At 41.4% G+C, this 138539-nt stretch overlaps 4 protein-coding genes across 4 annotated transcripts; 3 read left to right on the top strand and 1 right to left on the bottom strand.

Moving 5' to 3' along the window:
* The first annotated feature begins 39234 nt into the window (after positions 1-39234).
* Positions 39235-58438, top strand: col1a1a (collagen, type I, alpha 1a). The gene is made up of 49 exons (XM_029509567.1): positions 39235-39480; positions 41541-41732; positions 41894-41916; positions 42216-42251; positions 43468-43560; positions 44799-44867; positions 44961-45005; positions 46057-46110; positions 46203-46256; positions 46357-46410; positions 46508-46561; positions 46666-46719; positions 47160-47204; positions 47316-47369; positions 47457-47501; positions 47897-47950; positions 48344-48442; positions 48535-48579; positions 48779-48877; positions 49250-49303; positions 49393-49500; positions 50250-50303; positions 50427-50525; positions 50609-50662; positions 50750-50848; positions 50984-51037; positions 51142-51195; positions 51382-51489; positions 51588-51632; positions 52012-52110; positions 52206-52313; positions 52517-52678; positions 52808-52861; positions 52968-53075; positions 53195-53248; positions 53377-53430; positions 53504-53665; positions 53883-53990; positions 54298-54405; positions 54528-54581; positions 54926-55033; positions 55190-55243; positions 55345-55452; positions 55550-55603; positions 55737-55844; positions 55985-56264; positions 56444-56634; positions 56899-57141; positions 57397-58438. The coding sequence occupies exons 1-49, from the start codon at positions 39399-39401 to the stop codon at positions 57541-57543; spliced, it is 4344 nt and encodes a 1447-aa protein (XP_029365427.1). The 5' UTR covers positions 39235-39398; the 3' UTR covers positions 57544-58438.
* Positions 58439-62094: 3656 nt separating this feature from the next.
* On the top strand, positions 62095-68914 carry LOC115047266 (immunoglobulin lambda-1 light chain-like). The gene is made up of 7 exons (XM_029508074.1): positions 62095-62175; positions 62418-62718; positions 66606-66664; positions 67598-67948; positions 68051-68068; positions 68153-68259; positions 68694-68914. Exons 1-7 carry the CDS (start codon positions 62133-62135, stop codon positions 68718-68720), a joined length of 906 nt encoding a protein of 301 aa, XP_029363934.1. The 5' UTR covers positions 62095-62132; the 3' UTR covers positions 68721-68914.
* A 10324-nt stretch (positions 68915-79238) lies between these two features.
* Positions 79239-82483, top strand: pex12 (peroxisomal biogenesis factor 12). Its single transcript, XM_029509060.1, has 4 exons — positions 79239-79420; positions 80215-80341; positions 80996-81531; positions 81645-82483. Exons 2-4 carry the CDS (start codon positions 80219-80221, stop codon positions 82045-82047), a joined length of 1062 nt encoding a protein of 353 aa, XP_029364920.1. The 5' UTR covers positions 79239-79420; positions 80215-80218; the 3' UTR covers positions 82048-82483.
* A 199-nt stretch (positions 82484-82682) lies between these two features.
* hdac5 (histone deacetylase 5) lies at positions 82683-114958 on the bottom strand. Its single transcript, XM_029507642.1, has 28 exons — positions 114949-114958; positions 105038-105198; positions 104768-104912; positions 104583-104688; positions 104142-104275; positions 102441-102572; positions 102157-102270; positions 102020-102066; positions 101232-101330; positions 100621-100732; positions 100365-100472; positions 100059-100252; positions 99862-99980; positions 99573-99768; positions 95048-95159; positions 94431-94564; positions 93773-93893; positions 93511-93560; positions 93320-93427; positions 93148-93203; positions 92950-93037; positions 91741-91860; positions 90577-90674; positions 90180-90298; positions 89920-90053; positions 89273-89354; positions 88970-89150; positions 82683-88048 (listed from the first exon to the last, which is right to left on the bottom strand). The coding sequence occupies exons 1-28, from the start codon at positions 114956-114958 to the stop codon at positions 88009-88011; spliced, it is 3120 nt and encodes a 1039-aa protein (XP_029363502.1). The 3' UTR covers positions 82683-88008.
* Between the last annotated feature and the right edge of the window lie 23581 nt (positions 114959-138539).

Genomic DNA, 138539 nt, shown 5'->3' with positions numbered 1-138539 from the left:
ACTGATTATGTTCTGGGTCAGTGTATCATGTAATAACATGCACCACCAACCTTTCACCAAGTCTCGTCCTGTTCAAGGTCTCTTGAAAAAAAAAAAAAAAAAAAAAATCTGCAGATTATTCTTCCTCTGTACTAAAAATCATCAGATGGGTGGCTGGGGGGAATTAAATAGACCCCTGCTCAGTTAATCAGGATTTGAATTTATCAAAAAGGTCACAAATCGAACGTTAAATTTTTTAAAAAGAGGTTTTATTTTTTTCTTTAACATGGACGTCTTAGCAAATGTTTCAAGTGTGTGCCAGGGACTGTTTTTAGCTGCGGACTGATACACATTTGACCAATGGTTCAAAAACATTTGTAGACAAGGACTCATCTTCATGGACATCATTCATTTTTCATGGCAGAATAGCACAACCAATAATTGTTGCGTCTAGCTTATGTCATAATAAGACCAAAAGCTGTGGTTAATCAAACGTTTGGTTTATTGCTTTAAATCTTTATGTGTTGAGAAACATCATCAGGTTTGCAGTTTTGGATTAACACACAATTTCTTATTGAATGCTTCCAAGTGCAGGGGGCAGCATGGCAAAATGGCGGTTCATGCTGTTGTCCCATAACAAGAAGGTCATGGGTTCGATTCCCTGAGTGTGAGTGAGAGTTGGTCTCTGTCTGTCTCTGTGTGTTGGCCCTGTGAGGGACTGGTGACCTGTCCAGGGTGACCCCGTCCTCGCCCAGAGTGAGCTGGGATTGGCTCCAGCATCCACCAAGACCTGAAAACGGATAAACAGTAGAGGATGAATGAATGAATTCCAGGAGCAGGGCAGTTGAAATAAGCTACCCTGTGTTTATTGTAATGAAAATGGAGGGAAAATGTCACCCAGTGTAATGGTGTAGTTTGCCTTAGTTAATAGTTTTTGGAGATGATCTTTGAAGCGCTCAGACTCAGAAGAATGGCCTACATCAAGCTCTGGTAGTGCCTGATTATTGTTTTTGTAAAACCTAATTTGATATAATTTATTGAAAATATGGAATTTCTTAATAAAAGCCAGAAAGCTTCAGTTGACCTGTTGGCCACTGATTCAGATGCTGATGAAAATAGCTGATGATGATGTCCATGATGGGAAATCCTGTTTTTAAAAGTATTTTATTGGTTTGGGTTCCATAGTTTAGATTTTATATAACTTCAATTTTCTCCTTTTTGGAGAAAACTTTATTTTCTTCTTCAACTTTAACTTTAATCTTTGTTATCTACGTGTAGTCAACAGATTCATAATGTTTGACTGTCATAGGACCACATAGTCATACAACATGGAAAAGAAGAGAATAGTCACAGAGTGTGATCTCGTTTACAGTCCATCTGTATGTTTTTGTGTGTTCTTAGCTTGAACTGTATGACACAAGCCATATTGGAGTGTTTTGTTCTGCTTTGATTTGCCTCCCGTGTGGAAACAGGACACCTCCTTTCTTTCATTTAACCCGACCCTTCATTTGAAAGGACACGCCTCACCCACTCTGCAACATTACCCTCAGCGGCCCCTCCCTCTCTCTCCCTCCCTCTCTCCCCTGACTCCCCAAATCTGCAGTGTTTTCTCACACGTAGTCATTACTGGTGCTATTCAGGTAATCTAGTGTGTTGTCTCTCCAAGCTCCTACACCAGTAAACTCAGTCCATCGGTGACACCAGTACTGAGACCTGTAGACCAACAACTTAGAGATGCTCATCGGGCCCCAGGCTCTGAGTGTGTGAATGGGAGTTCTGGTTGTGGGGGTGCAGTTTCCCTCAGTGACCACCAGGAGCCACCAGAACGGTTGTTCCTGTGAAAACCGCACACAACCCCGATGAAGAGGAGTCTGCGTTTGGCCCAGCTATTTGAAAAGTGGAACGAGCTAAGCTAACGATTTTACATTTTGCAAGATAAGCCACAGCAGCATGGCAAATATAGGTTGCTACCTCACTCCCAAAGTAAAGTCAGTGTTTTATCAGTGGTCAGTGCATCTGAGAAGGTGTGAATGTCAGCTTATGTGTGTGCGTGTGTATGTTTGCATTGGAGATTCCCTCTGCTATGCTTTCAGCTCAAAAATATGGTCCATGACGTCGCCATCAGCAGAAATTCTGTGGCTCCTCACGCATGGCCCGTCTGTGGATGGCAGCGGCCTCAGGTTTTCAACATATAAAATAGTTGCTCAAAACAGCAATGCTGGTAAATCACTTTGTAGTTATGCATCATTAGAGGTGCTGCCTTCTGGAGGGTTAGCAGTATTTTGAGAGGTAACAACACAGTGTCCAGTCATTTGCTTCACTATTTACTGAACCATGATCTGTAGATACCATTCCTTCATTCATCTTCTACCACTAATCATCCAGGTCGCAGGGGGTGCAGGGCGGTGTACACTCTGGACAGGTCACCAGTCCATCGCAGGGCCAACACACAGAGACAGACAGAGACCAACAACCACTCACACTCAGGTAACAGAAACCGCAACCTTCTTGTTGTGGGGCAACAGCACGAACCGCCGTGCTGCCCCTGTGGATACCAAACTCCCAATAATCAGCCAAAATGTCATATGTGATGTTGATGTCAAACAACACTGGAGCTACTTTGCTGTTGAGTAATTTTTTTGTTTTCTGTTTTCAACATGTCTTTAATATATCAACATGGTAAAGACTGAAAGATAAACCCTTCACACACGCTTTTATCAAAACTAACCTCAACATCCAGCTCCTTATATGGCATACTCATATAAAAATATAGCAATATAAGTTCATTGAAAAAAAAATTACATTTAAAAGAACACTGACCAAAAACAGCTGACAATAAACTTATGGAAAAGTTAGTTGCATCTGAAGTTCAGTAATGCCACAACATTGGACTTAATTTTCAGAGTGAAAGGAGGCTACGTTACTGTTTCAGTGTACTCAGTAATGAATAATCCATTGGCTGTGTGTGTCTGTCTGAGTGTGTCGAGAGGGTGTGCGTCTTGGGTCTTCAGTTCTCTGTAGATCTCATCAGCCAACTCAGATTCCAACAACTCCAAAGTCTCAGCACCAGAGCAGCCAATAGCTTGCGACCTACCCATGACCCAATCAACACCAGTCGTTTTGGGGTTGCCCAGCCCACTTTCCTCAGCTCCTCCCACCAGCGGCTGCAGGGCCTCAGCTGTCATCTGGTGAAGCGCTGGTGCTTCTTCTCCCAGGAATTTCTCTCCAAATGAAGGAAAAATGATCTAAACTGTTCTTACATCAGTATTTTGTCAAAACACATTTAATGCTTCTGCTGCAGGAGAGCAGACTGTCCACCAGAGAGGAAGAACAGTGAGGTGGTGCACAATAAATCTTTAATAACTTTGATGACGCTAAACCAGAAACACAAACTAAGAAGTTGTTGCTAGAGTTGTATAAAAAGTATCTGAAAATTAAGGTATCATGCATTACTTTAATTTTACTACACAGTTAACAAATTAATACCTTCTGTATGTGCAGTTTGACCATCATGCTAGCTTAGCATTATCTACAGGGACTTCACACAGTTCTCCAGGAGTCCAAAAAATTCAGGTGATTGTTGAATGTAGTCAAGCCAATGACTGGTCAAACCAGCCTGAACACAACACTGATAAACAACAAACTGCCCCCTGCAACAAGAAAACTTGGATCCGTCAGGGATGTAACGAGACCAGATCATTGCTCAACTCTCCATCTAACTCCCCCATGCACCGTTTTTTCTTTCTTAAATATAGAAGGCTGTAGTCTGTCTGGTAGGTTGTCACCACACCTAGCATCACAAACGTGCCAATCACTGACGATCATCATGACGACGAGGTTCGTAGGACCGGCCTTTAGAATCAGAGCATCACTGTCGCCGAGGCAAACGTTTGAATTGTCGTTCCCTTTGAACCGGTAGTTGTTGCCAACCAGACTCAGGGACAGCAGCTGCCTGCCTGCAGAAAGACAAATGACATAGACTAATCTTTCAGTCTCTCTGTGGCTCAGAGGGGAAATCATCATCAATATAAAGGGAGAGCATATCTACTCTGCTTCCTCCTGGCTGGAGGAGTAGAGCCTTTTTAGGTTCGGACAAAAGAGTGCAGCCGCTGCACAGGCTGTGGGTCCAGACAAAGGAAAAGCAGCATCAGCTGGACAACAGGCCAGCTTTATTAAAAGTCCTAATATTTTTTTCAGCAACACGCTGCAATAGCTCGGGCTAAATGGCACATTATCGGCTCTTCATAACGTGTGCCTGTTTGGTTATGTTGATCATGTGATGTAACAAAGGGTTTAATGACTTCTTTGAGATATGATGAACCTTCCAACTCCAGTTGACCAACAAATAAGCCTCATTAGAAAGTTAGCTCAGGGTTCTAGCTTCCCGGGCCTCCTCGGTTCCCTCCAGGTTCTCCAGCCCCCCCCCCCAGTCCCAAGACTGTTCAGTGCATGAGTGTGAGTCTTTTGTCTATTTGTCGATGACATGTCCAGGATGAGCCCCACCCTCAGCCAGTGCCAGCTGGGATTGGCTCCAGTGCCACATGGACCTGGTGGATAATTGACACATAATGGGTGGACTGATGGATTGACACAACCCTCTGATGCGATGAAGCTGAAAAACAAACATGGACGCTTCGTGTGGAGACAGTCTGTATGAGGAGGCCCCTCACCTCCACAGCTCTCCTTTAAAAGCACGCAGTGACAAACAGATATTGTTATTCTTCTTGCATTGATATCAACACTTTGATTTGAGTATTTTGCACAAGCATGTTGTGTATCCTCGAGTCAGAACAACTGAGGCCTCATACAGTAGTCTTAGTGTCTCCATCTCTAATGAATGTAGGACACAGGTTGGCTTTTGAACCTCTCTGGTAAAATAAAACAAGGCAAAACGGAGGCAGCTATAAAATACATGTTCTAAACTAAAACCCCAGAAAAGCCATTTAAAAAGGCACCATAAAACTTCAAAAACGTACAGGTCCAATCTAAGCAGTCCCTCCTCTTCATCCCCACGTGCAGATACAGCCTGCACGATGTGGCTAAGTGCTAACAGAAAACATCAGTGGATTAGTGGGGTGGGGGGCTGTGGGGCATGGAGGGGTGTTAATAGGCTTCTAGAACAGCTAATATGGAAAGAGGGACTGTTTAAAAGTTGCTGAGAGGGAGAGAAAGGGGGACATGAAAAGAGAAGAAGAAAGGAGAGGAAGAGGTGACCTGTGGCCCCCCGATGTCCTACTGGAAACTGCCAGAGGGGGGCCATTTTAAAACCACTTCATAAACACATTTAGGAGGTTGTGGTGTCAGCGTGGTGTAGCTGCTGATGTTCAGCTTCATGTTTATGTGACCACGTGTCCAGGTAAGTTCAAAGATGGCTACCCTCCTGATGGTGATGACTTTTGGCATCAGGGCAGGTAAAACTGCAGGGACTTTTTTATACTGTGTCTTATGTATTTTCTTTTGCTTTACTTTCAGTTCATATTCAGATAGAATATGAAAACCTGTTGGCAAACAGTTCTGTGACTCTCTGTCTTCTACATGTTACGCGCTCTCCAGCTAGCGTACGGAGGAATATCTGCACTTTCCTTCAGTATTTAACAACATATGATTTTCTGAAGACAAATGTTATACTTTTGACTTTACTTCTCCTGTATAAGGACTTGCTACTATGTAGCAGCTTTTAGCCTTGCATTTTGAAAAAATGTCTGTCATTTGTTGTGCTGCAATGAGAATGAAAGGAAGGGAAAATAATTAAAGCTATAGCCATTACACAGTTTATTTCATAATGGCTCTTTCAAAATCTTTCAAATTCTAGTGAATATCCAAAGGTACTTTACTGACATGGAGACTGTGTTGCCAAAACATCAAAATACTAAATCTCTTTTTCTTTCACTGACTTTGCACCAACACAGAGAAAAGCAACGATACCAGGTTCTGGTTTCTAAGGAAGCAGTAAACACACCAGGTATCCCAATATGCTTTGCTCTTCCACCTTGATCTTCTGTTGTGTAAAAACCTGCTGCCGTCAGCAACGCCACACACACGGCAGTAAAATCAGCTCCAAAAGATTTTAATGGATGTGTAGTTCTAATGTGAATGGCAGCAGCTTTAATATAGATATAGATTTGCTGTAGAGCCAGTCTGAAAGTAAGAGAAGGACAACACATCTATATCTGATAGATGTGAAGTAACTCCACTGCAGATCTGTAGCCATCTGAGTTTTGTTAATGTGCACACTGCATAGTATCGTCAAAGTAATTGTTTTATAAATGGTTCTTTGAGAAAATGGCAGATCAGTTGCTCCAGCGATCATTGTAGAAATTTTGAATTGAATGTGTAAGTGCAAAAAAAAAAAAAAAAAAAAGTTAGTAGCCACACTTTTTCTTTTTTCCATGTAAAACACTGATTATGGAAGACTTTTATAATTCTCCACTGTCAGACTTAACTGAAGCTACTAAAAGTCTGTGGATATGATGTCATATAATGTACGACTGGCCTCTTACCCACAGGCTAAAGAAATATACAAAAAAGAAACGTACAAAACGCAGCCAGGAATGAAGAGAACACAACCAACAGCTGTTATGAGTCCAGTTACAGTGTTTTAGTGGATTTTTCCTTTAATAGAGGAGCACCAATGGTAGTTATGTTAACCATGCCGCGGTGAATATTATCTGAAACACACATGCTGTTTCTTCTCTCCTCACTGTGTCTGTAAATGAAAAGGTCGGAAGCTTTTAAAGGCCCCATCACACCTGCTGCAAAGCACAAAGTATGTTAAGAGCAGAGTGGAAGCGTACTGGAGGGGACAGAAGCAAAGTGCTGATGGACACTTTCAGTCTTTTTATTTCACGTTGGAGGATTGACAGGGCAGCCACGTCACATATGAGTCCAGGAGAAATTCACAGCTTCTGCAGCCTTGAAACAAGGACAGATAGAAGGAAAGAAGGAGGGGAGGAAGGAAGGAGCGTGGAAGGAGGGCAGATCAGTGGTCATTTAATGTTGTAATCTACACACACACACACACACATACACAACAGTTCATATACTCTCGGCCTAAGAACCATTAGTTCCCACACACACACAAAGCGAGTCTCTAATTTAATGTGTATTTATAGCGGTCTGAGTGGCCTGGACGCCACGGTGGATGGAGGAAAACGGAGAGGCATGATTACACACTACTATTCCCAGCCCTCCCCCTCCCTTCCTGTGACTGGCACACCAGGTCCTTACTGCCAGTGCTTTTACTCTGAAAGGTGCAGTTTGACTCCCATTTCTGTATGAAACTGCACAGCAGGCAGATGAGTAATATTAGGCTGAGTTGTAATTGTAATATTTGATGTAAGTCTCTGGCACTGGGTAGTGGTCATGCTTTAAGCAGAAACATCTACAGAGGAAATCATGGTCATCATTATTTGTTGATGTATTTTTCACCCCATTTTGATGTCTCTGTTGCTGTTGTTTTGTTTTGTATATGTGTGCTGTACATGCTGGGACAGCACTGTTAGGACGTTGTGTATTTATTAAAGCTTTACTCCTTTAATACAGAAAATTAATCACAAACTATATAAATAAATAAACCATCTACATCCGACTGTAAAGAAGTAATAACCAACATATCCCGTGGTTGCACTGTGACAGATGAAGTGTGTAATGACCGTCTGGGATTCAGTGTTTTCAGCTCATCATCTTTTTGGTTCGGTCTTCTGAACAGAGGAAGCTGAGCAGGAAAGTCTCAGCCGTGATTGAGAGCATTGCATGAACTGTGATATTCGCGTCACATGCATAAGACAGCAAATCCTTTAGGTCTGTTTGTGCTCAGGCGCTGCAAACACAAATACCTTCTGCTTCAATGTGGCAACATTTAAGGAGGATCAAGCTAATTAGGGCAAAGACACCTCTCCTATACTGTTCTATGGAGGAGACTCTGAGGCCGACTGAGCACGCAGATGACGATCCCATCTGAAAGAAAGGATTCTGGCCACTGTGACCAGAATCAGAGTCCACAGCAGAAAGTGGCTTGATGGAAGGAGTTTGATAAATTCTAAATTACGTGAATGACAAATGAAGCATCACATTCTAGTTGAGGATGAGTTCAGGCGGAGGGGAGTTGGGGGGTTTACTGGGAAGTTAAAGGTGGATCAAGCAGCATTAGAGGATTACAGACGTGCTTATTCATTTAAGTGCAATTTTCAGCTCCAGACAAAGAGTCCGACCAAAGATACAAGAAGGAGAAGGAGACCAGAAAGCTCTTCAGATGGTATATGTGTGTGTGTTATACACTTTAACACCTGTCATTTTCTAAAGCCAAGAGGGGAGGAGGGGGAAGGTGTGGTTTCCATTGGTGGAGGAGAAAACCTGCAAAAAATTCACAGTAATGACGAATTCTTTCCACGTGTTCAAACCGTCACACAAGATGACAGCTGGACACGTACACACACACACACACACACACACACACACACGTATGTGTGCGCGAATAGACACTGACAATAAAGGTGAATGAAGGCCCTGGATTCCTGAATTATGTCATCCCTTTCCTTCTTGCTATGTGTTTGTATTATAGAGTTCAATCTAGACCTGCTCTATATGTAAAGTGCATTTGTTATGATTTGACACTATATAAATAAATCTGATTTGATTGGATTTGATGTGTGATTTTCTATGGCTGTTTGGATATATTTACATTTGAAACCACCATTTTGAGGACTTTTACATTTAAAAAAGCAATGGCAAGTAGAGCTGGGGGCGGGGGGAGTGGCTTAATAAAGGATTAATGCTTTAAGTCAATGAGTGGCCTCTACAAAGACAGACAAAGAATGATTTTCTGAAAAAGAAAAGACCGATTTCACTTTTAAAAGACCATAAGATCGACTTCTTTTTGTTTTTTCTCCTCCTGGCCCTGGTGTCTGCAGGTTGTTCATCATTTCATTCAATAAAAATTTACTGAACAGAAGATGGAGAGGAGGGAGGGCAGGCCTGTTAGTCAGTGGGATGTTTATTTGTACAATTGGATTAATAAATGTGGATTTAAAAAAGACCATTCTTAGCAGCTAATCTGACATCAACCTCTTGGTTTTGTATAGCCAGTCAATCAGATGGTGCAGTCTTTTACCTTTTGAAGTCAGATATGACCAAAACTCTGACTACACAATGGTTGTGTTATTCTAATCATCTTTACTGTCTGATATCGATGTACATCCACCCACACTGACACAGAAATTGGAGGGACCTGATGGGAAAATTGCAGCAGGTTTTTTAATCAGGAGACCCGCTAATACACACACACACACACACACATGTATTTCTCCCAACGTAAACGAAAAGAATGTAGGAGGGGTTGATCTGTGTGTGTGTGTGTGTGTGTGTGCGTGTGTGTGTGTGCATGCGTACTCTTCAGGAAGCAGTCAGTAAATGAGGAGAAAAAATTTTGAAGAAAAGGTAGTTTTGTTAATGTACTGTGGCCTCATAATGATATTGTAACTAAAACAAGCATGAACACACATCTGCAGTTGTGTTCATAATGTAGTACACACGTGCACAATGTGACACCTCTCTGAAGGTGTCTCCCCTGACTTGGATCATGCAAACGCCTTCACCACCTTTAAATCTCTTCTTAAACCTCATCTCTTTGCCGTAGCCTCAGAAACGGTCTTTTGTGGGTTACTTCATCCCCAACTGTTGTTTGTTTTTTTTTATTTTACTTCGGCTGTCAGCTCTTTGTGCATAACATTGACACATGAAATGTTTTTAATGTTTTTATTTAATTGTTCATTTGTCATTTTATCCTTGTTCTTTTGACCTTTTCTTTTCTCCGGTTTTGCTTGAAGCACTTATTAAGTTTTCTTCTGCTCTTTACATGAAGTTATTATGATTTATTTACCTACCAGTTTAATGACAATGAACTCGACCTTTAAACTCAAAAGTTACCACCATGTAATGGTTCACTATTTCACTCAGTTCATTGAGAAACTCAGAGTACGCACTTTGCTCAGCTACCGAAAATACAACCCCACCACTGACGGTTCAGACTCAGCTTCAGGTGTGTCACGCTGCAGCAGAGGCTCGTGTCACCGTGCTGTTAGCCTGGAGCAGAGAGAAGGAGAGGCTGCAGAGGTCTTTTTAGTTTAGCTCTATGGCACAACTGAAAGTGACATCACATGAGAATAATCCCAGATGTCATCCTTTGGGGCCATGAAAGAATCCTTTGGCAGAATAGGGTGATCGTGGCAGTAAGACAGTGTAGGGAGGACTAAGTTAAACTAAAGCAGTGAGTGTGGTTGTGGTAATGAAGAAAGATGTCATCCAGTGGACCACTGTGGGTCTTTGGGTAGTGTTTCTTGGAGATGACTAGTGGAGCTCGATGGCGCACGTGAGTAAGATCAGGCTTGGATTATCCAATAAATGTACTAATATAAGACTGCGGAGTGTCTCCTCAGAGTGAGGAGAGGACAGTGGGCGCTCACTTGAGCTCGAACCTGTTTCTGAAATTACCATGGCTGCTGCCTTCTCTCTCCCTGTGCATACGTGTGGTTTCCTGAAGTCCAGCCCGAAAAGGAGCAGAAAAAAAAAAAAAACCTCACCGCAAAACGCCCAGCTTTTCTGTGCTGAAGTTATTATTGTCCTCCATTGCCCTCAGTTCGTTTTTCTCTCTTTTCTTTTCTCGTCTGCTGAAGCTGTCCTTTAATTGGAAATAGCCTAACAACACATGATCACAGAGCATGACTGTTTGACAATATGTGTATGTGTGTGTTTGTGTTTGGGTTGAACTTGTGAACTCGTTACATCCAAATTCCCTGTAACATGCAGAAAGATATCCTCAACCTTCTTCATTTTTAGTAATAAAATAATTCACACTCTAAGTCCTCATGTTCGCACATGCACAAACACCAACACACACACACACACACACTCACTCTCCACTTCCAGTAGGTGAACCTTTAATCATAAGAAAATAACAGGGGTGTCAGGGTGATCATAAAACCCCACATATTTCTCCCTTCTGCCTCCATAATGTCACATATTACAGACCAAATGGCATCATGGGAAACACCTGCTTCAGAGGACACAGGTGGTTCGATGACAGAGAGAGAGCGAGGGAGAGAGACAAAGAGAGGGAGTTATGTAGATGGACGGGGGTGAGGGGAGAGGGATGTGTTTAGGGGATGTGGAGAAAGGTGTAATTTAAAGTGTTTTAACAGGACAGGTGAGGCCCATTTCAGGAATGTGTTGAAAAGTGTGTAATTATTTTATTTGTTCGAGGAAAACAGTTTTCAGGAGATTGCTCTGATGGTCAGCTGAGCTGTCAGAGGTTTTAGCTTTGGAAGGCTGGACGCTGGTTTGTCTCCTTCTCACTCCACAATATGTAGCTTTCAAAAACAATATTAGAATTGAATCTAGTGAATCTAGTGGACCCGATCGATCACAGGGTCTTGTTGTCATTTAGTGGCTTTAGTGGCTATTTGATCAGAGAGGCAAATCACAATGCTGGAACAGAAAAAAAGTAGAGTAAAGTAGAGAAACTGGACAAAATAACATCTGAGTCTTTTCTCATCTGACTTTCCTGGATTAAGATTTAGTTAGTTTGTGAAACTGGACAACATGGCGGAGTAGTTGTTCGCGTTGTCGCCCCCACAATGAGAAGGTTGTGGGTTCTGTTCCCGGTCCGTTCTGTGTGGAGTTTCTCCCCATGCCTGTCTGGGTTTCCTCCAAAGACATCATGTTACTGGTGACTCTAAATTGTCTGTAGGTCTGAGTGTGAGTGGTTGTTGGTCTCTGTCTGTCTCTGTGTGTTGGCCCTGTGATGGACAGCTGACCTGTACAGGGTTGTCCCGTCCTCACCCAGAGTGAGCTGGGATTGGCTCCAGCAACCCCCCTGACCTGGAAACAGAAAAGCTGCAGTAGATGAATGAATAAATGAATTTTTCTTTTTCTTTTTTTTTTTTTTTAATGAAAAAGAACTTTGAGGAATCTGAGGAAAAATATTTTTCACCTCAAAAGATGAATTGCTGGACATGATGTTTCCACATTAATATTGAACCTTTAATGACGTCCAGACCAGTTAGAAATCAAACTTCTGTGTGAGACACATTGGGACAGTATTGTATGATTCCAGAATTGAAGACAAAGTAACCAAAGGAAAAAAGAAGGTAGGAAGAAGAAATATGTGAAGTCATGTGAGTGAGACAATGTGGAGTGGGGGGGACATGGCACAAACTTAATAAGCCAACTGAAGTAAGAGGAGACAAAAGGGAAAAAGAAAGCCGTGTCATGAAGTAAGAAAAACAGAGAAAAAAGAAAAGTCAGATGAGAGAGTCAACACATTACATGCATAAAATTGTGAAGTCATGACTTAATAACTTCATGCTCATGAAAACCAGCAAGAATCTGTTCTGTGGACATCATCTGTGTGAGCAAAAGAAAAGGCGTCTTCAGAATGTCTTTCCTTCCACCTCTGACAATGGAATAAATACACCACAGCTGATTCTAAAAAGTCTCTGAATCCAGCTGGGAGGAAGGTTCAGAGTCAAATACACTAACACACACACACACACACACACACACACACACACACACACACACACACACACACACACACACACGTGGTGGACTGTAACTCATGTTAGGGAGTGGTGAGAGTGTGAGAGAAACCAGAGAGGAGAGGAGTCGTGTGGGGAGAAGTTAACTCTTCATATCCCATCCACACTGACCACATACAGTCAAATTACAGGGCTGCTGATAAAAATAGAGCGTTTTTGTGTATTTGTGTGTGTTTGTGTGTATGTGTGTGTGTGTGTGTGTGTGTGTGTGTGTGTGAGAGGTGCATCTTGAGACCAGTCAGTTTTCACTCATTGGTGAGTCTAGCTTTGGTAGAAAAGGTCAAAGGAAAAGCATTTTGGTCCAGCTTTTATCCATGAAGCTTTCTGAGGCTACAGTTGTTCCCATCCATCTATGCCCTGTGCAGCTGCCATGGTTACAGGGATCTTTCATGTTTTACCTGAAGATCCAACATGTTTACAGAAAACTAATAACTCACACACAACATCCATATTTTTGCATCAGTACAGCAGACTGACTTTTCAGCCTGAAATAAATAAAAATCAAAGATCAGAGATTTAAGAATCAGTGACTTTTGCAGCTGGTGCTCCTGCCAGAAACATAATAACAAGATATCAGGTCGGATTATTAGCTTCTAAAGAGACCTGGCCAACAGTGAATCATGGAAATTTAGGGCACACCTAATGCTCCATTAATATAGACCATCATGCATTGCACTTTACAGCAATGCAGTGGGATTTGTTCTTGGACATAGACGTCCCTGGATAGTGAGTGATTTTACTAGAAAGGCCACCAAATATCATTTTCTTGATAGATGCTGGTTGGTGAATACTAACTGTTCATTTATTTGTCTGTATTTCAAATAATCATTCATTCAGCCTACATAAAAAAAATGCAATATATGCAATATCTTAATATTTGTAATTAATAATTTTATTGCCAACGTAGACAAAATACATATTGCTACAAATGTTACATTTCCACCTTCCTTTGCAGCCACATATGAAATCTATTTTAAAATGTTTTCCCCCTCTTTTTCTTGTTTCGGGCGTTTTGCACCTGATGGTTTCATGTTTACAGCGAAAGAAAAGGGGGAAAAGTAAGTGATGACAGGAGGGAAGAAAACTGGATGGGAAAATGAGAGATTTTAGAGTGAAATACAACAGAGGAGCAAAAGACAAGGAAACTAAGAAATGAAAGTGGAGAGAGAAAATGGGAAGACTGATACCAGACAAAAGAGGAGACAAAATGTGATAAAAAGAAGGAAGGAAGGACGTGTGGCGTGTGGATAGAGGGGAGGAGAAGTTGAAGGAGAGGGAGGAGTCTTGAAAAACATCAAGTGAGGCTTTGGATCCGAATGAAGTGGGACGTTTCAGGAGGAGAGAGAAGGGGTGGGTGAAATATAGAGGACAGCTCAGAGAGGTAGAAAAATAGAGGGGGGAGAGAGCCAGGGGAGGAACTGCAGATAAATCAGCGAAAAACTAAACGCACTTATTTTCTCCAGCTATCTGTACATATATATTAAAAGCCAGAAAAACAATGGAGATGCAAAAAGTATTTATATTCAGTTTGAGCTGAAATTATCTTTGAGAAAAAGTTTTAGCTGCTGGGCTGAAATGCATTGATCTTCTCAACATCTGTCTGAGATGTAATAACTGGGAGACTTAGTTGAGACATCTGGACCAAGAGAGCACGGATAACCTTTTTTCTAATTATTGATTGTGGGACAAACTGGTCCACACTGTGCACACTAATTTTTTCTTCCGTGGTTAAGTCACACACATAGACTCTGCAGGCAGTGGTCAAAGCCTCTGTAGAACATTGACCTCAATGGAAAAGAATGCAAACCCTCTCTCTCCCCCAGTCTCTCCCTCTCGTTCTCTCCATCTCCTTCCCCTTATGTGTCAGAAACGCACATATTGGTTAGATTAAACTGCCACGGGGAGAGGGAGAGAGAGAGAGAGAGAGAAAGAGGGAGAGTCTGGGTCAAATGTGGGAAAAGGGAATTTTCTTTTTCGCTCCTGTTACTTTCCTTTTTCTCCCTCATTTCAGCTGCATTATCAAAACACTTGCTATCTTTACAGCACTTTCGTGAAAGCTGAGTTTTCATGCAGCACCATAAATACGATTGTACGGGCTGTGTTTGAGGAATGTCTTAGCTAGTAAATAACCAGTGTGTGGGTCTCTGTTGTATTTCACTTAGACTTATCTGCCTTCACTCACCATGACTGAGTCACATTTTCCGCTCAAGAAATAACAGTTTTTAAATGTAAAACATCAGTGCTGATAGTCCCGTCTCAGTGATAGATAAAAGCTACTCCATTTCAGACACGTTCACACTTTTTTCTTCTTTTTAAAAATATGCCTCGGACATGGGGTATTTTACATTTTCAGTAATTTCTCAAGCTGCAGTTTCACAAGCTGCCGAAGCCAAAAGTTTAGTCGATAGTGTCTGCTCTCCTTCTCTGCTTGAGCACATTAACTTATCTTAGGAAACGAACAAAGGAAATGGGAAACGATAAAATGTCACTGTTGACCAAGCACAGCTGAGACATTTTGAAGGAAGAGATGTTTGTTTTTCTTCTGTTTTGTTTTTTTCTTTGGCAGACTGGCCCTGTGGGACCACACCAGTGTGTAACTTTTACCTCTTCTTTATTGCATATCAATGTGTCTGATACATCAGGGGCTTTTGTTAGTTTTGCACGACCACCATGAATGTTGAAGACATGAAGAGGTAGAAGACTGTGAGCATTTCATAGATAGTACACCTAGCCACAGTAACTGCACAGCTACAGGGAATCAGCAGTTTATTAGGTAAACAATGTTTAACAGTAATTATTCCTCCTTCATGACAGTTCAGTGTGTATGAAAATTGTTGCACATCAGCATGCCTCACTGAGCAGTAACCTGACTCCAACCACTCAGTGGCAGGGGTTTGACCAAATAAGGATTTCCCGGCCTCAGTGATTGCACCAAGATAATTGCAAAACTCTGTGATCATGTGAAGCTGTCCGTCGGTGCCATGACCATGATCTAAGTTGCTCAGCACTTTTGTGTGCTTCGGTTGTTTTGAAGTGCGTTATCAATAAAGTTTGATTGAAATGGATGGTCAGACTTTGTGTGGATGAGAACAACAGCACTCAGCAACTGTGCATCCATCAGACTTTGCAGGTGTGTAGCCGAGAACCACTAAAGTTGGGCAGAGTCGGACAGATGAGAAGTGAGTATTCACCTGATAATACAGTAATAATCAATGTGCTCATTGGTCAGACTGTCAACATGTTAGTGGGCGTCAAGGCTGCTGTGATCCACAAGACGGTCTCTCAAACACACACTAACTACACAATTGCAGGAAAACATTTTTTTTGTTCTTCTCCTTTTTTAGTGATTTAGTTAGTTCAATTTAGTTATTTTGTGTTTTATTTATTAGATTCTTCCCTCCAGAGTTCTTTGTGTCATTTATATATAACAAAAAAAAATGTTTTTGGTAAGAATTGTCAACGGCCCCAGATTAAATAAAGAAGTGAAGCTGCCTCCTCCTACTCTGTCTCCCCTTCTTTGTCTCTGGTTGTTCCTCAGCCAGCCACAGGGTTTGTCTTCAGGTTTTGCAACGTCACCCTGCCACGTCGAGGATCCACAGTCTCCAGCCTCACTCTGTCTCTCTCTCCCTTTCACACACACACATGCACAAAAAGAAAGAATAGAGGTCAGGAAAGGTAATGACACACATGATGAGATGAGGAGCACTTCCAAGTGAAGCAATGAGCAAAGAAGAAATAAAAAAAAAAAAAGAAGTGCAAGTCTGTGACTGGGACTTTTGGGCAAAGAGGCTATTATCATATACATTAGAGCAAACTTCAAGAGAGGGAGATCACTAACTGAGAGGAATGAGAGCATGTGAAGCAGGCAGAAATCGGCAGAAAGGGAAAAGAAAAAAGAACTGGAAAGACACAGAGAGACAGGGGAGTTTCTTTTGAAAGCTGCAGGCAGGACGGCCAGGAAAGATTAATCTCCTCGCATTAACTTTGGAAACCAGGCTGGAGATGAAAATACATCTGTTTCAGCTGCTCTGACTCCAGGAGCACTAAGTCCAGACCTGCACAATTTACCTGCAGTGGTTTAAATTGGTTCAACAAGTATGCAGATTTGTGTTCATTACAAAGAGAAGATTAATCACAAACCTTTTGAAAAATTCTCAGATACATAGATTTTTTTTCTGCCAGTGCCAGGTCGCAGAGAAGCTGACAGGGGGTGAGGTGCCGGGGATGATATACACAAACAACCATTCACATTCATATTCACACCTATGGGCAACTCAGTCTCACCTGCTGTTCGAGACTTTGGGCTATGAAGAACCTGGAGTGAATCCAAACTCCAAGGGCCCCCAGGGTTTGAATCTAGAATCTGCTTTCTGCAAGGCGACAATGCTAACTGCTGTTTCATTCACTGTGCCACCCTCCCCGCTTTACACACATAAAATGAGAATGTACTGTATGCTTGTACATTTTTAGCTCCAACACTGTCATCAGGAGGAATTACTGCAGCTCACAATCTTAATGTCAATGGCAGATTTGACATTTTGAATCATAAGAATCATCATAAACACTTACTGGGTTAAATTGTTTAACAGGCTGTTTCCTTTATTCAAACAGTATTTTAAAAAAAGCTATGTTTACTCTCACACACTTTTTGGACCTTAAAAGGAGTTCAGAAAAATATTAGTTAATCCTGTACGCAAGCTTTATAGACCATACTTTCAAGATCCCTTTTCCAGCTTATTGAGCTATGTTGGGATTCTAGTCAGGTATGAAACCCATAAAAGTTGTGTATGGTTTAGTGCACTCCCGGAGGACTACACACGAATAATAAAAAGTCAATTCGGGCTGCCAAAAGAACAACAGGCATAGCTGTTTGAACTTGTTAGCATGTTTAATGCAACACCAATACCGTCTAGAACAACAAGTGTTTTGTGATCTCATCAACAGGATAACATCCTTTCCCACCTGGAATTTGTCAGCCTATAACTACATCTCCTGACACCTGATTTTACTGTTCTGTCCAAAACACTGAATGGCTTGTAAAGTTTTATGAAATGTATATTTGAATTAGTATGAATTTGTTGGACATCAGTTCTCTTTAATTACAATATTTCCAACAAATCTGACATTTTAATCATAATCTGCAGCTAACCTGAATGCCATTTCAGCTCAAAGAATGGGGTGAAGATGAGCTATGATGATGCCCAGTGATGCTGCTGACACGGCTGTCAAATTTCAGTGCTGATCAACGCTCCTTGTGAACCAGGAGCTCATCATTTACAGATTTTTTTGCTGATTGTTTGGAAAAACAAACAAACATTGTTGTGGTAAATGCTTTTTTTTGTTTGTTTGTTTTGTACTTGCTGCCAAAAGTTCAAACAGCCAAAATGTCCCATGACTCCCAGGAATTTGCTTCACATATGTAACTTTCAAGAACTTCATACAGCCCCTGAAAGCATCAGTTCACCAGAGCTTCTCCATCTTTGTATCTTTCTACCTGAAGAGAGAGTACTTGTGGGTAATGTAGTTCTCACACACTGAAGCCACAATGCAGTGACGATGTTGCAGCTTATGGCAGTTGATGGTAGGATAAATACCTTGACTTTTTTCTTTACTGTGTGTTTTCTCATGCTGCTGGGGTCACTGACCTTTTAACCAATGGGGCGCAGACCTTAGCAGTGATGGAGAAAACACATGTAAGGGCAACAGGAGGAAACATTTACTTCAGCAGCCTAGAAGAACAAAGAGCCAGCACACATTCGGCCTCGAACCAATTCAGTACGGATTATTGATAATAAACCGTCATCGGCTCTTGTGGATTGGGAAGTAAAAGGAACTGACCTGACGCCATGTGAGCCATTTTATGCAGCACAGCCCCTCCCACCTGGAGCTTCAAAGGTGATAAAATGAACGCATAACAATTAATAGAGGCATCCTGAGCCTGGAGCTGGGGCAGCTGGCAAAGCTTTTACCATGCCAGTTAGACAGAGTAACTTTTCCACCCCCACCACCCGCGCTTACCGCTCCTGACCTCTGACCTCGACCAAGGGACGAACAGTGATGTCTCTCAGGGTGACCTCTGCTCTCATTTGGAAGTTTGTAGACATATACACTCCTTCATTCATGCTTTTAAGTTTCCCATGATGCCTTTCTCATCCCATGGAGCAGAGCAGAGGTGGATTTACACTTTGTCCATCTCCCGGGCTGCAACCATGAAAACGCAACACTGAGTGTTTCCAGATGTGCCACAAAATTAAAAAAACAAAACAAAGCAAAGGCTCTTGTGTTGCTTTGTACTGGATAGAAGAGGTTTGTTAATAAAGCTTAGAGCACACTCGGGGAGAGAGGAGGAAGAGTTTACTTTGCGTTCATGTAGCGTAGGCAGCAACAGCGTTCCTTAGTTTATCCAACTCACTGATTCAGGTGCAGTGAACACAGATTTCAGATCACTGGCAGTTTGACTCTTATCTCCTCTCCACTGATTGATGGATGCATTTACGTGTGTCTCTGTGTGCAATTGAGTCTTATCTCCTAACCGCTGTTTGTGTTTGTACAGGTACAGGATTGTAGTCGTGTGACCACATAGGTGGTGCAGATAAGTGCAGCTCTGCACAGCGTGTTGTGTCTCTTCCTCTTCCTGGGCTGTGGGCTTGGCGAGCAGCCAGGGAAAAACCATTAGCTGACAGAGCTGTGGGGCGCTAGAGAGATGGAGCTGTGCAGTCCAGCCTGAGATCATGGACAAGTTATTTGATCTCGCCCACCCCTAACCCACTTCCATTCCCCTTTTTTGTATTTAAATCACACGCTAAAACACAACCCGAATCAGAATGGACCTTATGGTTTGGTCACTGAGTGTGTCCTGTTTGTGCAGCCACAACCTTTAAAACCTAACTGAAATAATCATGGGGCAGCACAGTGGTTAGCACTGTAGCCCCACAATAAGAAGGTCGTGGGTTCGGTTCCCGGCCTGGGGATTTTCTGTGTGGAGTTTGCACGATGTGCCTGTGTAGGTTTCCTCCCACCGTCTACAGACATGCATGTTTAATTGGTGACTCAAAATTGTCTGTGTGTCTGAGTGTGAGTGGTTGTTGGTCTCTGTCTGTCTCTGTGTGATGGACTGGTGATCTGTCAAGGGTGACCCCGCCCCTCACCCAATGTGAAATTGGGTGAGGGCTGGATATGGATAAATGGTTGAAGATGAATGAATGATGAAATAATCATCCAATAAAGTAGTCCCAAATGTAAGTGGAGCAATTTTGGTAAGTTCAACGGTGGCCCTGAGAAGGCGTTGCAACTTGCAACTAACCCTAACATATAACAACCAAATACACAAACGCTCTCCAAAACTCGTGAAATAGGTGCACGTCCAATGGTTAATACTAATTTATTATCATACATACATAATACTTTTTTGTTGTGTGTTGTACTGATGAAAACGCTAACACTGATTTTTTTTGTGTTTTTCCCAGTGTGCAGAGTGTTTAGCTGTAAGGTCACCATAAATCTCAATGGGAAAATGGGTACATGATGATGATGACAATTTAGAACTAGAAATAACATGGATGTGTTACTAAGGGAAAATGCAAAGTCAACCAAAAGAAGGGAAGGGATGGGATAAAAATCAACAAGAGAAGGGATAGAGCGAATGTTGTTGCTGTCAGATATTTGTCAGATTGTTGTTCTGACATCTTCACATGGAACAATCACTCACCCTCCTGTTTCATCATGTGCCGAGCTGGTTCTGATCTTAGGCCAGGTCAGCCAGCTTGCTCAATTAAACCCAAACATTGCCTCTAGTCAGCACATGCTGGATTGCCTTTTAAAATGCATGCAAAGGGTGCTTAAACACAACATGTGGTGTAGACGCGTAGAAACAAACACACACACACACACACAAATATACAGGTGTGACTGGAGGCTGTGGATTTACTACACAGGAAATGGAGGACAGCAGGACGTTATGACATATCATTAACGCACACAGACAAACAGACACATATTTGAACACAGGTAGGTTAAAGGTTTCCACACAAACTGCTACCTTACTCTGTTGTGGCATGATCCCTCATGTCCACTGAGGAAAGCCAGAAATATCACAGAGAAGTATGAGGAACACAAATCAACGGTGCATCATGCAAAATCAGGCCAATTAATGCCACTGAAAGGGCTACTGCAGTGGTCGAGCAGAGGTTATTGTGGCATCTGTGTGGTGTCAGAGCAAACGGGGACAAAATTGGACAGTTTTTCCGGTGCTTGATTTGGTACAGGTCAGGTTCAATCCAACTGTTATTTTTGCCTCTTAATCCCCACTTGAGCTGGGCATGTTAAACGGCCGCAGACGAGACGGTCACATGGACATTCAGAGTGTCTTTTCATAGATGCCTCATTGTCTGAAGTGTCGATGAAAATCATTGTTTTTATTGATCTGCTTGCATTTGTTGGTAAAACACCTTTATAACCCAAAGAAAAAATGGATGGTTTTGTTCACTGAGCTATAATACACACTTTGCCGTAACGTTACAACCAACTAACAGATAAACTCACACCCATCTGTATCAGGACAAAACAGAAGATAAATGGTTCCATTTCTAAGTTTTTCCTACTGCTGGAGGCACAGGGTGAGCATTAACAGCTGTTTACTTAGCAGTCTTAGTAAGAGGTTATAACCGGCCTAATGAGTGGTACCACTTCCTCTGGGAATCCTGGTAGCTAGAGTCACTCAGTTGCTAAAGCAAGGAGACAGTCCAACAGCAGAGGCTAGCTGCTTAGCATGCTAACTGCGATAGGAAATAAGACATGATCAAATCAGAAGCAAAACAAGGTTATCTGCACTGAAATCATCTCTTGTTCGTGAGTAAATCAACAGCATCACAATGTTTCTTCGACATGGATCAGCAAATAGCTGGTAATGTCAGCAATGGTCAAAAACATACAAATAGCATTCAACAATTGAGGTCCAACAATTTTATGTTTCCTGTACAAATGGCTTTCACTTGTGTAAGTGTGAATACAGACATTTTTGTGAAGTAAAGAGATACAGATAGTAGATTTACATTACGTCCCTGCTAGGACACAACTTACACACGCCATGAATTAACTTTCACACTGCTCTGAGGGTTTGCACAGCTGTGTACTGTAGCATGGGCTCGTCACGGCCGACCCAGCAGCAACTCAGCGAGGTTACACCAGTTAAAGTCATTTTCTTTCAGTGCAGACGTCGGCAGGGCCGAGCTGCTTCTTAAGCGTTTAGACAACCGAGAGCCCGGGAGCAGACGCTCACCATCTCATGGCTCAACCTCCTGTTTGGATGAGGAGGCACTGATTGCATGCTTGCATTTCATACCAGCTAACACCACCATTTCATTACCAGCATAAGTCTCTGCCTAGTTGTGTGTCTGGGTCTGCTCTGTGTACATAGGCGTGTGTGTATATCTGGACCTCCAATGTGTATGTTGCCAGGTCTGTTTACGTACTTGAGCTTCAGTCATATTTGAACTGTTTGGGTTTGTATTCATCTGAAGTAAAAATTGAAAGAAATGTCCCTAAAATTAAAACGCCACTCAGATCACGACCCCCCTTCTTTAAGACAAAGAAGTGGAATAAAATAGAATAGAATATCCTGAGTCAAACTTTTCCTGTTGATCATTTCTCTCTCTGCTGTCTGGCAGCAGCACAGTGCTCATAGTTTCCATCCTTGGCCAGTCTGCTCTGTGTGTGTGTGTGTTGGGGGATGGGGTGGGGGGCATGTTGGGAAACAGAAGTAAGTGCGACAGAGAGACATAAAGTGTGTTAAACATTCCTCTCTCTCTCTCTCTCTCTCTCTCTCTCTCTCTCTCTCTCTCTCTCTCTGGCTGCACTGAGTCACTCCTCCGTCTGCTTTTCCATTCGTTCACTCTCAGCTGGCCTCCTCCTCTCCTCTTTTTAATCCAATCCATCCTTTATTCAGGACTTTCCTTCTTCACCCCACTCTGCCTTTCCCTCTCTGTCTTGCTTTAATATTTGAGCCCCCCTGCTCTGTAACTTTCTTTCAACAAAAGCAAGGTTACCTTTGTTTTTGCCGTCAGGCCCACAATGGCGTTCTTCACTGTAAAGTTAACACACCCTGCAATTGTGACAATATTCTAAACATTTATTGCAAACATTTATTGTGATTGGCTCCTGATGAGTGATGTCACTCTCATGTTCATGGTGCCTTGTGAACAGAGGGTCTCCCTCTGCTGATGTAGAAAAAAATGCCTGTGAAAAAAACGTTGTCCCATCAGTCTGTCTGTCTGTCTGCGGTTTGCTCTTTGAGTCCTGAACATCAACTGCTCCACACCAGTTCAGCTGCTGGTCGCAGCACAGACACAAAGAGCTCCACGCTCCAAGGGGTGAGTTTTCAATTGCGATCGACAGCCACCACTTAAGACTTTACGACCTTGGGATGACCTATAATTGCCCAAACAGAACAAAATCCTTGCCTAAATTTTGAAAGTTCCACAAACTGAAACTGAGCTCATAAAGTAAAACTACACTGTAATATTTAGATAATTTGAGGTATCAAAGTTAGTTTCTTTATACACAAGGCCAGACATTTGCATTCCTGCAAAAGCTTCATGCACATTCGATGGGACAGCTTTGCCATAATGTCTGAATTATAGCTTCAGGCAGAGAAAAATGGAGGTAAGAGAAGTCTCAGCGGTGTTATCTTTAATCTGCTTTAAAATGTAATTGGTTCAGTATCTTACTGCAATTAAGCATGTCAACATTGGAGGAGCCCTTTTCCACTGTCAGGAGTTGACTCTGCCCTCACGTAGCTGCTGGAAGCCATGTTTGTTGAAGTAATAGTAGCAAGCAAGATGGAGGCCGGGGCCTGTGGCTGTTCTCCTGTACAAAGAGCAAAGAGAAAAGAGTCTTTTCCCCAGAATGTTGAAAACAGTAAATGCTGCTGACCGTTTACGCGCCAACATCCAGAATTGGTGTAAAGGGATGAAAACTAACTGGTTTGCTTTGTTGTTGTATTGCTGATCTGGGGACAATGAATCCTGCAGTCCGCTCTCATTTTACTCGGCAAGGAGCGGCTTTTGTAGCCATTTCTATCGTCAGTGAAAGGAGGGAGTCATCTTTTTAGATCTAACTGTGTCTGGGATTAGTCGGCTGAGTCCAGGTGAACTGTGATCACCAAGACCTCATCCAGAGGTATAAATGTGGCCTAGACTGGCTGAGTGATTCCTCAGTGAGTCCCAGTCCATCTCTGGTGCTCACCACCTAACCTCCTGAGCCAAGACCGGACACAAGGCTGATTTTATAGGTGGCATTTTAATGTTGCTAAAACAGATGGGCATTCTCTCTGAGGGGGGAAATGCATCAGTTTGTTTTGCATGCACACTGATATGGACAGCAGCAGAATTTCACTCGCGCTCTCAATGTTAATGACTCTGATTCCACAACAGGACAGACATTTAAAGACATTTAAACTCAGTCACACACAGCTGAGGTGAACTCTGCACGTGGTTGGTGCTCGCTCGTAGCTCCAGCTAACGTCTGCAGGGTGATTTGGCTGTTTGAGGTAAAAAAAAAATTATCAATCCAGACACACAGAAATGTGTCCATCGTCTTAAGGAGCATTTTAATTTCATACACAGTCTTATGATGCCTTGTCGTTTCATGCTTCCACTGTCAGTGTCTCAGTGGTTTCATGTGGTTTAACAGAGGAGCATGTACACACACATACAGCCACGCACACACACAGACACATATATATTTAGATGCCAGACGCACTCCTCAAGCCTGTCTGGGTTTACCTTGGCAAAAACATCAAAAAGAGCCGACGTGAATGTGTGTGTTTGTGCGCATGACACCAACACACAGAGACAGTCAGTGCCTTGCTCAGAGGCACATGTGCCTTCTACAAAAGTTGCTGAAACATTGTTATATCTTTTTGATACTGCACATAACAAAGGAGCAGCAGGAGTGAAATCACTCTGAGTTCAGTTTGACCTCACTGACAGAGAGGGAAAGAGAGAGAGAGAGAGAGGGAGAGTGACATAAACAAAGAGTTATAGAGCAGGGGGAGGGAAAGAGTGTGAGTCATACATGTGGACGTGGCTTCTCTGCTCTCTTTCTCGCTCACTCCTCTTTACTCATGAGCACTGCGTCTCATTCTCCGCTCATCTCTTCTGTTGCTTCCAAAACCAGAGCGAGGCCTTCAATTATCTGAGAGAGAGAGAAAGAGAGAGAGAGGAGGCCTCCACAGTAAGAAGATCTTGATCTCCTCTCTCTCTCTCTCTCTCTCACCCTCTCGCTCTCTATCTCTCTCAACCCAGGAAATTCCTGAATTCCTTTATAATGTTCGTTAAGATTAAACTGATTCCAACTTTGTTTCTCGGTTGTAATTCCAAAAAGTGGTTTTAATAACAGGTGGCAGTAGAATGTAGTCAGTCTGCCCCGCAGACTCACATGCAAACATACACATATGCACACTGAATTAACTTCATACATATTTTAGGGCAATTTAAAGTCTTTTTATAGTGTGTTTGATGTCAGGCACTCATCTGTCTCTCAGGGCAGAAAGGCCTCCTTCATTTGCAGCTCCAGCCTGTTCATTCTCTCTTTAAACCACGTATATGATGAACCTATTGAGCCATTTGTCATAATGTTGGCCATTATTTCTGCAGACTTGACAGTCAAGAGAGTGAACGACTTTCTTTTGGTGTCAATATTGTGGAAATAATTTGTGTCTTTGGGCACAATTGAATAGGAGTTAGTTATCACTTTCAACAATTTGCCCCGGTAGAAGTGATTTCTGAAAGAAATGTGTAATAATTTGGTAGTAGGTTCAAATAAAGGCAATTCTAAAATGTGACTGACACAGCCCATTGTCATGGATACCAGGCATATCCATGACAGTTTCTGCTGCAACGTTTCTTCTGTTGAGTTATTGCTAATATTGGCTATTTTGCACAAACTTAACTGCTCAATGTTTGCTCACCTTTTTCTCTAACGAACTGTAAACGATTAAGGAAAATGTATGTTTTGCAGTTTTAATCGTTTCCTTGTGTTTTCCTTTGTGTGCTGATTTTGCTGGACCACCTGCGTACCAACCCTCTGTGCCTCCCTGCCATCGTGTCATAAATATATCTTTAATATGGTACGCCAAGTGTACAGCAGTCAGTTAGCTTCGCTTAGCTCAACAAACTCATTTTATGTGTTTGTAACTAATGCTATAAATTGAATAGATTTTTATGTTTTGTGTTTTGTGTGTGTGTGTGTGTGTGTGTGTGTGAGTGAGTGAGTGCACTGTAGGAGCTGGATTTGTGCAGGGAGCCCATTAACTGCTGGTCAGTTCCTGTGGAACTGAAGACGCCATCACACATCCAGGTGAAACATATATTTATTAGGTGCAAACCTCCCATTCTTACAAAACACACACTTGCAGTAAATGATTATTAGTGGGACCCCCCCGATACACGTATATACATACACATACAGCTTACATACGCACAAAGCAACAAGCACACGCTGCATAAAAACCCTCAACTACTCTCCTCTCCCTTCTTTTCCAATAGTGTAAACTTCAAACAAGCAGTGGCTTCCGTTCATAAAGGGCCCATTACACACAAACACCTACAGTAACACACACACACACACACACAGAGGTTTAACTATTGCTGAGGCTCTCAAAGGCAGTAATGAGAAAGCAGCAGGTAAGCTAACCTCTCTCTGTCGCACGCACGCACACGCACACACAAAAACACGGCCTGTCTTGCTGTGTGTGATGACAGACAGCTGTGTGTTCGGGTTTTACAACCAGGGAGGAAGTGCAAAGTCGACGGCAGAGCAACATCAAAGCAGCAGTACAGTTAAATACAGTTTAATTCAATACACTCCTGTTCAGCTTCCAACAAGTATTGGCATGGAGAATCAACATATTCTATGTTGTGTAAATTCACAATTTAGGTTCTCAGTTTAAAATTGAGTACATTTTTGAATGAGCCGCTCCAGTTAGAATGACTTCCATTTAAATTGTCTGAGGTAGACATGATTGATAAGGAGTGACAGAAACAAGAAACGAATGAATCACGTGACGTGAATGACATGTGACAAACACATAAGACCTGTATGGCGCAAACAATGGGACTGTTGGGACATTCAAACCGCTAATATGAACCTCTGAAGGCCATCAGCATTGCAGGGTTCAACCTCTCAAGAGCATGAATATCCAAAAAGTGTCACCTCAACCTCAATGTGAATATTCTGACATAATCATGGGAATGTGAATTTAAATGAACAATCGCATGGCAATTTGTTTAATAGTTACTGAGATAGTCCAGACCAGCTAACTTACCTTACAACAAGACTGTTAGCATGTCTTAACACTGGCACACACTGTGCACACAAATAAAAAAAAAAGCTAGTAAAAGTTTGTATGACAAAAATATGCCTGACAGAAAAGGCTTTTTGTCAAATCAAACAATGTAAGGCTTCATATTTCCTCTGTTGAAGAGTGACAATCTTTTTAATGACATCATATTAACAATTTGTTAAAGACGTAGTTAGCTGTAATAATTATCTACACATCACTTACAGAGCCGGTATAGACTTCTGCACGCACACATGCTGGTGTGTTTGGAGTGAAAACTGTCTTGCTGGCATTCACTGGGTGTATCATCCCGGCCCCAGACTGACTGAAGCTGCCAGATCAAGGCAGTGTCGGTGTGCGTCCTCATGCACACAAAAACCTGATCCTAATGAGGCCAAATGTGAATTCTGGGGTCCTGGTTAAGGTGAGCGTTTCCACAACGAATGCAAGTCGGTGCAATGTCTAAAAAGGACAAGTGCAAACGAACAGTGTGTATGTGTGTGTGAGTGGTGACAGTAAAGGCAGCTCCACCCTGTAGCCTCTCTGCTGACTGACCACATAAGTCAGCAAGACGGACAGACAGAAAGGTTCAATCAGACACAGTCAGAAACTAGTCTGATAATCAGTCAGCCAGTCAGATAGACAGTCAGTCACAGCAGTATGGGCTGTAATGACAGCTTCTATTTCAGTCTGTTTGGACAACACACTCATTCTGAGCCAAGGACACACCCGTCCTTTGGTTCCTCTGCCTTGTTTCCAGTCGTTTTCTTTTCCCTTGTAAATCTCCATCTTCTTCTCTTCCTCTCTGCGTCTACTATTTTTCCTTCTCACCTTATTCCTCCTATTACTTCCTCCACCACTTCCCCTCCTTCTTCTTCGCTCCTCCCCATTCCTGTCTGCTTGTACATGTTCTTTATTTTCCCTTTTCTTTCTCTTATTTTTCTGCTTATTCACATTCAGCTGGTCTGACTAAGTGGTTGATTTCATCCCAAAAATCCAGACCTCTAGACTTTAGTGCTCTTTGTGGGAGATATTTAGTCCACCAAGCAAATTATCAGTGTGGCATATCTGCACCTTCATTCTGAGCAGGCAACTGAATATTTTGAGAAGGGAAAAGTCAAGTTCTAGTTCTAGTTAACTTCAAGTTATCTCTCAATAATGAAATATTTGAACATCTGATATAAAATAAAACAGCTTAGTACATAAATGTATGTATGCTGATATCAATCACAGTATAGTCAAAAAGTCTGAGACCACTGTCCTTTAATCAAAAGACGGGCATGACATTTCTGAAAAATATATAAGAAAAGCATGTAGACATATATAATGTTATATGTATGCTGTTTCAAGACTGTAAAGACTATACTTTTTGACATACATGGTCATATCACTGGCATGAAAATTTTTATAAATGATTAATATCTACACATATTAATATCTCAACAATTATGTTGTTTCATACGATTCATTTCTTATGCAATCTTTTGTTTACATATATAAATTCATACCATTTTAATATGTTCTGAAATTATATCTTCATTTATCCTCAATACATATGAAATAATAAGTCTTGATATACGGGCATGTCATGAACTTCTGCATGGGTCCTTTCAAACTTAAGACACTATTGTATTATAACTTTGTTTACCTTTTTTTTCTTCATATCATTGCCTCAATTTGTGCGATGAAAAAATATTCATTCAATAAAGGCTTAAACAAAATTGAAAAAGAAATTTCCATTATTGTTGGGAATTAGTCTCAGAGTGAGTGATCAGGGCATGAGTTCAGGTAAACCTTCCATAACTCACTACGTATCGTAACACTGTCAGTCTTCATTTTCTAACTATTGAATCCAGGCTGGAGAGGGACAAATATATTTTGAGGAATTTTAAATGTTCTGCAGGAGGAGCCAATGAGAAGTCCTGAGCCAAGAAGGAACTCATTTCAGAGCATTTATTGTGTAGTTTTGTGAATACTAGTTTTTCAGTCATGCTGAGTGTGTAGTCCATTTTAGGAAAATGCTGTGTTGTAGTTCTACCTCTCATGTCGGCTCTGTGTGGATGGTGAGGAGAAAGAGCAGATATGCTTGATTACACAACAGGTAATCTCATCCAACCAATCAGATTGGAGCAGGAAGGTGTTGGATGCTTTGGTATAATACCTTTAACGCGAAGTCGAGTGTCTCCTGTTCAAACAACTCCATCTGTAACTGTGATTTATGTAGAAAATTGAATCTCTTTTCATCTCCCCCTCTTCTTCTCTTCATCTTCACTGCATCCTGTTTTCACTCCATCCCTCCCCTCCACATTCCTCCGCCCGCCTCCTTGTCTCTACACGATCTGGTTTTTAACGACACAGTCGAGGGTTAAAGCGAGGAGGAGCCTTGCTTCCAGGGGGGAAAACAGCTGGGAGGAACACTAGATGAAGGTTTAGGACTCCCTCTGACACCCGCCCTGTCCTCAACCCCCCCTCTACACCTGCCTCTGCTGAAAGATGAGCGACAGAGACCAAACGGTGCTGACACCTGGGCTGGTGGCAGCTCGCTTGCCTGTGAGTTTATGCGTTAGGTATCAGATATGGGTTGATAATGGTGATTAGCTACATCACCATACAATCAGGCAAAGATGAAAATCATACATCTACTATTCCAATAATAAACAAAGGTTTTCTCATTAAGATGAATGTGTTCGAAGAGCCATTTGTGAGAAATGATGAGGTTTTGTGATGGCTGTGTTTCATTGGAAAAACTTCTAAACTTCTAATCTTCTGAAACATGGAGTGATCTCTGAGGAAATACAATTACATCAGCACTATCCACACTACGATGTGAAGGAAGGCCAGAGGAGGTGAATCGTCTCTTTTTCTACTCTTTATTTTAAGTGGATAAAAAACAAAACAGCGCATCAAAATGTGTCATATGAAGTGGGCCAGACAAAACCTCATGAATACAGATTATTGAAAAAATGAAAGAGTTGATGAAAACAAAAATGACAGACTCTGGTCTGTTCAGTTTCTGTGTCAGTGTCCTGCTCATGCTGTGATACAAAACATCAACAGGATTCCTGATTTTGTTAGTTTCATTCCTTTTTCTCATGTCAGAAAGCTAAGCTTTGTATTGGCTCCATTAACTCCCCCACCCTCACCCCTAAGGAAGTATTTCAAGATATGTACAGCATGGTAAATCTCTGTTTTTAGCGAAGAGCGTAAAATCACATTGTAAGGCTGTTTTTAAGCGTCTGATGGCTTTAAAGTTGTACAGTGCTGTGGTGACCACACTGACTGTTGAACGTCTCAAGCATTCGGCCTTGGTCTGAATGTTGATTTTAGCCTTTTCCATCACTGACAAGCTGGTGATGTTATTGGGTTGTGCTTGAGACCGTCATTGATTTATAATCTCCTGAAACTGTTTGTGCGCTGTGTTCAGGTTCTGGGCGAAAAAAACGGCATATCACAGAGACACACAATGTGTTGGGATCCAGGGCTTGCTTTTAAATCCAGAATCTCTGCCTTCTAACGTTTATCCTATACGCTATCTCTGTAGCATACAATGTTAACATGGTTATAAACCAAAGATATCTACCTCATAGTGGCACTGGGAGAAAAATCTGAAGGTCATCAACACAAAAGGGTTTAAACTCTCAAAAGCATTAATATCGATAAGGTGTCAGAACATTGCCACACACCGTGCACACAACATTAAAGACAAAAAAAGGCATAGTAAATTGTTTTATGACAGCATTTTGGCTGTTTGGCAACATTTGGCAAACATTACTCAAATGTTTTATTCAATGTTATAAAGGAATTTTACTCAAGCAGCTTTAATATAAAATTTGAAGTTAAGAAATAATGAAACTTTTCTTGACATGTGGACAAATCACATGATCAACTATCAGCTCAGAGAAGAATCAAGCAGAGGCTTCTCCTTTGCCTTCAGCTGGACATGTGCCACTGCTGCTGGAGGGACTGAGCTTTTGGCAGGTGATGTTACTCCAGCAGGATCAATAACAGGACGTGGTTCTTCTGAAGCCTGCAGAAAGGTCTCAGATGGTTCTGTGACTTCACTAACGTGGTTCAGAGCATTCTTATTAAAATTAGTTGCACCACTGCTGTTATTAGTCCGCACTCGCCAGCAAAAACCCTTCATATCGCACAACGCTCAGCATCTCTGGAATTCTGAAGTTCCGCCTCCTTTTTTTGGTGGTTGAGCGCGTTATATAATAACCTTTGGATGCGAATCGTGGAAAAGTGAGCTGCGAAAATAAGATTAGATTAATATATTTTAACAGATTTCAGCTCTGCATGTGGATATCAGACTTTGCTTTGAACTTTAAAAAATGTCAATCTACTCAATCAATTTTGAAGTTTCCATATTTTGGAATGGAAATGGAAAATGTCTGTTTTTCTCATTTCAAAGAATTCCAGCTCAGCATCCCGTGGATGGGTCCGCCCACCTGGAGCCTGGTTCAGTTCTCCTTTTCTACCTGTTGAAGGTCTTTTTTTCAACACTGTAACCAGAGCTCTTTGGGGAAAATGGAGTTTCAGTAAGGAATATAACAAAGATGCTCCAGACATGCTGCCTGAAAAGGGAACTTCTGTAGATATTATGCTATGTAGAAAAAGTTGAGTTGAACTGAATTCAGTTGCATTGCCTTGATGTTTAATCTTGAGAAAACCCTCCAACCTTGAAAAAATATTTTAAAGTGGTTTCAATTAAATGCAATTGATTGATAGATTGATTTCTAATATATTTTCTTCTGTCAGCATGCTCCAAATGGTCTGAAATGTAAACTTGAATGCATCTATGTCTATCAATAAGACTGCATGACAACAGGACAAGGACTGATTCACTCATCGAAGGAGTTTGATTTGGACAAACTGGATAACACATGAAGAGGCATCAGGGAGGCTGTTGATTGGTCTCAGATTCACAGAAATACAGTATCTTCAGGGACACGAGGAACAAGGAGATCAGACCTCCATGAATTCAACGTCATGGCGTCAGTCTGAGATCGTGTGAAGACCCTCAAGAAACTCAACAAGCCTCAAACCGCTTAGCTTGAAAGACTATGGACAAATACAGAGAAGTAAACCATCATTTTCATGGTGAGCAACAGGTGAAACTGAGGAACATGAACCCAACTCAGCAGCACTGTCCTGTACTTTGACATTCAGCCACTTATCTGTCTGTCACCAGTCATGGTAATATGACCAGCAGAAACAGAAGTATCACTAATGACAGCAATGACTGTTTGACTAATATGAGGCCTCGGGGAAAAACACCTTGACTTACAGAAAGCATGTCATTTGAGTGTTTGTCAGGACCCGAGGAGATGCTGTGTTCCACAGCAAAATATTCCACGCATCTCCAGACCCAGCAACTGTGATCTGCATGCACATATAACCTACCAGGTTGGGAAAGATTTAGGCTACTAAGTGAGTAAAAAAGAAAACATTCGTTTTAACAGCTTTGAATTCAGATGAGATTCTGAATCACTTCTGCTAGCTTTGTCACTTTTTCGGTGGTAGCACATGTTGGTCTGTGGCTCTGATGCCACCGTGGCGATGATGTGGGGAAGACGCCATCACAGTATTCCCAAAGCTCATAGAGCGGATAAGTATAGTTCATCTCATCTCACAGGAGCAGCGTGGGAATCCTGAGGTTCAAGGGCTCTCTGCACATCTCATCACACCAAACCAAAGAGTGAGCCAGTGTATATGTCAGCGTGTGTGCGTTTGTTGATGTCTACCTGTCAAGTGTATTAACAGATGAGGGTGAAACAAACTTTACAGCTTGTTCACAGTTGTCTCTCTGCTTTTCTCAGCTGTTTGCCAATGTGAGTGTGTTGGTCAAGTTCAGTGGTGTTGACACACACTCCTCGGGTCGAGCACAGTTCAGTGGTGTGAGCAGGCGGATGTTTCAGAGTCATTTTTCTTGAATTCAGATTTTTAATGAAAGAACTAATGTTTGGTCTGACACATACATCTTTTAAGAACAAGAATGATAAAAGATAAAGGTTTGTATTCATGAAAAAATATTGTATGCTGCCATTCTCATTTGTGTGATGGAACAAATTGTGTAATATCTACAGTGTGTCTCTGTGTTTGGGCAGGGAATAAAATTATTTTAAAATGTGCTGTGACTTCAGGGACAAAATAAAAAAAAAAGAAAAGCTACTGCCTGCTCAGGTTCCTACTAAAGGTTTTTCCACGAAAAAGAATTTGATTCTGCTTTTCAGAGAAATTCAGCCAACGTTTCCTTTCTCCACTTTACTTTGTGTCTGTGTGAAACCTGTAGACACATTTTTATTTATTTTATTTATTTAACACATTACTTACAATTTTCTGACGTGCAAATTATCATTACTATCATTCTTAATGGTGCTAAAAAACCTTTTGGGAAAAATAAAAACATAAAATGAATAATTTAGTATAAATCTATGAGCAGGAGTTTGAAATCATCAGTCATTCCAATGGCACTAGTGTTGTAAATTTCCTGCACAAATATAGTCATAAATAGATAAAAAAACAAAGGATTCAAAAGGAAAAACAGTCGCTCTTAGGCTTTTCATTTTCAAACAAGATTTATTTTTGTCATAGTTAAGCCAGTTAAATCTTTTCAAGTCTTTGGAAATACTCTGATGACGCACAGCAAAAGCACATGATTTCTACTACAGCATTATCTTCCATCATGTCAGTCACCTGATTCAGAAGTGTATGCCTTGGATGACATGAGATGAAAACTGTGTCCTGGACCACGTCCTTCCCAGTTTCTGAATAAATAACCTTGAAGGCTGAAAGGTCAGATTGAGCCCTTTTTGTTTTCTTAACAAATCCAGCCACTGAATGAAATGAAAGTGAATGTCTTGAAGATATCCCCAGTTTCACTGTGCACATTCATATAAAAGAATTAACCAAGTATTAAAATACATTACTTGCAAGATGTGCAAGCGAATGTATCTTTCATGTTTGTCCCTGAATAATATATTTCCAGTTCATGACTTAATTTATAAAAAAAATATAAAGCTGTAAACAGCAATTTCTCGGGCAGCATGGTCACATAGTGGTTAGAATTGTGGCCCCACAATAAGAAGGTTGTGGGTTCGGTTCCCAGCCTGGAGCCTTTCTGCGTGGAGTTTGCATGTTCTCTCTGTGCCTGTGTGGGTTTCCTTCGGGTACTCCAGTTTCCTCCCATCGTCCAAAGACATGCATGTCTAGTTGAACTGGTGACTCAAATTGTGTGCAGGTCTGAGTGTGAGTGTGAGTGGTTGTTGGTCTCTGTCTGTCTCTGTGTGTTCCCCCTGTGATGGACTGGTGACCTGTCCAGGGTGACCCCGCCCTCACCCAGAGTGAGCTGGGATTGGCTCCAGCACCCCACGACCCAGAAATGGATAGGTGGTAGAAGATGAATGAATGAATGAATAAACAATGTTGAGCTTCTTAGGCAATTTACCAATCCAACAATATGCTGTTTTCATTGGCCCTGACTTTGGCCATGCTGAATCTCATTGTCCAGAAATTCAGCCTCAGTCTAACAGTATCACTAACAAGATATTATTTTTTTTTTCTATTTTTTTATTCGTTTTAGGTTGTCATCATGTCTTATCTCTGGTAATCAAAATAATCTCTTCTTCTCGTCCTCCTGTGCAGAATTCTAAAACTATCTTGTTTTTTTCTCCAGGTCTGCTCTGGCAAGGAAACACTGGAAATTACAGAGTTGGATATTTTGCTTCACTGATAATTCAGACATTATTACCATACAGCATTGCGATATGCTTTAATTAGGTCAAACTGTTATATATGGACGGTGTCTGTGGTGATGTGTGCATGTGGGTTTCATCTCTCACATTAAACCCTGTGAAATGATGTACATTTATAGAGCTAAAGAGAAACTTGGCATGAATCTCTCCTCTTTAATTTTGGTCATTTTACTTTAGGATTAAAATGACTCAATCAGCAGCTCCTTGAAGACAACATATGCAGTCCAGACTACAAAAATGAAAAAGAAAAAAAAAAAAAACAACAACTCAGCTTTCACTAGTTTACTGTTCTTTATTGACCAATATAATCTTGCCACTGTGAAAATTAACCATCACAAACTTTTTGACCTCTCAGCTCTAATTGTGTTAATCTGCAGTATTTCAGGCTCTTAAAATCAGTTTCACTTGCATTGCAATGCCCGTTTACTTACAAAGAGTACAGGAAGTGGAGATGCCAAATTTGTTTACAAGGAGTAGGCAATCACAACAAGTAAGTCACTCATGGAAGGTGGCTTGACAGCTTAGGACTAGGTGTTTAGCATGCAAGAAGAAAAGATGTGTATACGAGAGTCACCATTGGTGTTGATTTTGCACTAATAAGGCTTATATTAATTATGTAGCAATAGCAAGACTGAGATATAACAATCACATAAGAATATAATATAAAATACAAAATTTTACTTGATTCTTCATTTATTTCAGTAAAATTATATTAAGATACATTGTTTAGGAAAGGAATGCCATAGAAGGTATTTTGGCAACTCACTTCTTCAATTCCTGAATTCTTGTCTTTAATGTTTTTACTCGTGAGATGTAATAAGTTGAGTTGGGCAATAATTTCTATTCTGAACCATGAAAATGCATAATCATAATAAGTTCAGTTAATGGTCAAGCTGCATGCAAGATTAAGAATGTTCGGAAATGCACAAACGCACACAAATTTCTGTCTAGTTGATTGATTCAAGTAAATTCACTCTTTTTTGATCTCCACCAATTCCTACATGAAATTACTGCTAAATTATATCCTAACTTTGTGTTGTTTTGAGTCGGGTATCAGGCAGAGAGATAACCTGCCAAAAAACTGACCTAAAAGAGGCTACAGACAGTAAATCTAAACTACAGGTTGATGTCTGATTCATTGTTATATAAAAATATAAAGGGCCATTTTAAAAACTATAGGCTAACAAGCAGTACAAAAATATACAATATGCAATATGTGTCTTTTAGTCTAGCCTGAAACTTCACTGCCGGCGTAAAATTACCTAAACTCATTTCTTTTACATGTCTGAGCTTGACTTATTTTGACTGAAATCATAAGGACGCATGAAGTGATACTGATTTCAGTTACACACAGCTGAGGAATGACTGAGAGTTAAATGTAAAAATAATAGTGAGAATGCTGTTGAGCGGTTTTCAGTCATTAAAGTAAGACTGGAACAAAAGCTATGTGTGTGCATGTATGCGTGTGTGTGTGTGTGTCTGTATGTTTATACGTGTGTATAAATTTGTGATGCTCTGAGGATCTGATCAGAGCTGGAGGTCGAACCGGGAAATGGTGAGGTGGCGCTTTCCTCTACTTCTTCTTCTTCTCTGCCTCCCATTCTTCCTAAAAGACAGATTGCATTCCATCCTCTTCCCTGTTAAAAAAAAAAAGAGGCAGGCAGACACATGGATAATATGAAGGTATCTGCTGTGTGTGTGTGAGAGAGAGAGAGGGAGGCAGCGACAGAGAGAGAGACCGAGAGAGGAGGAGTGGATTAGAGGCTTGCTTGGCCAGCTTCAGACTGTGCAACGTGTCTGCTGCTGGTGGATCAGATGGCAGAAAGCTGCTGTTCTGCGTCTCCCTGCAGCTCATCTGCTCCATAATGTCTGCTTTCCGCTTAATTACAGCTCACCTGCAGCCCGGCCGGCGCTGCACCCAGCCTTCTGCAGGGGGGGAAACCAGAGAAACACTCATATAAACCTTTATTTGGACTGGGGGGGGGGTGGGTGCAGCCGCTAAAAAAGGGCTTTTATTATTTAGAGCCAATAACAATCATAATGTCTGCAAACCCCACAATTGTGTAGGTATTTCAAAACAGAGGCAGTTGTAGACGGCTGCAGCCGTGCACTCAATAAATGCAAACATCTGTTTCACTCATGAGAGATTGCAAAGCTTTGCTACAATCACTCAGCTATATATCTATCTGGCTATCTAGCTATCCATCAATCTGTGACTCTTTTGATTCTGAAGATTTCACTCATCATTGTATCAATGATCTTTACAGATAATCTGAAGTTTTGAGCATTCTTGCTAACCAAGCGCCAAAAAACACACTTCATATCTCTCAGCTTCTGTACCTACTGAAATATTTCCAACATAAGCTGAAGGCCCAATTCAGGGCCAAATGATTAACTTCTGGGAATCAGGGCAGCTAACGCATTCACTCAACTCATGTGACGAAAACTATAGAATTGAGAAATCATAATGGTTAACCTGTAGCTGCAGCTGCTCTCAATTTTCATCTCATGGTTTGGTTGTTTAGTGTGACTTATACATCATTTTCAGCATAAATGTCCTAAAAGCCCCCTGCACACCATCAAACCTGACAGACACAATTTCTTTGGCAGAAAGAGGTTTGAGTGAATGCTGCAGTGGTTTGCATGAGTATTATGAAATGAGGCCTCCAGTTCACAGATAACTATTAGTTAGAAAGATGCTTAGAAATCTGTAGAGAAAGAAAGAAATAAAACATTTAGATATACATATACATCTATCTATATGTATATGAATATTCTCAATGAGATGCTTCTGTTGTCACCTCTGGACACAAAATATTTCTCATATCTTGTGAGCATGTTAATTCTGGAATAAACACCTCTTACAGCTCCATCAAAGGAAAATCACAACTGGCGAAGTCTGAGGACGATAAAACCAACTGTAGGTTCATTGATATAATGTTTTCATATTATGGGATTAAGGAGCATTTTCATCATGTCATGTCATGTCGGAGTGTGTGTTTGAAAGCAAAATTTGCCCGTTTTATACATTAAAGCCTTGCAAACGGCATTAGCAAGCCACTGCTGGGCCTCAGACAGAAATGTCGGTGATGAAGCTGTTCTGTCCCTTTGGCATCTTCTTTATAAATATAATGTGTCTGGTTCTGCTGAAAAATCAGATCTTGCGCTGACAATGTTGCAAAAGTGTGATGCTGAATTCATTAATGTTCCTCATATGTCGCAGCATCTCTGCCTTGGTAGCCTAACCAGCAGACAGCTAAGTACTAACATCATCATAGAGGTGGCTACATTATGAGATCTCCTGTGACACATACCGGGTCTGGTCTGTACGAGGCATCTCAGATCTGAGACCTGAAAGAACAGACCTCGACAGCACAATTAAACATAAGAGTGCCAGACACAGTGTTGGTGACTCACTGATAAAGATCTGAGTTGTGTCTAAATCAGTCCTACGACGAAAGCAATCCCATCACACAGCAAGTTCTAGGAGCCATTAGGGAAAGCACTTTGGGAACCATGGACTGTGAGGTGTGAATAAAAGGGACATTCCGTCACTGACTGATTAATCATTGTACTTTCATAAAGGTTGAGCATGCGCAGGAATGGTCAAATGCTCCTACACTTCCCACAATGCAACATCTCCTTACATTCCCATTTTCTAATATCATTCACCAAGCTAACTAGCTGATGTTAAATTAATATTATGACCAATTGAGTTTGTGTGTTAATCTTGTGTTTTCAAACACTAAATTGTGAATTGTTTCATTAATGAGCTGTCTATATTGGCGATTGTAATACGATAAACAATAATTTAGAAAGGCAAACTATAGACAACTGTACATGAACAAAACCTGAGATGGGCCCTCCATCTTGATCCGGACTGGATTAGCAATACAAAAACAAAGACCAGGCAGGCTAAAGGACAAACTAAGCCAAACAGCTGTAAGCCTGTAGTGATGTTCAAATGAAAGACATATTAACACTGACAGCTGAAACCATAGAAACACACTAGATAAACAAAACTTCTGTGAGACATCTGCACCCCCACCCCAAAAAAAAAAACAAAAACATTTAAACCCAAACTTTACTTTAAGCAAAGCCGCCACAACCTCCAGAGGCAATAAGGTGTGAACAAGACCTGAACAAGAAGTAGAACTGCTCAGAAAATCCAAGAAATCAAAGCGAACCAGGAAGTAGACCAGGACTAGAAATAAAATCTGGATCAAGCTCCTGTACTGCTGGAGAAGGAGATCCTCCTCCGACCCTCTGATGCTCTTCAGGATCAGGTTTCCTCCTGCTCAGCCCCCCCTTGTCTCTCTCAGATCCAAACTGAAACTCTTGGAATTATGGAAGGAGGGACCTGCTTTTTTTCCTTCCTTCCTCCTTCTTCTTCTTTTTCTCTCTTCTGAACTTTTTTTTTTTCTCTTTGAAGGAGGGGTCCATTCTTGTCTTCCCTAAACGTGAGCAACAGCAGCGGGATAATGAGGGTGCGTCCCCAGTCGGTCCAGTCCCCAGCACCTCCCAGTTCTTCAGGCTCCCATATAAAAACCCTGGTGGAAAGTGAGTGTAGGCAGTAGGGAGTTTTCTGCTGGGGTCAGGAGGACTGTGAACAGACAAGCGGACCCTGCCCCAAACACCCGTGTATGAGTGGAGTGTAGCAGAAAGAGAAAACACCCCCAACTTTTTTCCTCTCTTGCCTCAAAGAGTCTACATGTCTAGTGGCATCTAGACATGTTCAGCTTTGTGGATTTGCGGCTGGCGCTGCTGCTCAGCGCAGCAGTGCTCCTGGTCAGAGCGCAGGGCGAGGACGACCGTAAGTTTCATCACTTTACTGGAGCTTCTCAACCCTTTTTTTTTTCTTCTTTTTTTTTATGGTTTTTGAAAGTGGATTTTCTCTTCGTGGGTGGACAGCTGCTGAGATCTAGACAGAGGCGAGAACAAAGAAAAAACTAGAAATAGGAACTTTGATGTGTGCTGCCCTATTGTCTCCTGATAGACAGATATATAGACAGACAGACAGATAATGCAGTTGTGCCGTAGTTGAGACAGTGCAGTGTGTGCGTAATGCGATGGGCATCTCAGGAAGGCCTCTCTCTCCCCCTCTCCTTGTGTTTGTCTATGTCTCTCTAACCCCCACCTCCCCCTTATGCATGCAGAGCGAGTTGCTGCAAGTTTTTAAGGCTCTCCCCCAGGCAAGATTTTCTAATGGACACACACACAAAAAAAAGAAATTTTATCAGATTTGAACCTCAAAAGAGATGAAAAAAAAAAAAATTAAGCAAAACTGTTTATTTTCCATCCTTGGTTGTTAATCAGTCAGGCACCCTGTACCCCACCCCTCCCAGAAGTTTATCTCAACCTCAAACAATAGTGAACAAAGTATTTTTAGACCTAAGGCTGCAAAATTTGGCTTTTGTGCATCATCCGCAGCCGGAGAGGATCAGGCTGCTTCCAGATTGGGGAGAAGCTTCCCACAGGTCTGATTGATGTGGCAGAGTAATTCACTGCCCGAGGCCAAGTGGTGAGTTGGCCAGGTGAGCGAGGGAGAGTCACATAGGGAGGAAACAGAGAAACTGGGAGAGAGCCATAGTCTTGTCTGTTGGAAACATCCAGCCTGAAGTTTCCACTTAATGCCGGAGTTTAAAGGTGCTATAAGTCTGATCTGTGTAAAAATACATGACAGAGGGTAGAAAGGACGAGAGGAACAAAGGCCCCTGCTGGGCCTTAGACACAAACATTTTCCTCCTGGTAGAGGACAAAGGCAATCAGTCTCACAGGCTCAGTTCTGGAAACAAGAACCAAGGAGCAGAGATCCTATTTTTCCAGATGTTCCTCTCCTCTGGAAAGGGCCCAGCTGTCTGCCGTCTTGCCTGTCTATTTGAAGCAGATGTGCTTTGACCCTCTGCACTGTGTCGCAGCGCCACCTGGAGGCTCCTCTCACCACTTGCAGACACATCTGGCCGCCACGTCCCCCCCCCCCATCCCCCTCCTCTTTTCCCTCCTCCTTCTCTTTATTCTTTCCACTCTTTTTTTGTTCCTTTTAATTGCAAACACATGTGGACTGTTTCCACTGGCTGCTGCCAAACCGACCGTCTGCTGCTGTTGCTGCTGCTGCCACTGCCCGTTCTCCCTGAGCTCAGCACCTTGGCATGCTGGGACACTGATCAGCCCAAGTAGGAGGCCCAGCTTGGCCTGACTAGCAGCAGCAGCACCAGCAGCAGCACTGATGGAGGTCAGCTTGGAAAATGTGACTTGCTTGTTTGAAGCAGAGGGAACACGACTTGTTACTGCTGTTGAAGGGAAATGTCACGGCGACTGACCGTGTGTGATGACGCATTGACCTGCATCCAGACACTTCTGGTGACCTCAGCATGGCCTCCTTCTCAGTTCCTGTCTAACTTGTCCAACAGCCACTTTTCAAACCTGTCGTTTTTATCTTTCATACCGTTTATTTGAACATGTCACTTCTCTTCCTGTGTGGAAATTTTCTATTATCCTTTTAAATCATAAGTGCTATAAGAATGAAAATATAGGCTTGCAAGTATAACATAAGGTAATCAGTGGGCCACGTTACTAATATATAGACAGCAGAATACACAAAGTTTATTTTCTTGATTTGTAGCTTTGAACATTTTAGTAAATAATCAAATGAATGAATTGACGTTTACGTTAGTATTTCAGTATTTCCTTTTTATGTTTGTAATTATTTCACGTTTGAATTAGTATTTTCAATAATTTCTTCTTTGCTGATCTACCTTCATCTAGACCCGTAGACTGTTATTGATGTGCACCTACAGTCTGCGGTGCGCAAGTGTGTGTGTGTGTGTGTGTGTGTGTGCTCAGGTGTCTCATCTGCCCCCCCTACCCCCACAGGCACGGGCGGGAGCTGCACCCTGGACGGCCAGGTGTTTGCGGACCGGGATGTGTGGAAACCAGAGCCATGCCAGATCTGTGTGTGTGACAGCGGCACGGTGATGTGCGATGAGGTCATCTGCGAGGACACAACAGACTGCCCCAACCCCGTCATCCCTCACGACGAGTGCTGCCCCATCTGCCCCGACGATGGTATTGCACCTGCCCTTCATGACCTCCTTACCCTCCCCCCGTATTAAATCAATTCTCACATTGATTCAGTCATCGATCAGGATGTATTTTGAGCATATAAAGACTGTATTTGACATGTAAAAGATTTTCCTAAAAGGCTTTTGTTGTGTTTTACTCCGCAGGCTTCCAGGAGTCTCAAGTTGAGGTAAATATTGATTACTTTATTGACCAATCACTAAAATGGTGTAATCAAATCACAAAATGTGCTTCACTGATTTGATATAAATGTGGATTGCAATGTCATTGATGACTGTTTGATGCATGATTGTAGCATATGACTATAGCTATGTCCGTAAGTGATGTTTAATACATCCGTTATTGGGGAATGGACCGTGATCGACAGAGAATCACTTTACTGATCAGATCAGATGCATCATATTCTGAGGATCTGTGTTTATCAAACCTGGTCACACTTTGACATACCTTTTTATTTTTTTTATCCAGGGACCCAAGGGAGAGCGCGGACCCAAGGGAGATAGAGTAAGTTCAGACGCTCTTTCTGCCATGATTCAGCTCTGGGTCTTTGGTTTTTGGCTAGTTGGTTCATTTGAGGTCCACTACTGATGATTCATGTTGGAGCGGCAGCAGCTGAAGTGACAAAACCTACTAGAAAGACAGGACAAGGGTCCTTTAGCCCAGTCCAGAATTTAAAAAACCTCACTGAGATATAAGAAATCAAAGAATTAAGTATGGCCAGCTATTGGCCATTGGTCCAGATGGCATCAGGTCTAACTACTTACTTCGCCATCATATTTAGTGATAGTTTCTTCTTTGAAACAATTCTCTTGTGATAAACAGCACCCATGTATTTGTTTAAAGCAGCACTGAAGTTCTGTGTTACTTCCACTTTAAGTCTTTTGCTTAAAGGCATCACCTTAGATCAGTGACATGAGTGAAAGCAGCTTTGAAGGGGTTTGTTGATAGCTGAGAGCAGTGAAATTACAAGTGGGTGAAAACATGTCAGGGCTTCAAGTTGAAACCTGCAGACTTATGGAGAAGTTATTTGTAGATAAGTGGGAAGTTACAGATTTGCTTTGTTGAAGCAATCTTTAACACAGATGAATCAAGATAAAGAAATCAAACACCAGAGACTCTGGGTGAAGTGACATAAACTCTTCAGTCGTAATACATAAAATGCTATGGCAATATTTTCACATTTGGCAGTGTTGATACCACGTCTGCCTAAATTTTATCATTCAACCTGCTTATGCATTACTGCATTTGGTTGACCTGCACAGTAATCTCATGCTTAGCTGCCAAGTTTGATCTGAAGGCTAAAGATGGCTATCATCTGAATTGCAATGTAGAATTGAATACAGCGATTTATTCCCTAGACAGGAATATACATGAATACATGATAATGATGTTATTCTACAGAGAACAAATTGACTGTGCTTACCCACTTCCGGCATCCTCATGTCGCATGATGTCTACTAATCCTTCCGAGTTGGTCACATGGTCATTCTTGCAGGCAGCTAAACTGCATATCGAAGTTTAACTGCGCTTTCGTCATCACAGTGAGCCTGTTAAGACACAGGAAACCAAATGCTATACACCCAGATTTGCTCTGATGATGTCACAGGCTGTGATCCCGGGTTAAACAAATGAAACCTATCTCTTTACATGCATCAAGGGGGACCCTTAAATTCTGACTCTTGAACCTGACCCTTTCTCTTTCTTTGTTCCCCACCTGCAGGGTCTTCCCGGCCCCCCTGGTAGGGATGGTATCCCCGGCCAGCCCGGTCAGCCTGGACCTCCTGGCCCCCCTGGACCCCCTGGCCTCGGTGGAGTAAGTTGTCAGGAATTTCTTTCTCATTACTTTTCAGTTTGACTTGTCTAAGTCCAAACCAGCAGCCTACCAACCGTGGCTTTGGTCGGGTAAAACAAAAGTCACATTACTCATCCATGTATCTCTTTCATTGGTCAGAGCAATGATGTTCTGTCAACTTTCTAATGCCAACAAATCCAAATTCTTTTTTTTGGTGTTGGGATGAAGTAAAACAGAAACAAAAACAAAGCAAAAAAAAAATAAAAAATCAACAAAATGAGTTTTGTTTTTCTTGGCATAACCCAATACCCATAATTACCTGAGCTTAAATGAACAGCACCTCAGAGCTTCTCTCTGTGCTGTTATTTGGCAACAAAAGGTACCCGTGAACAGAGTGCTGGGGGCTAATACAGGTAGACAATTTCATCATCTTCATGACCCAGGGAAGAGTTCAGAGATGCTCTTGGTGCATGTCTGAGCTGTTAACCAATTTAAAGAGCTGAATTTACATTGAGAGGAATTTCCTATCAGCAAGCCTCATATTGTTGTGCTAAACTAGAGGCTCACAATATAATCTCAGGTATTATGCTTCAGTTTATCATTGATTAGCACACGAGACTAGCACACCCACTCTCAATCTCCTGAGCTAACATTTCAAGGCTAATCTTTCATTCTCAGTGTAATACACCCTCTACATATAGAGCTTCACAACTAGCTAAATACTGACATTGCCCTCCATTTAATTTAGTAGATGAATCAAGCTTTAGTTTAGATTTACATCACCTTCCAAACAGCTCTACCAATTGAAAGAACCACGATGGGGTCAAAGGTCAGGTGATGAGTCTCACAGGAACCATGACAAGAATTATGATGGGACATGTTGGAACACAGGAGGAAACTGAGGACAGAGTTGGACACATAGATCTATTTGAAACTAATAGCAGCACATCTATATACACTATGACACCAGATCCACCTGACAGATTCCAAAATCTGCCAGATGGATTTTTTTTTTTCAAGTCACATTTCAAAAACCGAAAAACTGAAGATTGAATAAACACAAGCCGTAGTCCAAAACTGGCATATATCTGGTGTAATATTCAGCAACAAAAGAACCTAGTAGGCATTTTATTTGTACCATGGTGTGCATTTCAAAGCGAAACTCTGACACTCCCACACAATACATTCTATGCATTTGAATAATTCAAAATGCTTTTTATATGTGACAAATGTGTCTGTCTCTGTTTGTTTTTTTCCAGAACTTCTCCCCTCAGATGTCTGGTGGCTATGATGAGAAATCTCCTTCCATGCCCGTGCCCGGACCCATGGTACACACATACACACACATGAATATAAACTTCATCAGTCCCATGTGCCTCATGGCGATGCAGGGTCTGAGCTTGTCTTTGTTTGATTGACAGGGACCAATGGGACCCCGTGGACCCCCTGGACCCGCTGGTGCTAGCGTAAGTACATGACTTCTGCCTCCCTAAGCCCCACATTGAAAGCTGTTAGGGTAGAGGAGTAGAGAGAAGGGGCAGTATGTGTTACCTCATCCTCATGACATGACAGTTGGCGCGGCAGTGGCATCAACCTTTCTTCCACAAAAGCCATATTTTCTTATATTATATATATTATATATATATATATTAGATATTCATATTTTAGATCACAGAGATTGAAGTAAAAAGGTTTTTAATCAATAATAAACTGCAAATAAACAATCTGCTTCTTCCTGCGTACAGCCTGAGCACAAAGCGAATTTTACAGGCGACCCTACTGTATACAGGGAGAATGGAAACACATGAATAGATATGAAGATATGTTGACATCAGCTGCAGATGTTTTTACATGGGTTTACACATATCCTGAGGGTATATGAGTCTCCCCCCACAGAATCAGTCAGTCCATCAGCCATTGCTAATTAGTTAAGCTACCACAGCTGGGGATCCAGTGGTCAGGTACATACTATGATTGGAAAAAATAGAAAAAAAGAGTGGAACAGCACCTTTGGCCTACACTCCTGACTATAGGAAAAGTCTCCTCAACACCAAAGCCAATGGAAGCTTTTAGATTCTGTATTCTTTTTATTCTTTATTTACAAGGATAGCCCCTTGAGATGGTCCATCTCATTTTCAAGATTCTGAAATTCACAATTTTAACAAATAGAGCTTAATAAACACATACAAGCTAATTTGGACTGACACTCACACACACTCACACACTGATGCAGCAGGTTGGACCAGGAGACTATTGAAGATGTTATGGAAATTAAGGACTCATTTTAAATACACACGGATGCTTCCTGTTAGAAGTCAGTGAATGTGGGTCCTGCCAGGCAGAGGGAGGAGTATTCAGCTGTTCTCATCACTACCAGCTGATATAGCCATGCTGCAAAGATGCCACTCTGACAGACAGGCAGACAGACAGCTACCGTTTGACGTGTCACATATGCATGTGCCTCTTCCCAAAACACAGACACCAGTATAGTAAAGGTGTTTCTGTCTCCCCCTACAGGGACCTCAGGGATTCACTGGCCCCCCTGGTGAGTCTGGAGAGCCTGGAGCTTCTGTGAGTATTTAGAAGAGGGGAAAACAACTACACACTCACACAGCACCTCCCTAGTCAAGAGCTATTGTCTAAATTTGTGTCTTTTTCAACAGGGTCCCATGGGTCCCCGTGGCCCTGCAGGTCCTCCTGGAAAGAACGGAGAGGATGTAAGTCTGCTGGATTTGCTTCACCCTTTAGATTGCAGAATGACTTTATACCTCCGCTCATCAACCTTTCTCCACCTCTCTCTCTCTCTCTCTCTCTCAGGGTGAGTCTGGCAAGCCTGGCCGTGCAGGTGAGCGCGGACCTTCTGGCCCACAGGTAAGTTCCCATGGCAACAAGATTCTTAGTGATATAATGAAAGAAAAAATCAATAAATATAGCTGACAGAGTAAATTCTGTCTTTTCTTTCTCTCAGGGAGCTCGTGGTTTCCCAGGAACCCCTGGTCTGCCCGGAATCAAGGGACACAGAGTGAGTCAATACTTCATCAGCAACCATCAACAAACTACAAATCAGCAATACAGGGTCACCTGTGGCCTAGTGTGGGATAACTGTATGTCTCCTTCTGTCTTTAGGGATTCAGTGGTCTGGACGGTGCTAAGGGAGACACCGGCCCTGCTGGCCCCAAGGTGACTGCCTCTTCATTTTCATGCTCTTTGTAGCATTATCACTTATGAACATCTAGCAGAGTGGTACTGCAATAGAAGCAGCAGAAGCAGGTGCAATAGGAGCAGTAATAGTAATAGACAGTTAGTTGAGTAATAATGGGGTTAATGGGGTACCACAGCGAGTACATTTGCAACACAAGTTAAAACTGGAGCTGCAGATGATGTTCTGGCTTTCATACCTAAAACTGACCTTACAACCAGTAGTATTATGTTGTAAATATATTGTCTTTAAGAGCAAATCTACTCTAATGACTTGCTAACACACTTGAACTCGGACAAATGAGTCATAGCCATTAGCATGTAGCAGCCATATTGGCTAGTTATTAGCTTCTTGGAGTTAGTTTTTGTATGTGTCTGTGTGTATCATCCCCTCATCTGCCTGTGTCTTTACATATGTTTAGGGAGAGGCTGGATCTTCTGGTGAGAATGGAACCCCCGGTGCCATGGTGAGTAAAACAAACATCCCGTTCTTGTAGCCACCACCATGGCTTCGCTGTCTGTTGCAGTTGATGCCAGCTTATAGTATAGCCTGCTGAGCCCGTCTCTCTCTTTCTCAGGGACCTCGTGGTCTGCCTGGTGAGAGAGGCCGTACTGGTGCTGCTGGAGCTGCTGTGAGTCGACACACACATCTGACTTCTACATTCACTATGTCGGTGGTATGAACATATCAGCCAACCATGTTTCTTACTCCTCCACAGGGAGCTCGTGGTAACGATGGTGCTGCTGGTGCTGCTGGTCCTCCTGTAAGTCTGTCTTTCTCTAAATCTTTACTTTTTCTCAAACAGAACAGTCAAACAATCTTCAGTTTTTATAGTAAACTTCCAGGAACCTGAAACTGTCCTCTGCTTAGCATTCTTGAATTTATAATGGCCAATGATTCTTGCTGTCCACGTCACCAAATCACCAAGTAAAAACACAATATAAGCCCTATAATATTGCAATATGAGTCATCCAACTTAAATCACATTAAGCTTGTTTTATTTAAGAACCTAAATTTTATTTTTTGCAAAGGTGTAAATGTATCCAGTGTTCAAAAATTAGGCACGTCAGACTAATTTAGCTGTGTTCTCCACTGAAATGAAACCAGATGATACTGCAACATTTCTCTGAATTTCCTTGTTTTGTTTTTTCTTCTCAGGGTCCCACTGGCCCTGCTGGACCCCCTGGATTCCCTGGTGGCCCCGGAGCCAAGGTACAAGCCTCAACTGATCTATAGCAATAATACTTAACACTCTTAATTTATTAATCTTCCTCATCTTCTATTTCCTCTTGTGGTTAGAGTTAGGCAGGCAGGTAGTTGGCCCTTATTTTGGCCTCCTCTGGCCTATTTGTAGACTACATGTTCCCTGTATATAGTGGTTTTATAGTGTAAATAATTATCTTTTGACATCCACTGGCACTAACTTTTCGATCTCTACCATTGTCCATGGATGAATCTGATGGACTTAAATGATAATGTAAAATATCACTATGAGTTGGTTTCAGCTTTAGTTTTGGTTGATGTTTTGGCTTAGGTTTTTTTTTTTTTTTTAAACAAATCCTCCTTCTAAGTCCTAAGCGCTATACTTTGTTTTTCCTCTACCAGGGAGACGCTGGAGCTCAGGGTGCTCGTGGATCTGAGGGCCCCGCTGGAGCCCGTGGTGAGCCTGGAAACCCTGGACCTGCTGGCCCTGCCGGACCTGCTGTAAGCATTAACAATAATGCATTCAGTATTGCTGTGATTGTAGTATGTCAGCAATTGTTTACAAAAATCTTTCTCATCTTTCTTCCTTTCAGGGAAACCCCGGAACTGATGGAGCCCCTGGAGCTAAGGGAACCCCTGTGAGTATAGCCCTCAACACTTTTCATAAAGGCATGTCAGGGTTGAAGGTTTGAATCCCTGCTTGGCAAAACACTGAGCATGGCACTTACAAAGCTGCCATGGCGAGTGTTTTAATAGGTAGTTTAGCTGCTGATTGGACTCCTCGCTGCGAAGACAGTACAGCATGATTTGACTGTTGCTGTGTGCTGTCCCCTGCAGGGTGCTGCTGGAGTTGCTGGAGCTCCCGGCTTCCCCGGACCCCGTGGACCCCCAGGACCACAGGGTGCTGGTGGTGCCCCTGGACCCAAGGGTAACACTGTGAGTAAAGCTCTCTAATAACTAGCCAACACCAAAATACCACTTTCTTAAATCTGTCCCTGCTGGTGGATAAGAAAATATCTTCTGTCCAAAGACATTGGAGTATAAGTATGCATAACATGTGTTAGGTCAGTTTTCCTTCAGAGCTTTTGTTGTTGTTGTGAACAGCTTTGTTTGTTTTTGTTGTTGTTGTCAACAACTTTGTTTATATTTTGTGTTTGTTTTGTTTTTGTCTCCTATGTTTTTATTTATCTGTTGTCAAGATATGTTCCATTTATTTTCCCTGTTGAGATGATTAACATTATTTGTTTTTAAATTGTTTTTTGCTTTCTCTTGTTCATATATGTTTTCTTATTTGCTTGTTTCCCTCAGGGTGAGGTTGGTGCCTCCGGAGCTAAGGGAGAGGCTGGTGCCAAGGGAGAAGCTGTAAGTTCGCCACAGTCAGCATTAAGCAGAAAGTATAGTTGTCTCACATTTACACACGTGATCATACTGTCCATGTGTGTGTTCTCCAGGGTGCCCCAGGAGTTCAAGGACCCCCAGGACCCTCTGGTGAGGAAGGCAAGAGAGGAGCCAGAGGAGAGCCTGGTGCTGCAGGAGTCCGTGGACCTCCTGGAGAGCGTGTATGTATCTTACCTCATTCTCACTGTATTATATTATATATTCACATATACTATTCTTTTACTGCATTTAACGTTGAGGGGGAGAGGTAGAGCTGCATTCTTACTGTATACATTGCACACAATTTATTAAAATCATTTCTTTTTCAAATGTTTGGCTAAATGGGCAAAAAGGATCACAAGTCACATTTATTTTATGTGCCCCAATTGTTAATTATTCAGCTTGATTTTAAAGTAATCTGAATAGTGATTCTCTCGTGGTATCAACAAAGTATTTACATCTTTCCTGCAACTGTAGGCCTAATTTAACATGATAAAAAATATTCACTTCAGGGGAAATTGGAATGCATATTCCTCTGCTTGGATTCAAAATGCAAAAAAAAAAAAAATGACATGAGGCAAAATATCTATAATAATAATAGAGAAAATGGCTCAAATAGAAAAGGAAAATATAAAAAGAATTAAACTCTGGGTTGCATAGTAGCACTGTGCCACTAGGGGGTAGTCATGTAAGAGGTAACTAACAGATGCTACAGAACAAGCCCACAGTGCCTCAAAGTGATCACTTAATGGACTTCAGACTATTTCGTGTTAATTTGACATTAAGAGTGAAGGTTGTCAAAGATCACAGATTGGGTTAAGATTACCAAAGTACATGCTTCATTGCATGGATAAAAGTATGCCTGTCTAAATGTGACTGTTTTGGCTTTTACTTTTAGGACTAAGTAAGATGTTCTTAATTCTTCCTACAGGGTGCCCCTGGTGGTCGTGGTTTCCCTGGTTCTGATGGTGCTGCTGGACCCAAAGTGAGCAACATGCATGCATTTGAAACATCTTTCAAATTTGCTTTTTAGATGTGGAAGAAAATTTTCAATAAAACTCAACGTGGCTTTCAACATTTAATAATTTTTTTCCCTCCCCCTTTATAGGGTGCCACTGGTGAGCGTGGTGGCCCTGGTGTTGCTGGACCTAAAGGTGCCACCGGCGAGCCTGGCCGCACTGGTGAGCCCGGTCTGCCTGGAGCTAAGGTGACTATCTGTCAATTAATTGTCAGCAACATTATCTACCCACTGCCCACAATCCTGTCTGACCTCTGAACTCTGACACATAGGGTATGACTGGTAGTCCTGGAAGCCCTGGAGCTGATGGCAAGCTTGGACCCTCTGTAAGTTCAATGAAGTAAAATTAATCTTATCAAAACTCCTGGATTTTGAATGGAATTAAACAAATCAGTATTAATCTTCCTTCACAGGGAGCCCCTGGACAAGATGGCCGCCCAGGACCTCCCGGATCTGTTGGAGCAAGAGGCCAGCCCGGAGTCATGGGATTCCCTGGACCCAAGGGAGCCGCTGTGAGTAATCTACGCCATCAACATCAACAGCCGCACAGTATCTTTCATCAGATATTTATGAGTTACTGAGTTACTTCTACTGATGAAATGGTCGACACATCTCTGATGATATTATTTTTCTGATCCTGCCTGTAGGGTGAGGCTGGAAAGTCCGGTGAGAGAGGAGTGATGGGACCCACTGGCCCCGTTGTAAGTTTTCTACAATGTACTAATCTTTGACTCTACTCTACTCAACTATTTTAAGGTTGTGTTTCAAGCCTTTGTGTCTAAAAGCTTGCTGTCTTTCTACCCAGGGTGCCCCTGGAAAGGACGGTGATGTTGGTGCTCCTGGTCCCGCTGGACCTGCTGTAAGTAAAACATACACATGTGAAGCAAGCCCACATTAGCAGCATGCTCAGTTGTAGCACCCCCTTCTACGCCCAATGGCCTTCCCTAGAAACTGCAGGTCACTATGGCCAGCGAATCGTACAAACACAGCACATTTCTTCCGGTCATCTGTTTGCTCTCACAGTCCCTCTCTTCCTCTTCTTCAGGGACCTGCTGGTGAGAGAGGAGAGCAGGGAGCTGCTGGAGCTCCTGGTTTCCAGGGTCTTCCAGGACCTCAGGGTGCCATTGGTGAGACTGGCAAGCCCGGAGAGCAGGTACCAACTAAGTTATGATTAACCAAAATATCATGATGCGTTCTTGTGAATTCATGAATTAATTCATCGCCTTTCCCTCTATTTCTACATTTATCTAGGGTCTGCCTGGTGAGGCCGGACCCTCTGGAGCTGCTGGATCTAGAGTAAGTCACTCATTGTTCTCACATTCACAATTAGTCAAGTTATCATTCACAGTTAGTCAGCAGTATTCTTCCATGGATAAAGCAGTTGCAGTGAAAGGAAAATAAAAAGTTGGTTTAAAATGTAGGTCACTGTGAGATAGTCAAAACACTGTTAGCAAAGAACAGTTAGCTTGCTAACTAGCCAACAATAAACAAGCATACTGATGTGAGTATGACAAAACTGCTAGCTAATAACAGGCTAATGCTGAATGGATGCTGGCTAGCTGTGGATATAGTGTAGTAAAAACAAGAACTTCCACTAGGGTCACCCAAGGAAAGCCCCCCTCCATCTGCCCTCCATCTTTGACTTACCTGAGTTTTTGTTGTGCCTTCCCTTCAGGGTGACAGAGGATTCCCCGGTGAGCGTGGTGCCCCTGGACCTATGGGACCTGCTGGTGCTCGTGGATCCCCCGGAGCTGGTGGAAACGAAGGCGCTAAGGTAAGCCATCTCTGATGTTGAAAGAAATGAATCCATGTCCTTTTTTCTCCTTCTCTCTTTTAAACCTTCTTATCTTCTTCATTCTTCTTCCTCAGGGAGATGCTGGTGCCCCTGGTGCACCCGGAGCTCAGGGTCCTCCTGGACTGCAGGGAATGCCTGGTGAGCGCGGTGCTGCTGGACTTCCAGGACTGAGGGGAGACAGAGTAAGCCATTTCAGCATTGTTTCTATTATTCCCAGGAGAAAGTAACTTTATACACAAGTGTACATGAGTACACAAGCAATATTTTCAGGTATAACAGATCTGACTTTCACTGTAATTACTACAAAATGTTCCCAGTCCATTACAGGACTTGATGTATGCTCATTTCCTCCACACCCTAACTCCTCTGACTATTCAATTACTAGGGTGACCAAGGTGCTAAGGGTGTTGATGGAGCTCCCGGTAAAGATGGTGCCCGTGGTTTGACTGGACCCATTGGACTTCCTGGACCTGCTGGGGCCACCGGAGACAAGGGAGAGCCTGGTCCTGCTGGAGCTGTTGGACCTGCTGGAGCTCGTGGAGCCCCTGTAAGTACAGGTTATTTCTGTCTCTCTCACAAGCAGAAAATGATCCTTCAGCTCACTTGGTGCTTTAGCTACTTGACACTTCAACCTTCGAATCATTAATTGACTCTTCTTCTTCCTCCTCATCCCTAGGGTGAGCGTGGAGAGTCTGGACCACCTGGACCTGCTGGATTCGCTGGACCTCCTGTAAGTAATTTTCTCCATGATTTTCTCCTTACCATGGTTGATTTTTGCTTTACATGAATTTTCTGAGAAATTAAATGTCTCACCACACACAACCTTTCCATTTCAGGGTGCTGATGGACAGCCTGGTGCTAAGGGAGAGGTTGGAGAAACTGGTGCTAAGGGTGATGCTGGTCCCCCTGGTGCTGCTGGAGCTACCGGTGCCCCTGGACCTCAGGTTTGTAAACTTACACTCACCTCTTTCCTGCGCAGCCAATGCAACAACCTTAAGTAACCGACTGCATTGCCTGCTACTGGGGCTCCCATGTTGACTGATACTATGTTTTGTCCTTTCAGGGTCCAGTTGGAAACACTGGTGCCAAGGGAGCCCGCGGACCTGCTGGACCTCCTGTAAGTCACCACTCTTCTTCTACTTTGTCCTTCTTTTCCTCTATAACATTTACCTTTTTACCAACCTGCCTGACTTCATTTCAAGCAGTGCCATCATTCAGCTAATGGACCTCTGTCTCTCTCTTTAGGGTGCTACTGGCTTCCCTGGTGCAGCTGGCAGGGTTGGACCTCCCGGCCCCTCTGTAAGTATTTCTCTAATGTTATTTGCACGTCCTGTTGCTCTTGCTGTTTGATCTTACCATTAACCCCCCACAGGGTAACTCTGGACCTCCCGGACCCCCTGGACCAAGTGGCAAGGAGGGACCCAAAGGAAACCGTGGTGAGACTGGACCTGCCGGTCGCACTGGTGAGATTGGTGCTGCTGGACCCCCAGGACCATCTGGAGAGAAGGGTAGCCCTGGTGCTGATGGTGCCCCTGTAAGTCCCCCCCACACACACACAAAATCTTCAGAACAGACTGTAATGTGACTAGATTGAGCCACTTCTTCAGGTTATCGTGGAATCAAATGATTGATGAAATAGAGATTTCATCTTCACTGACTACAACTAGTTTAGATCTTGTTTACTATCAATTCAGCCATTCTAGTTGAAGTCTAACCAATTTCTCTTTCATTCACTATGTTGCCGCCTGCAGGGAGCTGGTGGTCTGCCTGGACCTCAGGGTATTGCTGGAGCACGTGGTATCGTTGGTCTGCCTGGACAGAGAGGAGAGAGAGGTTTCCCTGGCATGCCTGGACCTGCTGTGAGATGATCATTTTGCTCAACTTAAAGGCTACAAATGTGCAATGTATCTGATGAAACCAGAAAAGTAAATCCAAATGTATTTAGTTGAGCCAACACAAGGTTTAGGACCCAAAACCAGAATAAGGAAGTTTAAGAACCACTTCTAGGAGTTTTGATGAGACAAAAAAAAAAAAAAAAAAGGATTTTGAAGTAGTGCAATGTAAGTGTAATTACCGACTTCATATATGCTGCCTGTGCAAACGAAGTTCAGTTAGAGAAGTTATCAAGATTATTATACGAAAACTAATTGATGCTGCCACTCACAGGGAGAGACTGGAAAGCAGGGATCTGCTGGCCCTGGTGGTGAGCGTGGACCTCCTGGACCTATGGGACCCCCTGGACTGGCTGGAGCCCCTGGAGAGCCTGGACGTGAGGTATGTAGAAGCAATTGCAACCAAGAAAATCCATGAATATCTGTTTCGTGTATGCTGCTATGTATAGGCCAGCCATGTAAGTCTTCATTAATCAGTTAACCTTGTGTATGTGTTTGTTCTAGGGAACCCCCGGTAACGAGGGAGCCGCTGGTCGCGATGGAGCCGCTGGACCCAAGGTGAGTTTATCCCTCAGTGAAGAGCATCACATCGCTAGTTTATTGTTAAATTTCGTCCTTACTTTCAGTCTGTGCCATACGATTAGCTTTAGAAGACTCAATTCAGTTGACCCGAGGCAACCACTGGAGCAGAAGTCATTATTACCATATTAGCATATTAGCTCCACCTAGAAGATGTACTGCGGTCACTCCACACTACAGACACTGCAAAGTTTCTGTATACCCAACGCAATGATATTTGGTTTTATCTTCTCATTTTTTAAACAGAGGCCTTCTACTAACACACGACAATTCATGGTGATGACTACAGCAGATGAAATGAAATTATATTCTTTGAATTTCAGGGAGACCGTGGAGAGACTGGCCCAGGTGGAGCCCCCGGTGCCCCTGGACCCCCTGGTGCCCCTGGACCCGTTGGACCCGCTGGAAAGACTGGTGACCGTGGAGAGACTGTAAGTGATGAAGCAACCCTGATTATTTTTGTTGGCAGTTACTCTCCTGGTCTTTTCACCAATTGTCTATTTCCAAGTTGATGTAATGTAGCTACCAATAATAGTCACTGTTGCCTTTCACTGTGACTCAACCAAACTGATTTTTCTACATTTCAGGGACCTGCTGGTATTTCTGGCCCTGCTGGCCCTGCTGGACCTCGTGGCCCTGCTGTAAGTGACAACCTCAGCATTACTATAAAACATAGAACACCATCCAAAAATAAATAAATAATAAAACCCTAAATTGTACAACCCCTTCTTCATCCTAACAGGGAGCCGCTGGACTTCGTGGAGACAAGGGTGAGACCGGAGAGGCTGGAGAGAGAGGCATGAAGGGACACAGAGGATTCACTGGCATGCAGGGACCCCCTGGACCCTCTGTATGTTATTTTACAATTGAGCTCACAAATACTGGTTACAACCTGTACATAATGTACAGTATACCTCTAACCAATTGTCTCGTTTGTGAACCTAAAGGGACCATCCGGAGAGCAGGGACCTGCTGGTGCTGCTGGACCCACTGGACCTAGAGTGAGTTAATACGCATCTGCTTAGAGGAGTTTTATTCTTCATTTTTTTTTTTTTGTTACTTTCTGAAAGTGAAAGTGTTTGGTTGGACTTTGACTTTTAGATACTTTAAGGTTTTCCTCTTTCATGTTTTCAGGGCCCTGCTGGATCTGCCGGTTCTCCTGGTAAGGATGGAATGAGTGGTCTGCCTGGCCCCACTGGACCTCCTGGACCTCGTGGACGTTCTGGAGAGATGGGACCCGCTGTAAGTCTGATTCCTAACATCCACTGAGTTATGTTAGGTTATCATGTGTCTCCCAATTCATGAATTCTGGCTGTGGTGACAAATGGACTGCACTTAACCAATTTTCCCTTTCTACTCTTTCCTTACTTCTCTTCTGCCAGGGTCCTCCTGGACCTCCTGGTCCTCCTGGAGCACCTGGTGCCCCTGGTGGTGGATTCGATCTTGGCTTCATCGCCCAGCCACAAGAGAAGGCCCCCGATCCCTTCCGCATGTTCCGTGCTGATGATGCTAACGTTCTCCGCGACCGTGATCTGGAAGTGGACACCACTCTGAAGAGCCTCAGCCAGCAGATTGAGCAGATCCGCAGCCCCGACGGTACCCGCAAGAACCCCGCCAGAACCTGCCGTGACCTCAAGATGTGCCACCCTGACTGGAAGAGCGGTGAGTCCTTTTGATACAGCTATAGAAAAGTTGAATGGCCCTTTGTGAAGTTTTGGTAACCTTCAGAGGAAGTAGAATGGGTACTAGACATTGAACAATAGATAGATGTTGATAGATTTAGGATTGGGGAAATTGTCTGCAAAAGAAAGTTCTGAGTTTTTCCTTTCCTTGTTCATCAGGCGAGTACTGGATTGACCCTGACCAGGGCTGCACTCAGGATGCCATCAAGGTCTACTGCAACATGGAGACTGGAGAGACCTGCGTAACCCCAACTCAACCCGAGGTTGCCAAGAAGAACTGGTACGTCAGCAAGAACATCAAGGAGAAGAAGCACGTCTGGTTCGGCGAGGCCATGAACGACGGCTTCCAGGTAAATTTGCTGAACCTGCCATTCTGAGTCTTATTCTGAGCTCCCACTTCCAGATCCTTTCTTTCCAGTCACCTTTACCTTACCAATGGGCTCAATCCTTCTTTGCTCTCTCTTACGTCGACTTCCAGCTCCATCTCATTTCTCCCATTCTTACTGAACTGCGCCCCTCTGTTTCTCATCTATTCCTCAACTCATTCATTTTATTCTGCTTCTTTTGCCCTGACAATTCTGATCTCTAACTACTCTCTCCTCATTTCTATACAGTTCGAGTATGGCAGCGAGGGCTCTCAGCCTGAGGATGTCAACATCCAGCTGACCTTCCTGCGTCTCATGTCCACTGAGGCATCCCAGAACGTCACCTATCACTGCAAGAACAGCGTCGCTTACATGGACGCCACCGCTGGCAACCTCAAGAAGGCCCTGCTTCTCCAGGGCTCCAATGAGATCGAGATCAGAGCCGAGGGCAACAGCCGCTTCACCTACAGCGTCCTGGAGGATGGATGCACGGTAAGCAATTTTTCATTCATTCAATCTTTCATTGATTTGAGGAATTACATATCAGAGGTCACAAAAAGGTTGTTTTCCACTCAATGTTTTTGAGCAAAGCAATTGAGGATTGTGTGTATTCCAGCTGCTTTAGCTTGTCTTGCAGTTCATGTGCTGCAAGACAAGTTAAAGGTTTCAGGCAACATGTCCAGTGTTATATGCAGTGGCCTTTTACAATATTGACTCAAACTTCCCATTCATCTTCTGTCCCTCCAGTCACACACCGGTACATGGGGCAAGACAGTCATCGACTACAAGACATCGAAAACATCTCGCCTGCCCATCATTGATATCGCTCCTATGGACGTTGGTGCTCCAGACCAAGAGTTTGGCATTGAAGTTGGACCCGTCTGTTTCTTGTAAAAAGAGAAATCTGGACTTGAAATTGTTGTTGTGTGTGTGAGTGTGTTTTATTTTTTCTAGCAGTCATCTCTCCTTTAAAAGAAAAAAATCCACCAAAACGTTCTTCTAATGCCATTTTTCTGAAAAATCCAACCCTGATTCAACAAGTTTCCATTCGGCTGTTGTTCCCGATGGTCCATTTTGCCTAAAACCTGCACTTCAACAAGATGACGGTGATGTGGCAGTGTCTGCATCATCGTGTTTGGGACCACTACTTTTTCTTTTATTTCTGACTCTGATTTTTTTTTTTTTAAACCTTTTTTTTTTTACCATCACCAACACCAAGGAGCCTGTAGAGAAGACATTTTGTTTCACTGGCAACAAGAAAATAATATATGCTTCTGTAAAGTGTAAAAAAATTTACTTCCCCTCTTCATCCAGCCAAACCAGGCCTCTCTGGAGTTTACACACACAGGTGACTTTTGTATTTTTATACACCACTGCGGTGAGAGGAATGAAAGGACAGTCCCAACAGACAGAACCCAATTGCTTTGTACCACGTTTCAGGTGTTGATGAATAAACGGTGAAACTGACAGCCATGTTTGTCTCTGTTGTTCTGCCCTGAACCCTCTTTCTCCCCCTCCCCCACCCACCCCAGACAAGGCTGGTAACACCTTCTTCCTCATCTGTTGATGTTGTAGCTGTTGTGATTTGTTTGTTGTCGATGCCTCATGCTTGTTTCTCTCTTTCCATCCTTTTTTTCTTTAACAAAAGTCACATTAAAACCACCAGCAGAGAAACATGGGTTTAAAACTCCTTTTTGAAAGACAAAAAAAAAAAAAAAAGAAATCCTATGGCTACCTCAGAAAGCAAGGAATACCAGCTAAAAAAAAAAAAGGGCCCTGTGTTTGAGAAGTGTCTGCAGTGGTTGTGGTGGTCGGTGGGGGGTAGTTTAGGTTTACTGACACTTTAGCAGAAGCCGAAACAGCTAGAACCTAAGGTGCTAATCTTTCTTTGAGGTTTCCTGCCCATCCAGTGTGACTGCCCTGTTCTGTAGTGTTGTGGCCACTCTGACATGGCAGGGCCTCCTTGGTGCTAAAATGATACCACAGTTTGTAGTCTTGGTGTCCAGAATGAGACAGACTTCTTCTGCTTTCAGCCTTGGCAGTGAATCTCTAGCTCTCTAACTCACATTTTTGGTTTTTCATGTTTCAACCCTGCTGTCCGCTTTGCTGTCATCCAAAATTCTCCCCAGATCGCTTCATCCACACTCTTGTTGTGGTTTTGTTTCTTGTTGTTCGTGTGCAATTTTCAAAAGGAAGATTGGAGATTTTTAACAAAATGCACAGAAAGAGAGCCATCAGCAAAAAGTTTGTGAGAGAAGGCAGACACAAAAACACCACAAGGATCTGTACCTATTTTGTATATGTATAATAAATTGAGATGTTTTTAATTATTTTGAATGCTGAAATAAAGCATGTTAAGTGGTCTAACATTGAATCATGCCTAATTCCCTGACTCACAGGACTCTGACCAACTCTACAGTGATAGAATGTGCAAAGAAAAATCCCAGAAATGTCTTGTTGTATAGAAGTGTCTGATCCAAACCGAGACAAAGAGTATGAGTGCGTGGAAAGGGGAAACAGAGCTAAAATCAGGCCTTGTGGCTTGAACGTGTTTATAGCAAAAAACCGACGAGAGGCAACCTTTTATTTCTAATCTTGTCTGAGCTTTCATCTTCTTCATCAACGTTGTTGTTTTCTAAGAATGATCAGCCAAAAATGATTCTTTCTGATATAAAAATATTGTACATGTAACCTAAGCAGCTTTAACTGGGCACCATGTCAGAAACAGAAAAGAGAAACAGCGTGGCATACCTCTCAGCTGGTCGAGCCTCCTTGTTGTTGCCGGCGGTGGTGGTGATTTATCCGAGGTATTAAATCCACTTAGAGACTGAAGTTTCTGAACATCCATAATCAACCAAGAAAACTCACATAGCTCTGATAATCCATCATAGAATAGGATGATATTTATTCATCCTCAACCATGTTAGTTGGTTTCAATAATCGAAATAATCCAGTGCTTCCACAGCAAGGCAGACCATTTGCACAGCTCAGACATCAGGACTGAGGGGCTGCAGGGTGGACCTGCTCTGGGCTCGGCATGTAGGCATCAGCCTGGCTTCACAAAGACACTGATTGTCCACCTTGAGGGAGGCAGCTACCCAGGAACAGAGGATAGGTTTTCACTCCCAGCGGGAATCTGGACTATTTCTGCAAGAATTCAGTCTCTATTTGAGGCCTGGGCCCGGGAATGCTGACCTCTCTGGTTTCAGACACAGAGGAAGCTCTATTTGCTGAGAGGAAGCCCCTCTGCAGGAAAGTGGGGCTTCAAACTGAAGGTAAACATCAATTGGATGCTGATGAGATGAGGCCAGGTGAAAGCAGATGAATGGTGATCTACACAGAATGACTTTTAAGGGATTTAAAGGGTCATCCAAGATAGTATTTTTGTGCCACAGCGAGCTCTCTGTATCATTAGAATTGTTATTAGTGATAATAATAGACTGTAAGCACAAGAATTGTGTTTTTGCTCACTCATAGTCATTAATTTTCAATGTAATATTTCTTATATTTTTATTCCTCGTTGAGAGTTTTTGATTTGGAAACCATTTTTCTGTTTTATTCTGATAGCAGCATAGGTTTGGAATTAAACTCTGGTCACTGCGGTCAGATCAAAGCTGTCATGTATGTGCAGCACAAGGTGCAGCCCCTCCTGTGACCCGGAAACGGATAATGAATGAATGAATGAATGAAATATCCCCTGACACTACATGTAGCAAATCAGCAAAAAGCAAAAAACAAAACATCAGCCTCAGCTCACCTTTCTGGGCTAAACATGCGAAACCAAAACGTGATTGTGCTATTCCACAGTAATCTGTTTTGACTTTAAGTTTTTTGTTGTTTTTGTTTTGTTTTTGACTAAAGCAATTTCCTTCAGAAATGACCTCAGTCCACATCAACACAATTAAAACCAAGATCCAATCCAAGATTCAGGGCTCGCAAAGACCTTGTGACTTACAAGACAATGACTGCCCATTAGGTGGCAGCGTATGTTCAAATGTGTGTTGAACAGGTGACATGGTTGTCGGGCTGGTGTGCCGTCCACGGAGAATAAGAGTTCTTGATCAAAACTTGTAAATGTTCCACTGAGCTTGTCCCTGGGTACCACAGTAACTTCCTGGATAGAGAGCTGTTTAAATTTGTTTCCAGCTGCAGTCCAATGATCTGGCTTCTCAGCATTACAGTTCACTGCCCCATTAAATGTGATATTTTAGGTGACTCATTGTCCTCGGTGGGAGGTTCTGTCTGTGGGGCACTACGCCAGTTAACATCCTCAGTCTCCAATATTGCAATTGAGCTGTACCATATTTTATTTTTAAAGGATCACCGTGATTCATACGTTTTTCATCATGTGCCATTTCAGGGTTTTACACACAGATTGTTGGCGCACTGCCGTTCACAGTTTGAATAACGCATCTTGATCTTACTGTGAGATAAACAAAAGTGTATTTTTTAGGTAGCAAACAGGACTAAAAGTAGTCCAATCCTGTCTTTATGTCCTATAGGAGGTTAAGTGCTTCCTTTAAAAACAATTCTGATCATGAGCTCTGCTAATTTTTTACAGCAGTAATGTTGAAAAATCGCCTCCAATGCCTATAAAGCTCAAACTGAGATTTTTTTTATTTTATTTTATTTTTTTCTAGAAGACATTTCAGTTGAATACCCAAAATGACAGATCACCTTTAAAGATGGAAAGAGAAGTCAAAATGTCTTTCCAAAAGAAGGTCCATGCTCATTGGAGCGGAGCAGAAGCTACACCGTCACACATCATTTCATGATGTGATGCCTCTGCCATGTCACTTCATTTCCTGCTTCAAACGCACACTGTGAGGACTCTGGTCCCTCAGCAGAGGTGATGCTCAACATAAAAATCCTTTCCTTTGCAATCGTCATCCAACTGTCCTGGATCAAAGGTACATTAATGCCAAAGTGCTGTGAATGTGATCATGTGACTTCAGCCAAATTAACGTTCTATATTTTCTGTTTCTTTCGACAGGGACATCACCAAATAATAATGTTCATCTGACTCCAGCTGACGTGATCAGCAACACAGATGCTAACATCACACTGACCTGTGAACACAACATCAGCATGTCTAACACAGTTGTGTGGTTTCATCGCTCGGTGGAAGGCGCTTCATTAAAGCAAATTGCTCTTACAAGATATAATACCATTCAAACTGTAGAAATCCCATATCAAAGTAGACTCAAAGTCAGTGGAGATGGTAAAAGCAAGGCCTTGCTTCATCTCTTCAAACTGCAGCATCCCAGAGAGAGCGGCCATTATTTCTGTGCGGCTTCTCACCATGATAAAACGTTTCAAGCGCCTCTACAAAAACCCCGCACACCTGGAGCAAACCACATGAACACTTGTACACTCAGCTTACCAGTGGGAGGGGATGAAGAGGAAACGCTGTCAGACAAGGGCACACAATGAGACCGAGAGAGTTTTAGTGTGCAGGTAGACAGTCAGTCTTCCGCTTCAACATGATCTGGTATCATCTCTTCATACCTATCATCTGGATCAACGGTAAAACAGCCATGCCTCTTTTATACTATAGATTTATCTCTCCGCAGAGAGAGTGGGCTGTTCATTACCTTGTTTTGTATCATTTTCCCACCTTTTACAACGTTTATACATTTAATCTAATGGCTTTATTAATTCTAATTCAGTTTATTTAATTACTTAAAATTGTGTCATCGTTTATTTTAAATTCACATGTCCTCTCTAGGTCTGAGACCTGCAGTAAAGCCTGTTCTTTATCTCTACAGGAGTGGCGTCCAGTCAAGTAGTGCAGCAGGCACCAGCCGAGCTCGTGAAGCCGGTCAATGATGAAGTCAAATTAATGTGCACGCACAAAATCACCCACTGTAACACTATTCTTTGGTATCAGCGCTCAAAAGGAGAAACTGCCCTGAAGCTGATTGGCTACATGTATTATAAACATTCAAATGTTGAACCATCATTTAGACACCAATTCAGCCTGAGCGGTGATGGAGAGAGCACAGCGTATCTTCATATCCTCAGCCTGAAACACCCCGAACACAGCGCAGATTACTTTGGTGCAGCAAGGTACCACAGTGATGAAAACAGCTCTTCTTTCAAACAAAAACCACTAAGATCCGGTAGAAATTAACACACCAGCATTAAACCACTTGGATTGTTTAATGCAGTTTGAAGGTACATTCACAGTGAGTCTGTCCTGTTTGCTTCATTAAAATTACAAAAAAACAAACTTCTTTTTTATCTTCATTTTCAGCTTCTATAGGTTAAAGCAGCAGGTATATAATGTGACCTCACTTTACACGAGGAGGAACTGTCTCTCGTAAACCTAAATGGAATGCAGCCCTGATCAATGTCACGGATAATACCTGAATTATACCAGATCTGTGCAAGACATTCTTGGGCACTGTATGAGTCGAATTCATTACTAAGATTAGACTAAGATTACTAATATCTTTTTAATTAATAATTAATTATATAAATATATATATATATATATATAAATAATTAATATCTTTTTAACAGCTTTTCAGTTGCATCATTACATTGAAAAGGTCACTGAATTTAGCAGACAAAAAAATTATAATGTTTACATCAGCAAGGTCATTCTTAAAAAGGACTGGAAGGCCAAGAAGACTTTGATTTGGATGAAATTTGATGAAAATATTATTTTCTGAGAGATCAGAAAAAGTCTAGCAAGGCCGTAGATCAGCATCTGGCAGCTACATTGGGTGAAAAAGCTAAGATGTGCTAAAACCCACGAAGATCAGTGGAAAAGTATTATTGTGTTACTGCATGGGGCTGCATTACTGCAAGTGCAGTGGGCAATATTGTCCAAACTGATGTGATAATGAACGGTGAGAAGTACAGTCAGATTTAGTCCACACAGTCCCCTCGAGGAAAGCACCTGGCCAGGATTGGCTTTATTTACCAGATCTAAAGTATTTCTCTTTGTTAGATCTGCATCTGTGATATTTATCCAAACGGTCCAAAGGTAGGGTTGACGTTTCCCTTTGTCCATCAGGGAGGACACAAAAATCCATCTGTCCCTGAATCCGAAAATGTGGGACTCTGACACTATGAATGTTCGGACCATGAAGCTCTGAAGTCCAGAGCATAAACTATGGTTGCTCATCTCTGTCTGTCTGTGTGTTAAGAAAATGGGTGAGTGAATAAATTACGGACACTTTGAATAAAGAAACTTTTTTTTTCTCTCTCTCTCTGACAGGATGATGCAAATGAACAACAAAACGGAGATAACTCGAAAATTTTTGGAATTCATTTTTTTTTCTCATTATTATATTACCAACTATACACATCGATGACACCAAATGTGCATTGGTAAATATCAGCAGTGGGGTCAAATGGCAAAAAAATAAAATAATAGTAGTGATTAACAATGAGAGTATTTGATGAAGTCTGCATAGATTAGTTTCACTCATCAAAGAAAATGTGTGTATTCACAATATTTCTAAATATCATGAAGTAACAGACAGCTTCTCTTTTACCACAAAGCTGATCTGCACACCTCTCTACACACACATCATTTAGATCAGAGGGTCTTCTTTTTCTGACAATTATTCTGCCAAAGAAGATATTTCTGACGGTGAAGGGACTGGAAGGGAAGAGCATGTTTAAAACATAATCATACACTGACCTCTGCAGGTTAGATTTTGTATTACACCATAAAGTTGCGTCATTTAGGGAAAGGATACAGTCTAAAGTTTAAATATGAGTCTAATTATGTTACTGTATTTTTATAAAGGATCTGATACTTGAATGGAGCAGCTATGAAAGGAAAGAAGAAATGGAAGAATCAAAGATTGGATTTTGACAACAGGATTTAAAAACCATGGATTCACATTTATGATAGACATGAAAACATTACAGCATCAATAGCTGAGCTGCTATCGACCTAGACTGCTGCTCCTTCTCTCATATGCATTACAGCAGTGCATGTCTGTTTGTTTCCTCCTGTAGTCTGTGTTTTGTCCCCCCTGTCCCCGTCCCCTCTTCATGGCCCTGCTCAGTAGCTGCTGCTGCAGTAGTTACCTTTAGTTGTCATTACTCACCGCTACTCACTTCCCTTGTAACCTCCATCTCTCTACCAAGTCCCCCCTCCTCTCCTTCAGGCTCGTTCTCACTGTGTCTCTCTGCCTCTGCTTCTCTTGCTGCCCCCCCATTTCTCCCTCTCTCAGTCCAACCAGTCGAGGCAGATGGCCGCCCTCCCCTGAGCCCAGTTCTGCCCAGGGCCTCTGCGTCTCAAATGAAGCTTTACTTGCCACAGTTGCCAAGTGTTTGCTCTTGGAGGGATATTGATTTGGCACTACACAAGTAAATTCAATTTGACTTGATCTGAATCCCAACTTTATCAAACGTAGTGGTGCTTAAAACAGTTGTATTTGCAACTAAACTTTCCTTTGCTTTATTTCTTGACGTGTAATAACGTCAAGAAATAACAGCACGCATGCATGTATATAAATATATACATATAAAAAATTACATATAAAATAATATAATTGATAATTATTTCATCACTTTCAATAATAATTATTCTATTTATCATAGAAGAAACTGGATCAAAAGTATTAGTGCCACCTGTAACATACCAAAGTATTTTTAGATTCTTAATGCCAATGTATAAATGCCAAAATTATGAAAGTACATTCAGTTGTCAACATGGACACAAGTTGTGTTTATTTCACAGGAAAATTTATTGTCTTCTCCCCAGAATTGTACCTTCAACCCTCACCTCCATCTCCATGAACAAAGTCTGTGGAGCAGAAATATCTTTTTAATCTTTCTACACTTCAGATTGATATAATTACCTTGATGAGGGATCCAGATTGGCCAGGAGGTTATTCTGAATCATCCTCTGGGAAAAAAGACACCCACTCAAGAGGAAATATTGCGATTGGCACCATAAACACAGCATCATGTCTTTCAGGTAACCTTATTTGTTTATAACTGAGAAGAAAAAGAGGTGTGGCCAGAAAAGACATCACTTCCTGCACCTTCTGGAACGAGGTTTTCTTTTTCCCTCTTCTTCTTGTTTTAGCCATCACAGAAATAGCATCAATCAGGAGGCATGGAGCTCACCTCAGACATCTGTCAGCGCTCCAACATGCAGACAGAGAGAGATGGAGGCTGAGATATGAGGAGGCCCTGAGAGGAGCTCGGAGAAGTCAGGTTTTTGTGTAGTGTTTTTTCACTGTGGGGACAGGGGACCACAGTGATACAGTGTAATAGAAGTGCCGTACAAAAACCTCTCATGTTCAAAATGTTAGTGAGGACGGCAAAACTTAACTTTTGGACAGAATTCCATATGGAAAGAATAAAATATAGTTAACAGCTTTTATCCACTCATCTGGGTAGTCTGGACTTGAGCTACAGTAATGTTTTTGGAAGTGGAACTAAACTGACTGATAAAGGTAAGTCGTGTTTACAGTTTCAGGAAAAGGTGAATTCTGATAAGTGCTGATCCTAATGTGTGAAGGGGTGATTACAAGTGTTCAGTGTTTTAGATTGCATTGTGAAACATCTCTGGATTGTCAGAAAAACAGAGAAACTATGTAAAGATTATTGGTGGCAGAGGAAACTGTATCACTGTACAGAAATCACTGTAATAACCAACCAGAACAGGAGTTTGTAGACAACTTTGATTCTCTGGCCTTTGTGGTTCTTTTTGACTTCTTTTGGAACTTCTTTTGACTTTATTTTGACTCAACAACAGTTTAGTCACTGTGATGTTTTCAGTGCTCATTGCTGGAGGAACCATATAAACTGTTTTAGGTAAGAAATCGACAACAATCTATATTTAAATTAACATAGAACACGAAACCAAACGACAGGTCGATTTTTCTAAATTGGTCCTTCAGCTGACAGTAGGAGTAAGTTACACTGACAGAGCTGGATACACAGCAGAGAGAAATACTGGAGTTTTATCACCATCTCAGAGCTCTGTGCTCCTTCGCTGAGGCTCAATTTGGAGCTGGGACTAAACTGACCGTCTTAGGTAAGAATAAACCGAACTGACCACTCTGTAACATTATACTGTTGTTTTAGATGCAGTAAATGCATTTATCTCCTTAAGCTAGTTCCAGTTGACTTGTTAGTCCTTGTTAGTAGAAGAGAGCTTATTTAACTCTGCAACTGCAGTCAAAGTTGCTTAGCTATGTTGAATGAATCCAACTTGAATTTAGGTTTGTTTATATAATGTGTCGGACAGATTACTACTAGTTACATGTACAGTAGTATGACCTCAGTTTAGTCTACAGGTCTCACTTTGTAATGTCTTGGTGCTTCATTTTCTCATAAGCCTTATTTAAATAAACAGGTTAAGTTGTCTTTGATATATATAGATTTCAACTAATTTCTCTAAAAATGATGTTTTATCATTTATAGCAATACATTTCTTTCAGTTTGCCATTTTTACATAAAAAATGTTCAGTTCAAGGTCACTTATTGTGTGTAATTTTAATATTAATATAAGTCACAGTAAATTTGTTTTTGGTTGTGGGTTTTTTTGTTTTGTTTTTATTTTTCTGATTAAGTTGTTTTTATTTTATCGATTGTTATACGTAACAGCTCTGAATGCTTTTCCAATTTGCATCATGAGTATTCCTCTTCGCAAACAAAATTTGGTTTAAGGACTCCAAATGCTTCTTCTAAGGTGTGTGCTGTAAATATGCTGCTGCCAGTATAGTTCAGCACACAACAAAGAAAGAGAACTTTAGGAACCAGAAACTCCAAAGTTGATCTCTTGAGAGAATTACTCTTGCTTAATAAATATGTTTACAGGTAAACAGCTGTAAAATTGTTGCATCAAGTCTTTGGCTGCTTGCTTTACATGCATGTTGATGTGAGAGTCAATCTATCTGTCGCCAAGAAAGTAAATAAAAATGCCTGACTGTTCCAACTGTTTTGCTCTTGTCTTTCATCCCCACAGAAACAAACCTTACCGTCACCCCCCCTACAGTCAAAGTTCTGGGGGCTTCAGACAAAGAGTGTCTGGACAGAAATAACAAGAAACTGCCCAACAAGACCTTGGTTTGTGTGGCGTCGGACTTCTACCCAGACCACGTGAATGTGTTCTGGCAGGTCGACGGGGAGGTCGTCAACAATGGCGTGACAACTGACAGGGCTGCCCGGCGGACTGGGGGGACGTATCACATCACCAGCAGGCTGAGGGTCCCATTCAAACTGTGGTACTCCCCTCATCGCAACTTTACTTGCACTGTCAGCTTCTTCGATGGAAACAACACTGTGTACAGGTCAAGCTGGATCAGCGGTGCTGAAGGTTTGTTCAATGGCAACTTGAGAAAATCTAAAGCTGTTGACAAAGACACCAATTATTGCTGATGTACTGACAAAGCCTTTATCTCCCTTCTCTTCCTGTCAGCCCCACAAATACAGAGAGGTAAATGTATTTTTGTGTGATCTTAGACAGCTCAAACTGTCAGCACTGTTGAAACATGCCGCTGACTGCTCCATTTTTTGGCAGAGCGATATCTGAGGATCTCGTGCAACGCCAAACTGTCCTACACTGTGTTGATCGCCAAGAGCTGCATCTATGGAGTCTTTGTGATACTCTTGGTGTGGAAGTTTCAGGTCAGTCAGCTGAGACATTATTCATTCCCACAGTAACAGTGGGGGGACCGCTGTGCTTGTTTCGTTCACATTGAGGAGCTGGAGACCAGTGTATGTAATGAACAGTAGAATGGAGGCAAAAACCAAGTTCAAAAGCACTAAACATGACAAAAAACAAACAGGGCTAATTTCTAAATATGTTCCTCTGACATGAAATTTAAGCGATCAGTTTAAAAGTGGTTTAGAAGTGTCCCGCTGACGTTACAGACTGACCACGTTACCCAGACAGCAGAATAGATCCGGCCCATACTTCGGCCACATGCTTGCTTTCCACCGGCGCATGCACAGTATGGTTGTCAAATGATACCTTCACATCTGGCAGCCTGCGGGCTGTAGGCTTTAATTAATACAACAGATCCGTTTCTGCAAATGTCCTCTCTCTGTCTCCTGCTTAGGGTTCATCTGAAAGGCAGAACAAGTGAAGGTGGAGCCGAATGAGCGAGGTGCTTCTCCTGGTGTGTGTGAATCCAATTCTAAAAGTGTGTATGTTGAAATGCCTTCGCTCTCAATCACATCCTGCACAAATCATTTGGTGAAAAGTTCCAAGATAGATGGTGATGCTGTTCATGTAAGTGCTTGGGGACTGCTTTATGCTCAATAAACCTGTTTAACAAACTGTTTCTTTCTTTCATTTCGGAAGCTGAGACATTTCTGCTGCAGGAAAGCAAATGCTGATCTCTGCACCTGCGAGATGAGAGCCGCTCTGATGTTAGGAATTCACTGCATATACCACATTACAGGGTTTTAACTGTTTGCTTATCACAAATCTGCTCTTTCTTTCTGATGCCTATTCCCATTCACTAAGTCCCAGCTGGGTCATTTCAGCAATCATGGTTTATCTAATCAATTTCTATTCACATCCAAACCAGATCTAAATTAATCTACCATTTCACACATCCATTTGAATTATCCTCCATTCATCTCATTATTGATGAGCACATTCCACATGTACACATTGTTTTGCCTGTCCTCATCAGTACCATAAGGAGTTAAGTGTTTTCATCGTGAAGAACAAAAACGGGCCGTGAAAGCCAGTGGAGGCGTTGACAGCGAAGGCAGAGCAGAGGATGTGGTCACAGAGGAAGCCGCAGGTTGTTCTCTGCACCAGAGAAACAATGGAAGGGCAATCTCTCACTTCACCGCAACCTTTGCGATCGACACCTGCAACTTTGCAAAAGCACATGCCCGCAGGAGAATGCTGTTTCCGTGTTAACGGAAGCCACGCTGTGACCCAGCAGCTGTTCACTATCATCTGCTGCAGCCTGAACACCAAACCCGGATCTGTCCACAGGAAGGGACTTCATTATAAAAGTTTACAGCACAACCTATGAATTCCCTTCTGTCAGAAACTATGAATCATGAGATGATTATTTTTGATGTATTAAGCCAAAAGGAGTTATGAAATTATGAGCTACTATGTAAAACACTGAGTCAGGGATTTAAAAAGTTATTTTTTTCTATTCTGAAATCATGTCAAAAAGAGCCTCTGTATACATTTTCTGCCACAAACAATACAAACTCATCCACGAGAGAGAAAAGGTTTCTGTGTTTTGAAGCCTGTCTGTCGGTGAAGTGTTCCTTCGGAGGCGGTGAACTGCAGCGTGAGGCCAAATGAGCCACACAGAGGTTAAACAGGGCATTCCAGTCTCCCGTTCATACATAAAATCAATCAGAAAAAAAACCCCAACCAAACTGAGCATTGGTGAGTATGGTGGGAAACTGAATGATTTATTATGAGGTGTATAACAGAGGTGGGATGTCTTAATGCAGTTATGTTACCGTCTTCTGTCTTTAGCATTCAGCTAAATGTCCTCTCTCCATCTGCTGGACTGTTGGTGCCATCACACCAGTGGCAGTTCTTTCAGTTCACCTCTTGCTCAGCATCTGCAGTCAACTGCACTAATTGGGAACAAATAACAGGTAGTTGCAAAAGGTGAAAAGAAAGAAGAACAATTCTATATATTTTTAATCTGACAGGCACGTCCCACTCTGCTGCCATGCCAGGAAAATGGTCGGTATCATGTTCAAGCATTAAAACTGGTTTTCAACTTACAAGGTGAGGTGAGATAGATACTCACTGGCATATTAGTGAACACAAATTATGAGGAGCCTCCTGCTTTGCTTTGGTATTTTGTTGCCGTACCACTTTGTGTCCATTAGCGCAATGTCAAACCAATTCATGTTGCATTTACACAGTGCTCAGTACATTTTAGCTCCTCCCAGCAGAGCAGCAGAAACAGAAGGCTTCAGGAGTGGAAAAGTCATGTTCACCAGAGATCATTTTCTCTCTCCATCCACCAAATAAGAGAAATGGCTCACCCATCCCCCCTCACCCACCACCAGTGACTTATCTGAAATATCCCGGCTGTCAGCCAGTGGCTGTGACGTGAATCTCCCGCTAATCCCTGCTGTTCTAGTCCGCTCTGTTCAGCTTTAAAACCTATTATCTAAGGACAGAGAGGTCGAATTTGTCTTCACTGATTCATGATGTGGTCAGAGCCTTCAGCTTTTAGCGTTACAATCTCTATGACTGCATAACTTCCTGATTCTCTTCTGACACCGTATTTCAGCGTTCCCAATCCAGTGTGGTTTAATCAGTCTTAAGTATTGAGGAGTCTTTATATCTTCCTGCTCACATGAATGGAGTGAAATTTGTCACGTGTCATGTGTTCTCTCAGAGTCGGGTGGAATAGACTGCAATGGACTGAAAGTGGTGGTTGTATTAAGGAGGACATCCACATTTATTCCTATGCTGAAAAAAAGCACTTCAATTTTCTCTTTGGAATGCCATAAATGTCAAAATGAAATAAATAATGAAATGCATATGAAAAAATAAACTCAGCAAACAAAACTAAATTGTTTGAAATCTACAATTTTCATTTCATAGCTTTATTTATTCATTTTAGTATTGATTTATTTGTTCCATGCAAAGGCCCATGCAACCGCAACCCTTCTAACACTAATCAGCCGAGTTCAGCTTCTCTCAGCTACAGCTCAATATATTTACATGCAAGACTCCTACTGGCAAAGCAGAATGACCTACTGTTGGCTTTCTGCACACATAAATGAGATTAAATAATTTAACACGGCTCTTTCCAAACTTTATTTAACCAGATGGATAAAATTTGGACAGTCACTGAGCCATATGTCAACCTGTATACCAAAACTGTATCTCCAAACAGATAAGGGAGGGTAAAAAAATGCACAAATAAATCAATATCAGATAACAGGAACAAACTAAGAGTGTTTTATTGTTGTTGATTTGTTTTTGTTTTTGCAATAAATATGTCAGTTAGTTACTATTTGCTGTTGAATCTGCCAGTTCATATGTGATGATTTAAATGTTGGGCTGAGCTTCAAGTTCAACTGAAAAAATAGTTATTTGGAGATTTTTGTCAGTTTTCTCTGAATAAATTCAGACATTTGAAAAAGAATCTCAGTTAATGTGTAAATATTATTACGCGTGACAGAGAAATAGTCTGCTGTCAGGCCTGTCTGGCTTCTGTCTGCCTGTTTCATACTCCCTAACACAAATTTAATGAGGGGATTTCAATCCAGCCGTAATCATCTCGACATCTCTAACCTCAATAGGAGTGTCTCTTCTCCCCAACAGTCCAGCACTAATCCACTGCCGTGTCAAGAGCCATATGCTCATTCTGACCAACTATGCAATGACTGCCAAGCTGTAATAATATCAGAAAATAACAATACAGACAAAAAGATACAGAGAAGAACAAAGCAACAACTGAAGAGAAACAGGCTGCTGGGGAAAAAGGAGATGGAAGTCGTATCTCCCTTATATTATTACGTTTCCTGGGTAGTACAGTGTTCAAGGCCGAAGTCCCATCCTTCCTTCATGTGCAATCAAACACTTTTGAATGTTTTTGGACTAAAAGTCTGGACTCCTCTGTTGGATTTCAGTCTGTCTCTCCCAAACACTCAGAGACAGAAAAGAACACACACAGCATGAATTTACTTAAATTGTAAATAGAGAAAGCATTAACATGTTCCACATAGGAGTTTAAAGGTCGGGTTAGTACTGTCGCCCCACAATAAGAAGGTTGTGGGTTTGGTTCCCGGCCTGGGGCCTTTCTGTGCAGAGTTTGCATGTTCTCCCCATGTCTGTGTGGGTTTCCTCCCACCGTCCAAATTCATCATGTTTGGGTTAACTTGGGACTCTAAATTGTCTGTAAGTCTGAGTGTGAGTGGTTGTTGGTCTCTGTCTGTCTCTGTGTGTTTCCCCTGTGATGGACTGCTGACCTGTCCAGGGTGAACCCGCCCTCACCCATTGTGAGCTGGGATTGGCTCCAGCACCCCCCGACCCGGAGACAAAACAGCGGTAGAAGATAGATAGATAGTCTGGAAAATATACAGTAAAGTGAAAACATGACCAAACCCAAACTACACAGTGTGCTTGTCTTCCTGTCAAACAATATTCTCTCTTCACAGGAAAAAGGGAATTCGCCCTTTCAAGTAATTGTCCATCCATGGCAGCCATCTTAAATATTCCTATTGCTGGAGACTCCGAGGAGTTCTTTCTACAGTCTCCACGCTGATAGGCCTTGTCCCCCCTGCCTCACATCTTATAATCCAGGCTTCTATTGTTCAGGAGCTCTGAGTTTGATTCTGAGACTCAGTGTCCCAGTTCTTTCCATGGTTCCTCTTCCTGTTCCTCTCAGCCATCACCAGAGCCGCCACCACAGTGACCAGCACGGTAATGGTGATGACGAGCACAGTGGCAGTCTCAGCGATGCACAGCTGGCTGTCCACCCAGGCCAGCGAGGCCCCGGCCAGCTGCGGCGGATCCTGGCACGTCACGTTCCTATAGTCGTCGATGTGGAGGTGGCGAACATACAGGATCTTGCTGAAGACACGGTGTAGTTCGCAGTCACAGCTCCATGGGTTCCCTGGTAGAACACCAGGAAGAGTCAATGGAGAAAAAGAACAAAGGTCAACACAAAGTAAATGTTGTGGTGTTTGACAACTACGACAATATGGCCGCTTGGTCACACAGTCACACAGCTCTTGTCATGTTTTGTTCATTCAGTGTTATTCAGTACTAACTGTTCATATATTGTCTGCAAAACGATACAAAATTATTCGAAGGTGAACTCAAGTTGAGGCGACTGTGACTTCACAAAACATATTATTGGCCAGAAGTGATGAAGTTATATTTCTTTTAACGCACACCAGGTTCTCCAGCTTCCACCACAGAGCAGTTAGTACAGTAGGTGACTCTGAAATGCTATAGGCATAAATGTGATAATAAAAGGTTGGATGCATGGATGGCTTGATACTAATGTTTAAAGCTAAAATGGTGACATTTTATGTGAAAGCCCAATTTCACAGTGACATCATGATGTTTTGTAAAAACAGCTGGCTGTTATTCAACACTGTAACTCAGGAGGGGAAGGTTTATTTAAGTCCAGTTTGAGTAATTTGGCAGAAAGATACAAGCGTTCTACGAAAACCTAGTTCACCTTGAAGTCTCTGGATGCAGAACACATGCAGAATACTACGAGCTTCCACCAATCTCTGACACTTGAAGGCATCATCACATCAAAATTCAAATCTGGAAAATTGTCAGTAATTTTCTGAAAGAGGTGTGACCGTGACAGCAGATGGACGGAATACCAACTCTGAAAAAGTGAATAAATATATTCATATTGTGAGCATTAGAAAATGCTGACAGCAGTGACAGCGCACACCTGACAGCTGGATGTGTGTAGCTGTCGTGTGCAGACTGATGAATGTTTTAAACTTCAGGTGATGCAGATTGTTTCCCTCCAGAGCGAGAACAGCCAGACTGTAGAGAGGAGCCAGGGCAGAACTGTCTATCTGAGAGATGTTGTTGTGACTCAGATGGAGCACCTGGGACAGCCGGAGACACAGAGAGAGACAGACAGGCAGACAGAGAGAGGGACAGAGAGAGAGAGGCAGACAGACAGGCAGGCAGGCAGACAGACAGACAGACAGAGGAACAGAGAGAGAGAGGCAGACAGACAGGCAGAGAGAGGGACAGAGAGAGAGAGGCAGACAGACAGGCAGGCAGGCAGACAGATAGACAGACAGAGGGACAGAGAGAGAGAGGCAGACAGACAGACAGACCAGTGTTTAGACAGGTGTGGTCTAAATAACTCCCTGTCAGTAGTCAGTGTTGTACCTCCAGTCCAGGCAGCATGTCCAGACTCCCCTGCTGCACCACCCTCAGTCTGTTGTGATGCAGGTAGAGCTGTCTGAGCCTGGAGAGGCCCCTGAACACACCGGGGCCAACTGACACCAGCTGGTTATGACTGAGGTCCAGCTTCTCCATGTTGTCCAGATACTCGAAGCTGACGGGGGGGCACAGACACTCAGCTCTGTTCACGTGATTCCTGCAGCCCTTTATACTCTAACAGTATCCATGAACACTTCCATCAGATGCAGAGCCACATTAAAGACATCTTGGTTTTATTTAACGGGGGCTGGATCTGACTCTGGATCTGACTCAGAATACCTGATGTGCTCTGACTGTCTTCCAATGAGAAACACATCAAAGTGGAACTGCTTTAAATGAAGACTAGCTAATAATGTATTCAGTCACCAGAGCCCTTCGATCGTAGCCTGTGGTGTCGAATGAAACTTTCATCACCACAGTGTTTGTGATGTGTCACAGAATTATTTATAGTGTCTACTCGTAGCATAGTTTGAATCGTGTCAATATTTCATTTATTTTTATTTTAAATATGCAATTTTGTGTTATTTGTATTCAGAGCATATTTATGTGTAGCCAATAGTCCAAAGCTGTACTTACTAACTAATTAAGCAAATGTTGCTCCTAATTCTGTTGGCTTGTTAGCTCTTTTGTTATTAGAGACATATAACAGTTTAATGATGTCTGTGACTGAAAATGTATTCCATAAAAGTGGAAGGTCTACTGTGAAGAGGGCAGGTCGTGTTTATGTAAAGACGTTGTGGCGTCTCAAAGGCTTGTGTGCGTCAGTGGTACTGTACGAGTTATGCTGGACTGTTGTGTTGATGAATCAGAAGACAAAGTACCTTTAAACTGTCACCTGTCATCATGGAGTCATGCATTTTTTATCCGCATCACTACGAGCAGGAGAGGGCTGACAGAAACATGGAGCATGAGGCTGGAGGAAGAGGAGATGGACTTTGATGGCAGACGGACAGCTACCTGTATCCAGATATATAACGTAAGCAGTTGTGCTCCAGACGGAGCTCTCTGAGCGCCGACAGACTGGCTGAGAAGTCGGCAGGAAGAGATGTCAACTGGTTCCAGCTGAGATCCAGCTTCTCCAGGAAGGACAGAGAGAAAAACGCCTGTGGAGGAGAGAAAGAAGCATCTTTAACATCTACTGTCTTTTAACTTCCCATTTTTTTCCTCAACCAATATCCTTTAGCGTCTGCTCCTTCAGTTCGACAGCCTTCTGACGCTTTAACCGAGTTTTCCTCGTCTACTCAGAATGAACTACCATTTCCTTCTCTCACACTTCTACTCAGATCGACAGTTGTTGGTGGTAACAAATCATCTGACAACTGACATTTCCAAGTCTTCCTCTCCCTTTGTTACCGTGTCATTGCAACTGCATCCAATGTCTCCGTACTTAATTCATCTTTTATTCTTCAGGTGACTGTTCTACTACGTTCAATCAGCTTAATTGTTTTCGGCACACAATGTTTCTATTTCAGCAGTAATTTCCAGTCTGTTATTTCTTAAAGGCCACATCCGTTTTTTTCATTATTTACATGCAAATCTGAATTGAACGTTTTAGTGTATACTTCACTAATGGACTCTTTCTCCTTAACATGTCCATATGGCGTGGGTTATATATAGGACATGTCAGCAAACATTTTGACCTCTACTAAACTAGAGACAGCCTCAAAAAAAGAGTAAATATAGCCTTCATAGCCCACAAAGACTTTCATTTTGCGTCACCAGCTCTGCTGCCTTTGCTGCTGCGCTGTAAAGCAGAGCCCCTCAACCAGCTGAAATACAATACTTACATAAAAGCGTAGCATTCACACTCACACTCGGCGTTGTTTCGTGCCATATCATTTGCATTACAAGTGCACAACTTTTTTAATGCAACCCTGAACGGAATCATCACAAAGTTCATGTGATTCCTCTGGTTTAATAAATCTCAAACTTCAGCTCATTGGGTGATTAATCTCCAAATCACGTGAACTACACCTCAACTCCTTTAATTATCCTCTCTGGGGGCAACCTGATATCCAAGTGTTTTGGCCTCATATCCGAGGATGCAAATGGTCTGGGAACGTAAGACTCAATCTGACTTGCCATTCTCCATCCTGCGTTCTATGCTATAAACTATACACTATACACTCTCCCATGAGAGTGGGTGAATGACACAAGAAGTTCAGCTTTAAATAACCCTTCCTGTGACTGAACTGTTTCTTCAAATCTGAAAGTGCTTCAGCTTCAATGGTAACTCTCCTACAACACCAGACCAGCATGGAATTGACACTTTCACACATTTTATAGGACTCCTACTGTTCCTTCCAGTACCTGTGGTTGTATTTCCTGTATTTGGCTGTTTGCCATCACCAGCACCCGCAGGGACCAGAGTCCGATGAAAGCCCGGCTACCGATCTCAGTCAGATTGTTTCCCCCCAGCTCTAGCAGCCATATGCCATGTGGGAGGCCCCTGGGAACATGCTGGAAGCCACGGCTGCGGCAGTCCACCAGGTCAGCGTGCTCATAACAAATGCACTGCTGCGGACACAACTGCGAGCATTCGGCCGATGGAAAAAGCAGTGGAGGTGAATAGAAGGCGAAAAGAAGTAAGAGAAGGGGCAGAAAAAGAAGACACATATTTCTCAGAGGGCAGTTGGTTCAGCGGAGAAGAAGCATAGAAAGCTCAATGAAGCTTGGTAGTTTAAGCTTGCTCTTCTCTCCACCAGGCCTTAAAGTCAACGTAGACCAACCTGAAAACAAAAAGCAAAAACAGAGAGGAGTTCTTATCCTACATTTACCGCATTAAAATGTCTCATATATAAAGAGCTTGTAGCTCTACTTTGAATGACCACATGCGCTATCTGGAAGCTTCCCGACAACATGACTGATGAGTGAAGAGTTTAGGGGCTGAAACCAAAACAACGACTTTAAACTGGCTACAAGACTCCGTACAGCTGAGGGGCAAAGGGGTATTCTTTGTGGATTTATCCCTTTGAGCCCCTTTCCTATTAAACATTAAAATTTATTGATAGTTAAAAGTTCCTTGTTGAGTTTTCAAACCACGTCGGATCCAGTGATTGTTCTGGATCTCCATCTGACAGGAAATTGGTGGGATTTTTTTTTTTTTTTTTTTTTTTTTTCAGAGCAAAATGTGTGTAACAGGCCTCAAAGATACATGAAATGCCTTTTGTGACATTTTTTTTAATTATTTTTTTTAAATACAAATATAATTATATAATTATATAATTACAGCCATCAAGAGCAGTGCATCAGATAGGATTAAAGTCAGCAAACATTTCCTTGACACAATCTAAAAGCAACAATAGCATTTGTTGAAAGTAACAGGTTTTTTTTTTCATTATAACCATTTTTAATATCAATAGAAAGTGACACTGGAACATACTGCCAAGAAGCAGAGGATAGTAATCATTTTGACAAAGCACTTTTCACTCTCATGTAACCAAACAACTGCAAAAACATTTCTAATATGAAATCTGACAGCCAAAAGCAGTGAAGCTGAAAAATCACACTGAAATGAAAAAGGCAAATAAAGGAAATGAAATGAATGAAACAAAACCCATTCGGTCTTCACTGACCTCTCTTACTGATGAGGAGTATAGATATCTCCATTATGGATCCTCACCTCTTTCATGTGCTCGAAAAAGTCCTGCAGCGATGGACAGGGACGTGATGGGTAGAGACAGAATGACAGACAGTTGTGCTGTTGTTGCTGATGCTGATGAAGACTCTTAGTGCAGTCAGCTGTGTCAGTCATCCTCTAATCCTCTCCAGTCACCAAATGTTTCCTCTCATCCAATAAACTCTGGCGGTTCGTCTGATCGTCTGATTTCACCATGTTTTGGTTTCTGCCCCCCCCCCCCCCCCCCCCCACCTCTCATTTGTTGTTAATACCATCAAGGAGCCTAGCAGTCCCTCCATCTGTCTGTCCCCATGACTTATATATTATATAAAGACAGTTTCTGTGTGTGTGATAGATGAATAAGTAGATGGACAGAAACATTACTGATTTTACCACACAAACTGATGAGTGCTGTCTCAAAAAGGGCTAGATGCTGGATGCTAGTCTAGATTCATCTCTTTCTCTCTCTCTCTCTCTTAAAACAACGGTTTGCTAACATCAAACAAGGGCCTCAGTTCCCTCTAGCCAAATACATATGGCAGGGATCTCATGTGAATGTGTCTAACAACATGGGGTGATCTTTAATAATAACAACAATGATAATGATTGATTGATCATTTATCAACTATGCTCATGATACAAAAAATATATATTTGTTTGCACAAAGTACATCTTCAGACTTATAGTAAAACGCAAATATAATATGATGAATACTGGTTCTTACCTGGTCTTTGATCAAAACCTTCCTGCAGTACCCAAAATACACAGTTAGAATGTGTTCATATGATGCCAATGAAAAGAAAAAAGAAAAAAAAAAGATATTTTGCCACATATATACAGATAGAAACAGAATCAGCTTGATGGGAAGAGAAGGAAGAAAAAAAATTGTTATTTTGAGGTCCACTGGAATATGCATGTTTATAAATATGTGGGTTTAGAATTGTTAGAAATAGAAGAAAACTGGGCTTCATAGTTGGCATTGAATTAAAACGTCCCTCCATATTGATATGATCTTTTTTTTTTAAGGCGGATTTTTAGAGCCAAGAATCCCGGAAACGGCCAGATATTACGTACATCTACGTCATGACGTAACCAAGTGCGGAAGTGTGGGTTGTTTATGAATAAAGAACTGAAGAAGTGGAAGATGGACAACAGCAAGTCCCTGTTTTCTTGCTGTAGCCTGAGGAGTTTTTAACATGAGGGTGTGATGTTGACGGAGCTCGGAGAAACATCACAGACGCCTTTCTGCTAACTTCCAGCTAACGGCTAGCAGCTAGCACACGAAGGTACGCTGTCAAGAGTTTGGCCACATGGCCGCATGAATTAGCTGTCACTCTCAGTAACCCCCTGTTTGTGTGTTTGTTTCTATACATCCTTGTCATGATCTGACTGACTTAGCTCTTGGTTGTATCTGTGAGGTAAACTTTCTCTTTACTGTCAGGTGACAGCCTCATTAACGCTAATTCAGTTCACTTTCATTGATGTTGCACGTACATGAATCCAAACACACTTTCAGCTGCCTCCATTTTGTCAACAAGTCTGTGACATCGTGAAAGACGTTATTCTGAAAAAGAAATGTTGTGGATGTCAGCGTTTATTTAACAGTTAGATTCTGCACATTAATATTTGCATCTCAGAATGTGCTTCAAGTCAAACATCAGTGGCAGGTGCACGTCGGGAGAAACAGATATAGATCCCATGGATGCGGTACAACATGCTCTTCTGATGTAAACAGAGCAAACAGCAAGAACACACAGAAAGAGAGAGAAAGAGAAAAAAACAGAATGAGAGAAAAAAATATTTGCAGTTACAGACTAGTAAGAACACTGAGGAACCAGGTGATCTCTCCTGATCTGGAGGAAATATCTTCTGTTCAGTGTGTTGCACTTGAAAAGTGTAATTGAATTACTTAATTTCAGTTTCTGACAGCACTTTGTTTAAACTGAACCAAATAAAACTGTTATAATGGGCCATGTATGACCAAGCTGTAACAAAAAGCTGAAAGGGATTTGAACATACATTTACACACAAGACACACACGGTGTCTCACTCTCCATCGTTTTGTGTTGGTTCGGTGCAGCGTCATGGCTGAAGCCGGAGCTCATCTCACCTCCACCTCTGAGAATGAGCAGCCGTCTGTGTTTGAGGTCTTGGCGCAGGAGTCACTAATGGACGCGGTCAAACCCGCACTGAGACACGCCATCAAGGTGAGTGCCAGGTCAGACTGTTCATTAACCAATCGCAGCCTAGCAACTGTGGGCGTGCATGTCAACATGACCTAAATGCTTTTGTCTGTCACGAAACGTGAAACCTTGAAGGTTAAATTGTGTGTTTATCTCCCGTGATGGGAATTGCTAGCACCTTTATTGCCCCTGAGAGGTTTGCAGCAGTCATAAACACGGTCAATACAAATCATCCAGAAAAATTAATATGAGAAAATAGACTTAAGTCCGTTTAACATGGAGTAGATTTGATTATATTATATACTTTATATTATATACTTTTTATCCCATCTGTCCTGGGAACATCTGGGATCCCTGAGACGGAGCTTGAATTCCCTGCATCTGAGGATGGACAGATGGATCTTTGCTGTCAATATTATTGTTATCATTTGTTAATTTGTGGTGATTGAAGTCATTTTTGCTGCTTTTTTTTTTTTTTTTTACACAGATTGTAACACAATCATGTCCATTTAGACACAACAGTGACAATCCATCATTTTTCCTCTCACCAATTATTTGTATTTTTTTATTTTATTTTTTATGGATTATAATACACCAATCTGTGTATTTGTTTAGCAGCTTGCTGTAGATGAGTTTCAACCTCACTTTTGTGGATCCTAACATTCTTCTCCCTCTCAGGTTTTGGCAGAGTCCAACCCGTCCAGATTTGGTTTTCTATGGCGACGCTTCGATGAGCTCTACCTGCTGCTGGACCTCCTCCTCCAGAACCACTTCCTGTCTCACTGCAGCGCCTCCTTCTCAGAGAACTTCTATGGCCTGAAGAGGGTTTCAGCATGGAGGGGCTCCTCAACGTGTCTGGGGCTGCACAGGAAGTCACACTGGCGATCTCTTCTTCTTCTATGCCTGGCACCTTACCTGAGGGCCAAGCTGGAGGCGACGCTGGCGCAGCAGAGGGACGAGGAGGACTTCTCCATCCAGCTGGCCCAGTCTAGGAGCCGGAGGCTGTACCGGGCAGCCATGGCAGCGTACCCATACATCAGGTCAGCTTGGCAGGTTGTGACCTTCTGCCAGCAGCTACTCTTTATCTTTGGAGTATCCAGGACCCACAATCCTCTGCTGTGGCTGGCCAGGGTAAGACTGGCAAGGCTTAATGCCCAAGACATCAGGGACATGGAGCTAATGAGCAGCAACACTGGATACCCAGCTGACAGGAGGTGAGTCTCTTAATGATCATAGTTTATACAATTTACATTCTCAATGAAGGTTTGAAAGAAATGCTTCCAAAAATCTCAATCCCACCAGCCACAATGCATTGTTCTATTTGCAGCCTGGTGCAGAAAGCATGGTGGCTGATGTCACAGGCAGCGAGGGGTGTAGCTGTCCCCATCTCCACCTCCTTGTCCCTGGGGGTCTTCTTCCTGCAGTTCCTGGAGTGGTGGTACTCTTCTGAGAACCAGGGAACTTTGAAAAGCTTCACCACCCTGCCGGCTCCCCCACCCCCGCTCCACCTGCAGGAGGAGCTCAGCTGCGGGGACAAGCCAGGCCCCGACAGCAGGACCTGTCCTCTGTGCCGGAGGCCACGCACAAACACCACGGTGCTGTCCACCTCCGGCTTCGTATTCTGTTACCACTGCATCTACATGTACGTGAAAGCAAACCGCTGCTGCCCACTCACCAGATATCCCAGTGAGCTGCAGCACCTCATCAAGATATACTCACCAGAGAGCTGACCCCCCTGCACCCACCTCCTTCTTTAACGCAGCAGACTGTTTTCCTCTGAGCTCGATGACTCACTGTGCACAGAGAAGACCGCAGGGCACACAAACCTGCTCTGTGTGACTGCGTGCTGGGACTCGACTCACTGGCCAATCGTGACCTGTTATCAGTCTGTAATTTATTACTCTTGTACTTATCGATCAATATTTTTTGTTGTCACAGATGATCAGATTTTTTTATTCTTTTTTGTTCTGTTCTGTGGCAGTCACTGGTGAGTCAACTGGAGGCTCAATAAATTATCTGTAATTTTAATTTTATTTTTAAATTTGACATAACTTTTGTTTGAAAATGACAATTTATTAATAAAAGTATTTTGTAATCATTTTTCTTTTATCACCTAAATAGTTTTAGATAGGTTCTCTGCCGGCAAGCCTTTGCTTCAGTTCAATTGGATGTGAGCAGTTGAGCAGTTTGTAACCCAAAGGAAGAGACACTAGATGTTTGTATGCATTTCCTGTCTGTACGCTATGACAGCATATTCTGGCTATATTTTAATATTCAGCAGCTATATGAACACTGGGAAATGAAACGGTGAATTGCTTTATTGAGTTTCCAGACAAAGTTTAACAACAGGCCCACTTAAAAAAAAAAAACAACAACAACAAAGAAACAGATCATTTGGAGCAACGTCACAACATTACAGTGAGACTAATAAAAAAGGGCTTTGATAAAATGTCCACAAACCCTGAAATGAAACTGTGAAGAATCACAAGTCATCTTTCCTTTTTAAGCTCTTGCAACAGAATTCATCAACAGGAAATCAGGACAAGAAGAAGGGGGGGAAAAAAAGACTAAAGGTCCAAAAAAGGGACAAGTATAATCATCAATAATAGTCACAGTAATAGATTGCTCGAATAGCGTGTATTGCACATGTGTACACATATATGCACTTTTATATACATGTGAGTCAGAAAGAATTAAACACATGTTGTCTCGTCGGAACAGGAAAGAATCTGGATAAACCGACAGCACGGACAGAGAATAACCAGGAATGTGCTTGTGATCAGTTCCAACAGAAATATGCATTTTCAAATTGTTCAGTCTCAGCTGGACGACAGGAAGTTCCTCCCCTCGAGAGCAGGAGGAGGGAAAACAGAGAAGGTGGCAGTCGCACTGATACTGAACCTCCTCCGTCCCACAGCAACCACACACACACCCCCAACCCCACCGTTAACCAATCACAGCAGGACACAACAGTTACACCACAGTATCAAACATATCAAGAAATATACAGTATTAACTCATGTAGCAAAATAGTCTGAGTGTGTGAAAATGTGCGTTTCACCTTCGTGTGGGTGGTAGCAACAGTAAAGCTGTGTTGCCTCTGGACTGAAGAGGCCCCCTGACAACACAAACCATCATGACTGTGTCAACACTGTCCATATTGGTAAATTGTACACAACAGAAACTCCAGCAGTGCAGATGGTGTTCTACCTGTCAGTAGGACTCAGGACCAGAGCCCACGTGGCCCTTGATGACTCCTCTGAACCTGCCTCAGAACCAACCAAGCCACAACAGGGCACCTGAGCGGCCTCTTAAAGCTTCACACCACAACCTGGCAGCAGAATAAGACCAAGCAGCAACCACCATGACTTAAAGAACCAGTTTGGCCTGTTAGAACCTAAGTGACAAGATCTAAGTGATCTCAAGACGGTGGACGAATTAAAAAAACAAAACAAAACTGAAAGAAGCAATTATTTTATGTCTAGCTTTTCTGTCATCTTTGCTTTTTACTGGATCATTTCCACCCACGACTGTCTCAGATCAGCAACTGGTGCCATTAAGACATTGTGGAAGAAGGCACAACAAAATAGTGTAGTTAAAACAGCTCCAGACAAACCTCAAGCGCGTTTGGAAAACCATTAATATGAGGACGGTTCACAGTCTCCTCATGAGTCTCGGGGGGGCGGAAGTTTAATTGGGCGGTTAAGACGCACTGTTTGCATTTCAATTTGCAGCTCTAAATGTTCACTGACAATTCACATAACAGCAGGTGGACGGAAAATCACCTCTATTTCACCTGCTGAACGTTGTGGCTTCTCCTCTTACTCCAAAAAGACACTAATGTTTGTCAGGGAGTGAAAACACAATATTCATTATCCCTCATTGCATATAAATCTCTGCAGTTATAGTGAGTATGAGTATGGCTGGTACGGAAAGTGGAAATGTTAAATAAATATTGCAGATTGTGTAGATTTAATTTCACTTAGTGATTTCAAACTGTGGTTTCTCTAGTGCCACTAGGTGGTGCCAATGTGGATAATGCTCATTTTCATGGAGAGACAAATCCTGAATAGATTACTTGGTGGGGGTAAATGAAATATAATCAGGCATTTTCAATGGGTTGTAACTGTTTAACAGCCAGACTGTGGTAGTTGCTGCTTGTTTCAAGCTTGAGCTTGCTACCATGGTCATTTTTTTCTGTGTTGACTTAACCAGCATGTCCTCTCTGTCTGCTGCAGCTTTCATGGACAAACTGGCCTCAGTGTTTACACTGTTACACAAAGACTACACAGCTCCATCACCACAACACATGCCAAACAGTGTTCAACCTCATGTGGAAACACCTCCACCTGTGATGGAGGATGGAATAGTCTGCTGTGTTGCCGTGGTAATGCTGAGGCCACCCTCCCCCTCCTGTTGCTGTCCTGCCAGTGTTGTATTGCTCTGAACAGATGAGCTGTCACACAGCAGTGTTTCAGTGTGCTCCACCTCTGTGGCTTTGTGTCCACTGGACATCTTCAGTGACTTCCAGTCTGACGTGATTGTGAAAAGTAATGCTGCTGTGCTTTAAGGTAGAAAAATAATGCTGTGAAGGAAGGAAGCTGGAGGTTGGAGGTGGCCTAGCAGTCAAATACCACTGAAAGGTGGTTATGTACAATGCTGGCCCAATTTAGGGTTTTTGTATTTCCTTTTTTTTCCCAACTTAAACATACATTTTTCACACAAAGGAATTTAAGAGGATTAAACATTTATATGAAATTGAATTTTTAAGGAGGCCTGAGGGTCCTGTAACAGATTCACTAACTGAGCTGCAGCTTTTCAACTCCAGGATGTAGCATTAGTATATTGTGTTTCTGCATTTTCAATGGGTAGCCTACTGTTAGCGTTTAATTAATACTGATTTATCTGTTTGACCTCGTGTAAGCAATGCTGGTGTGAGGATTGTTACATATAAAATGATTATGTCGTCCAGTATTGCCCTGTCTGCTAACTCAGACGTTTCACTCACTAGGTGATTCATTGGCGCTGAACCAGGAAGAGCAGGACTGTGGGAGCGCTTCTCACAAGAAAGAAAAATGTTTTGAACTTCACATATCACATAGATTCTCATCAGCGCATGGTGCTAATGCAGTCTAGTTTGAGATAACCTTAACAAAACCAGTTACCATGGTAACTGATTTGGTTGACTGTGAAGCTTACCTCTGCCACCTCCCCTCATTACCTTACCTCATTCATACAGTCGATACCAAATTGCATATTTGATATTAGTTTGATCACTTTCATGATCAGTTAGTTAATTCTTTAACCCTCAGTCTCTTTCCCAACAATGCAACAATATATTTTTTTTATCATGACCAGGTCACTGAGCTGGTTAACGTCAGCCAGCAGTTGCTTTGTATCACATCTGGCTGTTAAGGTCCAATGTAATTCTCTCAGCTGCAAATGCTCCACTAGTAGCTAACTGCTGATCAATGGCTGTGAATGACCCTCTTCATGTTGGCTCTGTACCATTCCCTGACCTGTCCTCTCTTGCAAATGTAAGGCCTCGGGGCCTTTAAGTTCAGACCTTGTGCTGGTGGAATCCTGAGAACACCCACTTCCCGTGCCATCTTTTATTTTACAAGGTTATATTTAGTTTAATGGAGCAGGTAAATTATCTGACCTTCCCAACTTACACTGTAAGACCATTTAATCGTGTGAAGCAGGTTTCTACATTTTCTGCATCTCTCAAGTTCTCTTAAGTTTGTAAAATGTCTGAGCTACAGGAACGAGCAATCCTAGAACTATGATATGTGTTACATTTTGGGGCTAATGAATATCACAAGCCATGGAGGGGCTAGCTAACTGCCTGTTGGACTACAAAAATACACCATCACTGGAACATCCTCTTTACAGTCATGATCTGTGACCTTTACGTCACTTGCGCTGTTTGCCTGTGGAAAGCAGCGCTGCCTGCCAACAAGTGCAACAATGCCAAACTCCCCCGCCACCACCATATCCAGCCATCCTCAACATCTGAAAAACAGGCACACAGCTGGCAGCCTGATGACATCAATGCTTACTTCCTTTCAAACAGCTAAACCTTTAAACATTAATTCTCCAAATAGAATATATTCATGAATCCAATCTGATTGGATAAATCACTGTTTACATAAATATATATGTGTGCATAATTATATGTGTGTAGTGTGTCTGTATATTAATGTAATATGTGATGTATGTGTATGGTTGTTAGTGTGTGTGTGTGTGTGTATATATGCATACATACACACACACACACACACATAATATAATTTTGTTTTTTTTATACAAAAAGAGAAAGTATTTTGTTATTTATACATATGTGTATATACAGATATAGAAAAGAGACCAATCTCAGTCTGCAACCGTGAGCAACAGGACAGGGCAGGGTTTACACCAAACAGGTAATTTTACAATTGAAAAAAAGTGTCCCAAACACATGCCACAATTCCCTCTATGGAGGAAGGGGGCAGCACTCAGGTCACATGACACAACAACGGGTGAAAGAAAGAGAGAGAGAGAGAGAGAGAGAGAGAGAGAGAGAGAGAGTGCTGATTACGAGGTGGCGGTATGAAGCGATGCAGTACATAATAATTACATGTGTAAAACAATGAATACTGCTGAAACTGAGCTGATCCTGAGACACTTTCACTAGATTCAATAAAAGTCTGATGGAGTATTATTATTATTAATATTTGTATTAATATTCAATTAGATTTTTATTGGCTATCTAGTGTGTAATGATGGCTTTCGAGGCTTTTCTTCCTACAGAAATAAAAAATTTTAAGTTTTTTGGGAAAACCTGACAAGAACATTGTCGGAGAAAACAATTTAATACAGTTCTAATTATTATTATATCAACCTTGTGATTCTCTCTCCCTGTCACTGTTAAGATTGCTAAATAGTGAGATAAAGACAAATTAAGGCATCCAGATGAAGAAACAACGACCCAAAAATGAACTGACAGACTGAAAAAACAGCAGTGTGTTACTGTGTGAGTGTGCATCAGTGTGTTTCTTCAGTCCTGATTGGCTGGTAAGTTTGCTGAGGTGCTGCGGCGGTGATGTTTTGTGGTTTCTGATTTGAAGTTTTTGTTTATGTGGACATAAAAAAGGCACCTAGTTCCTCCTCCTCCTTTGCTCGTTGAAAAATTGGTTCTTGCTCCTCCACCCCTTGTTCGCTCAGCCTGTCTCTCCGGTGTACCCATAGACACACAAGAAGACAAGTCGTCCACTTGGAGTCTGATCTATGATGGGATTCAGATGCAGGCTTTCCACATACATCTTCCCTCGGCAGAAACAAAGGAGATTGGATGAAATAAAAAGACATAAGAATCACGAGTGGAGGGGAGGAAATTGTGCTATATACAGGTGGTAAAGTATAAGAGTTACAAGACGCGTATCTTTGCAGACACTCCCCTCCTCTGGTTTCCATGGAAAGTAAAAACAAGGCTGCTCCTGCTTGGGCTGAAGAACTACCAGAAAACAGCTGTCAGTTTTTCAAAGCTTGTCATTCTCCTGCCCAGATAATGTTCTCCTCAATGACACAGTTCCACCTCGTGTACGTGCACCTGCACAAACTCCATGGAGGAAAAAGAAAAGCAAGAGGAAGAAGAAGTGCTAGAAGGAGGTTCATGTGGAGTTTTTGTGTGCTTCTTGTTTAAGTTCCTCCTACAACACAGGCTCTTCTTCCATTGGCTCCTCTGTGGACCTGTGGGCAGTTCAAATATCCAGTTTAAGAGCATTCATCAAAATGTGTTTGCTAGCGTTAAGACGCTATCTGTCACCTCATAGTCTCGTTAACTTGACTATTTCAAAGTTTTCTCTGTTGCTTAACACAATTTTTTCCCGAGAGAGGAAAATTGTGATTTTTCATTGAGTTTGCTAATCTTTGTGACTGTGCTTCTCTTGTGCAGTTGCTAAGCTTAACATTTTAGCCAAATGCTTAATGTCAAATGCATGTTCTTCCTGAAGACTGTCTGCTCTTCAGGAAGTTTCATACTATTGCTTGAAAGTTAGTAAAGCATCTGTCTTTAATGTAAGAGTTTACTTCAAGTGTTAAAAGTTCCCACTATTTCGTATATGCATTAATTATATCAGAATTGGTTTACATGCAGATGATACTGGATACATCCGTGAAAATAAAGCATAAATGTTAGCTTCACTAACAGCTAACACCTCGCAAAACATTCAGTAATGCCATGTTGTGAATAGTGGAAAGAAGCAAAATCAATTAACAGTCCTGTAATGTTGAAGTAGAAATAGTATTGTTAAATATATCAATATAACATTGGTAAAGAAAAGGTAAAAAGATGAATAAATTCATAATATGTGCCAAATGATAGATGATTTACAAAATTTACTATCAACTATATTTGGTAATGATATTATTTACCATAGAGTGCATCTTTCACACAAAATAAACAAATCTGTCTGCTGCGTACTGGCTTTTCAGTGAGGTTAAACCAACAACCAATCGCTCGCTTGCTCTTCTTTGTAAAAGGTTTGCATAGAATCTGAGCAGCATCTTAGGCTAAATTAACTGATGTGTCCTGTGTGTCTGTACCGAGTCTTTCATATTACTTCAGTATGCAATGAGGATGTCAGAAGGTGACCATAGTGCTCTCCTGACCTGCTGGTTTCTGAGCTGTCAGGAACAGAGCCAGGCGGCTCCACATCAACACTCAGAGAGGCCATGGCACTGACCGTCTCTGCCTCGTCCTTCTCTGACTGGCCCTTAGCACCAAGGGGACCATCTAATAGCGAGTGGCTGCTTGTCTGAGACAGATTCTGGAGACAAGACCAGTGTTTACCTGAAGGGACAGACACAGATTCGCAGAGATGAAGGATCATGATATGATGCATCTAAATAATACTGCATATATTTACTATGTGTGTGTGTATGAGTGTGTGTGCGTGTGTATAGGCTTCTTACTCTGGATCTCGATTACTCTCTCCAGTGAGGCACAGGCTTTTGGACATGGCTTCTCCTGAGGCCACTGAAACACAGAGTCACACTGGGAGAGACAGAGAATGTATATCAACACAAATGCATGAAATCAACAAATTAAAATCATGTTCAAGACACACCATTCTCACTTTGAACAATCTATCACTGACCTGTGTCTAAGTATGGAGCTTAAGTCGGAATATGGTTAGCCTATCTTAGCATTAGTTTGGCCCTCCACACTATATGCTAATGCATTAAGCTGCATTTGGTTTTATTAAAAGCTGTTATTTCACTGGCCAAGCATTTGATATCTTACAGCACCATCATATCACTGATATCAACATCACAAATCAGTCAGTGATTAAAGGAGCAAAGCTTAAGTCCGTACTGTAGAAGAGAAGAGACAGTAGTATAGAGAACAAACCAGTAATATTTAACTATTACTTTAGCATTCAAATATTTCCATGTCGTGGCACTAGCTGTTAACTAAATTTTTATTTTTTTACATTATTATATTTACATATTAAGCTATGAGATGATGGATGATGCCTCCGGTTTAAGAAGCGCCATCGTGGTTCAGGTGTGAAATGAAAGCATGAATAATTATGGGTGGCAATCTGACTCTGTCTCACCGTGTCTCCCAAGAGCGCAGAGACGCAGGCCTCTGATGCGTCACAGATGGCAGTGAGGTCATGACCGCCTTCCAGCGCCATAACAACCCGCCCACCCGCAAGTTCCATCAGCAGCTGTGTTAGCTGACCAAAGCCTGCCAACACACACACACACATTGCAACTAAAGACACAATAATTAAAATCTTAATACAATCAGATAATTGAGATGGTTATCAAAAACTGCCCCTGTGGTTGCTGCAGTAACCACCACGGTACTCACACTTAGCGGAGACATTGTAGCCTCCCAGAGGAGACTGATGACCCTCAACTGCGTCGAAGCCTGCGGACACCAGGACCACATCAGGACTAAACTGCTGGGCGATGGGCATCACCACACTCCTACATACGAAACACATAGACAATGATTCTTCCTTAGGTGTTTTCATGCTGAACACACAGTCAAACTTCTCTCCTTAAATTTGAACAGAGGAAAACTAAAATTATTTCTCCATAAGCATTGATTAAGCAAGGTGAACAGCTGAAACATTTTCAGCACATGTAGCAGTATGTAGCTCAGGTTATGTGCTAATGTCCTTCCACTGACTTCGTCACAATGTTACCATTTAGTAACAATAACAACATATATTTACTCAACATTCATTGGTAATAGTGTTTACCGAAAGGCAGTAAGGTACTCCACGTCGCCCATTGGGGGCTCCACTCCTCCAGTCCAAGCAATGTTCACGTTAAAACCAACACCAGCACCTGAACCCACCTGCAAACAGGGAGGCATGGGGTAATTATTATTAGCTCAATGAGTTTTTGGTTAAAAATGTTGGTTCAGGGTAGGGTTTAGTTCAATTCATCCACTTGTGATGGTTAGTGTCAGAGGTAAGGGTTAGGGATGCATGAGAGTCCTCACAAAGACAAGAGAACAAGTATTTGTGGGTCTGTATTTGTATATGCCAAATAATGACAACCAAAAAAATTTTAACAAAAAAGATATTCTCAACAGGGTACAGACTCTTTGGCCACGGGAGGACATATTAGATCTGCTTATATTTACACTATCTCCTCTGCTACAATCCAGCAGATGGCAACAATATAGTAAAAAACTGCTTTAAGCATTGAGCAGAAAATAAGAAAGACAATATCTTGTGCATATGAAAACTCAAATTCCTGTTGCATTTATGATTAATTTAAATGCTTATATATAGATCAACTTTCTGCCACCATAGGTTGTTTTTTTTTCTCCTAAAGACTAATTATTCTGGGTGATAACAGATGAAGTCAGTGGCAGAGTTGAGCTGTTGTATGTTTACTTAAGCAAGAGGGATGCACATTAGTGTCAATGCATGAACAAAGGAACACTAAAAAGAAAGATGGGAAGATCCAGAGGAGGATTTTCAACAGGAGAAGGGGACACAGCAAGAGGAAAGAACTTGAACATCTCTGCTTTGATAATCATGTGGATGGAAATGAATTTGTTAGGTCATTATGACACACAATCACAACAGCAGCATGTCTTAGCTGTCATATTTCAAAAGGTCCCTTCAAATGTGGCTGAGAAATGCATCCTTCAAAGGCTCCAACAGGTGGATCCTTCATGGCCTAGGTAGACACTAATAGCACAATAGCTAGTCAACATCCCACAAAACAAACTAACTGGATGGGCATTGCTGACAAAAATCAAGTGACTCATTTAATTTCAGCCTTGCAATCTACAATAACTGCCAAGGGACATGCTGTCATAGACCACATTTTCTATTCATCTTTCATTTCAGATTTTTGATGTATCACCTTTACTTTGTCCTTGTGCGCATGTGTTTGCATGTGTGTACCTCCTCAGGAGCTCCACTGCCAGGGAAGAAGTTTCCATTATCATACCGATGGAGAGAGATGTAAAGGACGTTGGGGTCACTGTAGAAGGCCTGCTGGGTGCCGTTGCCATGGTGAATGTCCTGCAGTGACGGGTCAAGGTGGCATCAGAGAAAACATCAGTGGGATAGTCCAATACAGCAAGTCTAGACACACAAAGTCTGTCCATCATTTTATCCAGATTAGTCCTGCCTGTGTAATGGCCTGGTCAGAATGATCAGCTTTTGTATCACAAAAGCTGTGAATGAAGACCGTCACAGGAAAAGTAGTAGAACTGATGCTGCAGACTAGTTGCTTAAATTTTTTAACATCATCAAACCACTGTTCAATCAATCATTGCATAATTGTGTGATACAGTTAAATACTGTTCAAACCCAAAGATTGTTAAAGAAACTTTAGTAGTGGTTCCAAATATAACTACTGTCAGGCTAAATTTTGGAGGAAGTGAAAATCCCAAATGTTTTGAATATGGTGACAACTTCGGCAGTGGAACAAATTAATCAGGCACAGATGTTACAGTGTGTGGCTGAGGACATGAAATATCTGGCCATTAAATGAGAACTGAAATCAAACCAACTACTTTTCACTACGGTTTTATCTCAAGTGTTAATCCATAAAAGGAAATATTTTTTGTTTCAAGACAAAAGCAGTTTTACATCTCCTCTTTCATGCTTCTCTCTAGAGCTCTTGTAACAACAGGTCAGTTAGTGAATCAGAAGAGAGGCTCTGGATCTGTTTTTTTACATTGGCTGACTTATCACTAATAAAATTTAAATAGACCAGACTTCAGCTAAATGGTGAAGCCACATCCACCAAGGGTGGATGATGGTTGCAGGTGGGAGGAGTTTGGAGCAAGGCTTAGGGCAGTGACTGCTTTGGTGTGACATTACAAAGTTCCAGAAATCCTGAGAGCTGGTTTCAAGGCTCGGTTTCTGAATCTAGGCTGTGATAATTTCTCTGTGGACTGAGAGCTGTGATACTTTCACTGTGTTAATAAAGAACCTAGACCTGATTTATGATCAAATACTACATGGGTGTCTATCTTTACAGAACAAGACACATTTAGGATAGTAACTGGCTAGTTTGGCCAATTTCTTACAAGGACTAATTCCATCCCTAAGTTATCTGTCCCCCTTCCCGCAAAAAAAAGTTTTGTGTGTATTAGTACTCACCCAATCCACTATGAGGATCTTGCCCACTCCCAGTTTCTGTTGCAGCAGCTTAGCAGTGATAGCAACTGAATTGAAGAAACAAAAGCCCCTGTTCACACACAGACACAAAGAAACATGCACAGACGGACACATATGTTTAGTCATCACAAAAATGTAAAATATCAGGGTTTGTAACAATGATATTATGGGTGCACTTACATGGCAGTGGATTCCTCAGCATGGTGACCTGGTGGACGCACCACTGCAAAGCCATTCTGGTGGAAGAACAAGCACAGTAAAGTTCAGGTCACACGCAAGTCGTTTTTTCGCGTGTGTGTGTATGTTCAATATTTAAAGTTGAATTCTTCACCTGAATATGTCTGTGTCTTACCTTGAGCTCCCCTGCCGCCACTCTGAAGGCCAGCTCGATGACCGAGCCAACTGCCATGCGGACCGCTGCTGATGAGTGCATCTCATTCCACACTGTATCACTGTCCACCTACAGTAAGCAGCACAGAGCTCAATTCAGGTCTTAAACACAGAGAGACAAAACAACACCAGATACAGTGAAGAAGGTCTCACCCCTATTCCACCACAGGGAAGAACGGCGTACATCTTCTGGCTGATTGGACCTGAAACAGCCAATCATTATCATTCATTACAAGTTACATACATGCAAAGAAAGATTTATGAGTTATTGGCATGGATTGTACATCAAATACTGAATTTAATTTTGACTTTTTCATAGCCAGACAGAGAGAGAGAGACATACAGACAGAAGCAGACAGAAAGACAGACAAACAGACAGACACAAAGGTAGAGAGGCAGGCAGAGAGACAGCTACCCAGCAGCTTCTTGTGGTCCAGTTTGTGTCGATTAAGGGGACTGGTTCCATACAGCAGAGTGTGAAACTCTGAATGAACAGACTGGATCTCATCCAGAGACGCTTTACGCCCACGAATCCTCTGCTCACACACACAGACAGAGAGAGTCTGAGCGAAGCTTTGCATTTTTAATTCACACTTAAAAAATATACAATGGACATTTAGAATTAACTGCTTTTAAAAAAGTATTAATACAGAGATATAAACTGCTTCTTTGATGCATTACTGGAGCAGTGATGTGTTTAAAGATAATAGGAAGATCTGTTTACAGTAAAAGGTGATGAAGTATAGTGGCAACAATACTCACTTTCACTGGGAGGTGAATGTTCCCAGTGTATAGCATTACACTGCTGTGAGTACAACGGTCCTGTTTGAAAACTGGCAAGTCTATATATTTGTGTGTGTTTGTGGTATTCATGTGGTGATCTATGCCCCAGTTAGACTTTTATACTTGGGGAGATCAAAGGGCTGTTTGAAAGTTAAGATCTTACTTAGATTTAAGGGCTTTTGATGGTGGGTTAAGGGGCAAGGGAGCGTATTATAACAACATCGGTCCTCACAAAGACAGAGGTACAGACATGTCTGTGTGTGTTCATGTGTGAGTTTGCCGATGTGTACCTCACAGCGGCCCAGCAGCCCCGTCTCCTGCAGTCTGGACCAGATGCTCTGCACTCTCCCAGCATGCTCTGGGTGGATGTGAGCATTACCGCATACACACTGATGCTTCAACATCAGACTGTCATATACTAGTCCTGGAGACAGTGAGAGAGAGAGAGAAAGAGAGAGACACCGCAACAAATGTCTGTCAGTGGACCTCCATAATGTAGTAACAAGTAAACACCACAAGATGTCAATGGCTACAAGTGCAAAATGTGATGGTGTCCAGCACAAAATAACTGATCATCAAAACAGCTGCAGAGCTCACATTAATAAAAGTACTTACAGAAACTTAGCAGCTTTGTCGAGAAAGAGTTTTTGAAACTGTAAGGATACACAAACATGGAGTCCTAACACAAAACATTAAAGGATCTTAATTTAACATGATCAGTTACACTACTTTAAAATGAACGGTATTTAATTCCGTTCATCTGCTTTATCCAAAGCGTCTGCCAACTAAGAGTCAAACCTATGTTGCTAGGCAACAAGCATCGCATCTTACAGTGAGTGGACTGTCACTGCTGATGTCAGACTCCCATTCACACAAATCAGATGAGCAGATACACAAAAATACTAACCAGTTGTAAAGAGATGTTTGATGGGATTGACAGTAGATGCAGGAGAGGACTGTGCTCTTCCCAGAGGCCTGTGGGACAGTGAGGACTGGAATACACCCAATTGTTGCAGGGGCTGATGGGAAGGGAAGTACAGACAGGATAAGAAAAAGTTTGGATTCATAGCAGCAGGATACAGTAGAAATCAGTCCCTGCAAGAATGTGGCACACGTGTTTGTTTGCGTGTAGTGTGTGTAATGCTGTTAAACATGAAACAGCTCCTATCTATCTCGCTGTCATCAAACCCACACACTGGAATGATTAAGTTGCTAAATATCATTCATAAAAATGTGCTACACCGCAGAGTGCGAAAACATGCTATATAAATGAAGACTGACAGATTGATTGATACATTGCTTGATTGATTGATGGGTGGCTGCACATTTTATAATAATAACCATGGTTATTTCCTGACACTTTGACTGACAGTCTTTAAATTTCACTGATCACCAGCCTCCGCAGAAAGTTTGTGTGTGATAAGGTTTGTGGAAGCACAGCAGACACACATGTTGTGTGGAATCTATATATAGGGAGTGTTGCTGTGCTCCCTGCTGCAATCTGAGTGACTCATCATGTGTGGGTGGACACTAACACACACACGCACTTGTAGATGTACAGACAAAGGGACACACACACAGAGTAGTGAGTCCAGTGGTTGAGTCACCAGCCGGTGATGTCACTGTAACGTCAACAATTGTGTATGTATGTGTGCGAGGTGTGTCAACTCTCACAGCTCAGGTTTGTTCAGACAACAAGTGTCCATTTGTGGGTGTGTATATATTCTCATTTTGACAGTGGTCTCAGGCTGTCCAAATAATTTTCTTCTGATGAGTCACCATGAGCTTGTGTGTTTTTCACTGGAGTTAATGTTATCACAGGTTTTAGACTGATATGTTCGACCCTCCTCTCAGGTAAAAGTAGACTTCTCCAAAAACATCACCCAGAGTGAAATCATGTCAAAGGTGTACTGTACTGGGTGTGATGAGGCAGAAAAATAAGATCAATGAAAAAGCTCTTGGTTAAGTTTTATTTTGTAGGCTTAACCTGGAGAACAACATATGACCAAAACAAAAGCAGGCAAAAAAATTTGTCCAGCTGATAGTATGTCATATATGCTGTTTGTTTTACTTTGGCCCCCGTTCAAAAAGCACCTGAGGAAACTAAGGGAACCAAGAGATGGACTATAAAAAGACCTTCAAACATTCACACAGATGTTCAGTGGATAGCAGATGGTATGCTATTACTTCACAGCTTCAAAACTGGCAGCGTAGCAACAGATTTATTTTTATACCTTATGGGGTTGTTATGATGAACAATTGCATTTCAAAACTTACAACTGAAACAGCAGTTATCTTGTGTCCTCTCTTTGGTGATATCATCTCTTCATTTTTTTCCCCCCTTTGTTTTGTTTTAACTGCTTCACTATTTTCACAAATTAGCTGCTAACTTTGCCCATTAATTGTTTGGTGACAGCGGGGGACATTAAGAGCTCTTTCTTTCTTTCACAAGGAAAGATTGATGAGAGCAGTGAGAATGAGATAGCTCAAGGCTTATGTTTCTGAGGGCCTGGGGCCTGCCTGTGCAGAGTTTGCATGTTCTCCCTGTGCCTGCGGGGTTTCCTCCGACCATCCAAAGACATCATGTTTGGGTTAACTGGTGACTCTAAATTGTCCGTAGGTCTGAGTGTGAGTGGTTGTTGGTCTCTGTCTGTCTCTGTGTGTTGGCCCTGTGATGGACTGATGGCCTGTCCAGGTGTTGTTATGATTCTGTCAATTACTGACAATGGAGAGAGACTTAACACGTCCACCATATATATATATAAATAAAAGTCTGTTTTCCGGTAGCTCAAGGATTTTCTTTTATAGCACCAAGACAAGGGCTGGTTATCATGGTCCACACAATGGTAACATAAACATGATCCAACAATGATACTGCCTTCTTAAAATAGCAGAGGAAAGAAGTTCTGGTTACACTTTAGCCTCACTTTGCAAAGTCTAGTATGCTGGATATCGGAAGAATAATGTCTGTGCAATCAACAATCAAAGGTGTGCAGCATCACAGCTGCATGATGTAAAATAAAATGTATTTAATTATATGTGACAGCAGGTATGTCATGTGATATTATGAGCTCAGTAAAGCTCAGGATTTCTATGAGTAAAAACTATTTTTGCAGAGGTGAAATACACTTGCAGCAACATCTCAGGTTTGGACTGGAGTCACAGGCCAACAGTCTGCTGTAAGATGAGTCAGTTAGCGAGAGCACATCTAGCAAACATCTGCAACACAGCAAACAAAGAGAGAGAGAGAGAGAGACAGAAAACAAGCAGGAGGCCGTCTGATGATGCATTTGTATGATTCATCCCACTGTGGGATGATGCTGCGCAACTAGAACCCTGATCTTAAGACTCTGCACCTTACAGCTGTTATTCCCAACAAATTCTGTCTGACATACCCCCCTAATCAGGGATCCAGTTCCCTTTAATCAATACACTCAATATGCCCCAAATGTGTTTCAAGTGAACATTCATCATCATAATCATTTCAAATGTTTGCATTATTTATATTTATTTATGTTTGCTCACTATTTAAGCACTTATGGACTTACTACAATACTTTTAGCTTTTTAACCTACTTTAACTTTTAAGCTAGCTTGTTAACTGCTGTCACTCTCACCAAAAATACATGGCTTTGATGTGGCTTATAGGACTCCTGCTGTCTACAGGCAGATATCATCTTTTTGATTACTGTGACAAGAAACCTGTCGTCCTATTTGGATGTTTGTTGTCTCTCTTATTTTATGACTATATTTCTTAGTTAAATAATTGAAGATGCTGCACTACTGTATTTTCCTTCATCATATCTGAACATCTTTATCCCGTGATAAAGATGTTAATACACTATATTCTGTCAGTTAAAATGGACACAGGTTCCAGGGCTCTAGTTGAAAACAGACTTAGAGCAGTGTTGTGTGGATTCATACTCTAGTATTGATGTTCAACTCTCATAATAAAATATTGACACTGGAGTCAGTCTAAACTAATTTGGGTAGATATGTAGGCATGAAGACATAGCAGAAAGTTACTTCTCTACTGCAGAACTTATTTCCCAACTGTTGTCAGGAACTACATCTACGGCTGTGTTCAGGAAAACTATGGCTGTGTTAATGCTCCGGCTGCCAGAATGCAACCCGGCACATTAACACACACAGCTATGAGAGTAGCAGAGTGAGAGTGATGGCTGGATCCAAATAGCTTGTTTACATTCTTACATTTTAAAGAGAAAATATCATGTTCTGAAGGTGGTAACACTGTTTATCGATACTTTGAATATCTATTTTTATGTTGCCACTGAGAATTCCAATTAAAAAAAAGAAAGATAATCTGTGTTTTAGTGTCATTGTGTGACTATAATGTGAAACTGCCTATCTTTTTAAAATGTATCGCTATTGGAAATACCACCTTTTGTTTTACTTTTACTTAAGTGTCTTTACTTTTGTATCAAATGGGAATTAAAATCAGTGGTATCGCACATCATGGGAGAAGGGTATGTAATTAGGGCATGTGACTAGCAGACTGTACCACAATTGGTGATATGTCTGACAATCAGTCAGATAAAAATCACCCTGGACAGGTCACCAGCCCATCACAGGGCAACACACAGAGACAGACAGAGACAAACAACCACTCACACTCACACCTAAGGGGAATTCAGAGTCACCAGTTAACCTAAAACTTATGTCGTCGGATGGTGGGAGGAAACTGGAGTACCGAGAGGAAACCCGCACAGGGAGAACATGCAAACTCCACACAGGAAGGCCCCAGGCTGGGAACCAAACCCGCGACCTTCTTATTGTGGGGCTACAGCACTAACCACTATGCTACTGTGCTGCTCGACCCAGTACTAACGCATAAAAAAAAATTATCAATCAGCTGTATTTTACTATACCCTGAGTTTAAACATGAACGCTACAGAATCTGAACTAATCTGAAAGTTAGTCATGAAAAAGGTCTTTAAATAAATAATACTTCTGCTGAAGGGACAAATAGTAGCTTTTTTGCTTAAGGTCTGCAAGACACTGTTTGAAACAAATCAGTTCTTCTCCACCACTCGATAACTTGATTATTTGCCAGCGGCAGCAAAGTGTACCTTTCTGTGTATGCTACCGTTATAGAGGAGCGAAGAAGTGATTGCTGGGAAAACCACCGTATTTGAGTCTAAATCTATGGTTACTTAATAATTTTTTGATGCCAGTATTAGGCAGTATCCAAGTTGCTAGTATCAGTATCAGAACAACTCTGAAATTCAATTTTATCCACATTAGCTGAATTACTTTTCCCTTGTTTCCTCATTTGCTTGAATCAACTATATCAACTGTCATCAACTATAGGTGGATACTAAGAGTGTAAAGCTACTGAGAGAATGTGATGTTTTGGGCAAGTTGCAGCATTTTTAGTTTCTACAGAGTAAAATTTGATGTTTACACACAAACCTGTGCATAGCTCCCCCTTTCCTCTTCATCACCCTCCCTCAGCTGGATGACTTCTTCATCCTCTTCCTCTTCATCCAGCTCACTCTCAGTACTCTCTCCTTTCACGTGCATACCCCCACGGTCTTCTTCACTCTTCAAGTGCACAGAGAGTCGCTCAGAGGAGGGTGTGCTGTCGTCAGACCCCTCCTTCTGCAGCCTGAATAGAGCAATATAACAAACATTGCAGACACAGACAAACAAGACCACTCAGTCATCAACACTGACTGATCTGTTGACAGAAATACCACACCTGTGAGGGCCCACGCCGCCGTCATCTTCCTGCATGTCATTGGTCTCTGTTAATTCCTCCTCTGTCTCCTCTGGGTGAGTGGGTGGTGGCCTAGGAAGTTCAGCCCCTTTCGACAGCATCTACACACACATAGTAAGTAGTTAGTATGTGAAAGTGTGTAGTTTAAAATGTTTGTCTGACTGTGTGAATATTTGTACCTTGTAGTGTTTCTCCAAGAAGTGCTGGTGTTGCTGTTGAACCACCAGCTGCTGAAGGGCCTGTGGGGACTGGGGCAGTGGTGCACTCTGGGTACGAGCCAATGGGCGATGGCGAGGCAGCTTGTTGACTGCCCGCATTCCGCTGGACACGCCTCTCTCTGCAGTAACTAATGGCGACTGGCTGTACATGGGGACTGAGGATCATGGATTGTGAGTTAGACACTATGAATAACACTGGTATCATATTAGCAATATTGTACACGTGCGTGTGTGTGTGTGTGTGTGTGTGTGTGTGTGTGTGTATACCAGCTAGCATAGCTGTCTGTTGTCTGGCCTGTTCCAGTAGTAATACGTGTTGCAGTAATGAGGAATGGGCAGAGTGGGAGCTGGGTGTCTCTGCATCATGACCCACGCCTACAAAGCAGGACTTAAAATTTACAAGTTTGTAGAAAATTTAACTTAAAAAAAATATATATATCTATATATATATATAGATATATATACATATTTGACAATACAGTAGCATAACAATTAAAGAATGTTATTTGCATCGAAAACATACCTGCAGGTAGGGAGGATGTGGAGAGGAACTTCCCTGTTAAGGCTCCACCGCCTCGTAATGATTGGATAGCTTGACGCTCAGCCTCTTGTTGGGTGGACAGTTTCTGGGGGGCCTGGAGAAGGAGGAGGCGTTAGTTACCATGGTTATCACATAGTACACAGTTAGATTTTTTGGGTTTTTTTTCCAAGTAAGACATGTGCACCAGCCTTCCAGCAATAATTATGAACCTGATGAGCTCTCACTTGAGAACAAATGGATGGTAAATGGATGGTAAACTGATGGAAACTTGGTTTCAGGCAACTCTCAGAATTAACTGACCACAACTACCTATTGGTGTCATATTCTGCAAAATACAGTCCTCATATCAGCTGACGGAAATTATTAGAATGGACTTAAATAGCAGAATTTTAACATTTTTAACAAGATGAACTTGGGGTTGCAGAGTTAGTGAAGTCCTTTCCAATGAGTCTAACAAAAAATAGAACCAGTGGCCAGTGTTGAACATTTTCTCAAATGCAAAAACGCAAAATATGCAAGTGGTCATTTTAATTACTTTCTGCAGACACTCATGTTGCATATGTGCAGCAGATGTTTGTGTTAAGTTGACCAACCGTGATGTGTGTGTTTGCAGGGAGTCCCAGGGAAATATTTGGAAGGGAGGGTGAGGTGTACAGACTCAGAGGACTCAATGTCCCATCAGCCCCGAGTGTCTGATGGAGAGATCTCAGCTACAGAAAAACAGATACACAGAAATATGGGCAGACTGGTTAGTTAAAGTATATAGCTTTCTGGAATATCTGACCCTAACCCAATGACAAGCACTGTTATGAACATTTGCTGTAAGCACTGACTGATAAGTGCTGATTCCATGAAGCTATATTAGCCCTGAAAACCCAGCAAAATGCGTGATGTTTTCAGTTTCTGCTAGACTGGATGTTAAACACTGTACCTTTATCCTGTTTTCTTAAGCCCCTGTCATCAAATACACATGCACAAACTCATATTTTTGATTCTGCCTTAAAATTGCAACTCTTGATACATTTTTTTTTTATACTAGGACTATTAGAAAAATAATGCCCTATGTCCTCACACACTGCAAAACGAAAACAGACAAAACACCAGCAAATAAAGAGAGCATCCGACCGCACAATTAAATACACAAATATAACACAAATAATTACATCTCTTGTAGCAAAAACAGAAACCATACTCCAAGGAAACAGAATGACAGAACTAAGCACAGAAATACTGAATATTGAAAAAGCTGAACCCACAACAAAATACAGGTATAGCACAAGTCACACATTGAACACATTACAAAACAGCTGATATTTTTTGTCTATTATTTTTTCTTTATTTGCTCTGTTTTGATGTATTTTAAATGTTCGATATTTGTTACTAAATGTGCACCATTAACAAACTGACTTGAGTGAACTGTAGGTGGTGATCTTGAGCTGTGTGAGAAGATGAATGGATAACCATAAAAATGAAAGCAGTCCATGTAAGCGTCTGTGAGTATAACTTATGGATGTGTGTCTACCTCGGTCTGTATGTTAGGGACAGATCCTGTGTTGCCATTGGCGATAGCTGTATTGGAACTGTTGGGACTGCTGGGACCTGAGCCTGGAGCACTATTACAGAGAGAAGAGACTGGGAAAGGGACAAAAACAGATACAGAATGAGAGCGAGGGGAGATATCTTCATCTTAATACATAAAACATCAGATTTTCATTTAAAGAACTTATCCAGAGTGGGCTCGCTTGTTAAATGCTTTGGTTTTTGAGCGCATACATACTACTAGTGTAGGTTTGTGTGTTCACCTGATATCTCAATGGCCCTCTTCTTAAAGGTGCTGATGACAGTCCCATCTTTCCTACGGAGCAGGGGAGAGCTCCGCCTCTCTGCTACTTTCTGCTTCAACCGTGAACGCACCTTCAGGTTAGGTTCTGAGACTGGACAAGAAAAGACCCAGGGAAGCAGTCAGAGAGAGGGGGCGGTGAAAACTACAAAACGTTGTGCCCCCACCCCTGCCAAAAAAAAAAAGCCTAATGACTCAAATGAAATGAAAAAATATGTTGTCAATGTAGTTCCATGTGCGTTTGTTAATTTGCCTTTTTGAGCTGCTCATCTTGTAAATTCTACATCTTGTATGTTCCATTGTGAAGCAATATTTTGTTTTGGCAAAGTATTTAATGGGGAGATATGAGGTTCTTTCTGGGTGATTTGCAGGCAGCAGAATGCAATAATCCCACATCATACTGTATTGGCTGGACAGTCTGATTGCTGGCTGAGCAGCGACAAGAGGTCTAATTTAAGGTGGCTTTGGTTTAAAAGTCAAGTTAAAGCGCAAAGAAGGAAAAAAGGATTTATGTTGCTTGAATCTGAATCCAGAAAAACCTGGATATTATGTGGATAATGACAGTAGCTACTGACAGATCTCACTGAAAACACGGACATGGATATGACAGGACTGTACATACATTGCTTTAAAATGGCAATGTGTTTGTTATAATTCCCTTTTCATGCAGGAGCAGGAAGATATTTTTCTGAGGCAAATTAGAGTTCATCAAGTCTTGATGATTGGCTGACATTACATTACAGTGATTTTTACCAAGTAGTCGTCACAGGCTAGTTGTTGATGAAAGTTCACCATTACCAGAGAGAGCATTTTGTCAAACACACAAGAAGATCATTATCTTCATACTGTAACTGTATAGATAAACTGAGTAAATTATGAACAAGATAAGCTGCCATAAGGGGGTTTGTGCCGGAAATGTTGTGTCTGAAACCACTCAATGTATTCCACCATAAAAAAAGTTTGCTATTTTCTAGGCTTGTTCAAATGTATGGTAAAATCTGTATAACTCTATACTTTATTGTATATGTATTGTATTTACTTTAGTGGATTCACTGTATCCCACAGTGCATTGTGAAAAGTGGCATGGCCACTTAGCAAGGAATATATACCATCATTCATGGTGAAAGACAGAAAAACAATGAAAAGTAGCGTTCAATAGTTTTTTGTTTTTTTTTGATAAGTGATAAACTGATCATCTCACTGTATTGTTTGTAGTGCAAAAATTCCTTAATACTGAGTAGGGAGAAGTGAATGAGTGAGGGATTCCGAGGGACATTTCATTTGATTTCTTTTATCTGTGATGTGGAGATCTTCTACACGTGTTCTCTGATTCCCCATGTTCAGAGAACACATGCTTTAAGATAGCACCGAAACAGTGTATGCGTGTTTTGTCACTCAGTTCTGGCTATTTCTTCCCTGCTGAGTCAGACTGAGTCATCAAAGCAGGTACAAGTATTAAAAAACACACACACACACACACACGCACCCACACCTACGTATGTACACCTCCCTCCTCTTTCTGCCTCCACAATGCCTTTCATCAAACTATGAAAAGTGATGATCTTACACACACACACACACACACACACACACACACACACACTCTCTCTCTCTCCTTCTCTCTATCTGTATGTGCCATTGTGCCTCAGTCTGTGTCTCCTACCTGTCTTACGGAGGGGGAAGTCATCTTTGCTCTCATAGTTCCCAAGCAGTGGGGGTAGTTTGTAGGAGGGAGGAGTTCCTGGTGTGTTACTCTGCGGAGGAGAGCTCTGCTCCAGAGAGGTGTGCTGAGCTCCCCTGCAGACACATAAACATATACACAAGGAGAAAACCAATTAGCTGGCTGGTACAACAGTTCAACTATGTTATATGATTACATGCTGTACTGAAAGTAATTTTCTGTTCACCGACTTAGTAAACTTCTGGCACATTTAGTAATTTCCTGCTATTTCTTTTAACTGTGACACTTGAAATAGTGTCTTAGTGAATCTATTACTGTATTGCAACTACAGTAAATGCTGATGAAATTAAGATCATCTTCTCAAGGACTGACACCGATGTAATTGATCTATCCAAGGACACGTGGAACTCTCAGAATCCTCACCAGCACTTTGGGGAGAAGGAATGGTTCAGTCCACCAGGACCAGGCTCTTTCTTACTGAGAAGGAACTCCTGGAGCTTCAGCTTCACCTCAGTACTGGCAATGGCACCTTCCAAGACAAAGACAAAGACAAAGATTTGAGCACAGAGCAAATGAGTGGACAGGATTGCAGCTGTGGTGTAACCTACTCTCTTTGCCTTTTTCCTTGTTCCTCAGCAGCAGCAACTGTTGCTCCAGCCTCTGCTTCTCCTGCTCCTCATGTCTTTGTTGTTCCAGCTTCCTCTTCTGTTCCAGCTCCTGCTGCCGTTTTGCTGCCAACAGCTCCTGTTGTTGCTTACACACACAAGCACAGATCTTACTGAATGACGTTTGGGATGAGTAATTCCGCAACAAACTAGAGTTGAGAGTCAGTTTATCAGTGTTACCCTGACCATCAGCTCATATGATGGACCACCTACCTTCAGGTGCTCCTGCAACTGGACTTCGTGTTGTCTTGTTAGCACCTCGTGCTTTTTCTGGAATTCCGCAAACAGGAGCTGTTTCTGGAGTTCCTGCTGCTGTTTGAGAAGCACCAGTTCCTGCTGCAGCTGCTGCTCCCTCAGAGCCGTGTCCACGACTGCTGCACCCCCAGACAGAGATCCCGCCCTAGGCTCTGTCCGCAGGTCCACTGGGCTTCCTCTCCCGCCCCCTCCTCCTCCGGGCCCTTCTCCTGGACCCCCACCTGGAAAGGCAGCAATGGGTAAGAGGTCAAATTCACTCGTTGCACTTGTGGGTGTGCTTGTTTCTGTCAGCTAAATGTTTCCCCGTTTGTCTTAACATATATATATTTGCCTGGCTAAAATCTTATCCTTTTTGTTTGGCACATTCTTGTGTTTGCGCCTGCTCACTTTTCACTGGTGCACCTGTTTCAATTTCCATCTTATCCCTGAGCTTCCCTGCTTTCCACTAACTACCATTTTCTTGTTAGATCGTCTTTTGCATCAGCTTGTGTTTAGTTACCTGTTGCTGCCTGTTCCCCCACCAAATTGTCCTTTGGCCTACTTGTCACTGTTTTCATTCAATAAAGTAACTTCCCACCATCAGCCACGATTTGTATCGACAGCTGGTTTTGTTCTGTTAGTAGATACTCTCACAATAGCAGCAAAAGAGGTTTGAGAAAGAAACTGTGCTGCCTGTTTAGTTGTTCAGTGTACTCGTGTTTAAGGACAACTAATGCAGTGGCTTTTGAAAATCTGGAATATAATTGGTTTTAGTTTCATGGAGGTTAATACAAGGGACAAATGAAACCAATGGGGGGGAGAAAAAAAAAAATCACTGAAACTTGCTCCAATGATCCTCAAAAAGACAAGACTAGAATTGAAGCCTCATCCTATGATACTCCTCAAAGACCACCAACATACCTGTGAAGGACCTCAAACCCACCACAGAAAATATGCTTGACACTGATTAATTTGTACACTGTCTTCTATCTTGAGGATCATTTCATTCACTGATTACACATGGAAAGTGAATGCAGTTTGTAATGATATGGAGAAGGTGCACACACAGGGCATGATTTGATGACTGGACATAGTATTAACTCCCTTAATGATTCCTTAACCATCAGCGGCTCAATAACCATTTAAGAGAACCATTAAAACAACTTCAAATGGGACTCTTTGATGGTGCTGCATAGAAGCTGCTGTGGATATGAAGGCTAAAACAATTATAAAATAATAAACTGCTATAATGTATTGTCACTGTCATAAGCAGCAAGTTGACTCACACTCATCTTAAGTTTGGTAACTTTGGGTAATGTTTGCCACCATATGGATGAGTCATCCATGTATCAACGCCAGGGTGCTGTCAGTGCAGTCAGTGCATGCTCAACTACAACTCAAAACCTATGTTATGGATATCTGAGTGGTGTCAGATGCTTTCATTTTTAAATATGTTGTCTTCTGTCTCAGCCAAGGCAGACTCAAGTGACATCTATGCCAGACTTTCCCATTGGGCAACTATAAGTCCCCTATATCCACTACAAAGAGCTAAGGTCCACTGGAATGGACATCTGGTGAGGGCAAGGTTCATCCTGTAGAGATCGTCTATCATTCACATTCACAGCCACAGCTTAGGTCCATTACAGAATCAACCTGGCCTGCAGCACTGAGAGATCCAAAGCAAATACAGGGAAAGCATGCAAACTCCACACACAAATGTCTCAGGCCTTAATTTGGAACACAGAAACATCTTGCTTTGAGGACTAAATCATGATTTATGTGAACAATTTTTTTGACGGAGGTCTAAAGACCATTGATTGTAATGCATTTTTGAAGAATACTTGAACCAACCCATTGACCCTAAAACTTCTTCCATGTGCCACTGACCCACTTTAAGGGAGATTTTGACCCATTTAATCCAACTCCTTTCTGGAGACCTGGACCTTCCTCTGAAGGGCTTCCTACTCACCGCCTTCTCCACCTCCTCCTCTGTGCTCACTCGATGCTCCTACTGGGCTCTGCATGCCCGACGGGAAGCTGCTCTTCACTTCCACTATTGCAGGAAGGGGAAACAGAGAGAGAGGGGGAGAGAAATAAATTATTGATTAGTATGGAAAATATGTTCAGCATACCATAACTCATCTCTCTCACACACACACACACAGAGGTACTTCCCATCTTATTCGGATGAGCTGTGATGATGCTATAAGAAAATTAGGAACACAGAGACACAACCCCACCCCCCCCACCCCCCCCAAAAAAAAAAAAAAAAAAAAAAAAAAAAAAAAAACAGCCTCAAGCCAAGCATTACCTCAGCGCTCAGTGACACTGAATTACAATTATCCATAGGCTGTAAGTAAGTGGCCTGAGCAGTGAAGCCAATGCAGAAGAGCCTTCAAACATCAGGGGACGACTCCACCGGATAGAAAAAGAAGCCAGATTGCATTGAAGTCAATGTAAAGGTGACCCTATTTCTCAGTAGACATTTTGAGTTAACAATTTCTGAATGAGTTTATGGTCTCGGTCCTTAGTTTCTAGTCTTCAATACAACATGATGTTCATTAGTTAAATGATGGTCTCATTTGGAGAAAAATGGGCAATTAAGAGGGGACGAATTACAGTGTGGCTACCATGTAACTGACAGACTGTGCCACACAATCAGGATAGAGTACAGAGCAACCTGAGACCTTTTTGGGTTGTGTCTAATGCAATTATGGCTCCACATGGAGGATGGTGCAGAGGCCTTCAATTTGAAAATGGAGTGTTTCTGTATCAGAAGTCTTTTACAGAAGTTAAAACAATATGAATTCATTAGTTTTCATGTACATTATCATCATAGCCATAATTTTTGTTCAAATATTAAGATTTGGTGGCATTGGTTCTTAGAACAGATGCCATTTAAACACTACAAAGGAGGAGGCATAATAAGATGCCATAGTTAAAAGATTCAAACAAAGGATAGCAGTGTACAGCACATGCTGAAAACACAAAATGCATTTGTTCCATGTAGAATGTGAATAGGCTACTCCACTTCACAAAGATCTGATGTTTATCTGCTGAAATGTTATATCACTCCACAGGAGTTTTAATTTAATGATTTGTTGGTTTAACCCTTGAGCCTAGTCGCAGCGTTTTGTCTTATCTCAATTTATTCCCTTTTTTTTTTTTTTTACTTTTTTTTTTTAAACTCCTGTATTGTTTGCTTTTGATGTGCAAACAGGTGAATGGGAACACATGATCTATGTGTAGCAATTTAGGTTTTTATCATATTCAAGTATAAAGCGACAATGGTAAGACTCAGCAGCACTCAGATCAGAAGGCTCAATCAGCTTAGCTGTTCCAATCAGCTTAGACTGATCTCTGGATATATATATGTGTACGTGTGTGTGCGTGCGCGTTGTGTGTCCATGTGCATGTGTGTGAGTGAGTCAGGGAGACTTTCTATAATGTCATTTGGACTATTTCTTGAAGTTGGCTCTTGGTAATGAAGAGACTCAGTCATGAGCAACAGGTTCAATCACAAAGACAAAGACAGAACAGAGACTGGTATCTCTATATATTTTCCTCTCCGTTAGGCCTCTTGTCCTCATCAGCATCCGTCCTTGAACAGGGCAGTGACCCTGACCTGCCACAGGCGTTTGGCGGGTAAACTCCACTTGTCATGGGTGGTTAGGCTAGTGGATCGGGCTACATCCTGGAAGGCTCCTCCTGCTGCAGCATGTTGGGCCATCAGGATATTTCCTGTCTGCTGGCAAGGGATGAAATTTAATTAGGATGAACCTACTGAGTAGTCTGACCCTCGACCCTTCTTCCTTCCCCTTACGCACTCTCTCTGCTCTTGCATCCCATTTGGATTTCACAGCTAAACAAATGCAGACAACAAGGCCAAGGTGATTAGCTGCCCGCTGGAGGATTGTGACCAGTTAGACCAGGTCAGACCTTTGACCTCAGGCCGTGACAAGAACATCACAGTGATTGAGTGTAACAGCAGGAAACTTCGATTTAATTCCTAACAAAATATTGCGGGATGGAAAGATGATTTTTCCCTTACACACATGTCCACAAGGAAGCAGTCCAGTTTCAGATTTTCTGGTTTGTGGCTGCTGCAAAAAAGTTAGCAAAAACCAGGATAAAAAAAAACTAAGAGCTATGTGTGTGAGTGTGTGCGTGTGTGTACACAGCCACTCGCAGTTAAATTACCTAAACAAATATTCTGGCATTTCGCCGTGACGCACGTGTCTCCCTTTCCACTTCGACACACACACTGCCTCTGTGTGTGTACGAGGGCGTGTGTGTAAGAGACTGGTTTGTGAGTGTGTGTGCACAACAGTCCATTTGGCTACAGAACAGCATTCCAAAGCAGCCAGGGTCTGACGTCAAACTGAAGACATTTATAGTCCAGTAAACACACACACACACACACACACACACACACACACACACACACACACACACACACACACACACACACGCACGCACGCACACACTTCTGAGGAGGAGGTGGGGATGAGGCAAACTTTCAAATCAATCATATCAGTATTTAACTGACTATAGCTCACAGTCAAACTCGCTAATTCATGCACGTAGACAAAGATTGGAAGAGGGATAAATGCTGGACCACGAACACTGTTTGAGCTCATGTTTGTACCACTCATTTGAAACTCACGATGGTTCCAAATGAAGAATTCTTCCATAAACTGACGTCAAATTCATACTTTTTTAAAAGGCTGCAGACCTTTCAAATTCAAATTAATGTCTTTCACTGATTGACCATTTGGTCTATAATTGTTATTTATTAACTGAACACTGAACAAGACATGTGGCTGAGGTTGATGTTTATTTGATCACAAACAAAAGTACTGAGCAAGTTTAAATGTTTAATGTGTGGAAATATAATATAATATATTTTTTAAAACATGTTTATATATTATAAAAAGCAATAAATCTATAATATAAGAAATACATTTCTTAAAGATGTATGAAAAAATAACAACAACAACCCTATTTTATATCGGAAATATCCAACGTTTTCTCTTCTATGTTCAGACTCTGGCGGTAGGGCCGAAGCTGAATGAACAGAAAAAGCCCTACTGCTTTGGAGAGAAAGGATCCAGTGTTGGCCCAAATATAAGACAACATTTTTCTTCTTCTGGGAATTAGGTTTAAAAAGTGGGGGTCACCTTATATTTGAAGATGTGGGAGTTACACAGACATTACATCAGATATTCAACTATAAATGGAGGAAAGCCTGTCTGTTTGCCTGTATTTTGATTGAACTTAAGATGCATTAGACTGTGAAGTTTTTATGATGAGCAGCTCTAGAGGTGAAGCAAGAGCTACACTATGAGGGTATTCATTCATTCATTCATCTTCTACCTCTTATCCATTTCTGGGTCAAACGGGGTGATGGCGGGGTACACCCTGGATAGGTCACCAGTCCATCGCAGGGCCAACACACAGATACAAACAACCACTCACACTCACACCTACGGACAATTTAGAGTCACCAGATAAAGTAAAAATGCACGTCTTTGGACGGTGGGAGGAAAACCCACGCAGGAAGAACATGCAAACTCCACACAGTTGTTGTGGGGCAACAACGCTAACCACTATGCCGCTGTGCAGCCCAACATGAGGCTACTGCCAGATAATTAGCAGCCACATGGCCAATCAACTACATACTTTATATGTATAGTGTTGTACTGGGTTTATTGCGGGCGTTAATTGGCGCTATGCAATGATGACAAGCATGAAGGAAATAAATTGATGAAACAAAGCTAAAGTAGCTAGCTGGGACTGTAGCTCAGGAGACAATGCTAGGAATTCCATGTCTGGCTCCTCCAGCCTGCATGGCTTTGGATATTGAACCCCAAATTGTCTTTGATGGCTGTTCCATCAGTGTGTGAGTGGGAGCAGAAGCAAGCACTGCAAAAATAGGCAAATGCTGCTTAAATTGGATTGGCCATTTATACAATTAGTGGGTAAACAACTGTGGAGAAACTCACTAAAACGGACTGTCCAAATTAAAATTAGTGTCAGTTTCAATGTACAGAGAGTTGTTAACTGCTATGATGACTAAAACAGAAACTCTGATAAGAAGAATGTGCTTTCCATTTTTAAAAGGCGGTGAAGGGGTGGGGCAGGAATGTTATATGGTACTATGATTAAATTAAAGCGAATCAAAAAAACAGATTAAGTCAGATTTACTGCCTTAAGTCTTTTTTTTTCTCCAAGCACAAAACCAGTGGTTGCAAATTTTCAAGTGTGAAAACGCCAAAAATGCGAATGTATTTTCATTATCTCTGTCAGGAAAATGAAACTATGTGGGTTTTAAACTGCAGCTCAGACGAAACAAGAAATTTCAATGTGAACCCAGGTCTTTTGAAAATATGAAATTGAAATATGAATATGAAACAATCTCATGTCTGTTAAAGATGCTGAAACATTCAGTCAAAGACGCACAGGCAGAACAGAAGTGATTCAGAATTGCTCAACTATATAGGAGGCAATGAATAAATCATCGATGACAGCTTCAGCTACTTGAGAACCTTCTGATCAGTTGTGTTTTGATACTAGACCAATTCTTTATTACAGTTGGCCAACTGGGAATTTCCTTTGATGGGAAGAACAACTTCTTGATGCAGGAATCCTGATTTTATCCTGAGTCTAACATGTTAAGTGGTTGGCAAAGTTTTTTTGCAGCTAATAATTCAGTTTGAACAACTTTTCTCTCTTTGTCTGTGTCTGTTTCCCTTCCTCCTGTTTTAAATAGCTGCTGCTGGTAGGTATTTCTGGAGCCAATATTCCTCTTTTCTCCGCTTTCTCTCTCTGTCCGCGTAGCTAAAAGAAAATAGGCACTATGACATATATATATATATCCATATATATATATATATATATATATATATATATATATATGGAGAGAGAGAGAGAGAGAGAGAAAAAGGCAGAAAAGACAGAGTGAGGTAAAAATAGTATTATGGCTGTGTGTACTTTAGACAAATTAGAAGCTTAGAGAGACAGTAGTCACATTTGGAGGGTTGCTATAGAGACTTGAGGGGTGGGTCAGAAGCATTATTGGCTGAAGGACTCTAGGTCATCAACTGATACTGTCTGTTTTGTTTCAGCAAACTTAACACCCTTGGCATGTTGTGAGTCAGTCTGTCACACAGTGTGTAGGCATTCAGGGATTGGTTGATCAATATATTTTTTTGGCTCCATCACAAAATTTGATAAACCAACCAATATGGCCGGCACCAAATAACAATAAACGACCAATAAACCTAACATGTAGCACGTAAACAAACAACTGTGCACACATCCAAGTTAAGCATTGAAGCAGAAACATATAAATTCCAGTCAGGACTACAAAATCAGAGTGGAAACAAGAGGCAGACCGTGATTCTGATGGAGGACTGAGACTGTACCCCAGATCACATAAATCACAGAATCTTTCATTCAGATCACCAACCCTACTTAGCAACGAGCTGGTGAATATAGTGGAGCATTCAACAGCTACAGCAGCTCTTTCCCCTCAACTGACTGATCAGACTCTCACAGTGACTTCAATTAGATCTCTGTGTCTCACGTTGTTGGTCATTTTTGATGTAGATTTTGTTTGTATAATTGTTGATACAAACTACTGTCCCTTTTCGCCTATTTATTTATCCTCTCCTAACCTTTCTTTTTTTTAGCTCTTATTAATTTGGCTGTTTTTATTTCTTATTTAAGGCTGTTGGACCTTTTCCTGCACTTTGTCTTATCTTTCAATGAAGCAATTAGTGCCTTTGTTTAGAAAAGAGCATTAAAACTAGAGTTATTATCATGATTATTATTTTAAGAGCCACATATTTTATTCATTAGTTAGCAGATGGGGAAAAAAGATAAAAACAAAGATTAAAAATGTAACTGTTGCTTTGAATTAGTGGTGCTGAGAGAATCATAACTCCAAATGAATGTTAATGTTTGTATCTGATCAAAGTGTAAATATTAGAAATATAAAGCTGGCCGTCAGGGCTGAGTTCAGATTTTCCACTCATTACGTTGTTTGCTACACAGAAGAGTCACATGGGAATAAGTGCAGAAAAAATTTGTTTTCATAGACCACTTGGATGTTAATTGCTAAATAATTATGCGCCAGATATAAGTAATAATTATCACTGTCACATAAACATCATCATCACGTGAGATAAAATACATTGAATATACAGTAAGTAGTAATTTTATTAATCTTTTTAATATGTGTTTCAGGGGTAAGTCCTACTCTACTTTTGTCAGTTTGTACGTTCCTCACAGGAAGCTGAAGTACTATTGAGAAGTACATTCCGTGGTCATACATGCAAACCCATGCCATGTATTTAGTAATTGTTAACACTTTGCTAATATCTAATGTTCATGCAAAATTACAATATTAACAGAAATCAATTCTCCAGCACTGCACACTGTTGTGCTGTTCAGCAATTACTGCATTAAAAGAGTGAAGAAGAATTCATTCCCAGGATTACTCTAATGCGAATAAGTAATGGTTTAATTCCACAAAGACATTGACAGCCTCTTATCATTGTGCCCCCCCCGTTGCTATATATAAAATGCCTTTATTTTACCTAATTGGGGCTATCGTCAAAGATTTTTCATTTAGGAATTATTATTTGTTCTACATATATATTGATGTTCAAATGCAACATTACATCCAGACAGGGTTATTTGCAATAATAGTGAAGAGCAATCGCAAACCTAATCTAAAAAAAAAATGCAGGCTACAAATACAAGAGATGCCACCCCCTAAAATATCCATGTCCATAAGTCTATGTGAGCATGTTAAGTTTGAACACACACACACACACACACACACACACACACACACACACACACACACACACACACTGACCTAGGTTAGCCACTGAGCCAACACTGCAATTGAAAAAATAAGATTAGAGTGAATGCGCATCCTGACTCTATCTGCTAACAACTTGCTGGCATCAAGAGGTGGCATCGAGCCACAGTCCAAATGCAAATGACCTCATTTTGGCACCCACACTGTAAAGCAGACCACACTGCACATCAACATCATGAGGACTGATAGGACAGACTTGAATGAAAATCTTTCCTCACCCACAACATTTGTTTTGGAGCGTTAAACAAATGAAAGTTCACAAACTGCTCAGGGAAGAAGATTGCTAGAGAAATGTTAACCAAACTGACAAAGGGAAAACTGCAAATGCAGACCTTTGCAGGAAAGAACAATAGACAGTCATTAATGAACCAGCGCACGAGCATTTCACCCTTTTTCTCCTTCTGGAAACACAAACAGTGTCTTGTTTACACTGACCTATGGATATTTATTTGGAAGTGAAACTGAAACTGAATCTATAAAAAAAATGAGGATAATGCTTGGTAATACCCAGTAACTAAGTTATTACTGATACGGAAAATGCGGTAATTGGATGCTACAGTCTTCGAGAGCTTTCACTGTCTCAATGAGTGGTGTGTGTCAGCGCTACTGCTACTGCTGTTGCAGCAGTCCATCCTGATGGTAAGAGAACCAAACTATAGTAACTAACTTCCTGCTGTTTTCACCCTCATTCACTTGTTTCACCACCAACTGTATCTTATCCTCTTTCCATCCCTCTGTGTCCTGTTTTAAAACCTATGACTTAAACCTTCTGTCAAAGGTTACATCCTGCACTATCAATGTGACAGACACACAAGCAAGTGCACACACCTCATCAACAAATATGACTCACCAGTGGTGGGCATGGCAGTGCTGGAGCCCCTATTGCCACTCAGGAGCTCCAGAGGCTGGTGGTGACTGTCTGTGCTAGCAGAGGAAAAACAGGACTCAGTCTCATAGATGGTCTGCAACATGGCGCACAATCCTGACACTGTGGGACGCAACAGCATGCCAAGACAAGAGGCAGTGTTCTCTTTTGTCACAAAAAAAAGAAGAATAAAAAAAAGGAAAAAGAAAACCACACACAACAGTCAGTTCCTCTTACAAGATGCCATAGCTCATATTTAGTGTCAGGGACCGCAAAGGATAGACACTAAAGTGTGAAGTGTGTCTTCATAAACTAAGGGAGAACAAGTCAAAATGTTCACTTTTTTTACGGCTAAAAAATGTACGTTGGTAGAAAAATAACAAGGAATTTGATCACCCCCCCCCCAAAAAAAAAAAAAAAAATCAAAAAGCAATTCCTTTGAGCCAGCAAAGGAAGCTTCCAGTCTCCCTTCTGCCGTTCTTACTGATAACTGTCCCAGTCACCGAGACAACATCCTCTTCTGTAATGCTGCAGCCTCAGCTACAGGTTCCAGGGATCTTCCCCGTCTGCTCAGCAGCAGGAAGGAATCAAAGCTGAAGGATCAAATGTAGGAAACACAGAGCGGACGAGGCTAAGTTATGATCTCAAATGGGACTTCAGTTTCGTCTACACAATCTGGAGCCCTGAGCCATGGACAACACTTTCTCCTGAGACGGTAAAAGTGGCTGCTGCAGATGGAATAAGAAAAAAAATATAATTTGTTTCCTCAGGTGCATGGGAATCCTCTTGGGAGACTTAACTGACCAGGAGGCGAAAGTCAATTAAATCTGGTTGTTGGTAGCCATAAAAAAAATAATATATATATACATATAAATATATATATGTGTTTCCAGAAGCTAAGATGTAATGGCAAGGATCACGACGAAAACCAGGAGCCGCTGCAGCCTCTCCGCTGCTTCCTTCAGCTTACAAACACAACAAAAATATACAGACGAGGAGAAACTGAATTCCCTTGCTTTGGTGCATCAAAGGATCCTCATGCTGTTCTGCTCATGGTCGATGAGAGGGAGAGGAGAGGAGGAAAAAGAGGAGGAGGAGAAGGAGGAGAGGCAAGGACGTAAATAGCTTTGGGAGAGCGCTCCCCGAGGTTCCATGCTTCCAAAATTAGAACGAAGAGCTGAGAGAATGACAGTGAGAGGGAAATGGAAGGAAGGAGGGCGAGGGAGAGAGCAGTATTATAAAAAAAAAAAAAAAAAAAAACCTGAGAAATTGAGGAGAGGAAAGCCGAGCTGGAGAAGACGAATAGTGAGTTAAAATCCCCCACAAAAAATGAGCAACCAAGGGATCACAGTTTGCTTGTCCTCGATGTCCATTTGCTTGAAAAAATACACAAAAAGAATAAGACGGGCGACCAGAGACAGCTGCTGGTCAGAGAGCTAATATTCACTGTGTAAGAGTCACAGGCAGGTTTGTGTGGCAACGTGCGTGTGTATGTGTGTGCAGGCGTGTGTCTGTGACGATGTTTGAGCTGCTGAATGAATGCCGAGAGAGAGAGACAGAGGAGACAGAGGGAGGAGGGAAAGCGAATAAGAGAGACTGAAAGTAGACCACTGGGTGGAAGGAAGTTAAGACGGATGAAGAGAAAGTCGACAACAGCTAATTTCATTTCACAGCGTGGACTCTTGTTCAACAACATTCCCTCCATTCATCTTCATTCATTTTTTTTTTTTTGTTGCTTCTTTCTGTTATGACACACTGGCTGCTTGAGGATTAAAGAAGAAGAGAAGAAAAGAGAAGAGGCATTTAATAAGGCAGGAGATGGGGGGGGGTTAATGGAGGGACTAGAGCTGAAAATAGGCAGCCAGGGAGGAGGAGGAGCAACAGATAAAAATAGACAGAGCGAGGGAGTTAGATAGAAAGAGAGAGAGAGCAGGAGCAGTAAGCCTACAGCTCTGCGGTGGGGTGGAGGAGGTGTAGTGGGGGAGGATGGGGTTGAGGGGGAGGCTTTTAGTGCTGTCATGTTTCTGTACTGAGCTTCCCTGAGATCACCTGCCAGTCAAGCAATGTGGGCAATTTGCCCATTCGGCACAAAGTTTTAGATTTCCACCTCTCACCGCCATCATCATCATCATAATGAAAGAATCAAGACCCCCAGTGATGTAAAAACAAACTGTGTCAAACTGTGTTACTGCGTCCATATGATGCTGCAAAAAATTGCAGGAGCTGCTCTTTTTTGGGTCAAGGTAAAATGTGCCACAACATTGTTGCTCCGAGTTACCTGAGGAACTACAAGTAGATGAGCTGCTACTGTTTGTGAGAGAAAATCATTTCAAATAAAATATTAGCAATAAGCTTACTTTATGTCATTAAACATGAAGTTTTAACTGAGGATAAGATAACCGGCTATCAGCCAACATTATTCTTTAAAAACTCAAATGTAACATCAGAAAAATCCTTCTTCCCATTTTCCTCATATCTCAGCTGATACATGCTGAGAAGACTATTTTAAGACTGAAAATTATATGCCAGTGCAATCTGATAGACAGAAAACGTTGTGATGAACTGTTTTGTCTGTAGTTTGAATATGAGCATTAGGGGAACAAAAACAAGAAAATAAGGCTGAATGAATATAAATACAATAAAAAAGGAAGATATAATAAATAGTGCTTCAGCAATGGTTTAATGGCGCCCAGCTGGACACCTGCTCTTGAAATGTCCTACTATTTAAATAACAGTGGGAACCTGCACTTAACTAATTAACTTTTATTTTGCTAATTTCTGGAAACTTATGATGTGCCCTGCCAAGAAATTGCACAACACATAATCTCCCCATGTGCGGTTTATACCCCTCATTTATATTTTGGAAGTGTATGTCAACTGGGAGATATTATGGGAGGTCTTTTTATTTTACCAAAAGCTGCATTGCTCACTTTCAGTGTGGATATTATTAATTGAAACCAGTGGATGCTATTTACAGGAGTTGTTTGTTCCATTCAGCTCAGTCATAAATGTAGCTGTACGGAATAGGTACCAGTATTTTAAAAGAGTGTAAGGGGATGTCTCTGACTGCTGGCAAACCCAGTAGGCATGGATTGCAATAAAGTGAAGATCAGAACGGATCAGGCTTGAGGTATCTTATACATATGCATAAAAAGAGTCTTCAATGGCTCCAGTAGAGCCTAAAACTGGCTAGTAATGGATGGTTTTATGGATGGTGGATGATTTTAACTTGTCTGTATCTGTCAACATCATGTTCCTGCTGCTGTGATGGTGTCCCTTCCGAGGAATCAAAATATTTTATTGAATCATTTTATCATCACCTTCATCCCACCTCCTCCTCATCACCTTCATCGCGCTCATCATCCTCACCTCCTGAATAACTAGCGCTGTGTCCTGAAGCTGATTTAATGCTGCCATAGACTGACTCACCGGCACAAAGACAAAATAGATGAAGATAGATAGAAGAAAGAAAATGTAAGTACTGAAAAGTGGACAGGTGTCATGGGATTGGCCAGGCAACATCTCCATGGTCTCCCATACTAAACACATCTGCATCTGTAAAGGTGTGTGTGTGTGTGTGTGTGTGTGTGTGTACTGCAGTAGCTCAGTGGATGACTCATCTCTGCGTTTCTATTTGAGGCGCATCAAACCCTGGAGTCACACTGCTGTATGTGTGTGTGTATGTGTATATGTGTGTATCATGTACTATATCTGTATCCATGGCAACCACATTACAGGCAGTCAGTCAACCACTTAGACAAAGTTGTCAAAAAATAAGGTGGCCTTAAAGGTATCTTGATTGTTTGTGCACTAACCAGTTAATTAATGTACAATCCCCTAATTGTCTACAAAGACACATGCATGCACGCACGCACTCACATACGCACACACACACACACACACACACACACACAGTGCACTCCATAATATGCCTTACATGTAGGGGAAACAGAGCTAAGAGGCCAGGAGCAACTGGTACAATGGATTCCTGAGGAGGAGATGAGCCCAGGCATTGATAAAAAGTTCCACTCTTGAAAATCTCATTACATCCTATACATAGAAAGTTAAAGCAACTGTAGAAAATGCTAATATAAATAATGAAAAAAAAAAAAAAACCATTGGTATGTGAGATGCAATTTTATTATCTGATCAAGCTATATTTTATGTTTTTTAAACAAATCTCTTCTTTTACTTTTGGCTCCAGAGATGGCAGCATTGGTAAGTCCACCACTTTGCTGCCATCTAACTGAATTAGCAGACATTCTTGGTCCCCAGAGGATGAATAGTAATGACTGATTATCAACAATTCAATATTTACACATGTTCAGTATTTGGTTGATGTGTAAATACCTAAAGACAATCCGCCTCAGCTTGACTAAAACCTGGTTATCCAACATTAGTACTTTAATAGACAAACTGAGAACGCTTATCACCTTTACTAACGTGAACATCAGGAGGCTAGTCCAACGCTGCTCTGTCTAGGTAATCTGGTATCAACAATGATAACAGCTGTCTCACTCCACTTACACCACCATTACACAGCAGCTGGCTGAGAGAGACAGAGGCTTGTTCAAAGACTCACCTGAGGTGTGTGATGAATTCATGAAGGTTGAATGTAGATGTGTGTGCATTAAAGTGGGTCCTCTGTGTCAGCCATGTGTTGGTGGATAGATAATGGACAGTCAATGCTGGCTCCTCTGCAAAACAAGAAATTAAGAAAAGTGTAAAACCATTTTGTACTCTCGTGTACTTTCTTACACACATTGGTCTCTGATCTAAACAGCAAAATTTACAAAGCACACTTGGAACAAGAACAGCTGGACACCCCAGGTCTGGTATAACTGAGGGTGTGTTTATGAAGGGTTGGAGAGCGCTGCCACTTTCGTAAAACCAAGATCTCTGAATGAATGGATGAAACTAAAGGTAAGCACATTACTAAATTCAGTTGATAGGTGGCACTAATAACCTCTATACATTGGTTATTTGTGTTACATTTTAATTTCACTGTCAGCACTAAACAGTTCAGTATTACTACAAAATGACTTTGTCATCCAGCAACTCTCATAAAGTTCTGATAAAATGAGCTTACTAAGGTAATTTTCAAAGAAAAGAAAAACAGATGAGGGCAGCGGAGTAGTGGCTAGCACTGGTGCCTCACAATAAGAAGGTTGTGGGTGTGGAGTATGCATGTTCTCCCTGTGCCTGTGTGCCTTTCCTCCGGATACTCCGGTTTCCTCCCACCGTCCATCATAATTGGTTCAATTGGTCTGAGTGTGAGTGTGAGTGGTTGTTGGTCTCTGTGTGTTGGCCCTATGACAGACTGGTGACCTGTCCAGGGTGTACCCCTTGGGTGAGGGTGCTCACCCAATGTGAGCTGGGATTGGCTCCAGCAACCCTGTGACCCGGAAAGCAGCAGAAGATGAAAGAATGAATGAAAAACAGATGTAAACGAGCAAGCATTTAGCAAGTTGAGGGGAGATGACACATCTCCATCCTCCTTCTCAATGAGGGGGAAAAAAAAAAAAAAAACATGCACATGAAAGGTCTGATGTCTGCATTTTTCCATGCAAAACATCTTGGTCTACAGGAAAACTGCTCATTAAACAGCCATAAACACACAGCAACAGTATGAACTGACCGAATTTAAAAGAAGCATTTATTCCTACAGTTTCACTGAAAAACATCCCTCATAACAGTCCTGATTAGCCGACTGGAGGTGATACATACTGAGTCAACAGGCAGGTTTCATGAGCTAATAAACATTTACCTTTGTTATTTATGTAATTTATGTGAAACTTTATATGTTTCATATGTTGATATTTGTGAATGTGAATGTGACTGCATAGGTGTACAAAAAGAGAATGCATGTCCCATATAATTGATTTACTTTTATATATGAGATGCCATCTATATATTGAGTTCCTTATTACTTTCCTTAAAAAAAAAATAAATAAATAAAAATCTACTTTGTGTTTAAGATTCCAAAGACATCATGTTTGGGTTAACTGGTGACTCTAAATTGTCTGTAGGTCTGAGTGTGAGTGTGAGTGGTTGTTGGTCTCTGTCTGTCTCGGTGTGTTCCCCCCGTGATGGACTGCTGACCTGTCCAGGGTGATCCCACCCTCACCCAGAGTGAGCTGGCATTGGCTCCAGCACTCCCCGTGATGGTCAGTGGTAGAGGATGATTGAATGAATAAATATTTCATATTATTAAGATGCTACTCTAAAATTTAAATCTCAACAATGGCAGTTTTTTTTTTAGAAATATTTGTTGATGTGTTTACTTAGAAAAAATCTCATTTATTTGATATAGCTTTATGGACAAAGAAAGCCAAAGCACATTCTCATTTGACAGTTTCTTGATGTACTAAACTTAAGTATTCAATGGAAAATCAAACCATGACACTATCATCAGCTACTTAATTTTTATATTAATATTTATACTAATAAATACACTGTTGCATTCACTTAAGCATTGAGTTTAAATACAATTTTATGATACTTAGCATGACAACCTGCAAATTACATTAATTTGCATTCAGTCTGACCTCCACATTAATTTATAGACAGATTTTGTAATTGTATTTGTACAAATTTCAACCTGTTACAGCTGAAAACCACAGCTGCATCTGTCAGATCAGTTAAATATAACTTGGCATTGTCAGTAAGTCTACTGTACTTCATAGTCATGCTTAAGCCTATAACTATACTTAGACTGTTTTAGCGACCAGGTTTGAAGCACTGAATTTCTGAATTTCATTCACACAAATTAGCAAATTTGATCAGTATAATTAAAGCTTGGCAGGTACGGCCATTCCTGTGCAAGTTTAATCTTATAAATATAAACATAATCTTTTAAAGAATAAGCAGATGATAAAATTTGTTGTTGTAGGACTGTTTCTGAGGGAAGATGTAACATTTAAAAAATGACTCTGTGAATCAACAAGTGGTACTACGAAACTATATAAATGATGAATAGTAACTTGATTAACTTATTGTTGGAATGCTGTTGCTGTAAAATCTACAGTAGATTTGTGAGAAAAAAATCATGTAGACATTTTGACATGAACTATGAATGCCGGGGGTTCGAGGTCTGGATTTGGCTATAGCAGTACTATTTTCTTACATATGGCCTTAGGTATGTGGCATATTTAGCTATTTAATGGTGCTTGTTTCCTTTATTTCCTCAAATTTTCTATTTCTCACCTTTTAACATGTTCATTCTCTTTCTGCCGATCATAAACATTTGATGTTATTGATCCTATTTTTTTTCGGACTTACGTCCTGAAATACATCAAGTTTGGGAACCACTGCCCTTACCACTACCAGTGCCTTCCTCTACCTTTCTGAACAGTCTGTTTATGTACTGTGTCCTGTACCAACAGGAATTATATTAATGAAACAAGCTGTTCCAAATTGCATAATGTAGCTGCCTAATACTCTGGCTCCACCTACTGGTCTTGATTTGAGAAAGTGCAATCAAAGATGAGGGACAAAGGAACAAAATACCCCCTGACATCCTGAGTACTTGTTTTGGTACTAGGTTTGCCATGAATATCAGGGTTATGTACTCAGTGTTGCAGTGAATCCTTCTGAATCCCTTATCTTACCTCTCAACATTAAGTGACTTAAAACAAAGATGTATAGCCTTTTGCTGGCTGAGGAGGCTCGAACACTGCACTTAAAGGGCAACCTATTTACTATTCACAGTCTGAAAACAGGGTGAGCACCAAGTGTCTGGTGGCCAGGCCTTGACTCATGCGGACTGGCCGGCTGCGATCCAAAGAAATCATGGACCTGCCAACTTGTAAGTGCCCCACCCACATGGATAGACAGAGTGAGGTGCAGTGGGAGCCAGGTGGCAAGCAAAGGCTGAGACCAAGGCATGCCAAGCCCTGGCACTAGAGAGTGAAGGGAAGTGATGCGTCACATCTAAGGTAGGGAAATGACCAATGTCAAGCAATATGGATGAGGGAAAGTACTGCTTTTTCTATTAGCAGACCAGAGATTTGAAATTTAAAAAAAGAGAGTAAAAAACATCCACAGCACCGTCACGCACTTTGGTTATTATTAAAAGGTTAATGGAGAACACTTATATGGTCCTATGTAGTCTTATTGACCACTCAAAGACCTTTACAATTCACCCATATATACATATATACACACACAATAGGCATTAGAGGCAATTTTTGCAGGTTCAGTGTCTTTCCCATAAACACTTGCAGACCAGAGGAAGAAAGGATCAAACCACAGTTCTGTGATTAGTGGGAAACCTGCTCAAGCTCCTAAGCTACAGCCACCCCAATCCATGCATATACACACGCACACACACTAATCAGACATTTAGCTTTTGCCTTCAAATTGCTAATTTTTTTTATTGCCCCATTGCCACAGAAACACAGACATTGGTCTCAAAATCTCCTCAAAGCCTAAAATCATGCCAGGGGATTTAAAAACAAGCAGCAAAGTTTTTTTTGCCAATGACAGGCCAGTTTATCAATAACTGGAGCTGCAGGGCCATATGGCTTCTGATTTGAAACATATCACTGTGAGCTATAGCAAAGGTTGAAATTAGTTTGGTTATGTACATGAAAATAACCAGCAGGGGGCACAAAACATTGTAAATCCAAGGTGAAGTAGGAGGCTATCATTATATATTTAATCAATTTGATCATAAATAAATCATAAACAAAAATGTCAAGTAAAATAGAAAAAGATGTAGATATATATCCTTCTCTTGGCATGGCTCTGTATTTGGGTTGGGGGAAATGTGCAAGCAAGTATTCCATGTGGGACTTTACCCTTGTACTAAACTCAGGAACAAGTGATGGAAATGGCACCTATGGACACTCTACTTAAGACAAAAAAAAAAAAAAAAAGAGAGAAAGAACGGGAAAAGACTCCCGTTGTTGGAGGTAACACAGAAGGTGAAGTGACAGAAATCGGCAGTGCGGGTAATTGAATGGGTATCCTGGCTTCAGTTCTGGCTGGGGGACCTGCTGCAGGTTATTCCCTTTGCTCTGTCCCCTTTTCCTGCGCGCTTCTCTGACATATATAATCAACATGAAGGCATAAAAACTCAAGCAGAAAATACATTAGAAACAAAGTGACAGGAAACAAGATGTGTCTCAGATAGGAAGTGACTTGAAGAATGGAATTATGCTGTAGGTAGGTATATATATATATATATATATATATATATATATATATATATACACACATATATATATATACACACACACATAATATTACAAAAGTCAAGTCAGGTTTTCAAGGGGTGAAATTGCAAATCTAATGGCTAGCTGTTTTTGTTTGTTTTTTGTTTCTATTTGATAATCCAGACAAATGACACATTGCCTGGTGGTGACCATCATGAAATGAGAAGCAGTCGAACAAAAGCACAATCACCATTTAGAACACTTAGAAACTCTAGGAAAGTTTCCCATTTGATTTCATTTCATATGAATCTTGTACTCTCTAAATTCCAATTTGGCAGCAGCATCCTTTGGGGGATGTGGTCAAAGGTATGGCCACCAAAGACTCCATAAAATGTGAATGCTGTACCAAAATAATATGGCCTGATCTACAGAGGATTTTCAATTTGTAGTCCATTGCTGTTTTTATTTGCAGCATCCATCTTTTTTTTAAATATTTTTCAAAAAGGCTCAGGCTAGTGGCACCTGTGAGACATCAGTCTGTAAATGCAACCTAGGAAACCTGGGTTACGATAACTGGCACACACCCAGTGTTATAAGCTCACTGCTGCTCAGGAAAGTTTATGTGTTTTTATGACTTGAAAGTCTTTTGATATTCATAGTACAGCTCTATTTGAGGGCTGATCACACCCTGAAGAGACAGTCATGGCACCAAAAGAATTTGAGTTTCAGTATATAAAAGTGTTTTCGATCATGAGGTTGTTTGTCAACTTTGTGCAAAGCAGCTGCCTTACACTGAAACAGCAAAAAATCTGTGGACTCAACTGCTAAGGACATGTAACCCATTAGTATATTTTCAGGATCTTTGGTATTGGTAGCTCATACGTTGTATAGTTAAAGAAGTAAAGAAAAAACTAAAGCAACGTGTTGTTTTGCAGAGGAAATCTTTTTAACTAATTTAAGTCATTTTAAATATATTCAAAAGCTTGATGATTTTTAGAAACAGTGACTGGCTTAAGACAGACCAACCAGCTGGTCAGCCACGATATTAGTCTAATGACACAAAAGGACACTTCAAGGAAGAATGAGAAAGAATTGTTGATAATAAAACAACAACTCAAGATATCGCTTCAGTCAGTTGTCTGAGTGTTTCCGACCCACAAAACATAAAAATCTCTCTTTCTCTCTCTTTGCTGCCTCCTCCTCCTCTTCACACCATCATTTCCTAAAATACCTGGGCCTTCCCATTCTGGAGAGGAGGAGGAAGTGCTGCCTAGCAACCAGGGAGCTGGCTGCCGTGGTAACAGTTCACCTGAGCACCTCTTCCCTAAACAAACAGCAAGTGTAAGCAAGTGAAAAAAGAAGGGGATGTGGAGTCAGAGTCACAGTCAGTACAGTAGGTGTTTTTAGTCTCTTTTTCTTGCTTGCTCCAACTTGTTTTACACATATCAGTCTCTTATTCTGTCACACTCAAGGAGAACAGAGACAAACGCACATATTCCAATACCTCGATGCACACATACAGGTGCTAGGGCTGAAAAATTACTGTGGAACTGAATTGATTACTCCATTAATCAGAACAAGGCCAAAATGTTAAAAAATTATTATTTGATTATTTCCTGAAATGGTATGATAATCAATTAATCATTCTGGTAATTCTCCAGAGCATTTTCAACAAATTGCAGCAAGAAATGTGTTTCACCTTGTCAGCTAAATTACACATCAAAACTGTGATTGAAATTTGCACACATTAGGGGTCAAAAGTTATCTCCAGGAAAAAAAAATTGAGAGAGCAGCTTGATAACTTTATAATGATCAAAGTCCTATTTTTGGGGGTAAATTACTCGCAGAATGCTTTTTTGAGTTTGTTTTTCTGGCAATGGTTAGGGTTATTTAAGGACAGCATCACCTTTTAAATTTGTTATGAATTTTTTGAAATTAAGTATAATACCTTGGCCCCTGGGATTTATCTTTTTGCCTTTTATAGCCTCAGTGATCTTTCAAGAAAATATTACCTATAGAGTTTGAGTGTGACTGGTTACCTAGTATTTTTCAAAGAAATGAATGAGTGTGGTGTGACCTGTCCAGGGTATACCCCGCCCTTACCCGATACGAGCTGGGGTTGGCTCCAGCGATCCGATAAGCGTTAGAAGATATATAAATTAATAAATGCATCCCTCATTATTAGGTTAACCTATTGCTACAGCCTGTACTGATACTGCACATCTTATTTCATGACAAGGAATGTCAGAGTTACAGGTACAATATTCCCATAATACTTTCATGTTTTAAGAGTTATTAGAGGCTATAATCATTTGTCCTTTCCAAAGTAACCCCTTACTGCATAGACTTTTCATGAATCAGATTGAGGCAGTGGTAGCACCATTCTGATCCTGTGTACAGATGAGGGCTGTGCCCTAAACGGACTAAAGCAATCACTTTTTTTAGGCAATGTACTTTGTATTTTAGGAGTTCTAACCCTCAGATGTCATTCTAATACTGCTCTTCTAAGTCAATGTCAATATATGTCAATTGGGACATATTGGGCAGTAAACATTAAATCTGGCACAAAAACTAATAATACATCGAAATCCATGTTTGTGTAAGTATAATGAATAAGTTACTAAGTGTTTTTCCCTACAGAGAAAACACTGGTATCAAATAAATTATGAAATATTTAGAAGTTTTGATCAGGACTGTGGATCAAAAAGATTTAGCTAAAAAGAGTGATTTCTTTAATTTTTTTTTTTTTTTTGTTTTGGACGTGGCCTTCTTTATCCATTAATGATTTAAAAATTTAAACCTGAATTTTACAATTGGCCCAGTGATGAACTGGTGACCTGTCCAGGGTGTACCCCACCCGTGCAATGAGAGCTAGGATTTGCTCTGGCACCCCCCATGATTCCGAAATGGAAAAGCGGTAGAAGATGAATGAACGAATGAATTCTAATAAATTTCAACACAAACGCTCTCATGCCATATGAAGTAACAGCCAAAAATCTGGAGAAGAAAAAAAGAGAACAGACATTATTCCTAATCTTTTGCACATGTATTCAATTTCGGCCAAAGCTTATATGACACTTCACAGTCTGAGCCAAATCAAATGGGTATCTTTGTCCTGGTGGTCAAGTATCACCCTACGATTATTCTCAACCTACATCTGAACTAGTGTAGATCCCTCTGCTACACTCAGCATAAACACGCGCAAAAATAGGAACACTTCAAACGTTTTGTGTTTGGCTAAAAAAAGCATCCATGTTTTTATGCCCAAAGAGTCCTGTTCTGTTTGGGCTGTTGGTCATCTTTCATTTTACTGCAAATCTTAAGACTTGGGCTGTGGCTTAATGCTAAAAGTAGGGCAAGAAAGGCAGGAAAGCAAGTAAAACTGATATATACATTTAAAGAGAAAATGACAAAAGGAGAACTTAAGGTATTTGTGATTCATTGCATCATTTTCTATGAGCAGAGCAGTGTCACCTGCAAAAATCACCCATTGTCTGTTACTAAGCATCTGCAAATGTTCAGACCTGATATGGAGAAAACAGATGTTTTTATTTTTTTATTTTTATATCTCCATTCATGGCAGAAAAACTGCAGCATGGTATCAATATGTCTTTAGGTCTCTGATGTGGGACAAATGCAAAGAGGACAGTTGAAGACAGTGGCCTCAGGTTTTGTTAACAGACAAAATATCATGGTCAAATCTCCATTTAGATAAATCACTGGTTTTAACAGAATTTTCTTAAATATCAGCATTAAAAAATGTCATCAGGACATAGGCCTATCAAGATAAACAGCTGGTAGCGCTAGTTCTCCAGTCAGGTGTGAGTAAACCTTAGCAGAAGAAGCGCTCACAAGGAGTTTATTTGAGAAGATTCGAGATGATCAGACTCAGAGTAGAAGCAGGTGTAGAAAATATAAGGAAATAGGGTAATACTTCATTTATAAAAGGTCTCTTTGGTGGAAGCTTGAATCATGATTAATTTGTCTCCTGTGTCTCAACTTTTATTGACACACCAACTCCAGGCCAGTCTGAGAGGGTTCGGGTTTTGTTTTTACTATGTGCCAATGGAAAATGCTCTTAAACACATATGAAAACTCACTAAGCACCTGTGTCAGGTTCATATTTCAGGATAAATAATCATGTCAGCATTTTGTACGAAAAATTTTAATTTCCCATGAACAAGATTCATAGCTGTTAAGAACTGAAAAAATATATATAACACTGTTCTTAGCGAAGTTACTTGACACTTTAGATGGCAACTTGGGTTTAATCTGTAGATGGCTAAAATCACAGGCAATGACCATGTCCATGAAATTCCAGAAGTTTTTCCCTGAACAAGAGGAACAAGTCAGACGTGCAGTGGTCGTAGATTTACGAGCGTACCCACTCTGCAGACCATGTAGAGGGGGGTTGCCAGTTGTTTAGTGGGTAGAGCGAGCACCCCACAAACAGGGGGCCACTAGGTCCTCACCGGCAACACTAGTTTGGTTCAGGCCAGTCTTGCTGCATATTATTCCCCACTCTCTCTCTCTCCCCCACTTCTTGTCACTAACCAAGCTGCCCTATCTCATCAGGTCTGAAAGGTAAAAAAATAAATATAAAATAAAATAAATAATCAAATCTCTAGACTTATCGCTGTGTTAATAGTTTTTATTACATTTATGTGTTTATGATGCATGTAAAAGGTTTATCTGCAAAGTGTGCCATCTTAATGCACATTGGTAAATTTTTTACATGTTTACACAGGGAATGTTATTGATTATTTTTATTTATTTATATCTATTTATTTATTTTATGCATGCAAAAGTGCATAGTGGCGTCAATTTTATATCTTGGTTTGAAAATCTAATTTGTTGCAGTTATTGTAGCAAATACATCAGTACTTTTTGAACCGTTTATTCACATTTACACAATACTGCATTATAAACCAGAGTACTGTTGGTCACAAAAACAGTGATGTGAAATTTTCATTCAGTTACATCCCTAGAGTCAGAAGACATCTCGTAAACACTAATGTTCGGAACAATCCCTGCTCTGAGTCGCCGTAACACAGCAAAATTTGAATTTTAAAATCTCCAAGAAACGGAAAAATACCAGACTGAGGTCAGCTCACCACAAATAACAGCCACTGTTAGAATTTAAACTGAACAAAGTTTGAATTCAGTATGAGCATGCATTACATATTAATTTGACTGGTAGACCTTCACCTGGTAGATATTTTCATAATTAAATAATCTTTACTACATTGCTTTCAATAAATGTGACGTCACAGATAAAAATACATTCATCACATAAGTACCAAAGTGACTTTCATTGTAATATCAGCTTCGATCACTGCAGAGTTCTCCCATTCTTAATAATAAGATATGTGAGTGTGAGGAGTATATACTGTATGGGACCAAGTAAACTTAAACTTGTTCAATAGGAGCGAGTACAGACAAAGTAAAGAATTATGTGGCACATTGACTGCTATAAAAAATATATATATATATATGCAGCTCCATATTGCAATTTCTATTATATTTGGATTCATTGTTCAGCTGGAATTGGACGGGTTAGGTTTGCAACTCGAGTGAGGAATGACTCACATGGGACGCCGTGACAATTTCATGTCATGATTGTTATTTGTGATGTTTTCAATATTATTGTGATAATCATGACAACATTGAAAGATAGATAAATTGCCTTGGCTTTACATTTTGAGCAACAATTTGACAGATTTTGATCTTACATGAGGATATTATATACCTGGACTAATTTGGACATCAGTCCTGCAACCATTGTGACACAGAGAGTGAGATGTATAAAACCTTGATCTCTCATTAGTGAATGATACAGCATTATCAAGTCGCTCATGCGAGGACATTACCAATTATCCAGATAATGGAAAGTCCCCATTTTTTTCTGCGATGCACAGTAAAGCAATTTATTGGTCTTAATGGAATAAAGCAAAACACCCAGACCAGAGGATTTCAGACTCATGACGAGTGAAATGTGGCAGCAGGAGACAAACAGCTAACCTGGCCCTGCATGGTGGGAGAGTGATCAAATGAAAATCTACAACAGACTTCTATGAGTTCAGTAAATGAGTCCACAAGTCTCCATTTGCTGCATGGGAATGCAACAAAGTTTTAATCAGAGCCTCAACACACCCCACACCTCAGCTTCAATACAACCAGCCCACTGCAGCAAACCTATGGGACTGAGCTGAACATGAGCTGAAACCTACATAGAAGGGACAAGCCGAGTACAGCAAACATTTCCCCCAGCGTTAATTAAAAAATAAAACTTGTGACTGCACAAATACATACATCGTTCGCAACGACTGGTGGGCAACCACTGCAGTTCTTGCAGCCCATGAAAAGGCCAACTGTCATGAGTATTTGTGACAAAACAAACATGGACAGCAACCAGCAGCTTTTCCTTTTTATATGGAGTGTCATTTACACTGAAAAAGCCAGAAATGGCATGTAGGAGCACACTACCTAAAGAAGAAACTAGGAGACTGAATTTAACAAAAGTAACTTCAGACAAGCTGAACATTTACCAAAGTGATGTCACTGATGGCTAATGTTTGCTGTAAATATAATAGTATTATTACAATGAGAGTTTGACACAACTGGCTCTGTGTGGATCTGAATATTAGAATGCTTTCATCATATGTGATATGATTTCATCTGTCTATCAACCCCACTGTGATGTTACAGCTATAAAGTCAATTCGGCAAATTAGCTTCTGCATTGTGAAGATTTTCTGCTTATCTTTAAAACACAAACCATCTTTAGGTTTTGAAACTGTGCAACACAAAGCATTTTAAGGTTTCTACTTTATATTTCTGGATGCTGTAGCAGAATTTTTTTAAAAACATTTTTCCTGCAAACTTTTCACAAAGAGAAGTAAAGAAAGGTATCAGTCATAAACTGTGCGTATGACTCACCGAGGATAATGTAGCGGTCTAATTGAGTTAACAGTTTGCATCTGCCTCAGCTCTCTTTCACTAATGCAACAAGAAGTTGGGCTTTAGGTACTTGGTATGTCCAGCACGTTTCGACTTGTCTGATGGACCTTTTTAACTGGTCTAGTTTAACATGCTTTAGCCACCCCATGCCTTATGAAGTCTTGATTTTGGGCAGCTTTACAGCAGAGGATAACTGCTAAACTAAAAATTAAGTGTGTCCACTTGTGGGAATGTTCAAAACCAGACAGACAGTCTTCCCTTCAGCCAAGTTGGGACAAAGCCATGAACTTTAAATACTGATATGCCTGGTTTTATGGACTTTTTCAGTATAAAAATAATGTGATTAAAATTACATTTTGCTGTCTGGCACAGCGGCCATGGAATCTTCATGAAAACACATGCAAGTAGGTGAGACACAACCAATATCAGAAGACATAATATTCATTTGATTGTGTATTTGTTGGATCTTTATCAGACTGATGAAGATGCTTTCTGACTTTGTTTCTGTGTTGTTGATTTCCATGCGTTTTCTTAAGTCGCAGCGTGTGTAGCCTCAGTGCCAGTGTAGTCTGGACTTTTTCGACTGTTTTGCTCTCTCAGTCTTCAACAGCAACTACTAACCCAGATACAGTGTCAAGTGGCCAACAACACTACACTTTGGCAGCAAAACAAACAATAGCAGACAATAAAAGAAAATATCAGAAGTTGAAGGATGCCGTTTTTTTATGTTGAGCCCCAACCTGATCATTTAGACAATGCTGCTCTCTTCAGTTTTTGTTTGATTTGAAAGTGCAAGAAGACTAAGCAACATGATATCAATCTTTTCCCCCCATTAGTGACCTCACTCATAAATGCAAGTTCAGATTGGAAAAGTTGGAGCATTACATGTCAGCACACATGTTTATATCCACTTTAGATAAAGAGCTACACGCTTCCTATGGCCTCAGTGCTGATTCGGCTGGATGTTGGTGACTGGTAGGTGAACGCTGGCCCTAACCATCCGTGCAGGTTAACCCCCTGCTGCCTGTTAGCTCCAGGCTTGTGCGGTCACCTTGTGACTGTCAGTAGTTAGTGGCTAGCTGCTGTGTGAGGGGCAGGTGATGGCTGTTGTTACCTGCTGTTGTGGCCGTCAGGTGTCATCTCCTGTCCTTTAGCTAGCTACTAGCAGTGCGGTAACCTGAACTTAGCTGGTGTGTCAGCTTCTCGGGATAGTTAGTTAGTTAGTTAGTTCGTTAGTTAGTTAGTTAGTTAGTTAGGGGGAGCGAATGCTTAGCAAGCACACACTCACTCACTCACGCACGCACAAACACACACACACGCACACACAAAATAAATAAAAATCACCTCTTCGAGCTGCGCAACTATTCTCCCAGAAAAGCTCGTACCGGCCCGTCGGTGGGTAAATCCTTCCCGGACCCGGGCTCCCTCTCCCTCTCCCCCCGCTCTCTCACAGAAAGCCCTCGGTACCGTGGATGTCGGCGGGTCCTCTTGGAACGCGTATTTTTCGCAGAGGTCGCTTCCTCTCCCGGCTTTGGCGTTCCTGCCGAGGCTCGGTGTTGTCGTCCCTCCCCCCCCTACCCCCCCTCGCGGAGCTCCCGTCGCTCTTTTTTTTTTATTTAGACAGGAAAACACTTAATTTGAAAAAAAAAAAAAGAGGGACGTGTTTCACCTACTCCATATTTACAGTCTGCCTCCTTCCCTCTCTCTCCCTCCCTCTCCCACCAACAACAACATTATTGACGTCCTCCTCCTGCCACGTGACCAGTCTGCTGTGGCTAAAAATAGACTCAATAGAAATCAATGGAGGCGGACAGAGCAGGCAGCCGGGCACACAGATGTACAGTTCAGTTTGCCGTCCCTGTCCGCTTAAGCCCACTTTGCCGTGTTTCGCACATGTATGGTGCCTCGCTGCCACAGCTAACTGCTAAAGAGGAGCACAGACCTGAGAGCGGCTCCCTGTCAGCCGTGCAGCGCGTGGACTGCAGAAACTCCCGACAGGGAGTGATACAGCGATACAAAACATTTACATTTCTTGCAGATTTTTGCGCTCTGTACTTTATAACTCCCACGCCAATATAGACAGGGTTTTTAAACGGGGACATATCAGGGATCTATCCTCTAACTATGGGAGGATTCAAAAAGAAAAAAAGGTATTTCAATTGACGCACAACTAGTGAAGAGCTGGCAGTCTGTACATCAAGACTCAATAAGCCGGAAAAGACGTAGGTTGATTATAAATGTATTCTGTCTGTCTCGATGATTACAGAGGTTTTGTCCTGTGATGGACTATTAAAGATAATTTCGGCCTGCTCCTCAAGTTCTAACTGTGTTTCCTGCAGAGATGGAAAAATGTCTTTGCTCTTCATGTAAAAAGTAGGCTAAAGGGGTGGGGGGTTGATCCCAGTTGACACTGGTTAAGGGAGGGTTACCCTCTGGAGAGGTCGCAAGTCTATCACAGGGCCAACAGCCAACATACAGAGGCATACTGAGACAAACAACCCTTCACAGTCAACACTTTACCAAACGTCATCAGGAGACGAGCATACAGTAGCCTCAGAGAACCCACGCAGGCACGTGCAAATACACATAAAGGCCTAAGCAGAAAATATTTGTATGAATAAAACTATAAAATATGAGACCACCACAACAAAATGCATATAAGCAATAGAATCCTACAGATACAAGACAAGAATGTGAGTTCATGTTTATATCAAGCATCTGAATTCAACTGCGATATGATTGTTGGTGACAGACCTGCTGACTTGTAACCCAAAATGTGAAACTCTTGGACTAGAGTCTATTAAAAACACATTTGCTATGTCACAAATCTTTAGTAAATTGAATTTTAAATTGTCTTTGTTTTGAATATGTGAATGTCACTGAAGCTTAGGCAAGGGTTATGGTTAAGCAAAGACCTACTTCATTAACAGCTGTCAGGATCAAATTTTAGGATCTTCTTTCCTGTTTTTGACCAAAATTTTTAGAGAGCTTGAAACTCCAATCACCTTTGGTTTTATGAACTTAATGATAACTTGCAGACAAAGCAATTACAATAAAACGAAAAGTCAGATGAAAGTACAGTCCACAAACCCTGCATTCACATAGAAGTCTATATTCATATGAATTTAAATGCTACATTAGTTTGACCACTGGGCTGCCTGTTTTGCTGACATTCAATAAGCAAACAAGTTCTGTCAGTTCTGTCAGGTTTTATAACCATGCCTTATAATTCATTCTAGATTTGCAAGTCAAAGAATTATAAATTTCAGTTGAGGTCACTTTTTTCACAATTGAAATGAGGACCCTAAAATTTATTCCACATTTGCTAACAATAGCTGGCTGTAGCTAAGAAAGTCTGCTAGTCACAGCATAGCCGAGAAATTCCACAATTGCTGACTTGAATGTAATAGTGTGGTGCCCTCTATTTTACTATTACTATGGACAATGTCTGTGGTGGTAAATGTGCCACTGTTTTCATTGTATAACTGTAGATTATACCACTGCAAAAGGCTTAGTCTAACCCAAGCTGTAATGGAAAGGTTGACGGTTGTAGGAATTACAGAGTGCACAGCAAAAGATCAGTTGGAACTTACCACTCAGAGTGAAAATATACTTTTTCTGTTTCCTGTGGGATTCAAATTATTCCATAACATTATGTAATAGCCCATTGAAAAACTAGATTTCCATGTCTTCATGATTGTATTAATTTTACTGTTATACCACTTTAACATTTTGCAGCTCTGGGCATGAATCTTACTCTCGTGTATGACCATGAGCATCTGCACTGAGAACAAATCTGTTCAATGGGTGCAAACTGTGTATATATGTGTACTGTGTGCTGGTTTGTTTATGAACTCCAAAGGTCCAACAAGAAGACAAGTGAAGTGAATATAACAAAGCCCCCAAAGGGTGGTGTGACTTATTGCCTTTAAGCCACATTGTAAGATGGAAAAGTAAATGTATCGACGTGATGATTTCATTGGTTAGGGAGCCTTAAGGAAAGGTTCAAACTAAACCCAGGTCATACACTAAATCTGTGCTCCAGAGCATGGGTTCGGAAAGCTAAATCTGGTGACTAAAGAAAAAATCATTTGAATTTGAATAAAGAAAGAAGAAAGCTCTGCAGAGGTGAAGGTGATAGAAAAGACAGAAGCCAGGCAGAAATAGGTGGGAAGAAGATGGAGCAATATGACTGAGGCTACACAAAAGACGAAGGAAAGAAGGAGAGAAAGAGGAACAGATGAATGAGGGAAAGAATTTTAGGGGTCGGAGGATGAGGAAAGAGGAAACTTGAAGGAATGGACAGGGTAGAAAAAAGAGGAGAATTATTCTGCACGAACAGAGGAAAATAAGCTGAAAAACAGAAAGCAAGAGGAGTAGTGGAAGGAATCAAAGAGTGAAAGACAGAAATAGAGGGAAAGAGAGCGAGAAAGAGCTATTTTGGTAATGATATTGTTGCCATGGAGACGTTGTCCTCAGTCAGACTACTCCACAGGTGCCTCGTGGGTATTTTTAAAGGACTTCACTGATTGGTAGAGGTGTCTGGGACAAAAGGCTATTGACTGGCTGGCATAAGTGAAAGGTCATCCCATTGCATCTCATTACCTTCCGAATGCTGCTCGCCACAGCCTGTCTCCTTCATCCTTAGATTGCTTATTCCTTATTATCCTTCGATAGACATGAACTTCACCCTATGTTCTCACCATTATTAACCTGTATGTTCGATACTGTACTGAACAGCAAAAGCAACAGATACATTAAAGTGAGTAAAATCAGTATGTTTGCATCAGTGATGACTATTTGAATATTTTTACTCAGTCTGCTTGTATTGACAAACCAATTGAAACTCATCAGTAAGTCTGCCGTTCTCTTTTCTCTCCAGCTTTTGAGCATTTCTCCATTCTTTATTTTGGGTTTCTGGTCCCTTAATGGTTCACTCGTACCTCTCATAACCGTGTTGTTTTCAGACCCAGGTAGCTGTTTTTAGCAGAGTCAGACCACAGAGACCAGGTCAGCAATTAGCTGGTGAACATTGTTGAGCATAATGTGCTAAAGCCCCCAAACAAAGCTATAAGAGAGTGAATGTTCTATTCTATTTAAAGACCAAATGAGAACAAGGTGGCTCTATATCATCTGTAAATATGCTAAACTGGTCTTTAAAAGTTTATTATCTACCGTTTTTTAAAGGTAACTATAGGCTAGCTCTGTGTTGAGTTGATTTATTGCAAATAAATAAATGAATATAAATAATAATATTCATAATAATAATAAATGAATAGCCAAAATCAGTTTTTATTGGCTTTATTGTACATCTCAACTTCTGAACATGGTTTCTTGTTGGGAACAAGTATTGGTGATCGTTGCCTGAACAGAGTTCCAGGCATTGGTGCGTTTACAAGACAAGAGGTTGTAGTACACCTTATATTGGCAAACTGTTAATGCTAACTTTAGCTATGTATCAATAAAAAATATGAAGGATACATTTGGTACTAGTACTTACATCAGGGCTAATTTTGGTTAGCCATTTTTCCCTACTATTATTTATTTTTCTGCAATTAGCAATGTATTTTAACTGACTGATCTGAAAAGTAGAATGATCACAGAATTATGAAATTAAGTGCATTACATCTGTATTAAAATTTCCCACATTTTAACTTTCATTTTGTTTGAATGTAAGAATGAAACAACAGATTACAATATACCAATTATTCAGATTTAAAGCTGCTTGGAGGTAGTGTTTATTACAAAACAGTTTGCTAGTTTTTTCCCCCATGTTCCCATCCTTTAGTCTAAACTAAACTGAGTAAGCATACCTACATCGGAAAAATTAAGTGTCATACCTAACATATACATGTATTCTTAGCCCTGCTCTGGCTTATATGCATCACAACAGAGTCTGGCTATCATTCTTAGTGCTGATGAATTATTATTTATGCCAGAATTGGCTCAGTTGTAGCAGTAGTACATCATCATCATGTTGCTTTGGGGCCAGATTGAAGTAAAATAAGCAATGTGGCTCAAATATGGGCTGGATTTGTTTAGCCAGAAACATTTAATCTCATGTTTGACAAGAAAAAACAAACAAGTGTATTCTACAAAAGTGTTTCCTGACTTTCATTCTGCAACTCAACAATAGACCATAGCTGACAAAGGGGAAATAAATATATATATATAAGAGTTTAATGTGAATAAGTACACATTATCATCACATATCAGATAGCTTCTTTGCATCGAAATGACTTGCATTTATGTTCCAGCCTGAATTCTGTGTTTCTTTAATTATGACCGAATGCTGCACCAGTGGGTGGATGCAAAATCTCAGACTAATAGAAACGTCAGGTTCAAACCTACACAGGTAGAACTGTGTCCAGTCATACTGAAGCAGGGACAAAGAGACTGGGATGAAAGAGGCAAAATGGGCCTAAGAGTGCCATTAGAAGTTATTACTTGATAAAGGAGGAGGAGAGAGAGAGGGAAACAGAGATGAGGATGAGAAAAGATGAACGAATATCATGTCAATAGGTATCAAGCACACACACACACACACACACACACACACACACAACGAGAGGAGCAGTGGTGAGTCAACCTTCTGTGAGTCACCGGAGAAATCAGAAATGTCAGACAGAAAAAGAGAACACAGACATCCACACATTCATACACAAAAGCACACACACACACACACACACACACACACACACACTTTCCAAATATTCTTCCCATTCAGAATCTGACTTTCTTACATTAAATAGAAATAGAACATTACAAAGAATTTACCTGCTTAGATTTTAGGGGGCCCTGTTGCCCTCTGAGACCTGAAGTCCCCCACTAGGTCCTCGGACCCCGGAGTGAACATACTGGTCCTGCTGCTTTCAAGGCTGAACATCAACGTGACCATAAGAAGAACTCCCCAAGACTGCAGTGCTCTCTAGAGGACAAAAAAGGTGGTGCATGGGTGTTCACAGTCACTGCATGGTGTATAGTACTTTAAATTCTTCTTCATTTACTACTTCATCCTATTTTAGGCAAAGACATTACACGGTTACTCAGATAAAATGTTTTAGGAGCTTTAGGCCTTTTTTTCTCAAGGAGGTAAAAAATATAATAAAAGTTTATTCACATCCACGAAACTGATTAACTCAGCATGATATATGCAGTATATATGGACATATGATGTTGGAATTTAATTGGATGAGAGACAAAACTGCATAAAATTGCTTTGGAAAACAAATTAATCATCATCCAATGTCTCCTGTTATGCCCACTATTTATGTAGAAAGTGTCATCCACACGTGTAAAACTACGTTTCTTCTGTGGACACCAGATCATTCTGAAAGAAACAGGTTTGGAGCTTTCCTTTAAATATTAGAATTATACAGTATAACAAAATCTAACTTTATAAACTTTAGAGTCAACCAGGTCAGCAGCAGCTGACAGGTTGTGTCGAAAGGCTGAAATGATTAATGAAGGTACCATGAGCTCGATCCGTGCGTAAAATGAGACTGCAGATCCAATGCACGAGGTGACTGTGTGTTTAACCGGGAAGGAGCTGGAGCCTACACGTTATTACAGCAGGTGCCAACATGGCAACCAGCCTCCGGGCTCC

The sequence above is a fragment of the Echeneis naucrates genome, chromosome 8, assembly GCF_900963305.1.
Source record: "Echeneis naucrates chromosome 8, fEcheNa1.1, whole genome shotgun sequence".
Taxonomy (NCBI): Eukaryota; Metazoa; Chordata; class Actinopteri; order Carangiformes; family Echeneidae; genus Echeneis; species Echeneis naucrates.
The sequence above is the reverse complement of the archived record's forward strand: the minus strand, read 5'-3'. Positions and strand labels throughout refer to the sequence as shown.

Excerpts from the sequence above, each read along its gene's own strand:
- col1a1a (XM_029509567.1), top strand. The coding sequence starts at position 39,399 with ATGTTCAGCTTTGTGGATTTGCGGCTGGCGCTGCTGCTCAGCGCAGCA. Across the intron at positions 42,252-43,467 it reads GCGGACCCAAGGGAGATAGA|GGTCTTCCCGGCCCCCCTGG; the intron begins GTAAGTTCAGAC and ends CCCCACCTGCAG. Across the intron at positions 52,111-52,205 it reads GTGGAAACGAAGGCGCTAAG|GGAGATGCTGGTGCCCCTGG; the intron begins GTAAGCCATCTC and ends CTTCTTCCTCAG.
- hdac5 (XM_029507642.1), bottom strand. Across the intron at positions 99,769-99,861 it reads GGCGGCGTGGGCCCTCACAG|GCTGCAGAAGGAGGGGTCTG; the intron begins GTGTGGTATTTC and ends TGCTCTATTCAG. Across the intron at positions 90,675-91,740 it reads GCAGTGGAGCTCCTGAGGAG|GTGGGTTCAGGTGCTGGTGT; the intron begins GTACACACATGC and ends CCCTGTTTGCAG.
- LOC115047266 (XM_029508074.1), top strand. The coding sequence starts at position 62,133 with ATGATCTGGTATCATCTCTTCATACCTATCATCTGGATCAACG. Across the intron at positions 62,176-62,417 it reads ACCTATCATCTGGATCAACG|GAGTGGCGTCCAGTCAAGTA; the intron begins GTAAAACAGCCA and ends TTATCTCTACAG. Across the intron at positions 68,260-68,693 it reads TCTTGGTGTGGAAGTTTCAG|GGTTCATCTGAAAGGCAGAA; the intron begins GTCAGTCAGCTG and ends TCTCCTGCTTAG.
- pex12 (XM_029509060.1), top strand. The coding sequence starts at position 80,219 with ATGGCTGAAGCCGGAGCTCATCTCACCTCCACCTCTGAGAATGAGCAG. Across the intron at positions 80,342-80,995 it reads CACTGAGACACGCCATCAAG|GTTTTGGCAGAGTCCAACCC; the intron begins GTGAGTGCCAGG and ends TCTCCCTCTCAG. Across the intron at positions 81,532-81,644 it reads GGATACCCAGCTGACAGGAG|CCTGGTGCAGAAAGCATGGT; the intron begins GTGAGTCTCTTA and ends TTCTATTTGCAG.